The sequence below is a fragment of the Vipera berus genome (assembly GCF_964194415.1).
Source record: "Vipera berus genome assembly, chromosome: 1".
In the NCBI taxonomy this organism is placed as follows: domain Eukaryota; kingdom Metazoa; phylum Chordata; class Lepidosauria; order Squamata; family Viperidae; genus Vipera; species Vipera berus.
In genome coordinates, this window is record NC_138202.1 from 278178773 (window position 1) to 278290393 (window position 111621).

Sequence of the window (111621 nt, forward strand, 5' to 3'; positions counted from 1 at the left end):
AGCTGAGATTAGGAGCACTCCTTTTAAGAGAGTGCTCCTAATCTCAGTTCGTTACCTGCATAAAAAACATCTGGGAGCCAGAAATCTTGCTGATTGATAGGGGATTAAATACTTATTTCACTCATTAAATTGCAAATCAATTTATAACTTTTTTGAAATGTGTTTGTTTTTCTGGATTTTTTTGTTGTTATTCTCTCTCTCACTGTTAAAATAAACCTACCATTACAATTATAGACTGATCATTTCTTTGTCAGTGGGCAAATGTACAAAATCGGGATCAAATAATTTTTTCCCCTCACTGTACAGTAGGTGTGGAAAAGTCTGTTTCATGTCAGTTCTCTCCTTCTCCAGATTGTTCTGAATATCACCATGATATATATAGTAGCGGTTGAGAAACACAAATGCTATATGTGTACTTTGCCTCTACACAGAAAACACTGTTTTATGTTCTGATTGTAATGAATTATTAATTTAAACTGGTTGTATGAATATGTCTGAATCATTTTCGTAATGCTCACTCTTTAGCTTGTAAACATGAGGATCTATGTTGTTTAAGAATTCCAGCAAAGGAAGCATTATTTCCTTACCATGAGAATGAGTCACATTTTACAAACTTTCTTTTGAAAAAGTTAAAAGTAGTTCCTACCATATGATAGATACTGCCTGTTTGATAAAGCTTGGGTCTTATTTATTTATTTATTTATTTATTTAGTTGCATTTGTATACCGCCCTTTCCCTGAGGACTCAGGGCGGTTTACAGGGAATTAAAAAATCCAACATACAAAAGTTAAAACCATATTAAAAAATATTAAATTGACCCTGTACACAATTAAAACCCCAATTCTTAAGGTTAGAACAGTTTTGCTGTATTCAGAACAGAAATATTTCTTCTTTTAATTCAGATGGAATACTGAAAGTGCTCTTTATACTGTCACATTGTGTGTGTTTGTGTAGTTCTATCCAGTCGCCCTGACTCTACCCCAAATTAAAAGATTAGTCAGAAAAAGGTAGATACACAGACACACACTCATTCTGAATTTAAAATTAATCAGCTTTATAAATCAACTAAAATATGAACTTTTTTGTCTTACTCTGTGCTTTATTTCAGAAAAGAAACAGCACCCTCTGCCCTTCAAAAAAAAACAACAACACCTCTCCATCATATGATAACTCACCACAAATAATTAGGTACTGATGAAATCTTCCAAGGATATTTTATTTATTATTTACCATCAAATTTAGACACCACCCATTTTATTATCCAAGTTACTCTGGGCAGTTTACAAATATCTCCATAAAAACCATATGAAAGAGACATAAAAACACAATTAAAATAGAGGGACAGAGTAAAAACAGTTTAAAAAGTGAGTTAAAAGTTGGAGGCAGTGCCCTCAGTCACCAACCATTTTCAAGGTTGTGTGCTACTCTTCAATTCCCATGCCAATGGGCAGAGCCAGGACTTCCTGCTCCTCCAGAAGACCAAAATGTGGGGACCAACCTGACCTCTGGAGACAAGATATTCCATCAGATGGAAGCAGCGGTAGAAAAGGCTCTCTTCCTAGATCCTGCCAGTTAAAAGTCTTTAATCAATAGGTCTGGAACATACCCTTCCTGCCATGCCTTACCGTGTGAGATAGATTGATGTAGTGCAGGGGTGTCAAACTCCCAGCCTCTGGGCCGGGTGCATCATCTGAAAGCCAGGGCCACCCCATTGCTGGTAGTGGCAAAACTGTCCCGATACGTTGCGTGGTGTCACATGAGGTTGCGAGTTTGACATGTGTGATGTAATGGAACAAGGTAGTTCCTCACGTAATCAAGCCTCATGCCATGAAGGGTTTTAAAGGTGATAGCCAACACCTTGAATTGGACCCAGAAGCAAATCGGTACTCAATTCAACTCACAGAGCAAACGTGTTACACGCGCAATCCTTGAGGTTTCCCCAACTGCTTATGTACCCACATTCTGCACCAGCTGCATCTTCCGGATCTAGAGTGCATTGCAATAGTCCATGTGGGGAGATGACCAGGGCACGAGTGACTGAGAGAAGACCCTCCTGATCTAGGAAGGAATGCAACTGGCACACAGCACAAAGTTGAGGAAAGGCCTTCCTAGCCATGACTGCCATCTGCTCCTTGAGCAGGAGTCATAAATCTAGCACAGGGGTAGGCAACCTTGGCTCTTTTATGACTCTGGACTTCAACTCCCAGAATTCCTGAGCCAGCTGGCTCAGGAATTCTGGGAGTTGAAGTCCACGAGTCATAAAAGAGCCAAGGTTGCCTACCCCTGGTCTAGCAGAACTCCCAGACTGAGCACTGGGTCCATCTGGGGCAGTGCAATCCCATCTAAGACCAAGAATGGTACATCCCCAGATAAAGATAAGCCTCCACCCATAGCCAATCTGTTTTACTTGGGTTCAGTTGAAGCCTGTTTGTCCCCAGCCAGACTCCCCCAGCCTCCAGACACCACAAAAGAACATCCAAAACATAAAAATGCTTAGTAATTTTTCATGCAAGTGTAGAGCACTAGCATGGAAACCTGCACACTTTGGTTTCAATAAAATAATTTGTTCTGAGTACCAGCAAGATTATATGATCCACAATAATGTAATACAATAGCTCATTTTGACCATTGCAGGAGGAAAGCGAGACTGCAGTGGTCTGCAGAGTGTCAGTGAATAGATACCTGCTCTTCTCTCACAATAACAGTTACATACATTCTAGTGTACAAAGAGAATTTTACTCTTTCAGTAGAATTGTAACACTGAAAGGGCCCAACCTCCTGCTCAGCATTAGAATAAAAATTAAAGCATTCCGACAAATGGCTGCTCAGCCTTTCCTGTAATACATTAATTAAAGCCTATCACTTCTCTGGACACTTGATTCCATTATTGAACTGCTCTTACAGATACAACCAAAATCCATTAATCCAAGTTCTGTGCTTTGTCAGACTCCTGACATTTTACGAGACATCCTTTCATATATTTAACACTTTAGTATCATATCAGCTCCGAATCAGCTCCACATAGATATCAGAAGTAATTCAGTGATGGGCATGTCATGTTCTACTTGCCAAGATTTCTTCTTGAGGAATGTGCTCCATCTCTATACTAAGGTACTGATCAACCAAAGCTAACAATAACAGCCCATGTTCATAAATCTGACGTTCATGAAACACCTAGTGTACAATTCCATAAAGAGGATAAATACATTGATGAAAAACAGTGGAAAACAATAAGTCTCGTGAGCTGTGCAGTAATAACTTTGTAATCCAGCAAGCAAATTTAAGACCAAGGTAACAATTTTAATCAGATGCTACTTGGTTTAATTAATATTTTGGACTTTTATTTATTCGCAGGACCTATATAATGACTAGACAACTCACAACAATCCATAAAGCATAGTTTGGCACCAGATGAAACATCCTCACAGTTCAACCCTCATTCTACCCCAATGTTTGGGGTAAGAGCCAGGTCCTCACAGCCCTTCAGAAGGCTAAAAGGGTAGAGATTCCTCTGATCTCAAGGGAAGAGACTGTTCCAACGCCTGGTCTCCGAAAAAGCATGCCTCGAGGTTCCATTAAGCGGCAACATTTAAGTTACAATTCAATGAGAGTTGAATAATAATAATAATAATAATAATAATAATAATAATAATAATAATAATAATAGAGCAATCTATTAACTAAACAAGAAAACTTTATTCTAACTTGAAGCTTTGCCATTTTGGATTTAATCTTTTCTCAGCACTTGTACCAATATGTACCCTTTATTACTGCAAAAGATTTGGCTTTGGGCTGGTCCAGCTGCTTCGCTTATTGGGTTTTACAAAAACATAATGGCTGAGAATCAGCAAAAGGTTGATGCAAAGCTCTCAGGGATTCTCTGTGGAAGAATATTTCCTTCTCTCTTCACCTCCTCCCTAATCCCATGGTATAATAGTGCTACTTGCATCAGCTCTTGCTTATCTTGATGTTACAGTTAGTACATTCCTTTTGTTACCAGGCTGCATTATTAAGCAGCCTATCTTTTTCTTCTCAACTCTGAGCATTCAGATTAGAAAAGAGCAGTTAGGGGAACAAAGACAAAGAAATCCTGAATTGCTTAAAGGCTGTTTACTTTACTGGACATTTATTTAATGGAAGGATAACAGATAAGAGCACTATAAGTCCATTGAGATCCTATCTCAAAGACAGGACACAAAGATATTCCATCAAGAAAAGACAGCAAAAATCTGCAGACAAATAGTTTCTCAATATATTAATCTATGTACCCTTCTCTGAATTATTTTACATAAGTACCCATTTGAAAAAGGGAGTAGCCTCAGTTAGTCTCTGCTAGCATGGACAGAATAGTCAGGAAAGGAAGCCAGTAAGTAAGTTTGCATTATAAATCAATATCTGATGTTTGTTGAGAAGTCCTTCTGAGGTCTGTTCTTAATTATTTATATAATTTTTACACTGTTTACTACCACTGTTTATACAATTGGCTATTTAATTCTGTGCAATATACAAACATGGTCCTAAAAAAGGTACAATACAAATAGATATGTATATTGTAACATGGAATTTGTGCTTTTTTAAAAAATAGAAAACTTCATATAAGGAGTTACAGATATTGATAACATTCTTCAAAACTTTCCATCAGGACAGTATATAGACAGGACATGCCTTGCCATTTATTATTACAAAACTTGGAATCTGGAGGAAGATAAAAAAGCAAAGTTTGGTTGACTGGTCATTTTTGCTGCCTAAATAAATATGATATAACTCATTCATCTATGCATAGTTTTGCAGTGAAAGCACCTAAGCTCTAAAACAGCTGGTGCTAAAAATAATATTTTATAAGAGAAAAATTCACATCTGCCCCGGTGAATCTGTTTTTGCTAAAGAATTCTTCATGTATGGTATGAAGGAATGGGTGGCACTTTTCACAGTACTTTAGAAGCCAGGTAGAAGACATACATAAATAATTTGAGACACTTGCTTAAGAAATGAAGATTAACAAAAGAGGTAACTGGACCATTCTTAACTTATCGTGCCTGTGCTTAAAATTCAACGCTGTTTTTCATTAAAAAAATATATTGGGAAAACTAATGGCTCAAATTTTCCAATTCTATTAAGCCAAGCCCTGTTTTCTCCATTTCATGATTACTCCTTCAAATTTTAGGAAGTCCTTTTCTACATAGTTTCACTGCCAAAAGTTGCAACCATATTGGCTTTGCAGCACAGTATTTATCAACATTTCCTTCTAGCATGTCAGTTTCACACCTGAAGTGGGTGGCATAAAACCTGAAGGTTACAGTAGATAGGTTTGGGGGATACAGAATCATAGAAGTGGAAGAATCCAGAGAGAACATCAATGCAGGACCCATCAGACCATCTCTGACCCATACAGCTTTTGTTTGAAAACTTCTAGCAAAAGAAAACTCACTGCTTCATGTAAGAACCTTTTCCAATGGCTACAACTCATACAGTTGGCAAATTCCTCCTGGTAGATAGCTTAAACCAACTTCTTTGTGATTTAAATCCTGAGGGGCAATAGATAATAAATCAATTTCCTTTTCTGTGTGACAGCCCTTCTGTTATTTATCTATTATATTGATTTATATAGCCCACTAATTATGAGGCTGAGCAGCAAACACAATAATCCAATATTTTTTTAAAAAAAAACTAAGATAACAATGGTAATACAATAACAACACATTGGCTCCTGAGGATAATCCAATCCAACTCATATAGCAGCAATCATAACAGGACAAAAAAAATCACATTAATGACCTCATATAACCTCCAGGCCCAAGGGAACATCTAGGTCTTCAAGGATTTATTAAATGCCAGCAAGATCAGGACCAAGCAAATTGGGGGATATGGTATTCTAAACAGCAAGTATTTTGCAAAAATCACATATCTCTCTGCTCAGTGGTCTCTTCTGAAGGCTAAATTTCAACCCTAAGGCTTAGTTTACAGAGCTTTACTATCTTGGTAGATTTGTTCTGAAATGCTCCATCCATCCATCCATCCACTCACTCATTCTGTACAGCCACTCACTCAATATATGACATTTACTCTGAGCAGTAAACAAGTTAAAAAAACAGCAATGAAAACATTAACAAAGAACCCAAAACACCCTTGGATCCATATGCAGTGAGTCTGCATATGGGCATTCTGATCCAAACCTGTTGACACGTTTTTTTATCCTAGTGGCAAATAAGAGATCAACTGAATTGTGCCGGAGTTTCAAAAACAGCCCATGAGCAAAGACTTTATAGAGAACTCCAAGGCAATCAAAAAGAGAACTGACTATGACAAGGGATTAACATTTATTTCCCTCACATGCAGATCACACCACTAGTGCCTAAGACAAAAAGTAGATGTATCTGGGTCAGGTCATGCTAGTCCTGAACTAACTTGCCACTGGTGATTTTCGACCCAAAGAAGGCAGGTTGAAGTCGCTGGAAGTCTCTTGGAAACCACTGCTAGCTTGGTGACAGAATCAAGGAGTACAAGGAAGAAAGCTGCCATGCAGCATGGATGCTGGTGCAGCACTGGCATTCCTATCTCATCCCTAGAGTCCAATTTCACAAATAAGGTCTCACATCCAGTTATCTGCAGAGCAGCATCTCTGAAGACCACCAGAATCTCCCAAATGACTACAGCCATTGCACCACTCCTGGGTCACAACAGTGCCACACTTGAAACACATTTCTAAGAGAGAACCCCAACCCCCATGTCCAACCAGGGAGCAGATATGCAGCATCAACGTGACACAAAAAACTACCTCCCCCAAGTGTGAGTTGCCCCTTATCTCCCAACATATTTCTCTCTGTCGTCATCCTACTATCTTGTCTCCCTTTTTGAACAGTGATGTCCAAACCAGACACAGAGCTCCAAGTGGCAGGGCAGAGTAGAATGGAATAATTAATTCTTGTGAATGACAGTGAGATATTCTTCATTTTGATGTGTTAGTATACACTTGTGGGTTACTCTATCAGCGGGATTCTTGGTACAAATTAAAGCATAACACTAAGATTATTGCCCTGTGCTGCCAGTTTCCAGGATTTACAGTTAATCCTGTTACAGTCAGTGGGTCCTTAGGCATGCGTAAAAAAAAGGAATGCTACAAACAAATGATCTTCCTTTGTAGCTGTAACTAAATATTTCATCTACTTTAACCTCAATTAAAGAGCCTTGGTGGAGCAGTGGGCTAATGCCTCCTTAAGTAACACCAGCTGCCTGCAATTAGTGCAGGTTCGCATCCCACCAGGCTCAAGGTTGACTCAGCCTTCCATCCTTCCAAGGTAGGTAAAATGAGGACCCAGATTGTTGGGGGCAATAAGCTGACTTTGTAATAATGCCGCTTGGGGTGTGTGTGTGTGAAAGCCCTAATAAGCAGGCATATACATAGAATGAAGGCTACTGCTAAGCTTGTAAGCCGCCCTGAGTCTTCGGAGAAGGGCGGGATATAAATGGAATTTTTTAAAAAAATTACAGTAGCTTCAATTCTGCTTTGTTTCATCCTGCTGAAACCTCAGTGTATTGTGTAGGCTTACTAATGCATATCATGCACACTGAACGGTTTATACAGCCAAACTCAAGACTAGTTTGTCTTTTTTACATTCAGTAATTATGCAGCAAAAAGAATAGTGGTACTGTATTTTTTAATGACTATGAGTAGTGTTTAAAAGCTACTCAAAATACAGACCAAACGATACTACTGAAAAGCAACAGAAATTCAGATCTGGGGCTGTTTAAGAAATGCCCATGTGCCTGCTAGACTTGAGATCAAGACAGCAAATCTGAAGCAGAGGTTTTCTGAAGTCAGACTTTCCAAGCTATAATACTGGTGTTCCAGTTAAACAAGGGAAGCTAAGGAGCCTTAATAAGTCAGTGGTAATGGGAGTTGTGAAATAAATAAAACTCACAACTATCTTGACTAAGAAAGTAAAGACTCCTTGGATTCAAACTCAATGCCAAGTGACATCACGCGCATATCTATGCAGTTTTCTCGGTAACAATATGGAAGAGGTTGATATTGTCTTCTATAATTTTTTCCCCATTTTCCACCCTATTTTTGTCCGCCCCAGTATTTCCTGGTGGTTTCTCATCCAAGTGCTGACCAAACCTAATTCTGTTTGTTTTTCAAGATCACAGAATGATGGCTAAGTGGTGCCCCTTAACTGGGTGCTATCTTGGATGTGTGTGTGTGTGTATGTATGCGCACTAGTGTGCTTTGAAGTCAACGTTGGTCCTTGGCAAGTGCCTGAACTTGTCCCAGCAGTTTTCTTGGCAAGGTTTTTCAGATGTAATTTGCCCTTGTCCTAAGGCTGAGAGAGTAACTTGCCCAAGGTCACCCAGCTGGCTTTGTGCCTAGAACTCACCATCTTCTGACTGTCTCCAAATTTAAATGACCAATTTCCTTTATTTTCTCCTTCCATTCTCTTGCCACAGAATTCTCTAATCTCTACTCCATTCTTTCAATTAAAACACCCACTAAGGCAGGGGTCCCCAACCCCGGGTCCATGGACCAGTACCGGGCCGCGGCATGCCAGCAACCAGTCTGCACAAACAAACTAAGCCCCATCCATGGGCTGCAGGCAGCACACAAAACTGCACCCCATCCGGTCTGCGGAAAAACCTGTCTCCACATAACCGGTCCCTGGTGCCCCAAAGGTTGGGGACCTCTGCAGTAAGGAATAAAAATCTCAACATTATTTCTCGCCTAAGGAACATCAACCAATCCATTTCAACCATTAGGACCCAACCTGACCATCATCTTAACTGCAAAAGCACGTGAAATGACCTTAATTGAAGGCACTTTTTATGCTGCCTCAGAGGCAACATTAGCTTGTGCACTCTCTGTTGTGTTCTTTTGAATAAGATAAAAACATCAGAACTGTGCGAAGAAGTAAAAATCCAATTTGATTGTAAATTTGAACCAAATAACTACTACTACACCCAATACGATTTGGAAATTCTAATAACTAATTATCCTCCTTTCTAATAGCTATTCCAAACGGACTTTTTTTTTTTTGCACGGGCGTGTTAATTTTCCCCTCCTCCCGTTCAATCGTGTTAACATTTTTAACATGCCACGTGTTTCCGGGGAAAGACTGCAGTTTCTGGGCAGCCTTTTCCATCCAAATATCTACAATCTGTCCGGTCGACCTCATCGAAGGAACTTTTCCACCAGGATCACCCTACATATAAAACAGCCATATCCAGGCCAAATCCAACAATTGCTTGCAAAAGGCTTTTGGAAAAGCGAACAACGCCGCAAGGGCGGAAAAAAAATAACAATAATATTCCGGCTAAGGCCGATCCAGCTCTTCCCCACATCTCTTCTGGCCGGCCTTTCTGCCTCGGGAGCCCCCCCGAGAAATACAGCCCCCCCTCTCCTGGGGGAGGCGGGGAACTTAACCTCGCCACCCCCTGAGGGAGGGCGCTCACCTGTCCTCCCCCGAGGAGGCGAAAGAGGCGGCGACCACATTTCGGGGTCCTCCAGAAAGTTTCTACTGTACAGGGGGGGGGGGAGAAAAAAAAACCAAGGAAAAGCAAAACGAAGTCCCCGCCCTGGCCAGTCGCGGCAGAGAACGAGCAGTTTTCCTATAAGGAACCAGAAAGTCCGGAAATTGTGCAAATACTTGCGAGAAGTGTGTGTGTGTGGGGAGCCTTTGCAATTCCCCCTCCACCACCCTCCCGCCGGAGGAACATTCATTCCTTTCCTCCTCCGGGCCCTCCCGGCCGAGCTGGGGACGAGGAGCCAGGCAGGCGTCTGCGAAGGGGCCGATCAGCTGGAATTTAGCCTCGGAAAGGGCGCCGGGGGCAACGCGCCAGCCCCCACCCCCACCCCCACGAAAAGCGGGGCGGGATTGGAAGCCGTCGGCTCGGCCAGCCTTTCTTTTCCATCGGGGTTATTCCCCGTTTCTTCTTGCTAACTTTTTGGGGTTGGTTTGGCTTTGGCTTTGGATCAAGTTGAAAGGCGTCTGGCCCTTGCCCACCTTCGCAGCCCACTTCCAGCAGCCGAGGCGGCGGCGGCGGTGGTGGGGAGGTCGCAGTGCGCTTCAGGAACCGGCTGTTTGGCGAAACTTAAGTTTTTTTGTCAGGGCTGCGTGATTTTTATTATTATTATTATTACTATTAGTAGTAGTATTTTTGGAGCGGGAGAGAGAACCTCGAAGTGGGGCAGCTGCTCTGGAGCACCTCGCCTCCGCTGGTTTGGTTTCCTCCTGCCCACCCGATGGGCACAAGCCTCCCATGGCTCTGAGCAAAGGGCTGAGGCTGCTGTGGAAGCAGGAACCCACTCCCAGCGCCCTACTGGAGGCCCGCGGCCGCCAGGACTGCCTGCTGCTGGAAGCCGGCACGACGGCCAACCTCAGTAAGTACCTCGCACCAAGGGTCTGTAGGTGTGTGTGTGTGTGTGTGTGTGTAGAGGTGTGCCCGCGTGGTTTTCATGGACGCAACCACCCTTACAGTTGCTTTGCAGGGCACGGCAACTTCGAAGGCAGAAGGCGAGGTCTTAACAGACCAATGGTCCATCCTGTCTGCCTTCCAATTTTCAAGAGGGCCAACCGTGACAGAAGGATTTGGTTGGTTGGTTGGTTGGTTGGTTGGTTGGTTGGTTGGTTGGTTGATTGATTGATTGATTGATAAATAAATCAAATGAGTGTCTGCTCTTAGCGACCACATGGATGGGCTTCTTCCAGCATGCTCCGCTCAACCTGGCCTTTTCCATCTCTTGAGTGGCACTTGGTTTACTGTTGGTCCTCTTCTTTTTTCCTTCCATTTTTTGCCGACGTTATGGACTTCTCAAGGGAGCTGGGCCTTTGCACAATGTGAGCAAACAAGAGTTTGAGCTTGGTCATTTGTGCCTTGTATCAGAAGTCTGGTTTGATTTACTCTGTGATTTATTGATTTATTTTTGGTCTTTCTTAGTTGCCCATGGTCGGCTAAAAATCCTCTCCAATACCAACTTTCAAAAGTAGCAGCAGTCTTTCTGTCTTGCTTCAGTCCAATTGCAGAAGTCCAATTTTCACATCCACCCAATGTTGCACTGCCTGCACGATCCAATGTACAAACATAGGTATAGATGTGCATTTGACTTATGCAAAGGCTTTTGTTGTTTTTCTACCAAGTACAGGTCTGTTGCACATTTCTTTCTTTTTATAAATTAATTGTTGGATATTTCTTGGCTGCTAGTTCCTGAACTTTTGATAGTCAATTCTAAAAGGCAAAATTTATCTATCCCTTTCAGTGCCCCCCTGTTGTCATTAGTTTGATCTTCTTTATATTGAATCATAGTCCCATTTTCCAGTTGCGTTCATTACAGTAGGATATGAAAGTATAATTTCCATTATTATCAGAAACTTAATTGATTCTTGATTCAATCGTCACTGATTTGGGAGGTTCTGTCAGTTGTATTTTTGCGCAATAGTTGGTGGCCAGTAGTTGTGGCCAGTGGTTGGTGGCCATCTTTTCAAACCATGTAAGCCATGATTACAATCATATCTTATTACAGGAGGAAAGGCTCAATACCTTTCAAGAATGAATAAGAACATATTTCTTCCTCCAGTTTCAGCAATGGTACATAGATAAGTTTGTACCAGTTCAGGAAATCTCATATGTACTCTTCATGGAGTAATCAACATTAGAAAATTAAATAACCAGTGCTTCAGGACAAACAGTATCAGTAGCCTGAAGCATCCACATTTCTTAATGAATAGCATAGTTCTTCCTTGCCATCATACATTTCATTAATTACAGAAGTTGTTTCACAATCCATAAAACGATAAGGTTAGATAGGTGTGAATTTAATATAAAAAGTGGCAGCTCGTCTTCAGAAATTCATTTGCACTATCCTCCCTACAACCAATATGAGAGATACTGTAGATGCTTTTGCTCAACACCTCATTGTCACCCCTTCATGCCTGTCACTCCTTCACACCGTCCTCTTTGATTCAACTGATTGTTGAAAATGAGGTCAACAAAACAAGCAATTAAAACTCTATGAGGCCCACTTACAGCCAGGTGCTAGATAATTCTCCCCTCACTCACTCTACAGCTCTGGCCCAAGGCCAAAACAATGCAAAGCAACATCTCCAGATTTTCATATGTGTTGCCTTTTACAAAGGTAAACAATTAAAATATCAGAATATTACATGACACATGAATTGCAAAGATTGCTATGATCAAAATGTCATATAAACATCTTGGCGTGCATAACTTTTACTTTTATAATGAATAAATAAGATATTGATGATCTATTTATCAACGAAGCATATATTATTTATATTTTAAAAACTGATAAGAAATTGAGAACATAACAAAAGCTATGTTAGATTGAAAGCCTATTTATTCTAGCCTCCAGCACCCACAATAAACACCTAAATGCCCCTCACTGCATGGTTTAATGTCTCTTGCATGTGTTCCCCAGCAACCGGGCTCAAGATACTTCTTAAAATACTTTTTTGTTTCTTTGTCCTTCTCTTCCCTTTCTTGAATCCATCATGCTTCACTCTGGAGTCCCTGCAGAATTAGACTCCAATCTTGATTTGCAGCATCATGGTGTGTGTGTGTGGAGAGGAAGGGGTGTTTATCAAAAAAGTAATGATGGTGGCAAGTTCAAAACACCACTCCCTTTGTATACACAAAAGGGTAGGGCAGGCATCACTCCCTCATATGATGAGGTAGGACTTCAATCTTGTTGCTGTGATCGCTGTTTTGACTCTGTCCCACTTCCTGTGGACATCACTGATCTGCTTCGTTATTATTGCCTTCCTGATCTACTGAAGCTTAGTGTACTATGTTTATTTAGAGACATTAAGCTTTAAAAAGTATCTCAATATTTAGACATTCTTGCACTTTGCTACATCTTGGAAGATTTAAGATGATTTAAACTTCAATAATATAGTTCTATGCATATCTACTTAGAAATAAGCCTATCAGGAAAGTTGAATTCTAATCTGTCCTAACCTTCCTTTGCTAACATGAAGTAACTTTTTACAGTTACAGTCCTGTATCATACCTCTGTAATGAGGTGTAATTTGTCATCTGCAACTAACAGTCAGAGAAGGAAATTCCAAATCTCCTTGGGCAGAAGATGTAACTATAGCATGTGTTCTCCCATCATATTAAGAAAGCAAAAACTATGTGAAAAGGTTATTTATAGAATTAATTTAGAGCACAAAAATATCTTTTTGACTTACTGGATAAACAGGAATATTCACCTTCAGTGGTGCTATGCTCCAAGGTATGAAGAAATTATGACGAATACATATTTTTTTAAAAAAATACTTATACCATATTTCTACCTATACTTGTTATTTACTCCCTAGTATGATCTGATGTCTGAAGCCAAGGTCTGCTTTCATTTCTGTAAAATTCGTATTCTTTTTGTAAATTGAAACATTTTTTAAAAAGATTCTGGCTTGATTGGATCCAACACTTAGCTGATTGCTTCTCCCTTCTCTGGAGAACTAACTTAAGTTCACAAAAGATTAAAACTTTTTCCACCTTGTGCAAGATCTGTCATTTAGCCACATGCTAAAGGAAACATCTCTCAATCAGGGAAGCCTGGTTCAGATCTGGAGTTGTGCATTCCTTGGCTGAGAAGGAGATGTTCTTGAGAATGCCAGATAGCCTTATGTCACAAATTTCTTCTGAATTACCCCTTTCCCCTAACAATGGTACCTACAGTAATTTGCTACCCCTGAAACTGCTATTATAACCAGCACATTCATGAGCATCAAGCTTTTATCTATTAACTGTAATCATATGAATTTTGCCTTGTTTAAAATGTATTTGCATTGGCTCTTCCATTATTTAAATCTTGGTGTTTGTCTTGTTGGTAACATATACTTTTCTTTCTGCAACCAGTGTCACGTTGTTTTAAATATAGTTCTGTTTGCTAATGGCAGACTAGGAGAATGAACTTTGGACTCTCAATCCCTTTTGTTCATTAGTTGTGAAATGGCAGCGTTCGAAAATTACTTGCATTCTTAAACTTTGTTTACATTTCTCTAAGTCGTCTTGCTCACTTTATTTGTACAGTTCCACTGTGGCCTGTGACTACAATATTTTTTTTGTCTAATGAAGAATTAAATATCTTGATTGTGTGATATCAATGTATGTCAGTTGAGTGCACTTTCACAAATATGAAACCTTGCACAGAATTAAAACAATTTATTCTATGAGCTTTGTATTATCTAGAAAGTCCTAATTTCCAGGAAATTCCCCGCTATTATTTTTTGCAGAATTTTTAATTTATCACAGTGAAACCTCAATTTACTGGACCATGGTGTAATGAACTTTGGATGCAACAGAACAAATTTCCCGCACAATTTAATATCATTTATGTGAAGATGTAATTAATACAGAAACGGTGTGATGTTATCTACATTATGAGGTCATCATGCTAATGATATCATTTGTGTCATTCCAAAAATGACATAATTCACAATATTCTACTTTTATATATAGTGGACTTTTGTGAATAACAGACTCTCTTTCTCCGCCCACTTCAAAATAGGGGCCCACTAGCATTAGCTCTTTATTAAGTCTATAGTTAATATATCTTCCTAGTGACCCTTGTTAACACTTAAAATAACTAAGCAATTGGCAGAAATTAACAAAATACTGTAACAGAATAGAAGAATTGGAAGGGACCTTGGAGGTCTTCCAGTCCAACCCCCTGCTCAAGCAGGAGATCCTATACCATTCCTGACCAATGGCTGTTTAATCTCTTCTTAAAGGCCTCCAATGATGCAGCACCCACAACTTCTGAATGCAAGCTGTTTCCACTGATTAATTGTTCTCACTGTTAGGAGAATCTTAATTGTCTCTTAACAAATAAAAGAGTTCATTTGCTTGGTACTTGGATGGGAGACTCAGGAAATCCAAGTGCCATAAAAATACTCTAGGCAATTAGAAGAATATCCCCAAAAAAGCCTTTGATAAAACTAGTAATCCATTTTATTGTCCAAGTAGTCTCCTGGAATTGGGTTTAAGTCAAGGGAGTTAACCTTTAACTTTTTATATCCGTTAATGCAATTATTGCCTCTCTAGCATGATTCCCTGATTTTTTTTAATTTACCATTAACATTCAGCTTTTCAACTAGTGAAATTTCATACCTGGACATTTTGAATAGTTAATGTTCAACAAAATTAATCATTCTATTTATGGCTCTCTTCTCTGTTAAGCTTACTTATGGTTTTCAATATTTCTGTACACTCTTTTCATTCTCCAGTTAAATTCCATCCTTTTATTTGTGACCACAGTTTCTCTGCATTCTTTGAATTCCTAAAATTTAGCTATTCTACAAAAATAACTTCAAGTGATGGGTACTGTAAGACTGAATTTGCACATTGTACTAAGACTTATATGATTTATTTGATTATGTCCTAGTGATACATTTGATGCAGCTTAGTCAGCCAGTGGCTTGGTCATGGTTAATATGTTGATTGCTGTGTGTTTTGCATTTTTTTCTTGTTCTTTATATTTTATTTCTATATAATTTATAAGTTGCTTAGAGCCTTTGGGGAATTGGGTGGCCTACAAGTATCTGTAATAAATAAGTAAGAGACATTTTAATGTAATAGTTAAGCAACCAGGCTAGAAATCAGGAGACTATGTTTTCTAGTCCAACCTTAAGGCTAGAGCCAGTTGGATGAATTTGGGACAGTCATTCTCTGTCAGTGTTAGGAAGAAGACAATGGCAAACCACTTCTGAAAATGTTGCCAAGAAAAATGCAGAGGCTTGCCCAGGCAATCCCAAGGAGTCAAAATTGACTCACAGATGTGCAGGCAGGCTGGCCAGCCAGCAAATAAATAAATAACCAACCAAGCATAGGCTTCATTTGGTCTCTGAATCACTTGGAAGAGAGTTTTTGTTGTTTTAACATCACAAGCTAAATGCAACTCCTTGAAGTGCTAAAAGTTGAGCAGGACCAGTTTGAGGTTTTCCCCAAGTCATCTGAACTGGTATGTGCAAATCCAGAACTGTCAAGCAAAGCAAAGAGTGTTTCACTTGCATATTGCATCCCTTCTATTGATTTGCATAGCCCTAAATATATGCTGATTTTAGTTGGTTTATTACATTGCCATAAAGTGGAGCAAACATTGATGACTTTGTGATTTCCCCAGCATTTGAAGAAAAAGAAGAAATTAAAGGGCAATATGAGAAGCTTATGGATGCTTATGGATGCTTAGGCGAGCTCCAGTTAAAATCTGGTATGTAATCATTTAATTTAATATTGTGCAACAATCAGATCAAAAAGAACCATCAGTACTACTCATTGATGCATTATTACTAATGAAAATGTCAATGTTGTCCTTCGCTAGGTTAAAGAGAAATGATTACAGGTAGTCCTCAACTTACAACCATTCATTTAGTGACCATTCACTTACAGCAGTACTGGGAAAAAAGTGATATACAGTATGACTATTTTTCACATTTACACCATAGTCATGTGATCAAAATTTGGGCACTTGGCAACAGGCATGTATTTAAAATAGTTGCACTGTTCCGGGGTCGGCTTCCAACAACACAGATTTGCTAAATGATTGCATGAATCCCTTAACAACTGTGGCAAAAATGGTAGTAAAATGGGGCAAAATTCACTTAACAACTGCTATGCTTAGCAATGGAAATTTTGGGCTCAGTTGTGGTTATTAGTCAAGGACTACCAGAGTACAGTATGGAATGATTATTTCATTTTTTAAAACATTCATCTTACCAAGATCAAATTTTCTAATATAAATTTGAAAATAAGATGTGTTTCACCAAAGTTACTGTAGCTTTTGTTTTTGTAACCTACTGCTTTAGCGGGAATAAATTAGAAGGAGATCACCACATCGATGGTCTCTCTGCTGTAATATAGCTCCTAGCTTCTAGACCTCTTCACTTATACTTTTGTTTTTATAAGCTCTCAAATGTGCACGTTTTGTTTCTGTTAGTGATGTGATAGAAAATAGATGAAAACTCAGCAAGTAGTAGAGGAACACTCTTTGCCCAGGAATTATGAAATACACAGCTTTATAGTCAGAGGTTCCGTGTCTTGATAAAAAAAAGGCAACCCTTTTTCTCAGCATTTAATGCAACATTGAAGAAATCTGTATTTTTCCATGTTAGTCCTCCATGTTTTTTAAAAGCATAAGACCTCTGCACATAAAATATGGCAAAGCTCAAGAACCTCCCTTCTTAGCCAAGAGCCAGCTGCCAGAAGCATTCTTTTTATGTGGCAGGTTTTATTAATTATAGGTCATAGTTATTGAAGACTTCAACTCTCATTTCAGAATGTGGGCAAAGAAGCTAATGGCAGCCTCAGGAATAATGACACAATGTCTGCTTTATCTGTCACTGACATAAGCGACACAAGCATGTATCTGGCAACCTTGCATAGCACATTCTTTATCCTGAGATTTTGTCCTCTTATTGGCTAAGAGACTTAACTATTGCACCAAAAAAGTTTGTAAAATTGGGAGTGGTTACATGGTGACCTGCTTAACAACTGGTTACCATTATGGTGATAAGTTGAGGACTACCTATAAATGCTTGTATAGGAAAGCGTGTGAAAGCACCCTTCTAGTAATTCTAAGAAAAATATACTCGGCTGGTTTTCCGGGAAGCAGCACATTTTTCAGGTTCTCTGCTGGTTGGTGATTGGAAATGGTAGTAATTTCCACCCCTCCCATTTGATAAAAGAGATTTCTAGTTACGTTTCAGACAAAGAGGAATGTTTACCTGATTATATCTTTTCATTTCCTATTGCACTTTGATCTTTGCAGCCTATTTTAATCTGCTTTTGAATGCCAGAAGGAAGAATGTGTGAAGAGAGGACTTGATTTACAATAGTATCCCTATCTTGGAGCTTCAGAATCATTTTCAGAGTATCAAATAAAATGAAAAATATGGCTACTAAACAATGGCATTTTCAGCGAGAGTTACCTGGTTGGAAAAGGATTCTATTAGAGAGGCTTGTACAAAAATGTTTTCTAGATTTTTTTAGTTCTCCAAAATCCTGATTTTATTTTGGCTTCAGTGGCTGTCTTGAAAAGATTTTTGTTACATTTTATTATGCTATATCATGAAGATTCTGGTTAAGCTTTATTTTCAGTGTTCCTAGAAATGACTAGCTGTTAGAATAGACAGAATCTACTATGTCTATGCTTACAGATAAATGTTCTACTTCTAAAGATTTATAACTTTAATTATGTCTATGTATAATTCTCTCATACCTACAGAAACTTCCAGACAGATAAATATTTTAAATTTAGCCTCTGATTACTAGCCGAATAAGGACCCGTTGTCGTCTTCTGATAAATGTAATGAAAGCATGTAATGTAGGCTGCCTTTGTAGCTAAAAACTAAAGCAGCATAAGCAGATACGTTTGTGTGTGTGTGTGTATAAATATAACTATATTATAAATGTCATTTTGCAGGCAACTCCACTTTGCATTTCCTGGTTCTTGTGACAGGCTGTACATCAGTGGGAAAAATCCTTGATGCTGAAGTTTACAAGATCACAGCAACTGAATTTTTTGCTCTCCAAGAAGAAACTAAAGAAGAAGATCGTGTCTCTGCCTTGAAGAAACTTCTGAATTCTGGGGTTTTCTATTTTTCTTGGCCAAATTCAGGATCAAACTTTGATCTCACTATCCGAGCCCAGAAGAAAGATGATGATAGCTATCAGACTGGAAATTCATTTTTCTGGTTGGTACCAATCTTAGGAGTTTTGCCCAAGCCTTGATTTAAGATGTTTGGGTGGGTCTCTTTGAGTTGGGTTGATATAGTAGGATGTTATCCTGTCCCTCAGATAATTGTTGTTTGTATATAATGTTCCTTTGTAACTGGTGAAGCTGCCCAGAATTGCTAGGCAAGATGAATCTTTACTCCAATCCATCCAGGGTCTTCTTAGATTCTTATGATTTCACATATTGAGTAGCAGGTTTAAATGTATTTTGAGTATGTCTAATAGACACAATTTTCTTTGACTTGTTTACCACAAGTATATTGTACCCCAAGCTAAGTCCCATTGATTTAAACCAGAGAGGTTGAAATGTGTGGTTATATTGTCTCTACTGACTGTATTAAGAGAAAACAATAGGACTCATTAGGACTGATGTTGGTGGAATCTCCACCATTTCTGTGAATGCTGTGCCCTTCTTCCTATGTAAAGCTAGTGAATGAATTAATTCTGCTGAATGATTAATAGTTTTCAATCAAAATGTATAAATACATATTCATAATGAAACAATATACAGGTTGAAGTACATATGCAAGGCTGTTATATCCACAGCATTATTTCATAATACTTTTTGCTTTAAATGGTGATGTGAACAGTTGTAGAATAAATACATTAATATAGTAATTGTGCCAAACTGAATACATACCAGCAACAGTTGAATATTGATCAGAAGGCCCCCAAAACCTGTGTTAGCTGTTCTACCATTTGTGATGCAGAAACACTTAAGTACGTCCTAAATTTAGTTTATGGGTCATGTTACACAGATTTACTGCACCGTATAGGTAATTACAGGTAGTTTTGTGGCATTCATGAGATAATGTGTTGTAGTTTAATGGTTCTAACTTAACACTGGTAAGAACCAGATTCCAGTGTCCTCTCAGCCTTGGAAACTCTGTTTCATAGCTCAGCTTACCTGAAAGAGTTATTGTGGGGAAGATTTTAAAGAAAATAGCTATAGCTCCTTGGGGTGGGGCAGCTAAACTATAACTAATGTAAATAAAATATTCTCAGTTTTTAATGCAGAAAAATAGTGAACAAACATTTGTAAAAGTTCAGGTCATAACCAACACTTTAAAATCATGCAGTTAAACTTCCTTCCTTTTGTGACTTTCTAATTATCTCTGTTTATCTGCAGTGTTGGGTGTGTTTTTTTAGTCTGGTTAGGATATCATTTGTTACCTTATGTACTAGGCTTTAAAATTTGTAAATTGCACAGGGAAAAAACATACTAAAACTAATCTTTGCTAAAGAGAGAGATCTAGATTTGGATATACAGATACAGTTATAGATATAAAATGTATAAACGTCTGTTGTACATACGTGATCTTTCTTTCTGTCCTGCTGACTCTTACAGGAACCAGCTATTGCATGTCCCTTTTAAACACTATCAGGTGAACTGTTCAGACTGGCTACTAAAAGTGATTTGTGGTGTGGTGGACATTCGTACTCTTTATGCCTCTCACAAGAAGGCAAAAGCCTGTCTCATCTCCCGGATTAGTTGTGAGCGAGCTGGTGCCCGCTTTCACATACGAGGAGTCAATGATGATGGTCATGTTTCTAACTTTGTTGAGACGGAGCAGGTAAGTGGCAGGAGAAGATCCGTGTCACTAAATAATTAAGTGTGAAATGAAGTATCTTTTAAAGCAGCAAGGGAGAGAAGAGAAGCATGGGCTCGTCAGAAGTTTTCTGACTTCTTGGTCCTTCTAATACAAAGCCCTGGCCAAAACTATTGGTATCCCTACATTTCCCTCTGAGAATCTCATTTGTAGGCATTGAGTGAAACTTCTTCAATTATATTTTACTTAGTCACCTAAGTAGTCACAGATGGTAGGAATAATTAAGACTTCCATAAAATATGTTGGGCATTGGAAAAATGGTACTTATAACTTGTTCTAGGAGTTCTAGCCATTGTGGCATCCCTGTGGTCATATTTTTTTGCGAATTCTGATATCCCCTGCCAGCTTCACACAAGCAAAGTCGATGGAGAAGCTGTCAGGATATGACATCCTGACCTGGGTGGTCCTTGGGTTATGACTGTCAGAATTGCTGTTGCTAAGTGATGTTGTCATGTGGCATTATATTTTACAACCACATTGCTTAGAAATGAAAATTCCAATCCCAGTTGCTCTCATAACTTGAGGACTACTTATATCCTTAGTAATAGATTTGAGGTGATACAAGCCATTGAGAATCACCAACTTAACATTAGCACCTTTCCCTTCTTTATAATAATACATACCGGTATATAAAAATAGGATTTAACTTAAGAATGGGCTTGAATCCAATTATGTTTGGAACATAAAATATTAGGGCGGTAGAGAAAATGATTTTGCTTTGTTAGCTGACTTGCAGATAATTAGCAATAAAGTAATAATAACTTGACTGCTTCTAATACAGTGGGAAAAATAGTTCATCATATCATATTGGCTCTGCTCATTCATAAATTAACTATACCCCAGGATTCTAGATATCGTGACCCTCTTACGCTGCATGGTTTCCCCTAGTTTAAGGAAGAAAATAAACAATTAGCTTTATCTCCTGGAAGCTCTTCCCGCTGAGGTACACTTTTGATACTTCAGTTTTTCTGTGACTCATTTTTCTCTCTCTCTCCCTCCCTCTCCCTCCCTCCTGATGACTCACTGCATAAGCAAAGAAAAACAAAACAATTTGAAGTCTCTTTGCTTTCTAAACTGAAGTCAGCTGTTGATCTTTTAGCTCATTTGCTACAAAAACAATTCAAAGAAGTGCTGGGGATCTGAACAAAATAGCATGCAGAGTGAAAAGTGGGGAGAAGGAATTTTGCAGCAGGAATGAAATTAAAACTTGCATCCCACACAGCTTAATTCTTCATTCAAAATGGCCTTGATACAGCAGTATTAGAACCAGCAGGAATCATCTGAGTTAGCTGTATAAAAATACCCATAATAAATTAATTTTCTTCAAATCAGTGTAATTTGTTTGGCAATCATATGGAAATAACATGATATTGCCTTCTTCTGGGATATTTGCTTAGCTCCCCTATCTAACCTACAGCCCTGAGATTCTTGATGGTTCCCATCCAACTGCTAACCATTTCTGATCCTACTTAGCTTTTAGAGATCACCTGATACAGGCTAGGGAATATAAGGCTGAAACTAAGGATGAGCAAAAGGAAATATTTTTTTGGGGAAAATATTTTGTTTCTTCTTGGAACATTCTGTTTTTGTTTTTTTGCTCCAGAACAGACCAGGCTTAATGTTCTTGGAGTGGGTAATATTTTTTATAATAAAAACGGGCAGTGACAAGGAAAATTGAACATTGCAGGTAAAAACAGCATCCTGGGAAATGTCTATGCAGCTTTGTGTGTGAAGACAACAAAAATCCAAAAGTATTCACCAAACTAGAAAATGGGACATAGAAATGACTAATTTCTTAATTAAGGCTGATTAGCCTTAATTAGTTAATTAAAGATTAGCCCTGGATCTGGGACCTGAGTATATGCAGAGACTTGTTTCTTGATTATTCTAGCAGTTATGATGTATGACATACTTGGCTGCCATCGTTTTAATTTTTATGTCATTGTGTTTTTATTTTCTTCTGAATTTTGTTGAGATGGGAGAACATACAAACTGAATGAACTAATACATAAATAATATAGTCCAGCATAAGGTGGTATAAAGTATTATGCATTAGACAAAAAACGTATTATCTTTTTAACTAATAGAATAGAATAGACTGAAAAATGTTACGTAAATAAGGCAAACTGTGACTAGGATTATTAGGAAAGAAATGTATTTATTTCACTTTATGGCACAATCATACTTAAAATATCCTGCACAGTTCTGGTTACTATATCTCAAAGTGACAGTTCTATACAGATTGTCGTTAGATACCAAGTATATATTCAACAGAAGTCAAACATAAAGGATGACACCTTGAAAATGTAATATATAGGCTGGCTCACATTTTTCTATTCTATAATTTATAAACAAAATAATTTTCGTATGAAGTGAGTGCATATCGTTATTGCATAAGTAGAACTGAACCTGTGAAAAATGGTATATTGAATAAGTTAAGAGCCAAATGTGTTTTTAAAAATATTTTTTAAAGAATACATTTTCTAAGTCTAGTCAGCATCCTAAGCTGCTTAGTAGTGTTATATTAATTTGGTATTTATGAATTGTTATTTTGTGAATTTAAAAATATCTGATAATCCAGATAAATTGATCTCTAGTCAATGTTTAAAACAATTTAATATAGGCACTCTTCTCTTATTGATGGGAATTAAAACCAGGAACTCTGTCACTAAGTCAGGGGTAGGCAACCTTGGCTCTTTTATGACTCGTGGACTTCATCTCCCAGAATTCCTGAGCCAAGCTGGCTCAGGAATTCTGGGAGTTGAAGTCCACGAGTCATAAAAGAGCCAAGGTTGCCTACCCCTGCACTAAGTGATGCAGTCATGACAGCACATGACTACTCTGTCTTAGAGTAGTCATGACAGCACATGACATATCACCATATGTCACCTCCTTCCAGTTTCTCCATTAACTTTATTGGAAGATAGTAGTGAAGGGTACAAACAGAGATCACTTGACTGTGGGATACTGCAGTGTTGCAATTGCAAGCCAAGTCACCAAGCACCCAGATCACAATCACAAGATCATGGGAATATGTAACAGCCACAACTACAAAAACTGCTTGTAAGTAATCTCATTCAGGGGGCACCCGTCCTATTTTCAAAGGGTTGCTGAACCACCAGATGTTAAATGAGCACTACTTATAGTCAAACAGTGCATTAATCTAAATATATGCTATTTTTTATCCTTTCAGACTATCTATTTGGACATGGATGTTTCTTCCTTTGTTCAGATCAGAGGTTCAGTTCCATTATTCTGGGAGCAACCTGGATTGCAGGTAATAAGCATAAATCATGAATGTCTAAAGCAATGTTTATCGCTATACTGAAAGCTTCCTTTACATTTGGCATGTAAGCATTTCTGGTGTTAAACTGTAAATAGGACAGGAGTTTCCATTCTTTTTGGAGAGACTGATGTAACCTTTCACATGAAATGGATTTGTACATGTGCTTATTTGAGTTTGCACCGATTCAGGAATATAGAAATGGGGAGTGCGTTAGCTACCTTCGTAAGTGGTTATATTGTAAATGCGATCATATGCCTTTATACTTTTGTTAATTAATTTTGTGTAATAAAAATTTTAAAATATATAAGCAAAACAATTTTAATCTTATAAAGAAATTGAAAAACATTGGAAAAAAGATTCTGGGCAGATTAATTAATTATGCATCATTATTTTTTTCTCATCCCCATTTTCTACTAACATCTGCTTCCTATGTTCTGTGGCATCATTTGTGGATGCCAAGATGGTTGCTAGGCTATAATAAAGAAACACTTTTCTCTAAATGAAGAAGGGAGACATCTAGTGATTCATGTTAAGAGTATCACTTCCTATTCTTTTTATTGTTATCTTTTTAGGTTGGTTCCCATCATCTGAAGCTTACCAGAGGCCTGGAGGCAAATGCTCCTGCTTTTGATAAGTAGGTTTCATAATTGCAAGATTGCTGATAACTTGCAGCCTAGAACTTGATGTTACAGCTTTCATTGTAGGGTGTTCTAGAATCTTTATGTGCAGCCATGTCTTTTGGTTTTCAAATCCATTTCGCTCTTTTGCATGAATATTCCCGTTTGTCATTTAGGACTACATCTGAGAAGGAAGAAATGTTGAAAGATAGGTGTATGTTTTTGAATAAAGCTATATCTTTGGGCAATTGCTTTTTCTTAGCCAAATCTACCTCGCTAGGTGATTGTTGTGGGACAAAATGGGAGGACTATGCATGCTCCATTGAGCTCCTGAATGACAGGTGGGATATAAAACAAATAAACAAAGTATGAAAAACATACTATGATTTTTAATAAAAAAAACACACTTTTTTTCCAATCATATGGCTCTAAACTAACGGGGTGGCATTTTGTTACCCATAACAGATAGGAAGGAGTAAACTTCGTTTAGGAGAATTGTCATGTTGTTGATACTGATTTTTAATTCACAAGCGAGAAAGCTGCACTCTAGGAAAGGAAAATTTGACAAGAGTAGTAGTAATGATAATGATAATGATAATGATAATAATAATAATAATAATAATAATAATAATAATAATAATAATAAGAAGAAGAAGAAGAAGAAGAAGAAGAAGAAGAAGAAGAAGAAGAAGTTGGAAGGGGCCTTGGAGGTCATCTAGTCCAACCCCCTGCTAAGGCAGGAAACCCTATACCATTTCAGACAAATGGCTGGCCAGTCTCTTCTTAAAAACTTCCAGTGTTGGAGCATTCACCATTTCTGGAGGCAGGTTGTTCCACTGGTTAGTTGTTCTAACTGTCAGGAAGTTTCTCCTTAGTTCTAGGTTGCTTCTCTCCTTGACTAGTTTCCATCCATTGCTTCTTGTCCTGCTTTCAGGTGCTTTGGAGAATAGCTTGGCTCCCTCTGCTTTGTGGCAGCCCCTGAGATATTGGAACACTGCTATCATGTCACCCCTCACCCTTCTCTTCATTAAACTACACATACCCAATTCCAGCAACCGTTCCCTATATGTTTTAGCCTCCAGTCCCCTAATCATCTTTGTTGCTTTTTTCTGTACTCTTTCTAGAGTCTTGACATCTTTTTTACATCGTGGTGACCAAAACTGGATGCAGTATTCCAGGTGTGGCCTTACCAAGGCATTGTAAAGTGGTATTAGTACTTCACGTGATCTTGATTCTATCCCTCTGTTAATGCAGCCTAGCACTGTGTTGGCTTTTTTGGCAGCTGCAGCACACTGCTGGCTCATATTTAAGTGATTGTCCACTAGGACTCCGAGATCTCTCTCACAGTTACTACTATCAAGCAAGGTACCACCTATACTATACCTGTGCATTTGATTTTTCCTGCCTAAATGTAGAACCTTACTTTTTTCACAATTGAATTTCATTTTGTTAGATAGTGCCCAGTGTTCGAGTCTGTCCAGATCCTCCTGTATCTTAAGCCTATCTTCTGGAGTACACAACAGAAATTTCAGTTCCCTTCTATAGGTTTTCCCTCAGCTGGAGTATTTGAGTAGAGGTACCTAGAAAGGGATTCTGATAGCCCCTAGAAATGTAGTTTGATGAGACTTCAACACTAATGCTGAGTTGTTTGGATGTTAAGCTACTCAGAACTTTATAACCAAAAAAATTATATGATTGTTCTAACATGTGTGCAGCCGAATCTTAGGGCAGGACATATTCTGGATGGATTTATTTTATCTAGATTAGACATGTCAAACACAAGGCCCGGGGGCCAGATCCGGCCCGCGAAGTGGTTTCATGCGGCCCGCGAAGCCATCCTGGAAACAGTGAGGGAACGGCCCCCACTGCCTTGGCCCTGGCCCAGAGACCCTCCTTCTGCCAGAGACCCTCAGATCTGTCCCACTCCTGCCCAGGCCCCCATAGGCACCCTTGATGCGAACGATGTAGAGCTGGCCATGCCCACCCAGTAGGCAGTACGCACTCTAGCCACGCCCACCCAGTAGGCCATGCCCACCCAGGCCATACCCACCCGGCCCCCTGAGGGCAACCTCAATGCTGATGCGGCCCTCAATGAAATTGAATTTGACACCCATGATCTAGATGGAGGCTAATCTGAAATGGGAATTAACATCTCATTGTTCCTGTCAAGTGCGTTTCTTTTGAAGTTTAGGGATAGCAATAGCTTTTTTTTACTCTGCAAGTGGAGTAATGGGGAATCTTTGAAAACAGTCCATCCTAAGGCCAATACATTCTGATGGATTATGAAGAGTTGTGTGACTGGTGCTCTTATTGAAACTCCGCTAAAGTCATTATTTGGTCTTGTATGATTAAACGCCCTCACCTTTTTAGCAGTCCTTAATTGCTTGAGGAGAAAATAACTTAAAAAAGTGAGATGACAGCTGCAGAGTCTGCAGGAGGAAGACTCCTGCTGGCTCTGATGGAACACAGGTTAAGCCTAGTCTATGGGGTGTTAATAGTGGCAAACAAAAGAATTGTTTTCTAAAATCCTGAATCAGGTTAATTTCATGCAGCGTCATTATTTGAATTCTGTATTGATTCCTGAGCAATTTGCACTGTCTGGTAGATGTCTTAATATTTCATGTAATATTTGAAATAGCCAAGGAAAGAATCCATTTTCTGGTAAAACTGTAAAAATAAAATAAAATTGCATTTTTACAGCTGAGGGAAGCATCTTAATTTTCAAGATACTATTAAGGTATTTCAATTTGCTCCCTGAAATAAGTAATACTCTGAATCTATTATAATAAACCAGTGTCCTGATAAACTAAATCACAGTTTGTTTACCTATATAGTTTCAATTATTTACACTCCCAACAAGTAACCAATCCAAGTACATTATCAAATGGTGGTGTGTAAGAAGTAGTGGTTGATTATTAAAATATGCAACATGTATTCATTTGGAGCAAAACATAAATTGTAGTAAGGAATCAAGTTCTTCAACTGCTATTCTGAAAAAAACTTGTGCAGTTAGAAGGCCATAACTAACATTGGTCACTTACAGTTTAAGAAGAATTCTAGGTAGCTTCTATTATTTATGAAATCAAAGCAACCTATTCCTGCTTTTTCAGGCATATGATCCTTCTGAAGGAGCAATATGGCAAACAAGTGATCGTTAATTTGCTGAGAAGCAGAGGGGGAGAGGAGGTCCTCAGTAGGGCTTTCAAGGTAAAAACAAAGATCAAAGCCTTTTTGCTAATTTTGTCTTGGTTCAGATTTTTGCTTCTTATGAAAGTAAGAAATACCATCTTATTAGATAGCCAGCACTCAGCCTGGGAAAAACAGAGATAGTAATTTTCCTTTTACAAATATGTTTTGAGTATCCCCAAATTGGTAAAATTTATATAAATGCTTTTTTTGACAGCCTACTGAAAACAATTGGGTTGTAAGTAATTGTGAATACGACTGGATCATTTATCTGAAGTTGATCCCTGTTTCTTAGAGAAATAACTCCACTGAAAGCAAGAGGATGAGAGATTGTACCCCATGGATTTTCTTTTCTTAGAAAAAAACATGCTGTTGCTTTTCCAATAATGCTTATCGGAGGGGGAAAAAAAATAAAGATGTATGAGTGTACTGGAGTTAAGCCTGTAAAGCAGAGGTCCCCAACCTTTTGAGCACCAGAGACCGGTTCCGTGGAGAGGAGGTTTTTTGTGGACCAGAGAGGGCGTGGTTTCATGTAGTGCCTGCATCCCGCGGATGGGGCTTTGCTTGTTTGCACGGACCAGTTTCTGGCATGCCGTGGCCTGGTGCCGATCCATGGACCGGGGGTTGGGGACCCCTGCTATAAAGGATATCAGATTTTGTAAAAATTCCTATATGTTGACAAAGAACATGATGGGTTGTGAGGAGCAGCATGTTAATAAATGTTTAGCAGGCAGCTCTGCCACCTCCCGTGCACTGCGCTGCACTGGGGAACTACCAAGTAGCAAATTCAGTGCATTAGGTCTTCTCAGTTATATTTTCTCAAGCTTGCACAAGCAAGTTCTGGCACACCATTAGTTGTAGGTGGCTCCTTCACTTACTGTTGACTTTAATTCTGTGGACTATTGGAGGGGGAGGATCATTAAGGCACCCAAGTGAGTTTGCTCCAAGTTTCAGGGAGACATTTGAAGATGAGGGAAAAACAGGATGGAACAGTGAATTCTGCTGTGATAGTGACAGTGATGTCAGGCACAGGTAACCAGGAACAGGAGCTGAATTCAAAGTAGTAGAAGTTTATTAAAAAGGTAAAGGTAAAGGTTCCCCCGCACATGCATGCTAGTCGTTTCCGACTCTAGGGGCCGGTGCTCATCTCCGTTTCAAAGCCGAAGAGCCAGCGCTTGTCCGAGGACGTCTCCGTGGTCATGTGGCTGGCATGACTAGATGCCAAAGGCGCACGGAACGCTGTTACCTTCCCACCGTAGTGGTCCCTATTTTTCTACTTGCATTTTTACGTGCTTTCGAACTGCTAGGTTGGCAGAAGCTGGGACAAGTAACAGGCGCTCACTCTGTTACGCGGCACTCGGGATTCGACCCGCCAAACTGCCGACCTTCTGATTGACAAGCTCAGCGTCCTAACCCACTGAGCTTATTACATTCTACCTATACACAAAAATCTGACCTACTAAGGGTCAAGGCAAAGTGGTGCTAGATAAGAATTCATGGGTGGGGGAAGAGAGGGCTAGATTTCCATCTCTTGTTGGAATGTAGCAACTCCAAACTGATAGTGTGTTTGACCCTGCTTTAGGGTTCCCCCTGGTCATCTCCTACATGTATCCAGCAAGGTTGCCTAATCAGGCAGTATTGGGAAGAGGGTTGTTCCGTGCAGCCTTGCTTTCAGCTAAGGTGGCTCTTTCTATGGTTACTCGGATTAAAAATAGGGTCCTCCAGCATGTGAAGTAACTCTTCTTTCAGCCAGCTAAGCTTCTGCTGCTGTGTCTTGTGTTTCAGACATGGGACCTAAAATATAGGATGGGATGGAGCGGGTTAGCAGGAGATAAATGCTTACCAGATGGGGAGGAGCACAGTGGCTCACGTGGTTAGCACGCTGGGTTGGAGGTTAGCAAGTGCACATTTGAGACTGAGTGCTGCCACCCTTTGCTCCAGCTCCTGCTGGGGACATGAAAGGAACCTTCAACTGGGCGTCACTGGCTAATCCTTTCACCTGGAAGAGCCTCGGTTCTTCTGAATGAGTGTGATGCAACTGGATGGGGAATCAATGTCATGTATCACCAATCCTCCTAGTCTATAAGAGGGCTTTCTGTCACACCAGGTTAAAATTGTCATTTTTCTGGGCAGGAAACTACAAAGCATTTGCCTACACCCACCTTCCTTCTTTCTTAAAACCTCTTTATATTTATAGAATCTAGAGGCTTTTTGGGAAACATCAGTAGTGTAGAGAGCATGCTGACTGCCCATTTATTCTTTTGAACAATTTAAATGGTCTTTTAAAAACAAAGTTGGGGAGAACAGAAGATCTGGGGCATACCAAGGCAAGTGTCTTTTGGCCCACTGCCCTTCTCAGTAGCATCATTTAGAGGCAATCACTGTGATTCCTCTGTGAGGCTAACAGTTAATACAGCTGCAGAATTGGATAGCATGCTTGGAACAATGACTCATGCTGGGCTGGTAGTGCTTCAGTCATTCCCAAGTAAACTATGAAGCACTGAGGCCTGTAAATAGACAAAGATATGTAGACAGTTAGCAAAGGAGCAGATCCAGTGGTAAACACAAGCTGCTGTTGCTCACCTCTTCACCACTTACAGCCTTTACATACACAGTGATTTTTACTTAAATTTACTTTGGATCTTAGCCATTGGAAGTTTTGCAATGAGTTTGATCATATTGCTAGTGAGAGTGAGAAAAATTCCATAGTAATTTAGCATTAGCACCCCTGCTGTCTGCATACAACACAAGCTTAAAGGGCAGGGTAGATATTTTTGAAATAACAGCACTAAACAAACAAGCATACGGCTTTGTGAATGGGTGGAGAAATTTCCTACTCATATCACACCTGTTAGTCATGGTCATATTATGCAGTGCAGTTCAGCCAAAGCCAAAAAATTCACATATGGTAAAGGAGGTATGGAGGCAACATATAAGCAACCTTTTGGAGTGGGTAGTTTTCAAACACCATTTCCCCATATATGAGCATGTGTGAAGCCAGAGAGGCTATCTTAGTTATGTTCAACTTGTACTTGTGATCCATTTAATATACTTGTGGTGATACGCTGTCATAATGCATTACGTTACTCCAGTTGCACATTCATTTATGGAGACCTAGAAAACTATATTTTTGATTCAATCTTCCCACCAAAGTCATTTGGGAAGAAGATCCTTTGCTCCTGGTCTGCGCTGTTGTAAAACATCATTGAAAAGCCGAGGTGACAAGTGTAGATTGAAATGATAACTGATCTATATTACAATATAAGAATATTATTTCTCTGCCTATCGTTCTTTTGATAATGTCTTCTTTTCACTGATTGGTTTTTGAATTGACTGCTGATAGAATATTCCATCACTAATTTTTATGATAGTAGCATATTTTGCATGCTAGCAGTCTATTGGGATTTCTGCCAAATTCTGTGGTCTCTTGGCTGGTATTTTTTCAATGTATGTCTCAAATATTCTACTGTAATACCGTATTTTCCGGCGTATAAGACGACCCCCTACTTTTAAGAAGTTTTTCAAGGTTTTTTGTCTTATACGCCGGAAAATACTTACATGCCCTGCCCTCCCTGTCCGTCGCAGAGGAGGCGAAGGCCCGACTGGCCCCGCCGGCCCTCCCACTGCTCCCGCGCTTCTGCTGGCCCCCGAGACGCAGCGTTTCCCGGGCGGCAGGCAGCGCCGGAGGGCAGCCGCCACCCGCCACGGCCGGCGCCCCTCTTGCTTTCCCCCCCCCAGGCCTTGAACTTCTCCCATTCGGCGCAGGGCGGGGCAGCTCCGCCCGCAGCCTCTTTTTCATGTGCCGCTTCCCTCTCACCGTCGGCCGAGGCGCGCTCGGCCTGGGCTCCCGGTCCCTCTTCCCGACCGGCTTCCCGCCCTGCCCCTCATGGAGCTGGACTGGGCGTGCAGCCTCTCGGTGTGGCTGCTTTTCCTGGGCAGCCTGGCGGTGCGGCTCCTGCGCTGGGACCTGTTGCTGAGCCGGCGGCTGCTGCTGCGCATGGGGCTGCTGCCCCTCAGCGCCGCGCTCACGGCGGCTGCCTGCTGGCTCGTCTCGGCCAGCACCGCCCGGCGGAAGCGCAGCATCGGACAGGAGCAGGACTTCAGGAGCAGTCAACAGCTGCTGCCTCAAGAGGGAAGAGCGAGCCGGCAGGGAAGTCCTGCGTGCGCGCGCGTGTGCAGGACTTCCCTGCCGGCTCCCGTCCGACGCGAGGGAAGAGCGAGCCGGCAGGGAAGTCCTGCAAACGCACGCGCACGCAGGACTTCCCTGCCGGCTCGCTCTTCCCTCTTGAGGCAGCAGCTGTTGACTGCTCCTGAAGTCCTGCTCCTGTCCGATGCTGCGCTTCCGCCGGGCGGTGCTGGCCGAGACGAGCCAGCAGGCAGGCTCCACGCTCTTCGCTCTTGAGGCAGCTGCTGCCTCAAGAGGGAAGAGTGAGCCGGCAGGGAAGTCCTGCGTGCGCGTGCGCGTGCGTGTGCAGGACTTCCCTGCCGGCTCCCGTCCGACGCGAGGGAAGAGCGAGCCGGCAGGGAAGTCCTGCAAATGCACGCGCACGCAGGACTTCCCTGCCGGCTCCACGCTCTTCGCTCTTGAGGCAGCTGCTGCCTCAAGAGGGAAGAGCGAGCCGGCTCTTCCCTCTTGAGGCAGCAGCTGCCTCAAGAGCGAAGAGCGTCGGACGGGAGTCGGCAGGGCAGTCCTGCACACGCGCGCACTCCCAGCTGCTAAGGAGCAGCCGGGGAGTGCGCGCGTGCGCAGGACTGCCCTGCCGGCTCCTGCCAGATGCCACCCACTGATTTTCCGGTGTATAAGGTGACTGGGCGTATAAGATGACCCCCCAACTTTTGAGAAGATTTTCAGGGTTTCAAAAGTCGTCTTATACGCCAGAAAATACGGTAATTTATTACATGAGAAATAGATTTTACTATCTTAATGTTTCCAGGAACAAAACATAGTTTTGTTTTTATTTATTTCTCTGCCTCCCAACCTGTAATGAAGATAAATATTCAGACCATGAATACAATAAACAGGCTGCGGTACAGCTATGTCATAAGTATTAACTAGGTTTTCTCAACCTACCCCTTTTAAAGTTTTGGGTATCATTCATGTCATCCCGTACCAATATGATTGTTGGACTAATTCATGTAGAGAATCCTAAAGGATAGATAACTAAACCCAATTAGATCAGAACATGGTGAATCCCATTTTTTTATGATGCCATGTCACAGAAACTTAAGTATAGGTAGTCCTTGACTTAAGACCACAACTGAGCCCAAAATTTCTATTGCTGAGACATTTGTTAAGTGAGTTTTGCCCCATTTTACAATTTTCTTGCCACAGTTATTAAGTGAATCACTGCAGTTGTTAAGTTAGTAACATGGATGTTAAGGGAATCTGGCTTCCCCACTGACTTTGCTTATCAGAAGGTTGCAAAAGGGGATCACATGACCCCAAAACACTGCAACTGTCATAAATATGCAATCAGTTGCCAAGTGGCTGAATTTTGATCATGTGACTGTGGGACTGCTACAACAATCTTGTGAAAAACAGTCATACGTCACTTTTTTCAGTGCCATTGGAACTTTGAATGGTCATTAAACAAATGGCTGTAAGTCGAGGACTACCTGTATGCTCTTGATAAGAGATGGGCATTCAAGTAATTGTATGCAAATATTTAGTTGATTTACTTCTGTTTAACTTCACAACTGACTGCATTGTTAGACATACCGTGTTTCCCCGAAAGTAAGTCCCCCCCCAGAAAGTAAGCCCTAATTTTGGGGCGAAGCACACACCTAAAAATCAAACTAGGGAGGGGGTAGAGGGAGTGATACATGCGCCCCACACCTGCTTACCTTACCAGTAGGACTGCTACAGCCAGGCCTCCCACACCCCGTCATTTGTCATGCTGTATGGCTCGTCATGCCAGTGCTGAGGTTGCACAGCACTTCGGACTGTTGCTACCGCTCGTGGTAAGAAGCTGCATGGTGCTTCGGGCCATTTCCGCTGCTCATAGTGGGACGCTGCATAGTGCTTTGGGCCGTTTCCACTGCTTGCAGCAGGATGCTGCATGGCTTTTTGGGCATGGTGCTTCATACCATTGCCATTGTTTGCAACAGGACACTGTGTGACCTTCTGCCACGAGCGACGGCAATGACCTGAAGAGCCACGGAGCTTCTTGCTGCGAGTGGCAGCAACAGCATGAAGCACCATGAAGGCGTCCTGCCAAGAGCAGCGGAAATGGGCCAAAGCACTGTGCGGCTTCTTGCTACCAGCAGCAGCAACGGCATAAAGCACCATGCGACGTCCTGCCATGAGTAGCGGCAATGGCACAATGCGCCACATGGTGTCCAGCCGCAAGTGGCGGCAAGCGGCCACTGAAGAAGTCAAGCAGCGGCACAACAGGTGTCGAGGTGTGGGAGACCTGGCTGTGATGGTCTCAAGGTAAGACACCCCCCAAAAATAAGACCTAGTACCTCTTTTGGAGGCAAAAAAATTATAAGACGATGTCTTATTTTGGGGGAAACACGGTATATATATCATTCACCAGCAATTCACTACATGTTATCAGAAAGACTTTTACAAATGAAGTAACAAAAAAGATTATTCTCTGTTCTTTTATAAGAAATTGCTTTGGGCATCATCTCATGCAGTAGACACACCAATGATTAATTTTGATTACCATCATTTTGCAAAAGATGGGAAACTGGAGAATTTGCTGGGTCCCCAGCTAAAACTTCACTGGGAAGAATTGGGCATCTTTACAAAAAGTGAAAATGCAAGTTCCCGGTGAGTATGGTACTCCTTCGTCTGCATGTGTTTGTGCTTTTTATTTAACAGTTTTTCATTCTCCAACTTTACATTTGTGGGTATTTTATGCTATCTTGGTTATAAACTATGGGATATTTTTGTGCAAGTGGAATTATTTATATAGCTTTTCATCACTTTTACATATGGAATAGTCTGGAAAGCTGGTGACACTTTTGGACAACTCATATCTATTGCTGATGTTTCAATCTCATCTATTTGCAAAGTAAATTAATATGAATCATGATTCCTGTAATAGTTACAATTAATTGTTCTTACGACGTTGTATGGGAATCAACGTGTAAAATGTGTAGTCTTGCCTTTCCACTCAGAGTTGGGCTATGGTTCTGAGGGAAAACTGATCTAGCCAATTCCAGCATTCCAGATGCAGATCCTTGATCAATTGTGGCAAAGGAGGCCAGCAATGAATAAATTAAATTGTTATAATTTGTGCCTCTGCTTTAAGACTTATGCTGTTGTCGTAGAATCCAAACTTTTTGTGCTTGAATTGCTCAGTAGAATACTCAACCTATAGGGGGAGGCACAGTACTAATTCTTTTAGTTCTTTGACTTGTTTTTTGAAGTCAACAGATGGGTACCATTCGAATGAATTGTCTGGATTGTCTAAATCGAACTAATACTGTCCAAACCTTCATAGCACTTGAGGTGAGTGATAGAGCATTCAGCTTCTGAGAGTCTGAACAAAAGCTTTACAAGAGGAATTATGAGCAAACATTGGATATTATGTGGGTGGGAAATTTGATTGTTGTCCTGTCTCATTCTGTACTTTTCTTTTTTTCAAATCAGGTTCTCCAAAGTCAGCTAGAAAGCCTGGGATTAAATACCAAACCTATAGTTGAACGTTTTTTGGAATCTTACAAAGCAATGTGGGCTCTCAATGGGCACAGTCTAAGCAGAATTTTTACAGGCAGCCGTGCTTTAGAAGGAAAAGCTAAGGTAAAGGAAAAAGTGAGCCTCAGTTATTCTGTGACATTTCAATAACTATGAAATTAAATTATTATTCCTATTTTTATGTAGGCTGGGAAATTCAAAGATGGTGCCCGGTCCGTATCACTGACCATTCAGTCAAACTTTTTTGATAGCGTGAAACAGGAAGCCATTGATTTACTGCTTATGGGTGATTTTTACAATGAAGAAGAGAGAATGCTGCTGGATCATACGGCATTACTGAGTAAGCAAGATCGTTTTATTTCAATAGCTCGGCAGTCTTATCTTTTCTTGTATATTTCTTGGGAGTAATCCACTTAAATAAGCTGCACAAGACTTCATATTAGGAAAAAAAATCAGCATTATGTTTGGGACTTCCCAGTAGGATACTCATCCACTCTCTTCACTGTATTCAAAATCAGTGTCTCACGAGTGAAAGGTTTCATCCGTTAGTGGGAGATTTTGATACAGCAATAGAATCCTACTGACAGAATAAAGGACTTGATGATCTCCACCATTTTTTATTCTTCATCCTCTAATCCATAACGCCAATTCAATCTTCTCTAGACAGTTGGATGATCTTTCAGAACACTGAAGGAGGGTGGAATCTGCAAATACCATGTCCCTATTTTTAAACTATGTACGTACCATCCAAAAATGTTCTCACACTATCCATGTGCCTACTTATGAACTCTCGCTAGTAAGAAACATTATTGCTGTAAGGGCTTCAATATAATTTAACATGCTTATCCTGTAATTAGAGAGTACTTATAAAGGAAATACTTGGAAGCATGATAGCAAAATAATTATAAAGAGATAATTTGTAATCACTGCCATGGTTCATAGTTTAAGGGAAAAATAGCTTTCCTTCCTCTGTTTCCTCATCTCCATTAGTGACACCAAGCACTTTGAAAATCATGTCAGAGCGTCAATTTGAATTCACAAATTTCAAGAGAATTCGTGTTGCCATGGGGACCTGGAATGTAAATGGAGGCAAACAGTTTAAGAGTAATATCCTTGGTACCAGCGAATTAACAGATTGGTTACTTGATTCCCCTAAACTCTGTGGGGCTTCAGAGTTTCAAGGTAATAAAAAGTACTACAGGTGATATGATAAAAATATGCATCTGTGTGTATTTGTATGTATGCATGAATATATGAGGATGACATTTGGGACTGCCCAATTCCACTGTAACAAAGTTAGATACTTCTAGTAGGAACTAATTATGTGCATTTGGGCAGGTGAGCTTCATATATTAGTGTTTATCTTCCTTCCTGAAATGGAATAATTAGATTAAGTTGCAAATCAATTCATATGTTTGATTTTTCCCTCCCCACCACAACAGATGATCATTGTCCTGCCGACATATTTGCTGTAGGATTTGAAGAAATGGTAGAATTAAATGCTGGCAATATTGTGAATGCGAGGTACGTTGACACTGAATTGTCGAACTGCATTGTTTCAATTCCTGTCTGAGAGGCTCATTGAATTCATGATAATTTCAGAACTATCATAAGTTTTGTTATTGTCAAAAGTATTTTTAGTTTCCTGAAATGAGTGCGTTCAGTATTTGTTAATTATCTTTTTTCATATGGATATTTTTATACCAGACATATTTATAGTCCAAATAGTTACTTGATGCTCTGTCATTAAAATGTATTTTAATACTATATGGTATAAACTAGCTAGGGTATAATAATCTTCAGTGGTTTTATATAAACATAATAAATAAAATGATTACATATCTCTAGATTCTGATTCATACATGCATGTCTGTTAACCGTGGTGGCACAGTGGTTAGAATGCAGTATTGCAAGTGCTATTGCTGTTGCTAACCAGTGACTTGTGTAATCTTCAAGGACCTTCACAATAGACTTGTATCATCTGATACAAGTGCAATACAGGTAGTTCTTGATTTACAACAATTTGTTTAGTGAGTGTTCAAAGTTACCTCACTGAAAAAAGAGACCTGTGACCATTTTTTATATTTACGACAGTTGTAGCATCCCCACTTAACAACTGTGACAGGAAAGATTGTAAAATGGGTGTGAAGTACACTTAACAACTGTCTCATTTAACAGCAGAAATTTTGGACTCAATTGTGGTCATAAATTGAGGACTATCAGTGCCTGTACATTTCAGTGGAAATAGTTCACATATTCAGCAGAAAGTTATCAGTTGATATTTACTCATATATGAACCAGTACATTAGAACTGACAATCTTTGTGACACAAAGACCACATTGATTGCTTAGTAATTGGCCAGTGACTATGAGTGTGCTTATATACCGTGTTTCTCCGAAATAAGGCCTACACCAACAATAAGCCCTAGCTTGATTTTTGGGGTGGGACTAATATAAGCCCTATCCCAAAAATTTAAGCCCTAGTTTGGGGTGAGGCACACATAAAAATCAAGCTGGGGTGGGGGTGTGGAGCTGTCCCACCTGCCCTGCACCTACTTACCTTGCAGCCAGGCCTCTCTTTGACGGCCCACTTCTTCTGAGACCTCTTCTGCAGCCAGGCCTGCATTTCTGAGTCACAGGGCTTTCTGGAAGGCCTGTGGAACCAAGAACCAAGCTATGGATTCAATCCATAGCTCAGTTCCGCAAGACCTCAGCAGCCAAGCACTAAGCTATGGATTGAATCCATAGCTTGGTACTCAGCTGCTTAGGCCTTCTGGAAAGGCCTGACTGCAAAATGCAGACCCAAATGCAGCTGCAGAACTTCAGCCCCAGAAGAAGTGGACCAGCTGGTTGGGGCTGTCAGTGTTGGGGGTGAGATAAGGCCTACCCCGAAAATAAGACCTAGTGCCTTTTTTGGAGGCAAAAAATAAAATATAAGACCCAGTCTTACTTTCTGGGAAACATGGTATATATCATGCTCAGGTACCCACATCTCTCACTTTCAACATGTAGTAATAAAGAGCTTTCTTTCAGTTCACGGCCATAGAAAAAGCAATTATGCTCAACAGGATTGCTGAGAAAGAAGGAGAAGCAATCTTTAGTGACTTTGGTCAAGATTGCTGAGTGTGGGAGGGAAATTTAGTTTCAGTATGAATTTAGCTTCGTCATATAACTTCCAGAATGTCATATTGATACATGTAATACACATAATTGAATAGTAGCGTACTACTTTAGTCCACATTGGGACTAAAAACCATTTTGCTCAAATCCATAGAATGCTTCATGGAATTTTGTTAAATTATCTGATCAAACAGTATGTTCAAAGACATATAACAATTTTTTTTAGCACAACCAATAGGAAGATGTGGGGAGAACAGATTCAGAAGGCTCTTTCAAGAACACATCGATATATTCTGTTGACCTCAGCACAGCTTGTGGGTGTTTGCCTCTTCATTTTTGTAAGACCTTTCCATGTTCCCTATATAAGGTAGTTCTTCTTGCTTCTGTTTTTATGTGACATCTTTGTGGAGAGATCATGACCAATTGTACATTTTCTTTAATGGAAATAATAATTAAGGAACAACTCTTGTTTATTTCTAATTCTGATTTAAATAGCCTGGAGGAAAATCAAAGTTAGTTGGTTTTGTTGGTTCTTCTCACCAAGGTGGACTGCGATAATTACTTTGTTTTTCAAAATGAAGTTTCTGTATTTCTCAGGTGAATTATAGTTTATCCCTCTCCCCCATTTCTTCAAATAGTTAGGAGCACTTCAAATATTAATTGTTTATGGAAGACAGCCAAATGTTCAGAGGTGGAAACAAGTAATGGTTTTTTATTCCTTTCTATTTTGCATCTGTTCCTGAGTATATATGTCTTGCTGGGAGAGCTGTACACTGTTTATCCATAAACAATAGATTTTATGAATTAAGCCCACATTCATACCCTGGGATAATCATGACTATATGTTCATGTCATGGGTAAACCGCACTTAGGCACAAATACTTACAATATTACTTAAGCACTTTTACATCCTCTCATTCTTTCATCAAAGACTCAGCAAAACCTAGGTGTTGATTTTTTTTTAATTCAGAAAATTATATTAGGATTCATAAAAAGTTATTTTATAAAATTATTTTTAATATTTTTGATTGTTCATATTCTGTTGGTAGTGTTACTTTCATTTTATCCCATGCTATTTTAATGCTTTTATCAGTTTAAGTAATTATTGTACATATATATAGTTTCCAAAATACACCATTGCTAGGCAATAAAAAAACTATAAGAAATGCCAGAAAGAAAGAGGAGCATGCTCAATAAATTCCTCTCTCTTTGAATTGCGTTCTGCTTGAATAATTCACACAATAAAATGAGTGGGTTTTGAGATCTTTTTTGCAATACACTGTGCTCTCCGTTAACAAAACTGTATTTCAGGGCAAGCATAATTGCATGTTCCTTGAAAATAGCTGTCTGCATAGATTGATGTTGGCAGAGTGAAGAATGGCATGCAGAATATATAAAGTTGTTTCTCTCAAGTTGTGACAGCTTATATAACCTTGCAGGTTCAAAATGTTACGCCACACAAGATGTGTATGATATTCAGATCCAAAATAGGAAAAGTCCTTTAGATTTGCCATGGGCAGATTCTCCCTACCTGCTGGTACTTCTTGAAAGACATTTTGCACAGTATCCTCAAGATCCCAGCAAAATAAGTGTTTGAGTTAAGGAAGAAGCACCACCATGTGGACACCTGTACATGGCTTTTTATCACCTCCTTAACAATCCCTTTTAGGGACGCGGTGGCTCAGTGGGTTAAGACGCTGAGCTTGTCGATCAGATGGTCGGCAGTTTGGCAGTTCGAATCCTGAGTGCCGCATAACAGTGAGCGCCTGTTACTTGTCCCAGCTTCTGCCAACCTAGCAGTTCGAAAGCATGTAAAAATGCAAGTAGAAAAATAGGGACCACTACGGTGGGAAGGTAACAGCGTTCTGTGCGCCTTTGGCGTCTAGTCATGCCGGCCACATGACCACGGAGACGTCCTCGGACAAGCGCTGGCCCTTCGGCTTTGAAACGGAGATGAGCACCGGCCCCTAGAGTCGGAAACGACTAGCACGCATGTGCGGGGGAACCTTTACCTTTACCTTTTTTAACAATCCCTTAAATGAAACATATATTTTCTTGGGGTCCCAAAACTACTGGATGAACCGAAGAGAAGATATCTTTTTTTTAGGGAGTCACCATCAAACAGAGTGAATGTGCTCAGGCCAGATCTTAAGCACCTTCTCACTTAAAATCTGAAGAGTACACATTTCTATTCAAAGCTAAACAGAAAATTTTCATTAATAAGGGTCTGTGGTTAACATCTCATATTCAGTTTCCTGGAGAAACTTCCACCAGAGACTTTTATGTGCCAGTTTTAGTTTGAGGATTGAACTGATATATCAAAAAGTAGGCAGAACAGGAAAAAATGTGGCTTGTGTACTTTATTTATGAATTATTTTCCCACTCTTTTATCAATTTAATAATTGCTATTTGGTGAAATGTTTTTTTGGGGGGGCTCTTGAGGTACTCCAGAAGTGTTTGCTTTTATTGTTGCTGTTTTAAGAAAATGTAAGACGTGCACCTCTTGTTGACCAAAAATTACTCTGCAATTTTGCTGGGAGTTTTTTGGTTGCATGAGTTACTCGATTATCTTTCCTATCATAATATGATAAGAATCGATGTAAGGATAGTTTAGTAGTATCAAGTTATGGTCATACACAAATTAGTTAATGTCACTGAGTTCAGCACAAGCTTTCTATATTTCTCTCTTTGGGTATGGCTTGCACCTCAGATCATGTGGAGAGAGACCTGACTTTGATTAGATGATACATTTTTTTCCCTGTAATTTACACCTGTGGTATCACTGAACAAATGATCTTCACAGTATAACACTGTTGTCTGCAATTAGGATTCTGGCTCTACAAGTGTATGCGTCCACATGAACTTAAACTCTTAAATGTAACAAGGAATGTCTGCTGCAGATAGCTGTTCTATACATGTCAATGACCAGATGTTTGTTGACATCTTCAGCATGGGGTTTTTTTGGGGGGTGGGTGGGAGGGGAAGACCAGCTCGCTGGGGTATTTAATTGGACACTTCTAGTGGTTGGCTTGTCTCAGTGGGGTTTTGCTGGTCTTTTGCTGGAAGGAGGAGATGCAATCTCCAATATCTATATAGGATTTATTTATTTTTTACCAACAGCATTGCCAGTGCTGGTATAATGTCAATAGGCTGAGCACAACCAACCTTTGTGTTCCTTTTGGGAGCAATTGGAGGGCTTTAAAGGATGTAGTGGTTGTTTCTGCCCCTTAGTTTTGCAGAAAGACACATCACATTGTTGAAGATCAGCATTTTTGTTGTCAGACTTATATAATCGGGATGAAACCAGAGGCAATGAATGGGTTCTGGGGAACAATATGCAGCCTGCATGCCATAGATAGATTGATCACCTTTTCACCAGAGGCAATTGGAAATGAGGAAAAAATGCCACTCGTTCTTCCATCAGGAATCTCCAATGGACCCACATTCCATCCATGAATGGAAATGCTCTGTTTAGAAAGAACCAAGACTAAAGCAAATTGCTTGTTCAGGATTTTCAAATTCTTCCTAAAAGTTTAATTTTTTGCTTTGGGTTTTATCACCTTCTGCCCAGGGATATAGCAGTGGACACAGTAAAGACCGGAATGAGAGGAAAAGCTGGAAACAAAGGAGCAGTTGCCATCCGTTTCCAATTTCATAGCACCAGCTTATGCTTTGTGTGTAGCCACTTGACAGCTGGTCAGTCTCAGATAAAAGAACGGAACGAAGACTATAAAGAGATCACTCAGAAACTGAGTTTCCCAATGGTAAGGTCTGGGGAAAGTTTCCTTTACAGTGGTGCTGAATTTGCACATTTTTCAAGATTAAAAATACACATTGGGAAACACCTAAGTGCATGTGATTTTTATTTTACCCAAAGGTACCTTTTTACACTCAGTGTGTTCATGTAAGGTGTGTTCCCTGTTACCAATAGCTTTTTTGCATAGGTCATTTGTTCATTCATTCATTCATTCATCCATCCATCCATTCATTCATTCATTCATTCATTCGGTTCTTTAAAAATTTAGCTCCTGAACAACACATTTTAATAGGTCAATTCCTTACCTACCAACCAGTAGCATAAAACTAATAGAGGCAGTAGGAAAGGTTAGGAATTGGGGGGAAAAGAAGAGAAAGTGTTCTAGAATGCAGCAGTTTAAGTAGCTATTCTTGCCAGTATGATTCCAGATGCAGCTCAAGGTGCTTGCTATCCCCTTTAAAGCACCTTGAGAACTTTTAAGATGTGTGGACTTCAATTCCCAGAATTCTCCACTCAGCATGCTAGATGGGGAGTTCTGGGAATTGAGGTTTACACATCTTAAAGTTGTCAAAATTGAAAAACACTGGTCTAGACATTTGGGGAACTACTTTCTCCCTTTCTGCCTACCTGTAAAAATTAAGAATGGTTCAACCCAGGCCCCTTCCTCTTAGGGAGTGTGATCTACAGCAGGGGTCCCCAACCTATGGGCCGCGGCCCTGGAGCCAGTCGTGGGGTCTTGGCCAGTGGGCTGCAGAAATGGCTGGCCGGTATGCGTAGGCGTGCATTCCCCCCACTCGTGCTAGCGCCCCGCAGCCCCATTTGTGCATGCACACAGGCACAAACCTGACCGCTAGTGCCAGGCAGATGTGCACGGCCCACTTGCGCATGCTGCATGCATGAACGGGGATGCTAGTGCCACGCCAGTGCACATGGCCCCCTTTGCGTGTGTGTGCACACCAATTTTGAAGCTTCTCTCCTTCCTCTGGGCCACAAGCCCAGAAAGGTTGCAGACCTTTGATTTACAGGGACTTGGAAAGTATGCGTTTTCAGCTGCAGCCTCTTTCTTTGCAGTAGCTTGCCTGCTAACATTAAAATCTCCCTTTCCCTCCTGGTTTTCTGAAGACCCATTAAAATGGGGCTGTACCATCAGGACTGGAATGAAATTATTAGGAAGGATATTTTAATTTTTGATCCATTGATTATGGCATTCCTTTTTAAAAATATTTTTGGCTTTTTACCCATTATTTTATTGCTACTATTGATATTGCTATGTTTAAATCAATAAATGTGTGTGTGTAATTAGATATTTAATATTAATATTTTTATTTTACTGTTTTATTGTGTTGCTAGGTACAAATTTTGCAGTTATTTGTATTTTGCTACTGCTATTTGTATTATATTGTGACACTCAAACTTCATCTGAATTTATGAAGATGGGAATTTTTGTACCATTCAGAGTCCACTTGAAAGGTTTATAATTCTTTTAAAATAAGAAATCAGTAATAAATCACGGGAAGGGATTTATGCACTTGGGCCAGGGTTTATACGGCAACTTCAGACTTTCGAGCATGTATTATAAATACATGCTGAGATATATAGAGAATGCAGGCTTTGAAATACAGAGATAGTGATAGCAAAAGAGACAAAAACATGAAATTAATACAATATGCATTGCCTTGTGTATGGTGGCCTTCATTAATATTTTTTTACAAAGATTTTGCAGAAAATTAACTCAGAACATTTGATCTTGCCCTTTGTTAATTTGACCCCAGATCAGTTGCTAAATGTTTCATACGTTCCTGCTGATTATATCCATAGTATTTGGAACCTGTCAAGATATCAAGAATTGTAAATTTTGGAGGCATGGGGATTAGCCGAAACTAAAATTAAATTACCACACAGCAGTGGAAGCAGAAATCAACACCTGATTTGATAACAGATAATAATAATAATAACAATAACAACAACAACAACAATAATAATAATAATAAGAAGAAGAAGTTGGAAGGGACCTTGGAGGTCATCTAGTCCAACCCCCTGCTCAGGCAGGAAACCCTATACCATTTCAGGCAAATGGCTGGCTAGTCTCTTCTTAAAAACTTCCAGTGTTGGAGCATTCATCACTTCTGGATGCAGGTTGTTCTACTGGTTAATTGTTCTAACTGTCAGGAAGTTTCTCCTTAGTTCTAGGTTGCTTCTCTCCTTGACTAGTTTCCATCCGTTGCTTCTTGTCCTGCTTTCAGGTGCTTTGGAGAATAGCTTGACTCCCTCTGCTTTGTGGCAGCCCCTTTGTTAACATCCCAATTAATCTTTTTTCAATGAGGCAGCAAAGGAGACTTTCAAGCAACACGATAAAGATTTTAGTGCTGTTTGGTAGAGAAGATGGTTTTGAGGCCTCCCGCTCCCTTAAAAGTGTTATGTTTATCAATGTTAATAATTTAATCCAGTAACGTAATAATGTACCTTTCATTTGTTGATTAACATAAACAAAATAAAACTGTAAAATAGATGCTGAAATTCTAACCATAAGGAGCAAATTACAGAAAACATTTGGTTTTCCTACAAAGCCGTGTTTCCTCTCCCCTCCCCCCAAACATTTTGTAGCGCTCAGAAAGAGGCTTCTTAAGATGATTGTGGCCAGCTGGGTCACAGAAGAAATTTGATAATGTCATTAAGTCAGGTGGTAATGAAAGAAGGAAGCGATGGCTTCATGGTTATGAAAGGAAGTCTACTAAGATTTGGGTTACTATCTTATTTCTCATTAAGCATTGTATATTCACTTGTATTTCTGAAGTCCCTAACTTGTTTTAGTGGTGGAAAGAATGCAGTATTTTTTATAAATTACAAATTACTTCCATTTCCGCTGAACATGCTTTTGCCACACATTGTTATTAATTCTCAGAACTTAGAGCAATGCTATAACCCTTAGAACTTTAACATCTCTCTTTCTAAAAGATGACCCTTATCTTATGGCAAAGAAGAGGCTGATTTGCTATCATGACAAGTGGGTACTTCGTTAGATTTTTGGTATCTGCACTTTTTCTTCTTCAAACATTTCTTTAAAGATTAAAAGATGTTAGTAGCTAGTGGTATTTTTCTCTGTTTCCAGGATTCAGAGTATAACTCAGACATTAATGTGCTAGAAACCTTAATGCCTTTAAAAGATGCTTTCAATTTTTGCAGAATAATTCTTGTAAATGTCTATACCAATCATTGCCTAATCAAGCAGTTTATATTTGCAAAATTACATTGGCAAATTCACTATTATTATATAGCAGCGCCCTCTAGTGATGGTTTGATTTAGAATTTATTTTCTTTATGGTACCTTTCCAATAATATATCCAGTATCTTTTAGGTTGTTTAGGGCACTTAGTCTGAGATCACTTAGGGCAGGGGTAGGCAACCTCGGCTCTTTTATGACTCATGGACTTCAACTCCCAGAATTCCTGAGTCAGCTGACTCAGGAATTCTGGGAGTTGAAGTCCATGAGTCATAAAAGAGCCGAGGTTGCCTACCCCTGACTTAGGGGTTCATGGATTGATGCTAGGAGCCTATGAACTTGGATTTTAAAAAAAATCTAACTTTATTTCAGTTAACCTCTAACTAAAAAAAAATAGCCAGTTTGGTATAGTCATAGTGGTTAAAAAAATCAAGCTGGAAATGAGGAGACCTTGAGTTCTAGTTCTAGTTTCTTAGACACAAAGCCAGCTGGGTGACCTTGGGCCAGTCACTTTCTCTCAGCCCTAGGAAGTAGGTAATGCCAAGCCACATTTGAAAAACCTTGCCAAGAAAACTGCAGGGACTTGTCCAGGCAGTGAATGGAAGAAAAAACAACAATTTATATATATCTGAGTTGATGAAGAATTTTAAAATCTTGTAGTTTAATGATTTTTTCCTCGAACAGGGAAGAAGTATGTTTTCTCATGACTATGTTTTCTGGTGTGGTGATTTCAACTATCGCATTGACTTGACTTACGAAGAAGTATTTTATTTTCTCAAACGACAAGACTGGAAGACTCTCCTGGAATCTGATCAACTGCAGCAACAGAAATCAAGTGGAAAGGTAGAGATGTCACACTTAAACCATGGTTGCAACATCCTGCAGTTATTTAATCAAGATTTGCGACCTTCCCTGCTGGCGTCCCACAAGCAGAATCAATGGGGAAGCCAGCAGGGAAGGTCACAGGTTGCTCAGGTAGTCTCCCCCCCTGCACACCCTCCCTCAGGCCCTCTACGCTTCAGCCCTGCCTCACCAGCCACAATCACTCCCTTATGTACCTTTCTCAACCTTTCTGCACTCACTCTGCGCCTCCACTGTACATCCCCCCCAAGTGTTGCTGTACCCGCCACTCACACATCCTCACACATTTTCCTGAACCTCTCTGTGGTTGCGCCATGCCTCCCCTGCCATACACATCCCATACCCAGCTGCAGCCACCTCAAACCCCAATGCACTCACCACCTGTGCACTCTGCCTGAGTTGTGTACTTACTCTACACCTCCCCAACCACTCATGCCCCTTCCCCGTTGCATAGCAGACACTCTAAGCCCTACCATGTTCAAGCCATGGCTCCCTGGCCACCTGATTGTCATCACTAAGCAATATGACTGCATCACTTAGCAGTGGAAATTCCAGTTCCCATTGCTGTCATTACTTGAGGCAAATGAAAAACACTTGTATTATGGAAACTGAAATATGATCAATATCCACGCTGCTACTTTACAACAGTTTCTTTTCCGAGTTACTAAAAATGGAAGTGTTTTGGAGGATCTTTAAAGTTTGAAACGATGCTTCTAATTTATTAGTTTGTATATATTACTGAAGTTGAGTTGTTTTTATTTATACTTATAGAGTTAACTATAGCATGTATGTTTTATTGTGCTGTTCTTTTTATGATTGTGCTGTAAACCATTGAAAGCCTTCCCGGTGGATACAGAATGAGATGAGATAAGATGATGTGCATGGCTAGCTCTATAAAACTTATTTTAGATTAACAATATTTTCTTCAATAGATTTTTAAGGACTTTTGTGAAGGAACTATTAATTTTGGTCCCACATATAAGTATGATGTTGGCTCTGAGGCTTATGATACAAGCGATAAATGTAGAACTCCAGCATGGACCGACAGAGTTCTTTGGTGGAGGAAGAAACTTCCAATTGATAAAACAGGTTGGTGGGATCCTTTTTACTCTTTCCTGGGGAATTCTTTAGCTTACAGGGAGGGCCTCCTCAGGGTGCTGCCGGTCAGGGAGTGCTGGCTGGCGGCCCCCAGGGGGAGAGCGTTCTCGGTGGGCAGGCCTGCCCTTTGGAATCAGCTGACTGTGGAACTCCGGATGGCCCCCGGCCTTCGCTCGTTTCGCCAGGACCTAAAAACTTGGCTATTCAAGCTTGCCGGCCTGGACTGAGGGTTTTGGGTTAAGGTTTTAATTTTTAATTATTTTGGGGCTATTTAATTTTATTTTATTTTAACCTGTATATATTGTACTGTTTTAATTTGCCCTGTAAACCGCCCTGAGTCCCTCGGGAAAAGGGCAGTATATAAATCGAAATAAATACATACATACATACATACATACATACATACATACATACATACATACATACATTAGTGCACACTGGCTGAGGAATTCTGGGAGTTGAAGTCCTCAAGTCATAAAAGGGCCAGGTTTGAAGACCCCCTGCATTAGTGTTTCTCAATCTTGGCAGTTTTTAAGATGTTTGAACTTCAACCCCCAGAATTCCCCAGTCAGCATGTTGTTTATTATGTTCAACATAAAATCAGTGCTCAGTTCTGAAACTTCATAGTTTCAGAAGTTTTGCATAGTTTTGCAAAGAACACTTTTTGTTAATGGAATGTAGTTCACACCACTGAGAAAATATTCCTTGGGAAGAGGACATGATACTGAACTAAGAAATAATCCAGTGATTCTCTCATTACTTATAATATTTACTTGTGTGGAGAAAGTTTGATTCTGTAAGAATTTTACTTATTAACTTAAATACTAGGGATAGTTTTATTCTGGTTTCTATCAAACCAACAATTGATTTTTAGTTATATTTCATCCTCAATTAGATTAAGCATTTTCTGTCCTTGATAATCCCAGAAGGCCTTTTTCTATAAACCCAGATTATTGCTTTAACTTCATGGTCATGTAAACTATGAACTTACAGGAATTGGTATTTATCATATTCTATTGTAACACATTCTATTACTTGTTCTGCTGCAAGACTCCTGTAATATAATTGTGTCAATTTACGTCCTTCCTGTCTATTTGATGCCATATGAATGATGAGCTATCATGTAGGCAACATAGCTAGTCAAAATAATGGTGAGTTTGTTTAGTTTTGATTTAGTGAATGGGTTCGTGCATCTCACATAGTTTTTTAAACCCTGGTTGATGGCTTAAATAAAAAAGAAACAACCTCAGCCATTGTGGTTTGCTGTTACATGTGAATCGGGCACATGGTTCTGGAGCAATGCTTGAAATTTTGCTTTAATTGTTCTTAATTCTAAATGTGTTATTTTGTTTTTTCACAGCAGGACAAGTCAGTCTTCTTGATAGTGATCTCAGCGTTGAAACCAACGTCAGACCCATTTGGTCTCCTGGTGCCTTGATGTATTATGGAAGAGCTGAGCTCCAAGCCAGTGACCACAGGTACCATCTTCTTTTCTTGAGTGTCATGGAACACATGCTTTGCAGTTATAAATAGCAATAGCATTTAGATTTATATACTGCTTCACAGTGCTTTACAGCCCTCTCTAAGCGGTTTACAGAGTCAGCATATTGCCCCCAAGAATCTGGGTCCTCATTTTACCAACCTCAGAAATATGAAAGATCGAACTCCTGGAGTGAGCAGTGAGTTAGCCTGCATTACTAGATTCTAACCACTGTGCCACCACAGCTCTTAAAACCCAGACGTAACAGATAGCTTCTCCATTTAAAGTGATCTCTTTTTATGACCCCAGAAAGTCACTACTGAGGAGCAGAATAAATAGAATTGGGCTAGTTGAACCAAAGATTGATTCATTATAAAGCAACTATAAATTATCACAAATATTGACCATTGCTGAGGCTAAAATAACTTCTGAAGTTATGATATTCTTTAGTTCGGATCAGGCTGATTCCTGCTAAACATGACACTGACAGTGTAGATCTGAAGCCTATTTCCTCCACCCCCTTTTAAGTATAAAAATAAGCAAAAATGGTCAAAAGTGCAGTGGATACCCCTGTTAAAATGCCAGGCTTTTGAGATATATATATAAAAATCAAAGATAAATAAATTACTTTAGATAAATTACTTTAGACTTTTTCTATCTTTAAAATAGCATATAAACTGTATGATTCAATTGAAAAACTGGAATCTTTTATGGGGGGGTGTCAAATAACAATTTAATATGCTATGTCAAAGATGGAAAAATTCTGAAGTGATTTATCTTGATCTGATTTTTTTGCATCTCAAAAACCTGACATTTTAACAGGGATGTGTAGATGTTTTTTATATCCCCTGTATATGATGATATCATGGCTTAAACACTGACTTTTTATACCGGTGACCTGACATTAGAAACACAAGGTCACGGGTTCATTGTGAAGTCACAACAACACATTTAATCATTTGTCACAGAGATATCTGTGTCCTCCCTAAACTGTTTATGTGGCTATCAAATTAACTAAAAGACAAGTACTAACAATAATGTGAACTCAATCGGTTATTCTTAGTGATTGTGTGAAGCTGGATAATCATGGATCTTCTGTGATAGATGTACTAGACAATTCTGAATCTATGTTTAGTCCTACTCTAGTTATGCTAGTGTGGTTTTTTTTTATTATATGTCGGTAACACACGCCCCAAACCTGATAATTTAAATTCCAAAACAGTACCATCAAAATTGGCAGAGCTTATAGAAAAATAGTCTGTACACATGTTTATATATTTGTGAGGTGGGGCTGGACTCTGCCTTAACAGTTGAATTATCTGTTTAATCTCACAACAATATTGCCATGCTTTGCAACTTTAGAAGGAATTCCAGGGAAGATTCCCATGTTATCTCTTGCACAGTAGCATTCTGCCAAGTTCTCGGGACCATCAAGGCTTTTATAAATCTTATAGATAATGATGTTCCAACATTTCCATGCCGCTTTGTGGAATCGCTAAATAGAATATTCCTATATCAAAATTCATTTCTTGTTTCTTACGGAAGCAGTTTTGGAGCAGAAATGGTAGACCTGTCACACTGATAAGAGCTGCTGGAAGATTTAGCTAGCAATAGCTGGAGGGCCTAATCCTAACCTGCTGAATGTCATTCTTCATTCTTGTATATGTATTTTAGTTGCATACGAACCTGGACATATGTAGACACAATCTGAGAACTGGGGGAAAAACTACATTGTATGCAACAAAATACCACTGCCAAATTAAATAATGGAGTAATTGTTAGGATTGTTTTATCGTGTCTCTGGATTCCTGGAAATTGTGTGGAGTCAACTTGGGTAGATAAATGCGCGGATGTAATCAATAAATAATTTCAAGCCTCCCTGTGATTCATTGTCTTTTCCCCTATTAGGCAATTATTTATAGGATCAGCTATCTTTTCATTATTAAACAGAGATGTAATATGCTACATAAATTATGTGGAAAAATAGTTTGAGAAGCCAAGCAATCAATCAATAATATTGAGCAGATGTAAATGATTTCAAATAGTTTTGTTACACAACTAATTTTCAATAACCTGTCAGCATTTTATCTCCTGTCCTCTTATCTACTTTCTGTAATCCTTTTTAATTTTTTTTCTTCCCTTGCTATCTCTCTGTAGGCCTGTTTTAGCTATTGTGGAAGTGGAAATTCAAGAAGTTGATGTGTCTGCTAGGGATAATGTTTTCCAGGAAGTATCATCATTTCAGGGACCTCTAGATGCTACAGTGGTGGTGTCTCTATTGTATTGTTCTCCTGAAGAGAAAGATGAATTTCCTGAGGATTGTCAAATGGAGCTTATGCAGATCTTTGAGACTTATGGCACTGTTGTGCTTGTCAGGTAAAATATGATGCTCGTTTTAGAAAATAATCTTTGGATCTTAATTTTGAAGAGAGCTTCCCTCATGGAATGAGACTCTTCGTAAATAAGGAATTGTTCCATTAATATAATTCCAGAAGAAGAGTGGGTTATAAATCTATCAAGCAAACAATAAACTCTTCTTTTATTAATAGGATTTTCTTAAAATTGTGGAGTAAAAAGTTAGGGATCCATGCCAGCAAAATATAATGCTGTTAGAGAACATTGATGGCTGAAAACTTGTTAATGTAATAATAGTTCAATAATAATTAATGAATGTTCAATTATTAACCCACCATTTTTAAGAAGAAACAACTGTCTACTTATTTGATGGCTGATTAGAAATTAGTTCTGTCAAGAGTTTATTTTTTTTTTTATTGAAAAGTTTTAAAATACAATTTTCCTTTAAGAATCCCCCCTTCCCCCTCCCTCCTCCCCCCCCTACCTCCCCCCCTCCCCCCCTCCCCCCCCCCGACTTCCCAGAGCTAAATACAAGGTATATATATAAAAAGCAATCATAAACAATCATATACTAACAACTATAAACTCTAAAATCCATCACTCTCTAGCTTATAAAGGATAAAACAAGCCTTAATAATATTGAATATGTATAAAAAGAAACTAAGATAAGAAAAGAAAAAAAAACGAAAGAAGACTTATTCAAATGCTACATAAAACTTCTTAACCCTATACTTGTTCTGGATAAACTCAATCCATTTTGTCCATTCCATAATATAGCGTTCTTGCGAATGATCTTTCAAATAGGCCGAAATCTTCGCCATCTCTGCCAGGTCTGAAACCTTTAAAGTCCACTCTTCTATGGTCGGCAGTTCCTCTTTCTTCCAATATTGGCCTATCAAAAGTCTTGCCGCCGTGATTAAGTGCAACATCAACTTGGTGTCCACAACTGTAGCGTCTGCAATTATTCCCAACAAAAAAAGTTGCGGACAAAACTTTATCCTCTGTTTAAAAATCTTCTGCATATTCCACCAGACTTTTATCCAAAAAGCCTTAACCTTCTTACATGTCCACCATATGTGAAAATATGTTGCATCTTCATCACCACACCTCCAACATTTAGGCTGATAATTCGGATACATACTTGCAAGCTTTTTAGGATCTAAATGCCATCTATAAAACATTTTGTAAAAGTTCTCTCTTAGATTTTGAGCTTGAGTAAATTTCACGTTCCTCACCCAAATCTTTTCCCACGTATCCATTGTGATAACTTCCTGGATGTTTTGGGCCCATTTTATCATACAATCCTTAACAAGCTCTGTTTCTGAGTCAATCTCTATCAATGCAAGATATATCCGTTTGATATGTGCTGGTCCCTGATTTCTAATTTGCTTTATCAAATTTTCATCAGTCATTGTAAATCCATTTTTCTGGTCTTCTTTCCACCTGGCCCGTAACTGAGTATATTGAAACCAATTTTGAACAACCTTCTCTTCTCGCAAGAGGCTATATGATTTCAAACACCAAACATTTCTTTCCAAACTGAGGATCTCCTTGTACGTAGTCACATCATGTTTAAAGCCAGCATGTATATTTTCTATTGCGTGTTTTGGAATTGCCCACAATGGTATCTTGCAACTTAGCTTATGTCTATACTTCTTCCAAACTCTCAGCAATGCCTGCCTTAAAATATGCACCCTAAACACGTTGTCTACCTTCTTATCATACAACAGATATGCATGCCAGCCAAACAACAAATCATGGCCCTCAAGATTTAATAACCTCCCTTGCGTCAAATTAATCCAGTCACTTATTCCTACTAATGCAGCAGCTTCATAATATAATTTAAAATTAGGCAATTTAAGGCCACCTCTCTCACGAGTATCCTGCATAATCTTAAGTTTAACTCGTGGTTTTTTCCCTGCCCACACAAATTTATTGATACCTCGCTGCCATTCCTCCAGATTAGAATCTTTCTTAAGAATCGGTATCATTTGAAACAGAAATAAAAATTTAGGCAGGACATTCATTTTTACTGCTGCAATCCGTCCCAACAAAGACAATTGCAATTTTTCCCAACTCTCCAATTCTTTTTGAATTTTCCCCCATAGCTTTTCATAATTATTTTTATATAGCTTTGTATTAGAGGGCGACAAAATCACCCCCAGATATTTAACCCTTTTAACAATCTCAAATCCAGTTAATCCTTCTAAGAGGGCCTTTTGCGGTGATGTCATATTTTTGGCCAAAATTTTTGTTTTTTGTACATTAACCTTAAATCCAGAAACCTTCCCATATTGTGTTTTTATCTCCATCAGGTCCACAACAGAGTTCTCTGGCTGGGTCACTGTAACAACCAGATCGTCTGCGAATGCTCTCAATCTGTAGTCCTGATCTCCAATTTGAATCCCCTTAATTTTTTCCGAATTCCGAATTTTAACCAATAATATCTCTAATGTCAACACAAATAACAAGGGCGATAACGGACACCCTTGCCTTGTGCCCTTCTCAATATTACATGCTTCTGTCAAGCTATTATTAACTATAATTCGGGCAGTTTGTTTTTGATATAATGCCCTAATCGGTTGTAAAAAATTTTCCCCAAAATCCATTTTTTCTAAAACTTTCAACAAAAATTTCCAATTCAATTGATCAAAAGCTTTTTCAGCATCTAAAAAAATTAGCACCGCAGCAATCTGGTTGTTCCTTTCCAAAAACTCTAACACATCAACTATATGCCTCACATTATTTTTCATTTGCCTACCACTAATAAACCCCGTTTGATCCCCATGAATCACCTGTTGCAGAACCCTCATCAGTCTATTAGCCAAAACCTTAGCAAATATCTTGTAATCTGTGTTTAAAAGCGATATTGGTCTATAATTTTTAACTTGAGTAGCATCTTGGTCTTCCTTCGGAATCAAAGAAATAAAAGCAGTTCTCCAAGACGGTGGCACCTTTCCCCCCCTCTGAATTGTCTGGAACAGTTCCTTTAACGGTTTTATCATTTCTAATTGTAAATTTTTGTAATAGGCCGCAGTCAAGCCATCCGTACCTGGTGCTTTATCCACCTTCAATTCCTTAATTGCTGTAAAAATTTCTTCTTCTGTGATCAGTTGATTAATCCCTTCTTTTTGTACTTGCGTAAGAACCGGGATGCTAGCATTTTCCAGATATATATCAATGTCTTTTTCATTAATTTTCTCCTTAGCATATAATTTAGAATAAAAATCCACAAAAGCGTCCTTGATAAGGTCCTGTTGAAACACAACCCTTCCTTTGTGCTCAATCTTGTCTATATTAGAAGCCCTTTGTTTTTTCCTCAATCTATAAGCTAACCATCTACCTGGTTTATTAGCGTTACAAAAAGTATTATGCCTGGCAAACCGCATATTGGTTGCCACTTGGTCAGCCATTAATTTATCAAATTGTCCTCTTAACAATTTAATAGCCTCCTTAGTCTTCACATCCTCTGAGTTCAAAATCAAAGCCTTTTCTTTTTCCTTTATTTCGTTCTCCAGTTCTTTCCTCCTAGCTTCCACAACACGTCTATGTCTGTAATTCATATATATCAACACCCCTCTCATGTATGCCTTGCTAGCATCCCACACCATATCCATAGAGGTACCTTTGTTCATATTAGTTACAAAAAAATCCTTCATCCGCTGTTTGCATTCTTCCACATTTCTCTGATTTCTAAACAAATTCTCATTTACGCGCCACGAGCGCCTATCTCTTTTCTCCTTATCAATCTCTATCCAAACTGGACTATGATCAGAGATAGTTCTTGCACAAATCTTCACCTTTTTAGTCCTCAAAAAAAAGTCATTAGTCACCAAAATAAAATCAATCCTCGAAAAAGATTGATGTCTATCAGAATAAAAAGTATAATCCTTTTCCCGCAAGTGTCTCTCACGCCAAATATCTCGCAATTCCAAGTCATCCTTCATTTCAAAAAAAGATTTAGGTAGTCTAGCATGACTTGGAATGCGCTTAAAAGCTCCAGCCTTATCCATCTGTACATCCAAAACACCATTCCAGTCCCCCATAAAAATAAAAGATTTATAATCCAACTGGGTAAGTTTTGTATGAAGTAAACTAAAAAAGTCAGCCTGTTGTTGTTGTTGATTAGGGGCATACAGTCCAACTAAAAGCGTCTTTTTGCCTTCTAGCAACAAATCTATCAATACGTATCTTCCATGCTTGTCTGCTTCAATTAAGTCCGCTGTTATGGCACTTTTAACATAAACAACCACTCCATTTTTCTTATTCATTGCAGAGGCAACAAAGTGCGTGCCCAGTCTTGAGTTCAATAAAAACTTTTGGTCCATAGCCCTAATATGCGTTTCTTGCAAACATATAACATCTATCTTGAATTGTTTTAAATATTGAAAAACTTTCTTTCTCTTCTGTGGTGAATTTAGTCCATTAACATTCCAAGTCAAAAATTTAGTTGCCATGCATATCCTCCCAAAGCTCTTGAAGCACTGCTTTGATAGGACTATCTTCTTTAGGCCGTGCTCCTCCCACTGCTTGGCTATGAGTACGTTGTGAAGATTCTGAAGACTTTTGCTGGTCTTGTTCTTTTATTTTCTTTGCTCTTTTTAAAGCAGCACGCGTTACCCTTTGCTCTCTAGGATCATCCAAAGAAGTTATAGCTTGATCTCCTCCAGCACCATTTTCCTCTGTTTCCTCCTCTTGATGTTCTCCTTCACCTTCTCCAGATCCCTTTGCAGCTTCCAGAAGTGTTAATGGGGTTGCTTTTAAAACAGTATTGTAGAAATCACACGCTTGCTTCACAGTAATCAACCGATACCTTTTGCCTTCATACATCACCATCAGCCCATCTGGAATCTCCCATCTGAACCTTATATCTCGTTGCTTGAGCTCTTGAACAAGAAATGTGAAGTCTTTCCTTCTCCTTAAAATCTTTGGAGGGATTTCTTTTAAAACCAAGACTTCTTGATCAGCAATCACAACTTTAGCATCATAGGCAGCTTGTATAACTTCATCTCTAATTTCTCTTTTTGCAAAGTAAACCACCACATCTCTAGGCAACTTTCTCTGTCTGGCAATCCATGAGTTAACACGGAACACTTTATCCATAGCTGCTCTTATTTCAGATGCTGGCTGGTTCAACACCACTTCAAAAGCCTCAGAAACCAGCTGCTTTAAATCTTCCTTAATGTTCTCTTTTAAACCTCTGATTCTAACAGCAAACTGCATCTGGTAATATTGAGCAAGGCTTAACTCCCTTTCCATTTTGTCTCTTAAATTTTCATTCTCCCGTACTTTAACTTCTAATATTGCATTCTTTTGAGTCAGATCATCCACTTTTTCATCTAAATCCTCCACACATTCCGCCACTTTATGCACTGAGGACAAAATGTCTACCTTCATCACGCTGCACTTCTGTTCCATCCTCTCTTCTAATCTCTCCTCCAGTTTCTCCAATTTCTCCTCCATCTGTGCAAATTTATCACCCATTGATTGGTTAATTGATTCCAAAAGTACCTGGGCATGTTTATCCAGCGCATCTCGTAAATCCTTCGGTGTCAGTACATCAGGAGGATGCAGCGCCTGTAACGATGATTGTTGCACCGGAGAAGATCCACCACTCCGAAGAGTTTTAGGGGGAGGTTTAGCCGCCATCTTTTACTTTTCAATTGTGACGCACTTTCACTTAAAGTTTAAAAAGTCCATCAAGCTCAAGAGTATAATAAAATAATCCTCTTCACCTTTCCCTCTTGTACCGCTCTGCCTGCTCCTTTAATCCATAGTCCTTTCTTCAGGCAGGGGTGGTCGCAGACGCCTGGCTCTGCTCCAAGAAATCCGGAGCAGAGACGCTGGCCAGCTGGGAGCAACCCAGGCTTCGGGGGAGTTCAATCCTTCAGCCGCCCAAGCTCCAAGCTCAGGCGGCCCCGGAGAACTCTACCCCTACCTGGGGCCTCACCCCCTCCTCTTCTCCCGAGGAGGGGGCTTCTAATTCGCCCGAACAGCTGATCGGCGCTGTTTCGGGCGAAAAAACAACAGCTGAGCCGCGGGCAGCCCGGGAAGGCTGTCTCCGTCACCGCGGAGCCACCGGAAGTCCGTCAAGAGTTTATTTGATCTGTGTCTATTCTTAGGATCCATGGAGATCAAATGTTGGTTACATTTTCAGAAAGCAGATCTGCTCTTCACGTTCTTGATGTGGATGGCATCAAGGTAAGACAAACCAATTAAAGCTGCTTGTACTATTTGGAATATTTGAGTGACCAAGTAAATCCTCTCAAGGTGGCTATTTTGTTGAGAGAAAACCAGCCAACATTAACTGTTGGCCTTGCTGGTGCAAATACAGACATCTTTTTCTTATAGAATTAACATTTTCCTGAACCCCAGCTTGTAGTTTTAGGTGGATCAGCTTTTCAAAATGTTAGCTGTTAAAATGGTTTTCAAAGAATTGATCTGAAAATGTCAAGCTGTTAGACCAGAAAACACCTCTAACCAAGAAAATTCCTTTGAAACTTCAATGAATAAATTCATTTATAATGTAATGAACTTCTATATGGAGATCATGACATAATTTGTTACTTTTAATATGCCACCTTTTGCAGTTACTCCTCAAAAATCCATTTTTGTATTGTTTAGGGATTTGATAAAAACATCTGGAGGTTAATTTTTTCAAACTACATACTAGGTAAATGGAACACTGTCCCTACTATACTAGAAACTATATTAGCTGCCTTTTAAGGAGGATTTTAGAAAATACAAATTGGGAAATAATTATTTACTAATTGACCACTAGAGAGAACTTGGCAATTGCTGGCTATTTATAAGTGGTTTTTTTCCTGGCACATAAGGAAACCTGTTATCCTTCTTCCATTATGAGTAATAATGATACAAATAGAAAAACAGAATTTTTTTACATATAGAATCCAGGATATTTAGCTTAATTGCTTCCAGTTTTTTTCTTTAAAAATTGGCATACAAATGAATGACACTGTTAAAACCAATTATTGATACAATAATATATCCCTGAAAAAGTCAAATTAATCTGCAATAGTACTAATGCTCTTTAAATATATATTAAAGTCTTTTGTCTTCAATTAACTGAACAGACTACAGGTATTCCTTGACTTAAAACAGTTCATTTAGTAACTGTCCAAAGTTACAAGGGCACTGGAAAAAGTGACTTAATGACTGTTTTTCACACTTACGAACATTGCAGCATCCCCAGGGTCATGTGATCAAAATTAAGAAGCTTGGCAACTGACTCGAATTTATGACGGCTGCAGTGTCTCAGGGTCATGTGATCACCTTTTGCAACTTTTTTACGTGCAAAATCAGTGGGGAAGCCAGATTCACTTAATAACCATGTTACTAATTTAACAACTTCAGTGCTTCACTTAACAACTATAAGGTGGTAAAACGGGGCAGAATTCATTTAACCAATATTACACTTAGCAACAGAAATGTTGGGCTCAAATGTGGTTGTAAGTTGAGGACTACTCCCGTCGCTTTGCTTTGTGTTAATATCTGGGTCTTGCTTATGAGTAATAGTTCATTTTATTTCAGGAAAAATAATGTATTGGGATTTTGTGTCTAGATTAAAGGCAGGATTGTGAAGATTTGTCCTAAAACCAAAGATTGGCTGAAAGGCCTTCAAGAGGAAATTGCTAGGAAACGCGACAGTATTGCTCCTATGTCACCCACAGCAAATTCCTATCTGCTGGAAGAAAATTTTGATTTTTCAAGTTTAGATTATGACTCGGAAGGTACGTGGCCTAAGATGTAGGTAAAAGTATAAGGTTTGGTCAGGAGGGCTCTTTCTCCATGGAGGCTGACTGAAATGGGTTGCTATTCTCTTTGCAGATCAAAATAATTTGTAAAAAAAACCCAATCCCCTTTCTTTTAGCTGAAATGTTGGAAGAAAACAACAATTCTTCAACTTCCTCATTCTGCTGTAACATTTTCCAATTTAGGTGACATCTTAGATGAGGAAGATGATTATTTGGATGAAATGTTGCGTCCCGGACCATTTGAAACAGAAACAGTATCGACAATGGAAGAATTGGGAGATGGATCAGAATATGTGAGCATGGTGTCTACCATACATGCAAACAAGTCACATGTTGCTGGAAGAAAACCATGTCAGTATAAAGGTATCCATCCTTTCATGAAGAAAGACAAATGAAGCCATAGTCATAAAAATCGATTGGGTCATTCAAAGAAGGCTTTTTTTTTAGTGGAATAAGTAAACCCAATTATGTAGACAAAGTTATCTCTATGTTAAAGCTATTAGGATAATTAATGATATAATAGTTTTTTCCGTTAATGACTGAGACTTTGTGGGACAGGGTGATGTTGCCCTGGAGATATATCGTAATTTAATTTGAGCTCTTCTTAAGGATTAATGAGCAAACTTGATTAGGGTGGTTTAGGTGTGTGAATGTTTATGCCATCCCTAACTTTTGCCTTTACTGCTTTGGGGGCATTTATACGCACTCATATCGGTTTTGGAAATCTCTGTTGTTATGCTTTCTGAGTCAGTCCTGTAGCTCAAACTTTGTGCCATCATTCATGGAGGATTAGCAAAACAGGCCAATTGATTTCTGACTAATCTCCCTTATGACTAATTGTTTCACCACTAGGAATAACAGGAGGCAATGACTGGATCAGTTGCTTTAACTCTGATACATTGCTATTTGATAGATGTCAGTAATTGAATGTGGCTCATGGAATCCTTGGGAATATTCCCCATGAGGCAAGCACATCTTAGGTGTTGTATGGTTATTTCTCAGTTTCCTTTCTTCCTGGTTAATTTCAGTGTCATCAATTTTTCTCAGTTAGCATTTTGTTTTTCTGTTTTTCTATTCTTTTTGCCATGTTCACTAGACGATGCTGACTTGGTTGAACTAAAACAAGAGTTTGAAGAAAGTGCAGAGTTCTGTCATCGCTCCCCAAGCAGGTCTCTATCTGTGCCCAGTAGGCCTCGGCAGCCTCAGCCTCCCCAGCGACCTCCCCCACCAGGTCAGAGTTTGTGTTTTTTCTCCAAGAAAGTCTACTCGGCGGGGGGGGGAAATGTCAGGATTTTTGAAATGACACTCCTGAATACACGAGGAAAGCAAGGTTGCAAATACTGTGCACAAGAATATTTCTGCATCTGGTTTCTTCTAAATTCTTTGCCAAGAAAAGCTGAATTTGTGCCCTCTACAAAGAACCATTTCACACTATTGTCCAAATTGTGCTTAAGTGGCAAGGCATGAAATTGATTTGGTCGGTGATATCTGCATCTGTTTCTATCTGACTTTCAGCTGGCTGTTGCATCTGCTTGAACTACGTACAGGTGGTCCTTGATTTACAACCACAACTGAGCCTAAAATTTCCATTTCTAAGCAATGTATTTTATGTGTTTTTCCTACAGCTGCAGTGCCCATTAAAAAATCCCCATCAGATGGTTTCATCTCTTCAGGAAGCTGCTCCTTGTCCTCCATCTTGGATACAGCAAAGCTTCTTCCAGGAGCACCACAGCACCCTGTGAGTAGTACAGTACAATCATTTCAAGTACTGATAAGGGGGGAAAAATCACTTTACTCAGTATAATGTTAAGCTAAGATTCTCTTATGAGAATCACCAAAGCTGCCTGCAATTAGTGCAGGTTCGCATCCCACCAGGCTCAAGGTTGACTCAGCCTTCCATCCTTCCGAGGTAGGTAAAATGAGGACCCAGATTGTTGGGGGCAATAAGCTGACTTTGTAATAATGCCGCTTGGGGGTGTGTGTGTGAAAGCCCTAATAAGCAGGCATATACATAGAATGAAGGCTACTGCTAAGCTTGTAAGACGCCCTGAGTCTTCGGAGAAGGGCGGGATATAAATGGAATTAAAATAAATAAAAATAAAAATAAAAATACCAAGTAGGTCTTGAGCTCTAAATCACCACTGCCAGCACTCTAAATAGGATTTTTTTGGGGGGGAAATATAAGGCACCAAAACTTTTGGGATTATGTGGACTGCCGTAATCCCCAATGGCCATCTACCTGGGTTGATGGAAACTATAATCCATGTCCAGAGAGCACCAGGCTGGGGGATATTAATCCAATAGCTGCTCTGAATGTGCTTAAGTAGAAAGTAGACAAAGAATATTTTAATTAATAAATATATGTTTGGTGGCAGCAACTAAGGAAATGAAAGGAATATATAAGAGGAGATGATCCTCTATATGCCAAAAGTTAAGTTTCATGAAGACATATCCAGTAAAAAAAAAGATGATCCTCTGAAAAAAAAACCCCAAGGCCATTCTTATGTTTATATACTGCTTTATCTTCCCTCTAGACTCTCTTTTTATTTCTCTTTTGTTTTTACATTTTCCTGCAAGCCAAAATCACGAACTGGAATTAGCAAGCCATATAACGTAAAACAGATCAAAACCACCACCCCAGAAGAAGCCGAGGAAGCTATTCGGTGTCTGATGCAAGCAAAAGGAGGTATGGCTGGCTTTCTGTTAGAAGCTTTGATGATATTTTTACTTAGAAAACAAAACAAAAAAATCAAACCCACAAGTATCGGATAGGGGCTACGTAGCTTGGTAATTGTACATGTTGAAAAGATCTGGGAATAGTGATCTGGCTTCAAAAAAAGGCAAATGTAACTAGGTTGCATCAATAGAATCATGGGAATCGTTCCACTTTATTTGGCTTTGATCCATGTCGATTACTGTGTTTGGCTTAGGGCACTACAGTTAAGAAGGATTCAGAGAAATTGGGACAGGTTCAAAGAAAGCCAATGAGAATGGCCCAGGGACTAAAACCTTGGACATACAGAAAGAGATTGAAGAAGATGGTATGATTTAAAAGTGAGGAAGACGGCTGAGCAGGAATACGATAGCACTCTTCCAATATTTGAAAACATGTGACACAGAAGAAAATCACCATCTGTTCCCTCTCATTCAAAAGGCAGGATACAGAATAATGGACTGGTTACAGATTTGCATTAGGAAAATTCTTATAGGAAGAGCAATTTATCAGCGGAACTAATTCCTCAAAGGACGTTCCTCTTCACCGAATGTGTTTAAATCAAGGCTGGATAGCCACCTTCTGGGATGCTTTGAATTGGAGTTTAAAAAGCTGAGAAGAAAGCCTTGGCGTTGACAAGAAAGGGGCAAAATTGGAGTATCGGCTCTAACAGGACACCTACCGTAACTGAGCTCTTCTTGGAGGCACAGATGCTGGTGGAATGCTAGTGACACGCCCAAGTTCTAGCAACACAGTGTGTCCCAACTATGGTCAAGTTCAGAGCATCCCAGAACATTATTCATCACTAGTATTGGTAAAATTCTCAGGCGCTGGAAACTTTAGAAAATATGCCTGAAGACCTAGAGCTCCACCAAGCAGTAACAACAGTCAAGAAGAGACCACTTGAGTCCAGAATCAACCAGTCATAACAAGCTATTCAAAGGCAGAACAGAGAAGAAGGATAGAGTTGTAAATCCAGAAAAAAGAGGCAAGTTAAGCAAAAGTTAAAACATAATAGGTACACAAGCTTTATTAAAGAAAGTTGGCAAATAGTTTGTATAATGTAAAAAATTAGGATTAGAGAACAAAGTAGGAAATAAAAGGTAGAATAGTAAGGCTTCAAAGATAGTATAGACAAAAATACTCTTTTTCCAACAAAATCTTTGCTAATAAATTCCATTTGCACAGGAACCACCATTCTTCCTGTCTCCGTCTGGTAGCATCTCACAATCCTTCTTTTCCTGAATTGAGTAATTAGGATGGATTCCAGATTTAACTGCACCTAACACATTACTTTTAAGTACTCTTTAGTAAAGGTTGATTGTCATTTTAACATGTTGATTTTATTTCACAATATAGATGTGAACACTTAAAAGTTAGGAACACCAACATATTTCCAACAAGAAAAGCTTTGCAAAACATTTCTTCACATTCTGAATTGAGAAGGAAGAAGCTGATGCTGAGAATGATTTTTCTATGCCAATAAAATAAATCGAAATTCAAACTGTTCTTTATCCTTCCTTGGTTTATCAATTAGTAAGGGTGGTAAAATTAATTTTCTTTGATGTGCATTTTTAGCTAGGTGTTGGCAGGTTTTATACAAGCAGTACTATGTATTGTTAAAAACACATGATACTTTGGATTTATTGAATGCATTAAAGAAACGGAATGCATGCTTTTGCATTTCAGTAACACCCCAGGAATCCTTGGCTTCCATTCCAGCAAGAACTCAGACTGTGACTAAACCTGAATTCATTCCCGGTGGCCCAAAGCCAGCACCTCTTCAAGGCCTCCAGCCGGCCCCAGTTCTCATACCACAGCGTCCCCCACCTAAAGTCCCAGCTGCAAAAAAACCTGCACCTTTGCAGAAGATTGGAGTCAAGCCAGGATGTGTAAGTGTCAGTGTAAGGCTCTTCCCTCTGCGCAGAAAGCGCCCCTTAATATAGATTGTATATTTAGTGTTTGCAAGTAAGTTAACAAGAACTTCAGGGTTTGGGGGTTTTATTTTTTTGTGTCTCTGAGATGTATTTGGAAAGACAAAGCTTTAATGTCTTCCCTATAGACCTCCTTTAAAACAAGTGTAAGAAATATGCGGTGCCTAACTGAGAACCGAGGAAAGAACTCTTCAAGTATTTCTTGTGATTTATGCAAGTGTGCATTTTGTTATAGTGAACCCTTAATAGATTGGGGTGTGTGTGGAAATCTGATTCAAGTAGCGATATTCCAACTCGGGCTAAATCAAAATCTGAACTCTCCTGTGGCTTCATTGGTAATTTGAAATGTGGAGTGACAAGCAATACATTTTAGAAATTCAACATAAAACTCCTCCAGCGTTTGGAGAGGAGGAGAAAACAAGAGAGATTGTAGTTTATGATGGATTGTTGTAGCTTTGAACCAAGAACTCTCCAACACCGGGCTTTGCTGAAATGAATTTTGAAGTTATGCTAACTCTAACCCTCATGTGGCCAATGCTTTTAGCTTTATCTTTTGATCTCAGGAACGTTAAAATGAATATCTATGGGATTTGGAGCTCATCGCACATTTTGTGGAGGGTTTGGGGCTGTTGTTTTTTCTGAGTTGCACTGATGTGCTGTATTCCATTTACATATTGATTATGAACATTTGCTTGGGGGAGGAAAGGCAGAGGGGGAGAAATGGGAAGCAAATAACTCTCCACTTCCAAACTGTCAAGTCTTCCCTTCTATTAAAAAAAAGCCCATTGCACCTCTGCTCCTAAAATTCTGCAGCTTTCTTACCTTCATTCTGCATGTCACGCTCCAACAATTGTAGATATAAGACAAAAGATTCTCAGGGTAAAGGAATGGTGTACCTTGGTACCTTTAAAGATACCAAGCAACTCCTTCTCCAAGTCCTAAAAACATTACCCCAAAATGTCAACAAAAACGTTACAACTCTTTGGTGATTTCCAGGTAGAGATCTAAAGATTTGAATTTCTAATTGGGGGTGGGGGAAAGGAACAGAAGGTTAAAATAATAAGGTTTATTTAATATGAAAACAGTTCTATCAAATATGAGAAAATAATTTAGAAGATTTTCACCCACTTTCAAAAGTTCTTTGACTTACTCTTTGCGTTTTCTGTTTTGCTTACGTGTAGTGGTTTTGAAGGAAACCAAATGTCTGCTAATAAGATACAAATGCTGCGTGCAGAATTATGATGAAAAAGCATAAACAAAATTTGACAAATTAATCTGCCACCAAACAAGATTTGGAAGATTTTTAACTGGGAATTCTGCTTTGTAACATTAAACAGTAGGCTATATTGTAGGTTTTTTGTAGCTATTTGTTCTCCATGCTATCCTTTGGCTTAAAAATGGTAAAAAATCCTGCAAAGGTTATCGCTACACATCAGAGGACTATTATGATTTCAAACCACATATATTAAATAGATTCTTCAGATGTATAGTATAGGAACAGCAAACTGCACTGGCATTTGTATTACACATAAACCCTGGAGAACAAGAGAAAAAGGTTTGTTTGCTTTATTAAATTTATGTGCTGCCCATCTGGTCCAGAGGCAACTCTGGGCAGCTTGCTGTTTCTAATGAGAGGTTGGTTGAAAAACAATTAATTATCTCTTTTTTCTCAGCCTCATTCTCCAGAAGAGCAGCTTGAACAAACCTTGGGTCACTTCTCCTCTGCGTCACCAGAATCGTGTCTTGAAACCGCAACTGTTAGTGGTTCTCTTAAGACTGTCCCCATTCCTAAACCAAGGACAATCCATCCTGGCAAAACTGTTGAGAGGAGCAGCAGCAGTGAAAGGCAACCAACCACCTTGTCTCTTTTCGAGGAAAGTTCTCATATTCCTTCTCTGAATTTGACTCAGGCGCCAAGAGTTCCCCCAAGGAGAAAGAAGTCGGCTCCTCCTGATTTTCACCTGCAAGTACTCCAGAACAGCAACAACCTGTTCCTAAAAGGGCTGACGTTCAATTCCAACAATAACAACTTTCCAGCACCGTACTTTTCCACAGTGCAGGATTCTGATGCATTTCCATCTTCTCTGAGTGAACCCTCGCTGCTTGCTACGACAGCGGTGATTAGCTCAAAAGACAATGATGCTAAGCTCTTGAGGCAGACCGATTTAGAATTAATTGGTGACCAACAGCCAACTCCTCCTTTATGGATTCAGCAACAACAGCAAGCTTCAGACAATCATTGTCCAATGGAAAACACCAATTTGTTAGATCTGGAAGTAGACTTTGTTGCTTGCCAGCCAGTGGTTCAGCCATTACCAGCGAATCCACCTCCTGCTTCACAAAATTTGAAACCCTCCTGTCCAAGGGATTTCAGCCATTGGGTCACATTTGGAGAAGAAGGCAACAGTAGTACTATATCTCAGGGTTAAGCTCTGATCTCAGTTTAAAATTATGAAGTTATTTTTGTACTTTTTACCTAGAAAAGCACATTCTTTTCTAAACTTTATTATAGAAGGAAGAAAGTTCAGCAAATCATGTAAAGCAGTGGTCGCCAACCTTTGCAGCTTAGAGGCTGGGTTGGGGGAGAGGAGAACTGGGCCACACAAGCGGCGGCTCACCATGCACATTGACCCATCACTTGTGTGAATGGAGCTGTGCACACATGTGCTGGTTCACCACGTACGTGAGTGGAGCTGCACATGTGTGCTGGCCCACCTCTCACACAGTCTGGTTCTAAATAGGCTACAGCCTGGTAGTGGGCCATGGCACAGGGATTGGGGACCCCAATTTATGGTATAGCACTCATCTTTCCTCACTCCTTGGTGATTTCTGGTTCGAGTTTAATAGTAAATTCAATAACAAATATTTATCGTATGCATGTGTGCTATAACAAGGCCTGCTTCAATTACTCTTTACTTACACTGTGCTCATTTCTGAATTCCATGCAACAGGTGGTTGCTTGCCCCAGTTTTCTACTGTAAAAAGATGGGACAGTTAATTCTGCTTTATATACTAAGAGGTACTCTGTCATTCTTGAGCCATCTGCATGCTTAGAACCATGGTTCACAGCCTTAAATTATTTTTATCCTTGTTATCAATGTATGCAAAGGAGGAACAAATTTGCATTTCAAAAAGACCTGTTGGTAAGAGCAAAAACGATAATTTGATTCTGTCTAGTAATAGCTGTCATCAATAATATACAGGGAAGCCCAAGGTGGTTTTAGAAGTGGCGTGGTAAACTTGGGGCCGGTCATATCCAAAATACCCATTCAAGTTTAATCTGTGATAGAAAACCTTCTTCTGGATATTAAGAGATATGCCTGTATGAAACATGGAAATATGTACTCTTGAGTAATGTGGTTATAGATCTAGCCTGTTTTGAATAGGAGCCTGAAGGGGTAAAGACAAGAGTTATTCCCTTACAGATCACCTCATAGGATAAACCATTGTTAATTTTCTATTATATAGATAGATCTGATTTATTAATATGAATGGATTAATATGAGTAAGTGTATTTTCCATGGAAGAAACTACCTAAATATGATATAGGTAGGAAATAACACAGGTACATATATTCTCATTTTTAGTATTTAAATCTCGAGTATTCTTAGGCTAATGTCCAGTGGATTATTGGGAAAAAAACACTAATTACTATGTGCACTGAAAGGCTAATATTTTTATGCATAATCATTTTACATGATTATGCATGATCTAGCTTTACAGTTCAGGTGAGAAATGAAAATCTAGGATCTGATCTGTAATTTAATAGAGAAAGAATTATGTTGCTTTAGAACACTACTGTCGCAACATATTGTGACTTTTCGCATTGCCGGAGCTGGGGTCAGCACGGCCTCCGCATGATGCAACCGGCCTGTGGGCCGTCAGTTTGACACCCCTGCTTTAGAAGAAGCAACAAAGTTTATGATGTCCTTTCTTCCTGGAGAGGAATGAAACATGTATTCTTGGCTTTTTTTATTGTTAATATTAAAAATGTGGTTTATGAAAAACAAGTCTTGGCCTATTCCTATATAGGCACATATACTATGCATGGCTAAAGGTCAATTAGCTAACATGATGCTATTGTTTTTATTAAACGAACCTTAAAAAAATAAAGTGCCAGATCAGATAGGATATTGTGGTTTCCATTCCCCTGCATTAAGTCAACCATTACGCTATTCTAAGCAACATTTCTGCTGGAGAAGATTCCTGCAAGACCCTTGGACTGCAAGGCGTTCAAACCGGTCAGTCCTAGAAGAGTTCAACCCTGACTGCTGTTTAGAAGGCCAGATCCTGAAGTTGAAACTCAAATACTTGGCCACCTAATGAGAAGGAAGGACTCACTGGAGAAGAGCCTAATCCTGGGAAAGATTGAGGGCAAGAGAAGAAGGGGATGACAGAGAATGAGGTGGCTGGATGGAGTCACTGAAGCAGTAGGCGTGAGCCTAAATGGATTCCAGAAGATGGTAGGGGACAGGAAGGCCTGGAGGAACTTTGTCCATGGGGTCGCAAAGGGTCGGACATGACTTCACAACTAACAACAAAGCAACATTTCAAAAAGTAAATCAAATAATGAAAAGAGGGGTATGTAGCAGTGACAATTGCTTACTAGAAGACATACTTTTATGCTCTCTAGATGGGTTGCCTGTAACTCCCGTGATCTCCCTCTGGTTGTTGCCTTTGGCGTGGGGCAGCTGGTTAGGGAAGATTGCTCTAACCCTCCCCATTAATAAGGAAACCACAAGCGTCACTGGTTATTTATGGCTGGATGTTAAGATGAAAAATGAACACCTATTACCGACGATATTCTCTGCAACATAGATAATTTAACAGCTTTGTGGCAGGTCATTTACATGCTAATAAAAGCATTAGAAAGCAAGTCAATTTAAGTGACTTTATAAATTGCAAATGAGAGTTATTTTTATTGCTCTACTTGAAGTGGTATCCGGCTTTTGGCACTATATTGTATAACTTGCTGCCTAGCGAGATGCCTCATTAAAACTTGAATCTTTCTGGTAACATACTCTGCAATCAATTGCAATTTATGTCACTTACCCTGAGCAAAAATGAAACAGGCAAATGTTGCAATAAATAAAGTCCTGAGCAGTTTTTAAAAACATTTCTTCCACTGAGTAAAATATAACCTCTGAAAATGTTTAATAAAAAATACTGGTTAAATATAGAAAGTCACGGGCAATGTTGGAAAGCAAAGCTGAGTTTCAATTACTTCAATTCAAGACCAAATCAGTCAGTCGACTCAACAGTAGTAGCTTTATGATGGTACTGAGTCATGTATCTATTTAGACACAGTATTCATAGATTTGATATCATGAATAATTCATATTGTTATGCATAAATTGCCTAGTGATAGGTAACTTGTTGGAAAGTTTTATTCTGGAAAAATAATTTATGGTGGTTTTTTTAAAAAAAGTGTAATGTTATAACAGTAGGCAGCAATGTAATGATCATGTCTTTATTTTTTGTTTACGACATGCCCTTTTTTAATCAGTTGCATTAGTAAAAAAATAAAACAAAACAAGATTTGCCTAAAAAGTATACTCAAAATAGTATTTGGTTGATAATCACACACACAAAATATTGCAGTAGGTTAGACTATATGTTACCTGAGGTGGGTGGCAATGGGAATGTATACTTCAGATGGCTCTGACAGTTACAAATGTTTTTGACACAAGGAAATGCAGCCAAGTGACACGGATAACCATTTCCCCTTTGTCTACAAAAGGAATCTGCTTTGCCGACAAATACAGTGGCTTAATTTATCATTCTATCTAAACCATAGCCAAGGTTTACCAAGGTTCCCTATAACCTCCACACCATGATTTGTAACAGCTGACAATATCAGTTGTGGCTTCCAACTCAAATAATTATGGCAACTGTTTTACCACTGGGATATTATTAAGCAAATGGAACATAAAACAGGACAAGCAATCTTCAGGAAGACTTTTTTTCATTTACATAAAAAAAAATGAAGCCATAGTTTGGTTTCATGTTGGAACTGAACTACTACTTTATACATTATATTACTTAAGATTCAAAATACTTAAATGGCAGCAGCCAAAGGGAAGACTTTCTACCCTCCTGGAGTGTTTCGCATTTTCAGTATTGCAATATATATTTGGCAGGCTATTCAGATTACATTGAGACTGAATTTTATCTTCTGAGTTTTACAAAAATGTAAGTGGTAAAGGCATAATTCTGATTCATCTCAAGTGAGTGCTCCCTTGACTAATCCAGCCTTTTATACAGACTCAAGCAACAATTCTGAATATTTTTTACTTCATGAGGCATTTTGGTATAAGCTGACCACAGGAAAATCTGTCATGGAATTAAGAAATTGCTCCAGTTCTTTTAGAGTAAATAGTTAGGGGCTTGTACACTATACAATAGCACATTTACAGTATACCCTTGTTTTCCGTTTGCATCCAGCTGCAAATACAGCTGGATGCAGATTCAATTGTTATTACACATATTTTCTATTATATTTAAAATATCAGAATGACCATAAAGAACTTGATATCATGCAATGTGGGTGTATAAGTACATCAGCATGGGAGAGTAGATTTATGGCATAAGTGCATTTGCTCTCCAGTATGCACGGTATATACAGGGTCAAGGGTCCCCGCCCACCTAGTGTCAGTGACTGGGCAAAGTAGTATAGGATAATCATTAATGGCATAGCAGCTTGCTTTCTGTATTGAGCAGAGAATCAAGATCTTTTTAGGTAAAACACATGTTTACAAAGCAGTGAAAAGACCTAGGAGCTCAGGTAACTGTTTCCTTGTTGTTGAGCATTAAATGGAACTCAAAACGAACAAAAATGCTTTGTACAATATACAACACCAGAAATACACCCACGGTTTGCCATTTGGCAATGTTAAAAATCAGCTTGACTGTAATAAAACAGCTGCCCTGCCAGTAAGGGCTCGGATTCAAAGAAAAGTTGGTGAACTGTTCCACTAAAAGAACAAGTAGGCACAGTGTTGCCGTTCACTGATTTCCCAGCTCCTTTTTTAGAGAATCTTGAATAAACTTTAAGGTGTGTTGATACAGGAAAGAGTCTTTGTTCTTTGGTTTACAAATGTTGAGATGGCTAACTTCTACCTGAATGAGTTCTCCAATGCCTAAATCTGAAACAGACATGAAAACAAAGAGCATTAAAAAATCACAGAAAAGACACAAGTCACATATTTACATTCAAGGGATTTCCCCTGCTGTCTAGGATTTCTAGGTTTCTGACCTATCTCTGAATCACAATCAATAACAAAGAAAAGATGATGTTTGAACCAAGTTCTACAATAAATGACGTAATGATTGCCTGGGAGAGAAATATTGGTCGCACTATAGAATTAGAAGAGTGGGAACAAATTTGGAAGAAAAATATAAAATTAACGTTAGCAACGGCATTTAAAGAAAATATGTACAAAATGTTGTATAGATGGTACTTAGCTCCCGCACGAATTTCAAAAATGTTTCCCAGTGCAAATGACAAATGTTGGAAATGTGATTCTGCCAGGGGACACTTTCTACCATCAATGGTGGACTTGTCCAAAGGTTAGGCGTTACTGGACCAATATAAAAAATTAGTTATTTCAAATAACAGGATATGATCTTCAATTGGACCCAGCTATTTTCCTCTTGGGGATGAAGCCACAAGAAGTACCAAAAAATGTTTGGTATCTAGTAATACATATTATAACAGCGGCGCGTATGACTTATGCGCAATATTGGAAGACGAAGGAAATCCCAACAGACTATCAAGTAATAGAGAAAGTATTACTATGCGCAGAGTCAGATCGAATGACATATATTCTCAAAGGGAAAAGTGAATCACTTTTTAATAAAAGTTGGGACTCCTGGTATTCATGGTTACAAAATAGAATATTTAATCTCAACGGGGGAAATACCAGATGATCGTGTATTATTATTTGAGGTATAGAATCTGGAGATATATACAATTATAGATTTCTAATATTTGGTAATTAAAGGTTACTTAGCCTGGGATGCACGAGAAAAAGAAATTAGGGGTAGTATTACACTCCCCGGTCTTGTTTAATGTTGTTGTTTTTGTTTTTTGGTGTATAGGATGTTTTGGTGTTTTTCTATTTGACGCACTTTTCAGTACTTTGTAATAATGTTCTTGTTTTTTATTTAAAATTTGTTTAATAAATTTTTTTAAAAAGAGCCAAGTTCTAGACTGTATAAAAAACACCTAAAGTTTATTTTAGTTGCAGTAATCCATAAGCTGTTTCACAAGATGTCATATGTAATTTATGTCTTAGCTGTTTGGGGAATATGTGCACTGGTTTGAAATAACTATTTTTTAAACCCTTTCTACACAATGCATATTAAAAGAAAAACTGCACCTTGTTTTCAGGCCAAACATACAATTACACAACAAAATACAGGTAGTTCTCAACTTATAACCATTCATTTAATGACCAAAAATGTGAAACTGAAAAATGTGAATTATGACAAGTTTTTCATGGTCACGTGATCATGAGACAGTTGGCAACTGGCTCATATTTATGACAGTTGCTGTGTTCTGGGCTGATGTGATCACCTCTTGTGACATTTTGACCAACAACCATCAATGGGGAAGCCAGATTCACTTAACAACCATACTAATTTAAACAACTGCAGTGAGCATATAAAGAAAAAAAAACATGAGATAGCAAGTTACCTTGGGACTTGAGGTGTAACTTCCAGTGTTCCTCAACTGGAAGTTAAATCATTGATTTCTTTGATTTTTTTTTTACTTTTACATTAACTCATTTACTTTTCATTAAGATGTCTAATTTGGCCTTCCTTTAAAGACATGTGGACTTCAACTCCCAGAATTCTGAGAATTGAAGTCCACAGTCTTAAAATTCCTCAAGTTAAGAAACCCTGCTATAAATGAGTAAAGCCAGATAAATTCCCGAAGGGGAATGCTGGGAATGTCAAACCTGCAGATTCCACTGGCACGACATGCAGACTCAGCATTCTGCCAACCCGTGTTGGCAAAGTTTCTGCAAAGCTTAATACTGGAAAGTTCTGATTCTTGGCAAATGAGATGAAGTCATCATTCAGTGCTTTAAGGGCAGGCGAATCTGGAAAAATACCGAAAAATGAAGTGTGGATTTCTTATTTTAGACATTGGATTTCAGGCCGAGGTACACATTTGCATGTAGTGTTTTTCATACGGAAGATGGATTTCAGTTCAAAAAGGTGCATCTGCTGTTGAGCACTGATTTTAAAGACTGAGTGCCAGTCTGGTATATGCAAGCAAGCCTCTATTTGTTCTGGTGAAGTACATGTAGCCCTTGACTTAAACCAGGGGTCTTCAAATTTGGCAACTTAAGACTTGTGGACTTCAACTCCCAGAATTCTGGGAATTGAAGTCCACAAGTCTTAAAGTTGCCACGTTTGGAGCCCCCTGGCTTAAACCATTCATTTAGGGACCATTCAAAGTTACATCACTGAAAAGTGACTTACACCCAGTCCTTGCACTTAAAACCGCTGCAGCATCCCCGGTCACATGATCAAAATGTGGATGCTACCCAGCTGGCTTTTGACAAGCAGCCAGCATGCCTGGCTGAGGAATTCTGGGAACTGAAGTCCACAAGTCATAAAAGGGCCAAGTTTGAAGACCCCTGAAGTAGATTATGGAGCTCTAGAGCAGAACTTCCTGTAGCCAACGGCGGGTGACGCAAAACCACAGCTGCTCAAAGTTGCCTTGAATTTAAATTTAAATTTAAATAACAGGTAAAGCGTTATGAAATGATTACAGTTCAGCTAAGTTGGAATTGAGGATATGTCTGAACTTAACTAAATTTCTCGTTTGCATTCCTATTTAACATCTCTTTCACACATTTCCTGATGTGGTCTGGGAGCAACTATTGGGGTATCTCAAATGTGAACTGGCAGGTCCTGAAAGTGATGCTGAGGGACTCTGTCAGAGGCTTTTATACTGGCCTCATTTATATTTACATGAACAACAGATTGGGAGTCTACTGGAATCAGATCATGGATGTCCGTCGTACTCTACCTCCCTCCTTCTATAGGAACACTGTAGAGGTTCTGAATGGTGGCTGGAGGCAACAATGACCAATGGGTAAAGACGTTAAATTTAATTGAAAAGACTAAAGTGCTTCTGACTCTTGCATTAAAACTCGAGAAGTGCCAGATAGGGTAGAAATTGTCTTGAAAACGCAGTTTCAGAAATTGGAGTCTTCAGATGCCTAATTTTTAACCAGTTTCACATAAATTGGTCTTCATGCACTCACTCCTGTCTTTCTTACAGGCTTCACATTACAGAACTGGCTGTTACTTCACATCTGTGCAACAAGACTTTGGGCACTGTCATCTCCAAAGCACCTGAAAGCAGGACAAGAAGCAACGGATGGAAACTAACCAAAGAGAGAAGCAACCTAGAACTAAGGAGAAACTTCCTGACAGTTAGAACAATTAACCAGTGGAACAACCTGCCTCCAGAAGTGGTGAATGCTCCAACACTGGAAGTTTTTAAGAAGAGACTGGCCAGCCATTTGTCTGAAATGGTATAGCGTTGCCTGCCTGAGCAGGGGGTTGGATTAGATAACCTCCAAGATCCCTTCCATAATAATAATAATAATAATAATAATAATAATAATAATAATAATAATAATAATAATAATAATAATAATAATAATAATAATAATAATAATAATCCCTTTATTGGGATAGCTGAACTAATAAAGGGGTTCGTGTTTATTTTTGAGTGAAGTGTACACTTTTCTTCTATATAAATCTGCCATTGCCAAGACTGTTGACAGAGACGTCATGCTATGTTACATAGTCACAGAAGATTACTTCGTTGGGATCAGGACTGAAGGGTTTTCATTTCTCACTGGAGCTCCTTCTCATCACTTGTTGATACAAATGTGTTCTGAATCCTTTTGGCCATTTATTCTACTGATAAAGATGCTGGACTAAAAACAGGCAAAGCTGAGCTGTGTCCTGGCTTAGGCACAAAAGCCAGCTCGGTGACCTTAAGTTCACCCCTTCTCAGTCCTAGGAAGAAGGCAATGGTAAACCACTTCCAAAAATATTGTCTAGAAAACTGCATTTCCATTAAGCTCCATCAAAGGAATAAATAAAAATAATGAAGCTGTGTTCCTTTGATCAGTGTAAATAATTTAATATTAATTTGTTAAATATTGTTAATATTTATACACACACAAGCACACACGCAGAGAGTTATAGAAAGCTATGTTTTAAATATACTCACATTCCAGAACTAGATAAATATTATCCCAAAGAAACAAACCTTTGCTGAGCTCTTTGACTTCCACAGAAGGGAAGAGCAGAAATCGGATATTAACAGAATATTCAGCCAACCGGGAGCCATGGTGAGGAACACTATAAAATACAATTCCCCGGGTGCTGTCCACTATGGAAGCCATTTCAGGGTCCATGGAAGCATCCAGCAGCATTTTCTTGACTAGAAGGCCTGAAGAAAAAAGCAGCCAGGAAATGGGATCAATGCAGGGCTGTGATGCTTACTACAGAGACACAAGATAGGAAATCACTCCCTCAGAGCTGACTGAAGAAAAAACTTCTGGTTTGCTTTCTTTACAGAAAAGGAGGGTCAGTCGATTTTTCCTCCTCTGCAAAAGGCCTCTTTCTACAAGCCCCAGACTACCCCTACCAAGTGCAAGAGATACCAAATTGACCATCAGCCCTGTTTAGTTATATGCATAGTACCCAGTGCTTTTTTTCTGGGGAAAAAAATGTGCCGGAACTCACACACTTCATACAACCTGCGTTGCCTACCCTACAAGGTTCCATCCAAAAAATGTGCCGGAACTCCGTTCTGGGCGTTCTATGACCAAAAAAGCCCTGATAGTACCATACAGTTATTTAGAAGCCTCATATGACCGCCCATCTTAAAACAACTCTGGGCGGGTCAGAGCAACTTTAAAACTAATAAATAAAACAATCATAAAAGCAATAAAAACTGTGAAACAATAAAAACAAAAAAAACCCTGCAACCTAAGTGTCTCCCACAGCAGGTTCAGCTACCCTTCTTTCATGCGTCCTATTATTACAATCCCAGCAATTCAGTAAAATGGGAGCTCCTTGAAGGAAATGGGAACAAGCCAACAAACAAGCCAAGTCTTAACAAACAAATAAACCAAGTCTTAACAGCCTTCTGAAAGGCTAGAAAGGTGGAAGGCCTGTTGAAACACCAGCAGGAGGGTATTCCACAGGGCAAGGGGCAGCCCTGGCAAAGGCGTGCCTCTGAGGTCCCACAAGATGGCAAGATTTCAGAGAAGGGATGCAGAGTGTGCCCAACCCTATCTGATCTAGTGGAATGGGTGGATATTTTTAAAGAGAGAAGGTCCTGCAAATAACCAAATTCCGTGCCATGCAAAGTTGATATAATATCTCTGGCACATGATGTATTTCCATCTTCTTAAGGGAAGATGGACTATGTGTACAATTGTGATGACTTCTATATATCCCTTCCTGTAAACTGCGGAATGCCAGGAACTAGGATCTTAATATTTTAGGGTAACTCTAAAACGAATGCACTGTTATATACAGTATATATATATATATTTATATTTATATTTATATTTATATTAATTCCATTTATATCCCGCCCTTCTCCGAAGACTCAGGGCGGCTTACAAGCTTATAGTCTTCTAAAGTGCAAAGGTCGAAGACTTCAATTCCTTGTAGAGAGGGTTCTGAATGCCATAGAATAAAATCTGGCTCCCTAAATGAGTCCCAGTAAAATGAAATGGGTCACACCGTGTCTCCTGGAAGTCAATGTAAGCAGTCACATTTAAAAATAATATAACTTCGTGAATCTCTCTGCTTGCCCTTCAGACAAGCAGATACAAAAGTGCAGAAACAGACTGAGGGGGATGGAGGCACTTTAGGTCACACTGAGAAAGCCAACTGGCACTGTGGAGATAATATGCCATTTTAGGTAGAACTATTCCAAGTCAGTGCATGTGAAATCTTAGCTTCTCCATTCATTTTTCAGAGGTTGTGGCTTATAGGAAGAACAAGAGTTTGCTAGAGGGTGATCTCATGTTTTGACAGATATAGGGTGGATGCGTCCTGTGCCAAAAGATAGCGTCAAGGCCCAGAACTTGAAATGTCAAGACTCAGAAGAGTACAAACAAATACACTGAAAGAATTAGTGGGGAAAAGCCACTACTAAAAGTTGTCTCAATTTCCAATGGAATGGATGTGGGAACAAGCAGAGGTTATAGAGAGGTAAACAAATTATTATTTTATTCATTGGTTTATTAAATGGTCAAGGAGGAGCCTAGTTTCTAGATATTGTTTCCCAGTAAACAATAGAGCCCAAGGACACATTAATTCATCATCGCTTTCATTATGCCCCCAGCCCCCCCAAATTTCAGCAGACCCTTTGGAAACTAGAAGAAAGGGCTTAGAGGAGATGAGTAATCAAAGAGATGCTTACCATCCTGTTATGCTTGCAAAGGAAATCTACCAACAAGGTGTATTGGAACACATGAAGGGTCTAGGTTGTGTTAGCAGTGCAGTTAGGAAATAAAAGAGTGCCAAAAATTAAAGGAAGTTGGGCTCATTAAAGTTTGAATACAAACATGCTAAAGAGGCAGAGAGCAACAATGGTGAAGAAGGTCTGTAACTAGTCATCCACATAAGGTTTTTAAGACTGTTTTCTGTTTTCTCACAAGAGTGGCATCTAGAAAATCAGAATTTTCAGGAGGGAACTACTGAAAATCCACAAATAGCACATTGAAAATGCGCTAGTGGCTGAAAATGCACCACATCTAAACACATATACTATGCACCACCGTTATTATAAATCCACGTATTAGGGATTACTTTCTATGTACTACAATCCTATGAACACTGCCTTCAAATGAAACCAATGTACTATATTTACAGGACTAACAAGCTTGAAATAATTCATTTAAATGTTGATACAGAATACAATGAATTTACCGCCCATGCTATGTGACAGCCATATGAGAGGCCTGTCTCCAATGCCAGCAGCTCTTAGTTTCTTTAGAAGCTCAGTACTTCGATATGCAAGAGATTCTCTGCAGATGAGACAGCAAAGAAAGCATGAGGGGCAAATATAGGAAGGCAGCATATCCCAAAGAATTGTATTATTTCTTGACAGCTTTACTCAAATTTCCTTAAACTCAGCTTGTGTTCCATAGAGTAAGTTATTTTTCCCCATAGCATCCACTTGTTTCAAAATGTTGGAATGTTTTAGGGCAGCAATTCTGAAACTTTTCTTACAAGTGGATCAGTATGCCACATTACCAAAACCTTTAGAATAGTGTTTCCCAACCTTAGCAACTTTAAGACTGTGTTCAAGTTCTAAAATACCTAACAATGGCCAGACTATTTGGGAATTCTGGGAGTTGAAGTCCACAGATCTTAAACTTACCAAATTCAGGAAGTGCTCTTTCTTCTACTACTATCCCCACAAAAATTAGGTGTCAACAACTCATTGCCTAGTGGCACTACAGCATACTTGAGCTTCCAAACAGATATTTTATAATTTAATTAAAAACATAAACAATTACTATGGAATCACTAAATATCATCAGGTTTAAGCAAAATTAGTCAGATTCGGGGTGGGAATGTCAAGATCTGATGAAATGTTATGCAAGAATATTAAAAAAAAACTTGAGAGATTCCACGATCTTGTAGATTCTGGCTGTACAAAATATTTTTTTAATCAAATCTTGCTTAAAACAGTGGTTAGCATCCAAATAATCAGATCAATGATATGTAAAACAATGTTTAAAACTATGTCACAAACATGGGAAGTAATTATTTAATACTTTAGATCAGACATGTCAAACTCGTGACGTCACGTGACGTCGTGAGATGTATCAGGACTGTTTTGCCATTGCCGGCAATGGGGTGGGCGTGTCTTCCATATGATGAAACTAGCCCGTGGGCCGGCAGTTTGACACCCCTGCTTTAGATTAAGTATCTGTACACAGCTATTTAACATCTCTTTAGATTACTATGGATATCAAAGAATTTCTATTCCAAATACTAAATTAAGCAGCTGCAGTATTATCCAAATCAAATCTCCTTTTGGAGAGGAGGGAACAAATTTGGCAGCACATAATCACATTAACTGGGACAAAATCACTGTTGCGGGAATATCAAGTTTCCCCACATATTCTTCAGGGAGCAACTACTATCTATGTATGGTTGCATTAGGAGTATATTGAAAATGGTTTGACCGGATTATATGAATTCTGCCAAAGTTTATTCAACATTGTTAAATCAGGTTACATTTTGTTCAACAAACCATAGATTAATTCAATAACTGAACCCAGGTAAAATATTTTAAGACTGATCTTGATCAATTCTGGCAAGGCTCTTTTAGAGTTTACAGAATAGGATCAATCTGTTATTTTAATCAAATGCAGGTATGAATTTAGACTGTTCAAAACATATCAACATACATAAATGTAGTATTATTAGTGTTGAATATTAAGATCATAATGTGAATATATAAGCAATATATTCACTTCTAAAGTATACGAAATGATGTGTACAGAAACGTAACAGAGTTTCAAGTTTCTGCTCCCCCGTTCTTTACCTGTAGCTCTCTACGGGACATTTTGTTCTCCAGTCACTAAGGTGGGTATCATATTCCACAGAAATAATTCTAAGCGATGGGCAGTCAGATGCTAACCAAGTCTGAATTTAGAATACAAGAAAAACAAGACAGAAAACAATTGCATTCAGATAAGTGTTGAGGCTTCAGGTTATGCAATGAGGATCAGCAACATACTTTCAAGCGAGACGAGTGAATCAGAAGAATAAACTATGATTGCAGGGCATATCATCTGAAATGATTTGCTAGCAGGTTCTATTGGCTTAATTTCAGCAACCTAGCATTAGTCTTATAAACAACTCTTGTGCCTTAAATCCATAAATATAGGGCCAAAGTTTTCATTTGATTCTTCTAGGACATTAATGTTACTATCATTCTGATTGGTTGATCTCTACCAATTAATCAAAGCCTCTGCATTTGGGTATGTTAGCAGCCTTCAGAACATTTTAGAAAAGACCAAGCTGTCACTTATGACTTGCTACACGTCTAAGCATAAAGCAGAAATCAAGGAAGTGATACCTTCTCTAGGTACAGGTATAGTAAAAGGAAAAAAGAAATTGCTTCATCAGGAGAGAATCTTGATGTACATGTACAGAAGCAAATAAGTCTGTTGTGCTGGTGATTACATAGGTGCCTCTGAATAAATAGATGTTCACACGAATGCTACTCTCTGTTATTTATGCGGAACAGAGCATAATGTAGAGGAACTGAAGAGGAACAACTGGAAAAGAAGTATGAAATACTGGGACTTACTAACTGAAGTTGAACGCTTATGGAAAAAGAAATGTATTGTTAAAGCAATCATAATTGGAGCCCTCAGAGCAATATACCTAAAGGACTTTCTCGATATTTGGCAATATTGAATCTATGAAACCTGAATACCCTAACTTCACAAAAATATACTCACCCTGCTTGAAACTACCTATAGCAGGGGTGTCAAACTCGCCACGTCACATGACGTGTTGCGATGTATCGCAACTTTTTCCCCATTCTCGGAGCTGGGGTGAGCGTGGTTTCGGCATGACGCATCCAGCCCGCGGGCCAGCAGTTTGACACCCCTGGCCTATAGGCTTATATGCAATTTTAATAATCCTTAGGTTCTTGGTTAGGACTTGAGTTATTAAGTTTCTTCCAGTCTTAGACTGTGAATTTAACCATAGATTACCCATACATAATCTAGGTAGTCCTGGGGTGTTAACAGCAACTGGTGACCAGGACTGCCCATTGCTACACTATGCAGTCATAAAAGGTGATGTCATGGGACCTTGCTGCTTAGCAACAGCAATCCTGACAGTCCTGGTTCGTACAATCCAAGAGATGTAGTTAATGATTCTTACTTTTGGCCAACATTCGCTGTAGTCGTCTTCTGCATCCACGTCTTTCTCATCTGTAGAGTGCTCAAGATCCTGTTGTCTCCATGTTTTAAATGCTGCTCCCAAAAGGCCGTGAACGAAAAGGACATCGGCTTTAATGGGCTCACTGGTACTGGAGAGAAGTCATAAAGAAAAATCTATTATTAACAAGAGCATCATTCTAGGGGCCAACATGCTGGTTGGGAATTCCTGGAATTGTAGTCCACGCATCTTAAAGCTGCCAAGGTTGAAAAACAGTAATCGAGGCAAAGGATTCTCTCTCAAATGAATACAATAATTCCTATCCCATCTCTACTTAAATTATTAGTAATGGTAGAGATCAAAACTGATGGAAGTATTCTAAGTTAAATTCCAAACCAGAGTGAGGAACCAAATGTTGGCTTATAACTCCTCACACACACCCAGTACTGATGACATCATTCTCTCTAATGATCTAATGATCTATTAGAAAGTTCCTTCCAAAACCTCAGTTTTACTTTATTTTGTCCTCTGCTTTTTGCAAGCTTTTTCTGCAGGCTCCCTTAGCCAATTGAACTCTGGACTTCTTACTTGTTCTGTACCAGCCTGCTACCGGCCCTGCAGAAAAGGCAGGGACAACCCCTTTACAAACGGCAAGAGGCTGGAATTACGCCTGCCAAATTTATAGCTACAAAAACAAACAAGACACGAACCAAGAAACAGGAGCTTTAAGAAACACGAACTATCCAAGCGGTTGCCTTCAGCAAACCAGCCCTCCCCACACATTCCCCTTATATAGAGTTCAGGGCGTGGCTTCTCTCTGCCTCCTTCCGAGAAGCCCCATTGCCTTCCTCTGTTTACTCCTAATTGACTGCCTCCTGCGTCGGGCGTCCTTGAACAGGGCCAGCTGTGGGTCATCTTCATCCACGCTGTCAGGCTCACACAGCGGGAGGGGCCTGGCTGAGGGCTCTCATCAGCAAGATCTTCAACCCCCTCAGCAAGGTCTTCAACACCCCCCTCCTCCTCCTCTGAGTCATCCGACCCAACTGCCGAACCCACAGGCTGACCCTGAATCACAACATTACTATCTATTGTCTGAAACTATTTTGTGCCCCTTAGCAAGATGTTAACCTTAGGCAAATTTGCATCTTTCCCTTTTCTCAGTTACTAATTTTCAAAGGCTTAACTGCCACAAGATTGTGTAGCCTAGGTCACTCACAACATACTACTGTCTCGAAGGCTTAAGCATTATGCATAATGTACAGTGTTACCATCCTAAGGCAGTGCACAATATTATAGGTAGTGCTCATTTAGAAACCACAATTAGAACTGGCAACTCTGTCACGAAGACAAACCGTTGCTAAGTGAAACCACGTCTGTGCTTATGATATTGCTTTACAGATCTGTGAAAGTCGTCAAATGTGAGGATCGGGTGTAAAGTTACTTTTTCATCCATGTATAATTGCGAACATTTGCTAAACAAGACAGTCACTAAACAAGAACTACTCGTAGTATATTTATAATTTATAAGGCTACTGAGATTAATGCAAAAGATTGTATCCTGCTTTTAAAGGTTCGTCTGGTGCGCCAGTTGCGACCCTATCTTGACCTGGATGCCTTGTGTACAGTCACTCATGCCCTTGTAACCTCTCGTCTAGACTACTGCAATGCTCTTTACATGGGGCTGCCCTTGAGATCCACTCAGAAGCTTCAGCTGGTACAGAATGCAGCTGCACGAGTTCTTTTGGGGGTCTCCCGATACTCCCATATTACACCTCTCCTCCGTGAGCTGCATTGGCTTCCAGTTGCCTTCCGGGTGAAATTCAAGGTGCTGCTGATGACATACAAAGCCCTACATGGCATGGGTCCGGATTACCTACGGGAGCACCTACTGCCGGCGTCAACCTCCCTCCGTCCTGTACGTTCCCACAGAGAGGGCCTCCTCAGGGTACCACCGGTCAAAGAATGTCGGCTGGTGGCCCCCAGGGGGAGAGCATTCTCGGTGGGTGCACCAATCCTTTGGAACCGCTTGCCAGCTGAACTCCGGATGGCCCCCGACCTTCGCTCCTTCCGGCGTGATCTAAAAACTCATCTATTCGAACAAGCCGGCCTGGCCTGATGGGTTTGGGTTTTAACATTATTTTAACTAACCTACTACATTGGGCACAATCATTTAACTTTAAATCTTGTATCCTGTATTCTTATTTTTGTTGCCCTGTACACCGCCCTGAGTCCTTCGGGAGAAGGGCGGTATATAAATCAAATAAATAAATAAATAAATAAATAAATAAATAAATAAATAAATAAATAAATAATTTGATCCATGCTGTGCATACCAAGAGCCAGCTAAGGTTGAAAACATCCGCTGTCTATGCAGCCAGGCAATATTGAAAATCTGACTCAGTTTATGACAGTTTCCTGAATTTTTTTTCCTTCCATTCAGAATACAGGAAGGGGAAACACAGAAAAGAAAAACCTATCCCTGCACAAACAATTCCTCAGGGCCAAACTGTTGAATATATGGTTACAGCAACGTCCGATGATTCATTGGTCCATTTTTTTTACAACTGGATGTGTGAATCAACTCCACTGCAAAGGACTGGCTATATCAGCAGATTAAATCATGCTAAAACTATGGTTAGAAATAAACCTGAATTACAAAACAGGCTTAACGTAAAGAAGACAAGAGATTGCTTACTTGGTTCGATATTGTGGGTGTAAAATGTATACACCATCTGGATACTTTTCTTGCAGCACTTCCCTATCCAGATTAGCCAAGGCTCTTGCAGCATGAGAGGACTCCATGACGCGTGGAGACTTCATCATAGCTGCTAGTACAGAAACCCATCCTAGCATTGAATTAAATAAAACATTTGTATCATTATTACCTACTCATATGTTTTATAAAACAAGGGTATATTTAGGAAGTAATAAATATGTAGGAAAGTACTATATACATTGACTGTTTTTCACCACATTTTTTCTGGCAATTCTCTGCAAAATTATTATTTGTTAGCAACTGGAAGTCTAAACATTTAATTTCTCCTGTTCATGTTTGAGAATATGGTGTAAGACTGATTATAACCAATAATTCATGCAGCAATATCAAGAGAGACAGACAGACCATGCCACCCTATAGGTAAAATGCATACTGTCTGCTCAAACCCTCCAGAAAGAAACTGCCATCCTGTCAGGAAAATCTTTTAGTGATTCATCTAGTTTATCCATTAATTCTTTCCCTTTTATAGAAAAATGCACTGCTTCGCAAACTGCAGACATATAAGAAATTTCTGATCAATTCCTTTACTCCAAAGATAAATTCAATTATACACCCACGCTATGCTCAGCCAATGAGAAAATATATTTGACAAATTATATGAAATTGCCTGGAATATTAAATAATTAAATCCCAACTATAAAGTATTGATTTCCTAAACCCTATGACTCTTGCAAGGAAACATCACAAGACAAAACCTTTTAATAAATATTTTCAATTAACAACAAATGCATTTGCTACTACCTGCACGTATTATCGATGCATGAAGACGTTCCTCTAGTGCCATATTTCCAATTATGTGAACGATACTTCTTTGTATCTTGTGAGAATCTCTATGGAGGTGATACAGTTTTTGTAAGAGTTGAAGTCCCTTGTTTGCTTCAATTTTATTACAGTGGCTAGGAATCTGAAGTGATAGAGAAATTGCAGTAATTAGCTGTACTTTAACAGTGTGCAAATCAAGTATAAAATTATATCATGCACAGAGAGTTACGGGGGCGGGGGGAGGGAAGGTTGACTATTTATTACCCAGACACCAAAAGAAAATTAAAAATGACTTGAGAATGCCTACACTGTGTACATTAATTAAGCATAGGCAGTACAGTCCTATTTCCTCATAACATGACTAAGTAGAATAGTACTTACACATGTTTTACAATCTATCTTGGGTTTGTAACAAGGCTTGAGCAGGTATTTTCTATTTATGTCTTTACCTTGGGTCTGAGAGGCCTACAAATGGCTGAGTTCAACAGTTTACAAAGTAGCGGCAAGTGTGGGTACAGGCAGAACCCAGAATATAATTGGAATTAATTGGTTTGATTAAAAGGACCGTTCATTTAACAGGAAAATATTTCTTTCATCTATTTTAAAATGAAAATCATATCCTTTTACCATGAAACATAGGAATCGTTTTCTAACTCTACGTCTATATCAGGGGTAGGCAACCTTGGCTCTTTTATGACTTGTGGACTTCAACTCCCAGAATTCCTGAGTCAGCATAGCTGACTCAGGAATTCTGGGAGTTGAAGTCCACGAGTCATAAAAGAGCCAAGGTTGCCTACCCCTGGTCTATATTTTTTATTTTATTTTTATTTTAATCCCATTTATATCCCGCCCTTCTCCGAAGACTCAGGGCGGCTTACAATTTAAGCACAAACCAATGTGCTTAGCAATAGCCTTCATTCTATGTATATGCCTGCTTATATTGTTAGCTTGTTTGCGCTACTGAGATCCAAAGAGGGCTCCAGGCCCAGATTGGTGCCTCTGCTACATTACCTTGGAATGTTCCACCAAAGCTTGCAAACAAAAGAGTTCCACTGTCTTTGCAGGTATGGTACTGAGACTTTCACAGTATGGAAGCCCATTACCTCCAAAACACCACAAGCCTCCCTGGAAGAAAAAAAACCACGTTGGAAATTAATTTCAGAACAACAGAATGAACAACGTTAAGTTTGTTTTACGACAACATTTATGCAACAATGTGTAGAGTTTTCCATCTTTAAAAAAAATTAAGCATAAAGAGTACAGCGTAATCTAATGGGTCAAAGGAAACAAGAGACCACTTCCAGTAAGAATTGGAAGCTCAAGGAACTGATATAACTCAGGGGTCTTCAAACTTGGCCCTTTTATGACTTGTGGACTTTCCCAGAATTCCTCAGCCAGGCATGCCTGGCTGAGGAATTCTGGGAGTTAAAGTCCACAAGTCATAAAAGGGCCAAGTGTGAAGACCCCTGATATAACTGAAATATGTAATCAGCTGGAAGCAAATATTTATTACCATCTTCTCATTTCTGCTGGTTCAGACCAGCCCTCTAAATTAGAAACTTATTGGCAAGACAAAATAACTTCAAATTTACTCACAGACTATGTCACTTTTTATATTGTGGATTTAATAGATTTATCTCTGGCTTCATAGGCCAACAAATCAAAAGACCCAACATGGCGTACAAAGTTAAGACACTGTAAAAATGCGAAGTAAAATGGGAACCAGAAATACAATACATTAAGGAGGAAACACACAAACAGAACACCAATTCTAAGTACCCAGTTGACTAGGATGTTGAACTCTTTAAGTTTTGAGAATATACCTTTTGGGCAGCGATGGTCTGGCTGCTTTCTCTTAAAGCTAAAGAAGTAAAATACTGTACACATTGATCGAGATCTGTTTGAGGTAAAGATGCCAGAAGCAGTCGAAGTTCATCTTCTAAGCAACAAGTCTGAAATATGAAATTACCAACACTTCTGTTACTGTACCTTGTTGATGAATGATTCACATCAAAAAACTAGGATTTGTAAATGTTTTTATGGTATAAAGCAGCAGGAATTTTAGTCTATAAAGTTCCAGATTAGGGATGCAATCCTTTTCTACTGAAACCATATTCCTTCAAGAATAATCTAATTAGGGAAGCACGCCTACGATGGCAGGGCAGAAACCAGAGGATATAGTACCAGTGGCGTAGCGTGGGGGGTGCAGGGGGGGCCGGCCGCACCGGGCACAACATCTGGGGGGGCGCGCTTGTACTCGCAGCTCTCTGCCCCTGCCTGGCTCACTCACTCTCTCTCACTGCAGTGCTGGCTGTGCGAATCCGATCCGAGCCGCCGGGTCGCCGCCCACTGTGGAGGGGGGGGTGCAAATTACTTGCCTTGCCCCGGGTGCTGACAACCCACGCTACGCCACTGTATAGTACCGACATAAAGTAACTCCTAACAAGCACCTAGCTAACTATTTCTCTCTCTCTTTCTCAAAAATAAGTATTTTGGAAAGCAGCTGCAATCACAGACATGAACTGGGTTTATATTTCCAGTTGTTCCAGAGCACCTCCTCTGAATTAAATCCAAAGTGTGGCACAGACTGTAGAGGGTTTTCAGAACGTGAATGGTAGAGCTTGCCTCTCAGTCTTTAATTCCTCCAAATATTGATCTCTTCTACTCCTATGGATGGGAAAGACAATAGTCCTGAGTCCTCCCACTGCAATTCCCATTCTTACACTCCACGAGGTGAAGTCTGGGGTTTTAAGATCATGACTTGTATTGTGTTGCCTCTGGTGCACTCCTCCCCTTCCAGTGACACCTCTGGGCTCTTCCTCACAGCCATATTCATGAGCTTTCCACCCATTCTTGAATCTGGAGGAAACTATAGTGGCATACTATAAGTTGCACTGCTCCCATAATATATCTCTTTCGCACATCACCAAGGAGGCCAGGCAGGGTCGCTGTCCTGAAATAAACTAGGGCAGGTTAGTTTCAAGACAGCAACTATTGGATGTCTTATGTTGTTTCCCCTCCCACCCAGCATGGGCTACTGGTGGGGGGAAAAAACCCAAACACCAACTGCTTTCCTGAACATGTGGCTCTTTGGGGGCTAGAGGTTGGCTTGACATTTATCCTTTACTTCTGACAGGAGTTATCAACATCCTATGTGTTCTGTTCCAGCCTACGACTGGCCCTGTCTGTGTATCAGGGACAACCCCTTTTTCCTTTTTACAGTCAATAGGCTGGAAAAACCCAACCCAAATTTATTTACAGTTCAAAAAAAAGCAATAGATGAATCAAAATATCAAACAAGAGTTAAACAGAAGTAAAAAGAACAGACCAGGACTCTCTCAGAATGTCTTCAAATGGATGCCTTCAGCCACCAGCCCCGCCCACACCTTCCCCTTTTATTATCAGTCCCAAGGCGTGGCTTCTCACTGCCTTCTCCTCCTCTCACTGAGTTGCCTCATTGATTTTCTCCGCTCTGCTCTGCTGGATTGCCTTCTGCTTCTAGCATCTCTGAACAGATTCAGCTGTGACTCATCTAAATTCAACACCTCATGCTCACACAGCTGGGCCTCATGAGGAACATGACTGGAGGGGCCAGGCTGAGAGTCCTTCAGTGCATCAAAACCTCCCTCCGACACCAAAGGCTCTCCAAACCCCTCCTCCTCCTCCTCAGATTCATCGGACTCAGCTGCTGGGAGCACAGGCTGACACTGGATCACAACACTATGAAATGATTTCATGGCACCTAGAGGGCACTCCGATTACTCGTAGACTGATATACTTACGTAAAACAACCTAACAGTCTCGGGGACTGGCATTCAGAGATTGATCAGAGATACAGAGCAGAGAAGCCCAAATCAGAAGAGAGGCCTCTGGGTTATTGTGCCTCTGGATCTTTCTTGCCTTTCTCCCTCCTGAGGCCAATTTCCCTCAGGACTCCTTTCAGTCAGGCAAATCTTAAGATTTGATTGGGAAAGGTTGAATTAAAAAAAAAGGATTTTAAAAGTATGCCTGTCCATATGGATGCCTTCTGGCAACTGCATTATGCTACCTTGGTTAATTCCCAAGTATTAATTTTCAAGTACCTACATAACAGAAGCACCCGCAATAAAGGTCGTTCAGATCTTATTATACATACATCTTTTGGTTTCAGTAAAAGATGAGGCGGCAGGAAAAATCGCAGATCAACATCTTTACTCCGAGCTAAAGCAATGGCAGTTCTCTGGTCGCTTGTTTGGGCAACAGTCCTGTATTGATAATCTGTACTAAAACAAATATAAAGTTAGAATTTTCACTAATCTGAAATATATTTTTAATAAAAACTATATAAACAAGCAACACATCTTTGCAATTATAAACACAATTGAGGATAAGCTACCTGTTTGGAAAGGACTACATACCTAGGGATGGCAGATATAAACAAATTCCCAATTTTGAAGAACAAAGACAGTGGGTGTGTGTGGGGGGGTTTTCAGTTGTAACACTGTTAATAAAACTGTAACACCTGCAGTTTGTATTGTAAGACAAAAGTTGCCAGTTTAATTTCAGACTCCTTTGAATTGCAGTAGCATTCTTAAAGCACAGGTTTCCAATAGGAAGTCTGATTTCTCACTGTAAAACATCCACCCACTGGTTCTTGCTGAAGTACAGGTCAGAACTGAAAGGATTCTGCTATTTCCAAATAATTGTGAGTATCAAGCACTAGCCCGTATCGTAATTGAAATTCAGCAAAGAAACAAAAACCCTGAGGGTCCTAATCAGTGAAAGGTTCTCCAATACAATTTCCAAGTAAAATGAATGGGTTCTTGTACCGTTCCTGTTAAGTCTGTGGAACTCGTATAAGAAAACTTTCTGATATATTGTGCTGCTATCAGTTGCCTCTCCTTTCCATGGTGCTATGTAAGAGATAATAGCCGACAGCAAGAACTCTGTAGCTATCTTAATAGATACCATTACCATGCCAGTAACGATTGGCGGCCAATTCCTGCACAGCTTGTAATCGGACCATTTTGTCATTTGATTGACTTCTTTTCACAAGCAGCCACAAGGCATAATCACGCTCTTCTGCATCAAGTGTACTGAAGCGTTCTTTACCAAACATAAAATAGGACAAGATTATTATAGTCACTTTATTCCCATCTTCGTATTATCAGCAGTACTGTAACTAAAGATAGTATTTTTAGAGTAACATTTTAAAGCATACTATTTCCTGGATCCACATTCAGATGACAATACCAAACTTATCTTGTCTAATCCAAAAAGCTAAGCAGGTAAATTCTTGGGATGACAGACCTCCAGAGAACACTAGAGCTATCGTCAAGACTGGGTTACAAAAACTCTCCAAGAATAAGGAAATGGTAAGCAACTTTGGTAAAGTTGTCAAGAAAACTGTACATCAGTATCAAGTTTGATTTGAAGGAGATTTTTTCTTAATATAAACGAATGACCATTCAATTAGTGTGCTTTGAATCTGGAAACTGGAGTTTAGCGGCCATAACCAATGATTAGGACTTGACTCTACACAAAGATTGTAAAGCAAGAATATATATGGAACTACATTTAAGTATCCAAAAGTCATTTTTGCATCCCAATGAGAACACTGTGCATTCCAGAGTAAGTTAACACTTCTTCAATGCAGGAATCCAAACTAAATCTTTCCTGCCAGATGGCAATCAAGTCTCTGCTTGAATGCATCCAGTGAAGCACATTATTTCACTGAATAATTGGCTCCTACTATTGCACTGATTTTAAGCCTAAATCTCTGAATAAACGCTTGCACAATATTTTATTTATAAAACAGCAATTGGCTTAAGAATAATAAAGCACTTAAGTGTAACTAGCATATTCAGAACCAATTCCAAACATTTAGTCACTGTTCCAGGTAACAAATCTGGCTTCTTAGCCAGATCATGGCACTTTGCATTTTAGTTATGTACATGACAGGCAGAAATTTATTGATTTTCCAATATGCAGAAACAGCAATGGGTGGAGGGAATGGAAAAATCTGCATCTGTTTAGTTTCTGCATGGTTATGAACTATTAAAGGTACAAAGTTTCTGCTTTTTTTAAAAAAGTAACAGTTTAGATTACAGCGAGTCGACAACGACATTCCAAACCTACCATCAAAGGGCTTCTGGAAAATTCGAGCATGCATTTCTACAATTTTTTTGGCTGCTCGGTGAAGCTTCTTTCTCACTTGATATATGATTCCTACAAAAGCAACAGAGAGTTCATTTTGGTCAAATAATATATATTGTCAAATAATATACATTGTCAGTCCCACACGTAGGACTACGGTGCAGGAAACCAATTCTACAGGAAGAACATGAACTACATTTTAGTGAGGTAAGCCATAGCAATCAACTTTGCAACTTTGCTTTTGGTTTCTCCTCCCACCCTTTTACGACCAGTCAATCAGGGAAGAGTCAGCCTAAGTCTCTTCTGAATACTGTACTATCTTCCTACCCAGGTAGGTATATAAGTTGGTATATACTATATAAGTTCCTGAATATTTGCTTCAAGGCCATCTCCCTGGCTCTCTCCATATATAAATTCCTGTTAGATTCAGCAGAAAGAGAAGGTCACTTGCATCTTTCCTAATACTGTAGCCTCACCTTCCAAATAAAACCTTGAGGCCCTGATTGGGAAAAAGTGCACTACTAGCCAAACAGGAATGGTACTGATACCAAAATAAATACTGATCACCAACTAGGGATTAAGGGTTGACCTGCTCTCAGAAATGTCTGAGGATCATTTAGAATGGGCTATTTGTGGGAACAGGAGAGATATCACCAAATCAAGTTTATGATAGGGATAGCCATACTCTAGTAATACAATTTCTTAACAATAGACACAAAAAGGAGAGAAAAAATGATTATTCAACTGGATTTAAAAAGAATATAGAAAACATCCTGGTCCCAGCCGAGTAAATTTCCAATAGAAGAGAATATAAAAAAAATGAGAAAAATATTATGAGGGGGGGGGAAGAGAAAATAGAAGGGAATATGAGTAAATTTCTTCCATAATCTCCATAGTGTAATGTTCTTCCTTAAACATCAGGATGAATATATCATTGTTCCAATTCTTATTTAGTATTTCTTACATTCAAACTGTGCTTCTAATTCCTTCTAGTTTCAACAATAACCTAGTTTTTCTTACCTTGATAGTCACTTTGATCTAAAGAAACTGTTTGTAAGTAGATGTAGGATTTCAGTTTTTCTTGTTGTACCACTTGGGTATCAAAACTGAATAATTTTCTTAAAGTCAAAACTTCGTAAGTAGCAAATACACAACCACTTAAAAAAGCAGAAGACAGATATCAATGTAAGCATTAAAGTACAAGTTTAAACCTGACTGCAGTTACGTAGGAAACGAACCCATCTCTACGTACAGTTTTCTAAAAATTTTAACTTCTGATCCAAGCTGGAAATTCTTGTTCCATAATTTTATCAGCTGAAGAATTAGTGTTCCTCCCCCCCCCCTTGGTGGGGAAAATGTGGACCTCTACATATGCCATCCTGAATTCCTGATGAACATATCAGTCTAACAAACAAAAAGAAATGTTCCAAAGGAGGAGAATATTTGTAGCTCAGGGTTGAAATGAGGGATCCTGGGTGGTCTCTGAGCTTGGTTTGTTTTCTTGCAGATGCTTCATTACCAGGTAACATCATCAGTGTTAAGAAGAGAGCAGAGTTTGCTCTCATTTTATATATTATATATTTTACATATTATAAAATGAGTATATAAAAGTGAGAGCAAACCCTACCCCCTTCTAGCACTGATGTAATGAAACATCTGTAAGAAAACAGCTAAGCTCAGAGAGCATGAAGAAGAAATGTCCATTTGCTTCCTTTTGGCCTCTCTCTTCTCTCTCCCTCTCTCATAAGCAGAACTCTTTTGATTCCTCTTGATATCCAAACTAGGCAAATCGGGATATGGTTGTGGGATAGACTTTCCTTGCTACCATCTAGCCATGGCCTGTCCCCTAATCATATCCTGATACTAGAAAGTAGCAAGGAAAGAGTATTTCAGATCAGCGCAAGCCACTCAATTATCATCTCACAGTCTTTAATGCTTTACAAGTATAGGTAAAGGTAAAGGTTCCCCCGCACATGCGTGCTGGTCGTTTCCAACTCTAGGGGCCGGTGCTCATCTCCGTTTCAAAGCCGAAGAGCCAGCGCTTGTCCGAGGACGTCTCCGTGGTCATGTGGCCGGCATGACTAGACGCCAAAGGCGCACGGAACGCTGTTACCTTCCCACCGGAGTGGTCCCTATTTTTCTACTTGCATTTTTACGTGCTTTCGAACTGCTAGGTTGGCAGAAGCTGGGACGAGTAACAGGCGCTCACTCTGTTACGCGGCACTCGGGATTCAACCCGCCAAACTGCCAACCTTCTGATCGACAAGCTCAGCCTCCTAACCCACTAAGCCACCACGTCCCTTTTTACCAGTATAGGTAGCAATAAATAAAACACATGAACTGAGCAGGCAACACAATCTGCTTCTAAATTTAAATTTGGAATAAGGAAAGTCAACACTTGTTTGTGGATTAAAAAACAAGAGTAAAGGAGAGGGAAAAGAGGGGAGGGGAGGGGAAAGGAGAGGAGGCCTGTCAATAGTTTCAAAACTCTGTTTCTAACATTTTCAGCAATGACAGATTCACATGGCTCATATTTAAGGCCCAAATTTTAAATGACAAAATAATGCAGGAACTGTTGTTATAGACCACGGGTCGGCAACCCGCGGCTCCGGAGCCGCATGCGGCTCTTTGAGCCGTCTCCTGCGGCTCCCAGCCGCCCGGTGCACGCGCACCTCTTTGAACGGGCAGTGGTGCGCGCGCACCTCTCCAAATGGAGAGTGGCACCGCCCGTTTGGAGAGGTGCGCGCGCACCTCCCCGAATGGGCGGAGGTGCGCGCGCACCTCCCCAAACCTTTGGAGAGGTGCGCGCGTACCTCTGCGCGAACGGGCAGAGATGCCGCTCTCTGAGGAAGCTGTAGCGGCCCATCTCCGAAGCTGCCGAAAGCGGCAGCTTCGGAGACGGGCCGCTACAGCTTCCTCAAAGAGCAGCGCCCCTGCCCATTCTGAGAGGTGCGCGCGCACCTCTCCGAACGACCGGAGGTGCGCGCGCACCTCCCCAAACCTTTGGAGAGGTGCGCGCGTACCTCCGCGCGAACGGGCAGAGATGCCGCTCTTTGAGGAAGCTGTAGCGGCCCGTCTCCGAAGCTGCCGAAAGCGGCAGCTTCGGAGACGGGCCGCTACAGCTTCCTCAAAGAGCAGCGCCCCTGCCCATTCTGAGAGGTGCGCGCGCACCTCTCCGAACGACCGGAGGTGCGCGCGCACCTCCCCAAACCTTTGGAGAGGTGCGCACGTACCTCCGCGCGAAAACTTTTTTTGCGCATGCGCGTGCATGGACACACGCACGCGGCTCCCACTTTTTTTAATTTGTGATGGAACCGGTTCCCAGCGGCTCTTTTCCTTTTTTAGTTTGCCGACCCCTGTTATAGACTATGTAATATATTACATAGGGTCATTCTTAATTTTGCACCAGCTTTCAGTGATAATATTGTCAACATTACTATATACACAGCATTTAAACAGTCACAACATACTATACATATTCACAAGAACAGCTGAAAAAAATAATACATTAAACACCTACAAAGTATGATACTTTATTTTCATGCTAGAAACAAAACTGATGTTTGCTAATAAAAACTTACCCCAGAATAAGTGAGCCAGTTAACTTCACAATTTTTCCTTAAAAATTAAAAGTTTAGTATCACTGCGTGTGCAAAGAATATGTTTTAGTACACACATTATATCAATAATGAGTTATATAGAGAGGTTAAGCTAACTGCACTTAAGTTATTATTAAAATAAATACGTGTGAGTCCATTTAACTTCCAATTTAAATATCGCTTATTTATTAACTGTTTTTTATGCCAATACAATAAAAAAACACTCTTGGAAGTTCTCATAGAAAAATAATGGAATATAAAGCAAGTCCCATGCAAAAAATAAAAGTAATGCTGCAATAATTCAAAGAGAACAAAAAGATGGTAATGCCGAATTAAAATAAATCAGGGGAAGGCTCTAAAAACGAATCCAATCCTTACCAGCTCGTGGAAAATCAGCAAAGAGGGAATCAGACTGATCTCCAGAAAAGCATTGGCTCCTTAACAGTCCCCCCCCCTGCAAAGTTCCTGAAAGTGTGGAATGCATACCAGTTTCTCACTGCTACAGCTAGTTGGTTGGACCACAGATGTTGGAGAAAGTGGATCTGAATGTATCCAGGTAACAAGCCATGGAGGGTTTTGTAGATCAAAGCCAGCACGTTTAACTGGACCCCAAAATCAACTGGCAACCAATGCAGGGTCCATAACACTCCAAAAGCTCCCATATTTGGAGCCTAAAGGAGTACATTTTTTGAATATTTATAGCCTACTAGACAGATAAGAGCATGAGGTAGTGTTATCAAGCCTTTACGTCTCAGGTAAGGTCCCAAATAATTAATTGAATGATAATGTAATTAATTTATATTCAAGGTTATGCAAAACTAAGTCCTACTTCATAGGGAGCAAGTGACAGCTCTGTGTATATGGGTCTAACCACTTAATTTTTTTTCCAGTTGGGAGTATGCCAACTCAATTTGATGAGATTATTTCTGGGAAGCATGCTTCAAATGAGAACACACAATTTGGCAAATTAACCTGGCAACAAACCTCAAGTTGTGAATTTAAAAGAATTTACTTCTGAATAAATTTGTATAAAATTAGATTTACAACATTGGTTTCTTCCATTAGCCTTTTATATATGTATGCTCTTCCTACCATCATCTTGAAAAGTTTAAACTATGGAATACATATCATTGTATTCATTAAATATTCTAAACATATTTCATCATTGGAAGTCATAGTTTCATTTATATTTATATATTTATATAATCTAAGAGTACAGTATTAATTCTTACAGATGACCTTATCAACATTTTTCTATCTAAAATTTCAGTCAAATCTTTTTTAGATGGCTTTTCAACCTTGTGTTTAGGAAAATATTCAACTCATTCTTAAATATGGCATAAATATTTAAAATGTTATGCAGAACAATGTCACTAAGATCTTGCTCAGAGATCTTAACATCAGATAGGCTTTGAATTTTCCTTTGGTGTATATATTTCATTTTATAGGAAAAAAAACCCAATAAAGTTCTTCATCAGTCCTATGAAATGGTGATAAATATTTCTCCAAAGGCTACTTTCCTAACTGTCCCTAGGAAGAATATAATTTCCACTCCTTATGGACTTTTTGTATAAAAAACAAACAAAAATGATTTATGGTTTTGATGATTAGACAGAAAGACAAGTCAGGAGCTTAAATTTTAATTGTATTTATAACCAATGTGAAGAAAATCAGAAACAAACGCTTCATATCTTTATGCTTTTTTCTATTTTTTTTGCATTTTAGCCTTTTCTTTTTCATTCTATTTTAGTTTGTATTACTTATTATTCTTAATAAAAAAAATTCAAATAGGTATATATAACTTCCCAAGGTAGGCAAAGAAGAGATGTGCAGCAAGCTTCAAATGATGAATTTATCTGGGACATCATTCAAATAAAATAATGATAGAGTCAGGCTTGTAAATACAAAATTGCACTTACTGATATGTTTCCATGATTGATCAACTTTCCATGTTGAACCTAAAGTTCCTATCTTTCTATAGCAAACCACACAATAAGCAGCCAGAGACATTCTGTAAAGGTACAAAAAACTGATTTAGCACATCAACAGGATTTTAAAAAATTATTTTATATATCAGTTATGCCCTATTTAATTCAGAGGGAGCATACCACTCTTTCCAAAAAACATATATTGCAAGTTTAGTACAGGATTTCATGATTGTAAAAAAACCTTCCAGGACCCTTTCAAAGGAAAAATGAATTGTATCTTTTTCCAAACTTTTGACAGGGGAAGCCTTTCCTTTCTGAATTTAAATGAGGGGTGCAATTTGTTTCACAACCCAAAATAATATATTTTGCTTTACTGTATTTTTATAAGGTAACTATTTTGGCTGTCCATCCTGGAAAAAGAGAGGTTCAGACACAATGAACATTTCACTGAAATCTAGTAATTTTGCTGCAACTATAGAATAGGATTGGAACCATAGAAAATTATTGGGTCTTAATGATATTCTGTGCAGAGATTCAGTACAAGGAATATAGCAAAGAAACCAATCAAGCTTTTTTTGGGGGGGGGGGTAAGGTGTTCTACTGATATATCATTAATTTTTTTTAAAAAAATCCTGTTTCCTCCTGTTATACCACTAACTAACGCTGTCAATACTTTGCTGCTTATTCCATGGTTACCAGTTTACTCAACTAGCTCAATTTGGGTGGGGCTATATGTTACCCTTTACTAGTTTTACTCAACAACCCAGGGTAAAATAAGGCAACATAGTCCTTAGTTCAGTAACCACAAAGAATACTACATGTTTGAAAAGAGCTGGGTTTTTTAAAAAAATAAATGACTCACTCAAAATGCCTAAAATGTGCCATATTTGAAGATAACATTTAACGGTATGTTCTAACTTTTTTTTTCATACACAGTACAGCTGTGGGACCCTAAAAATAAACGGCAGTTGGTTAGCAAACGAAGCTTTTGTTTGTGAAAATGCCATCTGACTTCATGGAAAACAACAAAACTGCCCGACCCTTTCAGTTTTGCAGTGACTTGTAGCTCAACCTTCCAAACCTGATTAACTGCCTTGTAGAGGTTTCTGAAAACGGATCCAAGAGTGTGTGGGAGTGGTGACTAATTTCATAGCTGAATAACAACACACACACACACACACACACACGCATATATATATATATATATATATATATATATATATATATATATATATATATATATATATATATATATATATATATATATATATATATATATATATATATATATATATATATATATATATATATATATATATATATATATATATATATATATATGTTAAGTATTTGTCAAGGCTTTGTGAAAGCACCTTGCTAATTAACTCTTTCATTCCTGCTTTGGCCTGTCTCAAGGCTTATCCACAGGATATAGTCAACTATGACAGCTCATTATTTGTGCAAATTATTCAAATTGCTAATAAAGAATTTGGGGAGGCTGAGATGGCCATTTATATATACACACACACACACACACATATATATATATATATATATACACACATATATATATATATACATATATACATACATACATATATATACATATATACATATACATATACATATATATATAATTCAGAAAACCATTGCGCATCTCCTACCTACACACCTTGAAATAAAACATGCCACAAATTGCAGCAGCCCTGCCTTTAGCCAACGTACAACAGATCGCAAGTTGCAAACAGCACAGAAATGCCCCAGTTCTAATCGCAGGGGTGCGGCACAATGAAAGAGAGAGTCCGCTCTAGGAAAACAGACTTGATGGACAGAGCCAAGTCTATCATTGCTGATCACAGCTATCATCATACAGTGGACAAATGAGTTACACGAGCTCCGTCGCAATGTTATTCCTTATTCGGGGATTTCTCCGGCTGGGCAAGGCTGTTCTCCAGCCCCGACTTCACAACCCACGCACCAGGTTGGCCCAAACAGCCGCTCTCCTCCAGCCTCCTCCCCTACCTGCCCATCTCGGATCCCCGTCCCACTGTCAACGACGAAGCCTTTCCGTACCGCCCACGCTCTGACGTCAACGTGAACCCCCTTACCTTTCCCCAGAGCGCCGCCCTCGTAGGAGCAAGCCAATCCAAAAACAGGGGAGGAAAGGCGCCTGCGCAGTTGTGGACCTTACGTCCGAGTCGGCTACTCTTTCCGCTCCCACTTCTTCCGGTCGGGTGGGAATCAGGAGTAACCTGGTGTGTTCGTCGCCAGGGCAACGTTGCTGGACCGGTGAAGCACAACTCCGTGTTTTGTTTTGTTATCTTGAACTGAGTGGGTTGTGGGTGGTTGTTGTTTTTTTCTTCTTGGAAGGTCTTTCTCTTTTTCCCCCAACTTCTCCCTCGTTTACCCTCGTATCTCTGGCATTAAGGGATTGCCTCTTCTGCAGGGCAATGTAGCCGTCAGGTTTTGCTAATTCCGGGCAGCGTGAATAGTTGCAGCTACTCTTCTTTCAGCTTAGTTTTATCCAGGGTGGTTTGCACAGTAAACCTCATCAGTCTGGCCCTTGGGTGATGGGAAGTACATTTGCAACCTGCCTGGAAGATACAGATAGTAGGGCTGCCAGATGCTTTGGTAAACCATACGGTTTCTTCCCCCCATTAGCCTGAATAGGCTTGTCCAGTGTAGGATTAGGGCAGGGGTAGGCAACCTCGGCTCTTTTATGACTCATGGACTTCAACTCCCAGAATTCCTGAGTCAGCATATGCTGACTCAGGAATTCTGGGAGTTGAAGTCCATGAGTCATAAAAGAGCCGAGGTTGCCTACCCCTGGATTAGGGCTACCAAATCTGGGCTGCAAAAATTCCGAGTACATGATGAGAGTTTTCTCAATATCTTCGCTGCCATCTAGGGTGCTTGAAATTGTTGAACCCAGATCAACAAAGTGACTTTTGACAAAACATAAATTGACTTTTGAATGAAAGTGGATCTAGTTCTAAACAGGTAGTATAATAAACTAGATGTAAATATGTCAGATTCAAGATAGAAGTAATACATGTTATTGATAGGGTTTTTGTTTTCCTTTTTTTTAAAAAAATAATCATATTAAAATATTGAAGTGCATTCAGAATTATAGTGTGTAATTAATGTTAATTAACTGTACAGACCTATTCTCGTTTACTTGAAAATCAGTAAGCCTGAATTCAGCTTACCTTTTGCTCAATTGAGCTGGCTAGGATAGAAGCTTAACCATCACGATGCTTGTATTGATTTTGTTCAGTTTAAGATTGTATCATTTTCTACAAATAGTTTTCCCGTTTGATGTTTTAGGAATCTGACACTGTGAAGAAGATGGTGAATGTTTTGAAAGGAATACTTATAGAATGGTAAGCAAAAATATATTGGCAGTGCAAGTGCTACTCCAAGCTTGTAAGAAATTTGGCAGCGTGAGCAAGAAATGTTTTATGTTGTGACATGGTTACAAAAAACGGAGTTGTGGTTGTAATCAGCAAGTGAAATAGCAAAAATAGCATACTCTTATTTTAAAAGAAAACAATGTTACTGAAATGTGATATGGTGTATTATTCATGTAACCTGTAAACTATGAATATTTGTATGTCTAATTCATATTATAAGGATGGGGATTATTCTGCCAACAGCCTTATTTTCTTATTACACTTAAAATAAAATTTAACTGGCTTAAGTAGCTTGTCAATATTGCCCTTAACTAATTTCTAACTAGGGATGTGGTGGCTGAGTGGGTTAGGACGCTGAGCTTCTCGATCAGAAGGTCGGCAGTTTGGCGGGTCGAATCCCGAGTGCTGCGTAACAGAGTGAGCACCTGTTACTCGTACCGGCTTCTGCCAACCTAGCAGTTCGAAAGCATGTAAAAATGCAAGTAGAAAAATAGGGACCACTACCGTGGGAAGGTAACAGCGTTCCGTGCGCCTTTGGCTTCTAGTCATGCCAGCCACATGGCCACGGAGACGTCCTCGGACAAGCGCTGGCTCTTCAGCTTTGAAATGGAGATGAGCACCGTCCCCTAGAGTTGGAAACGACTAGCACACATGTGCGGGGGAACCTTTACCTTTACCTTTAATTTGTAAAGGTGTTACTTGTTTAAATTCCAGATTGTAAAGAATTCACTTAACCAGCACAGAGTGGGCTGAGACAGCAATTACTGTCTTCTGCTAGTACTTTCTCTTATGTAAACTGAACAATGCAAATACAGTTTAATATTAATTTTGTGAGCATATTACCAGATTAGAACCATGACAATATGATTCTAAAAATACCAAATCCAAGCTACAAAAATCCAGATAATCACTGGAGGGTAGCATCAAATTAAGGTTTTTTTTGCAACTCTTTGCTGCATCTAATGGTCATCTAAACTTTTTAATCCTGTTTAGGATTCATTAAGAATATACAGCAGCAAAAACAAAACAGAAAAAAATGGATAGGTACTAGGTTTTTTAAAAAGGGATTCGCTTTCAGAAAAAGCAGTATGTGCATAAAAATAATGAAGCAACTAAGATGGAAGTTAAATTCAGAGGGGGGGAAAAAAGGCTGTGAAAGAAACCAGAAGCAGGCAATTGTTTTCAGCTCAAATAAATGCCAAATGCAATTCTATCTAGTTACCTACTATACACCCTAGATATCTAAATCCAGGTTTGTTTTTTTCATGCATGTTGGAAAATTTCACTCCACAACTTGGATGAGAGGTTTACATTCCTTTACTTGCTTTCGTACAACCAGCTGCTGTAAGATTCCGGCAAACATCTCAGTTTCAAAGGAAAGGAAGTTGCTTTGGCTCAAAGATTTGGACAGCCATCCTTTTACTCTACTACAGATGGACGTGTATACAGTACAATAGTAGAAATATTCAGAGGATTTTTAGGTTTACTATGTGGCTGTGACACAAAAATGAATATATTTCTTAGGCCAGTGATTGCAAAAAGAAATCAAAAGAGATTTCACAAAATGCATTAGCACAAACAATGCACTTTTCTTTGAAGTACTATAGCAGCTGTTTATGCATGTACAAATAGCACTTCTTTGGGGACCATAAGAAAAGTGGCTACACATGCGCATACAGGCAGAGACAAAAATGGACAGCTTTCAAAACAACCATGTGAGCCTTGTTAAGGGTGCAGCTGCCTTAACACTTCAAAGAAAGAAAGAAAAATGGCTTGGTAGATTTACTTCTCCTTCCCCAGAATCTCTTCCAGATTGAGAAATGTTATTGGAAAAAGTATCTATTCTGAATTGAACTTACACTGAAAATTTTATATATTTGACCATCTATTTCTAAATTTAATTTCTATTTTGATTATATAAAATCTGTGATGAAGTTGGTGACTGTCACAACACAATCCTCTGATAGAATAAATAACGTGAGTTCATCTTTTTTTAATGCAATATTTTGACCTAGTTTCAGAACTGCAAGTGACAGAATTGCCATAGTGAATGAATTGTGCAATGAAAGGGACAATTGGAACATGCCCTTGGATTCTTCTTGTGTACATAGTCCCATTTGATAATCATCTAATATTAAATTCAAGCTGTTCCTGAAGTATAGGATCCAGATGATAATACCTGTTGATATTTCTCCTGGGTTTATAGCCAATGGAATCTGCAAGATTCAGTTTTGTGCTTTGCAGTACAGGCAGTCCTAACCCCTTGCTCAGCAACCATTCAAAGTTATGATGGTGTTGAATGAGTGATACTTATAGCCTGACATCGGTTCTGTCAATTCCAGTACTAGCTTGCATTTACAATAGTTGCAGCATTCTGCAATCACATGTTTACTATTTGTGACTTTCCCTCTGGCTTCCCACAAGCAAATGGGAAGCCAGTAGGGAAAGCCAGTACAGAAGGTGGCAAGTCACTCTGGTAAGTCTCCTGCACCCAAGAGTAGACAACCCCACACTGCCCTGCTTGCACAACACCACCTTTTTGTGCACCCTGCAGCAACTACATCAAGTCCTGCTGCACTGGCACCCTTATGTTCTCTTCCCCACTTGGCAGCAGCCACATATCAGCCTTCCAGCTTGTTTGCAAGCTGAGAGTTGCAACTTGCTGCTGGTTTCTCCACTTATGTTGCTTGCACATCTTCACTTAGTAATCCACAAAACCTCTTGATGATGACAGTGGGGATTGCCATTGCAAAACATGACTTCATGCTTTATAACTGCCTCGCTTAGTAACAGAGATTATAATCCCAATTACCTTAGTTAACTGAGGACTACCTGTTTTTCATGAAACTTGAAAATTGTGATTCAGAGACTGAGCTAAAAAGTCATCATTATGCCCTTGATACTTGTATATATGATCTTGAGGACATTGAAAACCACAGCCTATTGTTATCTGGTTGGATGAAACATCTGGTTTGAACATAATCCCAACAGTTTGCACTCAGTTCAAATAGGTTGGATATACTCATTCTATTTGATTGTGGTTTAATGGTTTTAGCCTTTCTTGGATAAGGCTGCATTCCTCTCAAAACATCACTTCTGAAGTTGGCAGTATTCCTTGGCTTGTATTCTCTTGCTGGAATATATCCATGAGAAGGAGCAATCTTTTCTGACCTTGTACTTTAGATTTAACTTGATGACAGGACTTTGTTGCAATTATTCATGGCTTAAATACTTCCTGGATAGAACGTCAGGTTATATACAAAGCTAACCTTGAAAAATATTAGAAATTGCAGTGACTGCAAAATGTATGGACTAAATCAGGGGTGTCAAACAGTCGGCCCGCAGGCTGGATACATCGTAGCGAAACCGCGCCCACCCCATTGCCGGCAATGGCAAAAAAGTTGTGATATGTCGTGGCATGTCATGTGACGTTGTGAGTTTGACACCCCTGGACTAAAGTAAAATAACCAGAATATGTGCCTATTTTACTAAATTCAGTTGCTGCCAGTCTCTTTCCATCACTGATTAAATTTAACTTTTACAGCCTTAACAGTTTTGGTTTCTAGGAATCTTAACAATGCTACTTCAATGCATTTTGTCGTATGAACACCCGAGTTTTCATCTACCTAAAGCATAGCAGATGTCTTTTGAAACATGGTAGCTGTGTATGAAATATCCTCCCAGCTGAAGGTTGCCAGGATGCACACGGTATAACTGGATATTTGGTCAGAATTGGATATTTGGGAGAATCTTGAAAATACTCGATCTCCTTAACATATTAGGATGTTTTCATAATAGTTTTAATTTTTTCAATCTCATCATGTTTTATGAATTTCTGCTTGGTTGCTTTATGACATTCAATGCATTTCATAAATGTGGTTTTATTGTATTGGCATTTGCACTGTAACTATTACAGTTTAATTCATTGAAGTGTTATGTGAAATTACCATAACTTTATCCTTTTCTCCACAGTGACCCAGCCATGAAGCAGTTCCTGCTATACTTGGATGAATCAAATGCCCTGGGAAAGAAGTTCATCATACAAGACTTAGATGAAACACATGTCTTTGTGTTGGCTGAAATGGTTAACTTCTTGCAAGAGAGAGTGGGAGAATTAATGGACCAGAACTCTTTTCCTATTACACAGAAATAAAAAACGAGGCTGGATTTGGATACATATCGAACTGAAAGCCTGTAAATTTTTCTGTGAATTAATTTAAGGCAGATTGAAGTCACTAAGAGAAGTGAGCTACATACATATCAAGAATTCTCTTTTATTATTTTCAGTTTCATCCTGTCTTAAAAATGCAATTATGCTAATAGTTCATTAAGCCAGTGCAAATTACTATAGGATTGGAGATTCTTAAGATGTTCTTTGCAGAGGTGGGTGCAATGTTAATGCTGATATTCAGTTGCTCTCTGTAATATTCTTATAGAGAAAGCCACCTTAAAATACAGTATGTATGTTTTAATAGAATATGAAGGAGTTGTTTTTTTATATTTCCAAGGAAGACTATTAAATTTTGTAATTTGAGTACTCTTGAAAAAGTATACAGGTAGTCCTTGACTTGCAAGCACAATTGAGCCCAAAATTTCAGTTCTAAACAAGACAGTTAAGTGATTTTTGTCTCATTTTGCAACCTTCCTTGCCACAGCTGTTAAATGAACCATTGCAGTTGTTAAGTTAGTAACATGGCTGTTAAGTGAATCTAGCTTCCCCATTGAGTTTGCAGGTCAGAAGGTCAAAAAATGTGATCACCTGACCCCAGGACACTGCAATTGTCATAAATATTAATCAGTTGACAAGCATCTGAATTTTGATCATTTGACCATGGGGATGCTGCAATGGTCATCATCAGTGTGAAAAATGGTTATAAATCACTACTTTCTCTGCCATTGTAACTTAGAACTATCCCTAAACAAACTACTGTAATGTGAGGACTACCTGTACATGAATAATGTGCAGACTACATGGTGAATAAAACTGTTTCATAGCCTAGTCATTTTTAATTCACAGTAGTATATTTCACTAGGTTCAGTGAGAATTATTCCTGAATTAACGTGTAGGACCCAGTTCAATTCAGTTTATTCAATTTAGGCACTGCCCCATTGCAAATGGCTCTTACCAAACAGGACAAAGTAAATAATACAATAAAGATGAAGACAACAATATAGCAAATCTGAACAACCTTTAACCATGTAAACTTTGCTAATGAGCCACAAATCATTCAGCCCAAGGCCTGGAGAACAAAATATTTTAAAGGCTTGTTAGGATGCCAACAGGGTGGGAGCAACTCAAACCTCCAGGGGAAGCTGATTCCAGGATGGCAACTAGAATACCATTTTGAGCTGGGCTTTATTTTTAGGTTTTAACTAAATAGTAAAACTTCATAAAGTAAAACTTTAAAACAGTAAAATTTTAACTATTTCCTGTTCAACATTTTATATCATTACTATGAACCGTCTTGAATAAAAACAACTAATTTTAAAACATTCGTCAATGCATGACTGTTCAGACATGCAGTACTGTCCTATGCACACTTTTTCTGTACATCAATGTTATTTTATTATTCATGGAATGATACTTCTAAGTAAATTTCCATATGCTTGGATTGGAGATAATATAAATAAATGGCTATTGCTTTGGAACTGGGCTAAGAGTTGCCCAAAGAATCTACAGAAATTGCTCTCCCATTTTCTATAGTGAGAGCATACATTCATAGAAAAACTAGTTTTAATCCTATCTTTGTAAATGGTTGGGAACTACTAGGGTATTTTCTGTACCCTTTTAAAAGTTTTAAGCAATTTTCCAAACGTATGTTGATATATAGACTGGAAGAAATATTTAGATTTTATGCTTATACAGATGTTAATGTACTAATTTATTAAGCATATTGTTTTCTCTTTCAGTCCCAAAGGTGAAATATTTGTGACATGCAAAAAAGTGTTAAATTGAAATAAACAAAAGTACCTGAAAATATATAATTCTGGACAGATGTTAAAATTGACTAATATTTAAAAGTGTTCATGGCCCATAATAACAATATAATATTTGTAGCAAAGATTTAAAAATACTTGTCGAAGAGTTATAATGTGACATCATAGTTTGTTGTTAATAAATGTCGGGATATTCAAAAGGTTGTGTATACTATATTACCTGTACATTATACAAAACTCTTAAGCCTTTGTTTCCCTACGTTACCCTTTTCTGTGTTATATGTCCGGCGGTCTCCAAGAACTGGACACGATTGAACTGAAGAAGAAAAAAGATACGGGAAACCTAAGTGAAAGTCCTTCAGCCATGCTGGTTGGTTGAGTAGCTTCAACTGAGGCACTTTTTTTTCAACCCAACCCAACCCAACCTGCAATAAGGGAAACATTCACAATCTGCAGTGTAAGACTCACTTGGAACCCCTCCACAGCAGAGCCTTTTCAGAAGTTGTAAACAAATTGTAATTATTGTGATTTTTTCCCCTTATTCAGTCATTCTCAGAGACTGCCTGGACAAGTGCCTGCAAGTTTCTTGGCTAGCTTTTTCAGAAGTGCTTTGCCATTGCCTCCAAGGTCATCCTTGGTGGAGCCTTGGTGGAGCAGTGGGCTAATGCCTCCTTAAGTAACACCAGCTGCCTGCAATTAGTGCAGGTTCGCATCCCACCAGGCTCAAGGTTGACTCAGCCTTCCATCCTTCTGAGGTAGGTAAAATGAGGACCCAGATTGTTGGGGGCAATAAGCTGACTTTGTAATAATGCCGCTTGGGGTGTGTGTGAAAGCCCTAACAAGCAGGCATATACATAGAATGAAGGCTACTGCTAAGCTTGTAAGCCGCCCTGAGTCTTCGGAGAAGGGCGGGATATAAATGTAATAAAAAAAAATCCAGCTGGCTTTGTGCCCAAGGGGTATTTCGTGTTAGATCATATATAGCTGATAGCACTTGAGCTAAAGGTTTGATAATCAAATCAAAATTTACAAAAATGGTTTGATACAAAACAGATCAACTATGTCTCCCTTAAGATTGAAACCACAAATTATGATTTGGGATGTTATTTTTAAGGTCATAATTTGGAGTAGCACTTTGGAAAAAAAGCAAAATTCCCAAATTTGAACTGTCTACATGCCTGCAAAACACAGCAGTTTGCATATGGTTCTACACTTGGAAGCAAACCCTCAGACTTCCTATTTAATTCCATCCTAATAATTTGTTTTCTATCTGAACTTATCACCAGCATAACATCAGTTTATGTAAAATCCTCTAGTAGTGCATATTATTACTAAAAAACATAAACTATTGCGAGCTTATTCATTTCATTCTAAATATTCTGAAATAGTTTATGAAAGATAATTATACTCCTTTGTCTTCTCCACCAGGTGCTTGATTTATTACCTTTAAATATATTAATTGGCCAGAAATACTGAAAAATAACACTGTGAAAGTTTTGTTGAATGTTGAATTTAGACATAGCAGTTAAACCATAATGTAGTTTGTTTGATCTTGCTTTCCACATTCATGGTCTGTTGATTATAGCTGAATTTTATGAATGTCATATTTATACATTAGAACAAACAATGGATTAATGGAACGTGTGGCTATAAAGAGATAAAAAGGCCTCCAGTTTAAGTTTGCTACCTTTTACTAGAAGCCTACATACTGTTGCACAAAGAGAACCTGGCTGAGATCATTTGGTTTCTTTTAGAGAGGATAAACATTTTCCTGTGGTGATCAGTAGCATAGCACCTGGCACGTATGTTGGGGGTCAAGGGGTGTCCAAAGTTAAGTCTGTACATACAGAATCACTAAATTTCACACAGCCTCTTTTCACATAAGATTTTTAAATACTGTACATATATTTGGCCCTCACTGCATTTTATGTTGGAATTTGCTACCTAAAAATTTTGCTAAATTCTGCTATACCATTTGGAAGAGAGAAAAACTTGGACTCTGGAAACTATTGATTCCTGATTAGAATTATGCTATGTACATAATATCATCTGTGCTTAAACATTTTTAGTAAATCACATGGATTATTACACTGACCACTATATAGCTAATTCCTGAAATCTAAAAAACAACATTTTAAGCCGCTTCTGTAAGCGTAAAAAATATTTTTTTAAAAATTCTTCCACTGTGCCCAAAGATTTTATTTTAATTTAAAAAGAACACCATTAATCAACTGATTATCATGATCGATTACAGTTCATAATTATAATGCATGAACCACTTTAATATGCTTTATCTTCAAGTTTTAGAACAATAACTTAGTCACAAGTGTCCCCATTTTATGGCTGGCAGTCTGAGATTCTGCACTGTGTGTAACTAGCAGCCTAATGGTGACAAGATATTTCAAATAGATTCAAGCCTCATTGCTCTGCTTAATGAATCACATTGCTATTTGCTCTCCTTCCTATAATTTTTCTTTACAATACTTCTGGTCATTTTTGCTTTCACTTCTTACCATGGTTGGAAGAAAAATGAATAACTCTTAAAAGAGAAAAAGAAAACTTTTTCTGATATTTGATTCCTTTTTGCTTTATATCCAATCTTTTACATCTGATGTAAGACCTATTTCTAGACATCTTTTAGCCTCAGTCTTGTCACAGGAAACTTACCAGGACGAAAAGCTCTTACCCAATTTATTAAAAGTCGCTGAATATCTGTGAGTCACACATTCATTCTTTTAAAACTCAGGTTATTAGCTGCTTTGGAATGAATGGCAATGTCTATGTAATATCTATGTTTCTAGCACTATGTAATGCCCATGTTTCTAGTTCTGATAGTTGATTGAGCTGTTAGCGTGTCTTTTCTTAACTTAGATAAATTTTGCTTCCAAAATACATGGCACAATAGAATTTGGAGGACAAATAATTTGGTATGAAGAGAGACTCCTTACTTATTATAGGAGAATTGTTTAAAATAGAGCTAGCCATATGATAGGTCATATTGTGGTATGGTATTTTTCCTAGGATTTCTAAATGAGCAATATCTACTTTCCTATCACCAAAGTTCAGGTTTTATTCCTTTGGGTTTTTTTTCTCCTATGAATTTCTCCCATCTCCCTGTCCCCAATTCCATTTCCACATCTTGATTGGGTTCCAGCACCTATCATTAAAATTAAAATCACTTGCATTTATGAAAACCTCTTACCTCTGTACTGTATCAGATGTTATTAATTTCAAATTTAAATTATATAAATGTGTATCAATACGAGATAATACACCTATGCAAAAAACTACAAATCATTTGTTGCTCTGCCATTGCCACAGAAAAGATAGGAAACAATTGGAAAGGAATGAAAGTCATAGCAATATTCTGTAGCTTTGAAGGCAAAAATGTTTCAACACAAAAGTTTGACTAAAAGTGTTGATAACTTGTGTACATCTATAAAATGTTTCTTTCCTCAGAAGTTAGAATCAGTTAAATTAATTGGAAAGTACTTACATTGGACAGTAATGAAATACAAGATTTCATTTATATTATGCCCGTTTCGTGTTAGAAAATTAGTTAAGACATATATGCAGATTTCACTTAAGCACTTAAGGGTTTGTTTAAACTCTGTGTTTCAAACTTGGTGTAATAACATTTAAAGGTAAAGTTTTCTCTGAGTCAAGCTCAATTGGTGACTTCATTTATACATCCATGTGAGTTTCTGGTCACCAATAAATTTGTTTGTCACCACCATTCAGCCTACTTCTCCTATGATAATTTGTGTAGGCCCTTCCTAAGCCTGATAGATTTAAAGTTTTTCACAAATGACCAAATACAGAAATTTTTAGATCGTACGTTTCCTCCAAGAACTTGGTTCATCTCAGGAAGACTATCCATCAACTGGAATAGTATAGACAAGGAAGGAGAAAAGGTTGTGGAATCCATGGTGGCGGAATGCCAAGAAGATATGAAGAATGAAGATAGCATAGTAGTCAACTAGCAGAAAATGCATTCTGGGCAATTTCAACACAAAGTACCTAACTAGTTTGCAGCTCAATCCAATATAGTTATAACATATTCCAAATCCGGTACATAAGGCTATTTATAGATGATTGATTGTGGTATCTTTGATGGAATATCTCCAAGTTATTGCTTTTCACTAGCATATATTAGGTACATTTCTTTAATGCCCTCTTACCTCTAAAGCCAATTTTGCAGGTTTGTCGCAATTCAGGCAATCAATATCTTGTGGAAAAATAGATAAAAAAGACTAGAATAGCAGCATACTAGTGATATATATGTTGATGTAACTTTTAATTAAATAATTTAAAATATTTAAAATATTTAAATATTAAATACACACACACACTGAGAAAAAACTGAAAGATGGGGAAACATCTGTTCTTTCAAATAAATAATTAAGGCAATTTTTTTATTTCAAAAATGATGTCTTAAGAATACAATTCCCTTGCCTTGAGGAAGAGAGGAATAAGAATTGAAAGGTCTCTGCTATTTGTAGCAATTTCTTAATTTCATCTTTTCACTGTAGAATTCTGGAGGTGCAATCAGATTGGCGTTGGATGGATCCAAAATTACTCCATTTCTTCAGTTGGTCCCAGAATGGCTGGGTTTTTACATGGGTCCTACCCCTTTATTCTCCCAGGTGAACACTAGACAGGTATAGCTAATTCTTCCACAAACACTCCTAATAATGAGAAGTATTTCTGAGGGGGGAGGGAATTTATTCATAGCCCTTCTGGATAAACCCCCACATTTCCCAATTTTCATTACAAAAAAGTACTAGTTTCTATGCTTCCAGAACCAAAGGAACGAAGAAAAACATAATTCTCCTTTGCCTGTTTGTAAGGGGGGAAAAATCTTCCTTTTCAATGAGTTTAAACAATCAATGAATAATCTTATCAACGATGGACATGCACAGTCCAGAGAGATTTTTAAAAACATGTTTCCTTCAGAGAAATGATTGCTTAAAAAAATCCAGAGAGCTGTACATTTATTCCTAAATAAAAGGTGTGTATTCCTGATGCAGTTCTTTAAAACTGTTTTTTTGTTTCTGAAATTTTAATATTTTTCCTGTCAATGAAGATAACTATCACAACATCCTACTCACAGCATCATAGTCCATGAAATGGCATTGTTTTGTCTCCTAGGCTGGTATGGGTGATGGTATGGGGTATGTTTGAGTGTGGTAAGGGTGCCTTTCTATCTCCTCATCCATCCATCCATCTTACTATATGTGATTTTTTGTGAAGTTAAGTTCTAGGGAACAGATTTATTTATTTATTTATTTGATTTATATACCGGTGTACAGGGCAATAAAAATAAGAATACAGGATACAAGATTTAAAATTAAATGATTGTGCCCGATGAAGTAAGTTAGTTAAAAACAATTTTAAAACCCCAAACCCATCAGACCAGGCCGGCTTGTTCGAATAGATAATAATAGATAGATTTGCTGCTGTTGTATTTACCCTCCTGTTCATTTTATGGCAAGGTTATAGGTAGAATTTCCCAGGGTTATGCAACTGGGGTATTTTAACCTTTGATCTCTAGGTACAGAGTCTGAAGAGGCTCAGGAGTTCATGGTCATGATCTTACCCTAGCCATCAAAAATCCAATACTTCAGGAGTCACACCTTAGGTGTGTTTTATCTTGGAGCACTATATGTAATGGACTGAACTTGGGAAATGTTAATAACTGTCCTCTGTCATGGTCAGATCATTAACATAAATACCTTGAGGAATTCCCTGATACTGTGTTACCCAATTTGACTCACTTGAAATGAGATGACATTGGCTTTCCATCGGACTAAGCTTGTGTGGTCCCCTCCTGTTCATTGATTTCAGGGGATTCCCTGATTTTCAGAATTTTTGGAAACAAAGCAACAGAAAAGATGCCTGGGGTATCGCTGGAGACAGAGAAGGAAATACTTAAAAGTCTATGTTAAGGACCAAATGGCAGCATTAAGAGCAGTAGAGTAAATCTGCAGAGTACTGGCCAGCAGCCCTGTTCAAAGTGACCTGTCCCTGTTACAGAATGGTCAGAGGAACATCTGCAGGCTGCTGTGACAATTATTTTAGGCAATTGATAAGATAGGGGTCATTTGAATACAGTTTGAGCTGAATCCGACTTTCATATCTTTTTGAGGTAAGTTGAAGCACTGTCTTGGACTACCCGGAAAAAGCTTTGAGTTTTTAAGTCTGGAGGACAAGTCTGGTACTGATGTGGCCACCAGTTTATTAGATCCAATATGCCTCCTGTGAAGCACTGATTTACTCAACAGCATTGGATAATTTCCAAACTATCTCCAATCTTTTTAGAGAGGATTATAGAGAAGATGGTCAAGGGGCAGCTAAAGGAAGCTCTAAAGGAAACAGATTAACATAATCCCTTTCAGTTGGGTTTCAATCCTGGGCATAGTACTGAGGTGCCATTGATTATACTTGTGGATGACTTCTGTCTGTCTGGTCTGGTCTGGTTGTAGCACATTCAACTAAGCATTCTTGATCTCTCAAGTGATTTTGATTCTGATATTCTTCTGAATTGATCCTGGTATCCTGGATTGGCTCAGGTTGGGAATAGGAATGGTTAGTCCTAACCTTGCCGGTATCAATATGGCTCCAAATACCTGGTTCTAGATGCTGGCCCAGCTGTAAATTATATGAGTTGCGTATCTGGCTCACAACATAGTACAT

At 39.0% G+C, this 111621-nt stretch overlaps 3 protein-coding genes across 9 annotated transcripts; 2 read left to right on the forward strand and 1 right to left on the reverse strand.

Annotated features, from left to right (window-relative positions):
* Positions 1 to 9681: 9681 nt before the first annotated feature.
* On the forward strand, positions 9682 to 69121 carry SYNJ2 (synaptojanin 2). 3 transcript variants are annotated; one of them, XM_081314551.1, is made up of 27 exons: positions 9682 to 10372; positions 16136 to 16222; positions 18434 to 18704; positions 20093 to 20318; positions 23548 to 23631; positions 24213 to 24274; positions 27368 to 27464; positions 34058 to 34221; positions 34824 to 34905; positions 35047 to 35196; positions 35278 to 35431; positions 36082 to 36273; positions 36534 to 36615; positions 38438 to 38578; positions 41783 to 41975; positions 45873 to 46031; positions 46982 to 47138; positions 48508 to 48625; positions 50785 to 51003; positions 57105 to 57183; positions 58565 to 58733; positions 58941 to 59120; positions 59854 to 59988; positions 60383 to 60495; positions 61335 to 61443; positions 63160 to 63362; positions 65078 to 69121. In XM_081314551.1, the coding sequence occupies exons 1-27, from the start codon at positions 10252 to 10254 to the stop codon at positions 65831 to 65833; spliced, it is 4503 nt and encodes a 1500-aa protein (XP_081170677.1). In that variant the 5' UTR covers positions 9682 to 10251; the 3' UTR covers positions 65834 to 69121. The 3 variants fall into 3 exon arrangements, with proteins under 3 accessions (XP_081170677.1, XP_081170678.1, XP_081170679.1); XM_081314552.1 differs by lacking the exons at positions 9682 to 10372; positions 16136 to 16222; positions 18434 to 18704; ... (1 more) ...; positions 23548 to 23631; positions 24213 to 24274 and adding exons at positions 24303 to 24833; positions 25382 to 25622; XM_081314553.1 differs by lacking the exons at positions 9682 to 10372; positions 16136 to 16222; positions 18434 to 18704; ... (1 more) ...; positions 23548 to 23631; positions 24213 to 24274 and adding an exon at positions 24303 to 24833.
* A 231-nt stretch (positions 69122 to 69352) lies between these two features.
* SERAC1 (serine active site containing 1) lies at positions 69353 to 97664 on the reverse strand. 3 transcript variants are annotated; one of them, XM_081314554.1, is made up of 18 exons: positions 97465 to 97604; positions 96438 to 96526; positions 95567 to 95658; positions 93630 to 93666; positions 91069 to 91205; positions 90031 to 90120; positions 88867 to 88998; positions 88049 to 88170; positions 85737 to 85865; positions 84925 to 85038; positions 83893 to 84055; positions 83071 to 83221; positions 80379 to 80526; positions 79024 to 79124; positions 77394 to 77491; positions 74710 to 74892; positions 72368 to 72511; positions 69353 to 70549 (listed from the first exon to the last, which is right to left on the reverse strand). In XM_081314554.1, the coding sequence occupies exons 2-18, from the start codon at positions 96473 to 96475 to the stop codon at positions 70410 to 70412; spliced, it is 2019 nt and encodes a 672-aa protein (XP_081170680.1). In that variant the 5' UTR covers positions 96476 to 96526; positions 97465 to 97604; the 3' UTR covers positions 69353 to 70409. The 3 variants fall into 3 exon arrangements, with proteins under 3 accessions (XP_081170680.1, XP_081170681.1, XP_081170682.1); XM_081314555.1 differs by lacking the exon at positions 96438 to 96526 and having other exon boundaries at positions 97598 to 97664; XM_081314556.1 differs by lacking the exon at positions 96438 to 96526 and having other exon boundaries at positions 97465 to 97597.
* A 133-nt stretch (positions 97665 to 97797) lies between these two features.
* GTF2H5 (general transcription factor IIH subunit 5) lies at positions 97798 to 106256 on the forward strand. Of its 3 annotated transcripts, XR_014024449.1 has the most exons (5): positions 97798 to 97864; positions 98903 to 98958; positions 102961 to 103232; positions 105225 to 105382; positions 105472 to 106256. XR_014024449.1 is itself a non-coding variant. In XM_081312504.1 (3 exons), the coding sequence occupies exons 2-3, from the start codon at positions 98924 to 98926 to the stop codon at positions 103139 to 103141; spliced, it is 216 nt and encodes a 71-aa protein (XP_081168630.1). In that variant the 5' UTR covers positions 97798 to 97864; positions 98903 to 98923; the 3' UTR covers positions 103142 to 105181. The 3 variants fall into 3 exon arrangements, 2 of the variants coding, with proteins under 2 accessions (XP_081168630.1, XP_081168631.1); XM_081312504.1 differs by lacking the exons at positions 105225 to 105382; positions 105472 to 106256 and having other exon boundaries at positions 102961 to 105181; XM_081312505.1 differs by lacking the exons at positions 105225 to 105382; positions 105472 to 106256 and having other exon boundaries at positions 97810 to 97906; positions 102961 to 105181.
* The last annotated feature ends 5365 nt before the right edge of the window (positions 106257 to 111621 follow it).

Coding starts and splice junctions, on each gene's coding strand:
- SYNJ2 (XM_081314551.1), top strand. CDS start 10,252: ATGGCTCTGAGCAAAGGGCTGAGGCTGCTGTGGAAGCAGGAACCCACT. Junction 36,616..38,437: donor GGCAATATTGTGAATGCGAG/GTACGTTGACAC, acceptor AATTTTTTTTAG/CACAACCAATAGGAAGATGT. Junction 48,626..50,784: donor CTCCAAGCCAGTGACCACAG/GTACCATCTTCT, acceptor ATCTCTCTGTAG/GCCTGTTTTAGCTATTGTGG.
- GTF2H5 (XM_081312504.1), top strand. CDS start 98,924: ATGGTGAATGTTTTGAAAGGAATACTTATAGAATG. Junction 98,959..102,960: donor AAAGGAATACTTATAGAATG/GTAAGCAAAAAT, acceptor TTTTCTCCACAG/TGACCCAGCCATGAAGCAGT.
- SERAC1 (XM_081314554.1), bottom strand. CDS start 96,475: ATGTTATCTTCAAATATGGCACATTTTAGGCATTTTGA. Junction 88,999..90,030: donor TTTCCAGAAGCCCTTTGATG/GTAGGTTTGGAA, acceptor TGTTTGGTAAAG/AACGCTTCAGTACACTTGAT. Junction 80,527..83,070: donor CACCCACAATATCGAACCAA/GTAAGCAATCTC, acceptor ACTTCTCTCCAG/TACCAGTGAGCCCATTAAAG.